Raw genomic sequence first — 126986 nt, 5'->3', positions numbered from 1 at the left:
AAATTTTTGAAATTTTTTTGTTGCTATGATGTTGTAGAAGTTCAAAAAGTTGAACAATGTCCCAAGGCCGAAGTTCTAAACTCCATAATTCAACTTATCTTAATCGGATTTTGAAGTGGCATACCTCTAAATGTTTCTGGAGCAATTCTCTAAAAATCTGCATTTAAATTTAGAAAATAAATTTTTAAAAAATTTTTTGGAATTTTTTTGTTATGATGTAGAAATCCAAAAAAATTAAGAAATGTCCAATGGATGAAGTTCTAAACTCCATACTTGTCTTAATCGGATTTCGAAGTGGCATACCTCTAAATGTTTCTGGAGCAATTCTCTAAAAATCTGCATTTAAATTTAGAAGTCCATTTTTAAAATTTTTGTTTGTAATTTGTTTGATGTAATGATATGCTACTACTATATGCATAATACGTATGTATTTTTATATTATTCCTCGCAATTTTATCTTGTACTCAATGCTTCGTTGCTTATCATTGCGTAAATAAACAATCGCAAAAGCATCATATAGACATGACCTTTGACTCTAAGCTGCAATCTTTTCACCTGATGTGCAGGCAGTACAATGTGGAAAATCAGCAAAAGGGAAAATCCTTGCCGTCATATGCGTGTGTGCCAACGCACAATATGCCATCATTAGTGCAACAGGAATCCAGGTCGTTTCACGATGACAAGAATCTGGGGAACGGGCCAATGCATATTGCAATGCATCGCAATTTGCAGAGAATGCCTCATTGATTCGGCTTTTGGGCCCAGTTATGGAGCGATATCGGATGGCTAAAAGTCCCACTGACAAGTTGGTGATAAATTTTAGCAGACTTTGACGACTTTATGCTGTCGTGCTTGGTGCATAATTTGTCGACATCGACATAGTTTTTATGGCTGGCAGTTGCAAGTTTATTTGCCACAAAATGCGGCCATATAAGCGTTGCCAAGTTTATTTCGAATGAACCAAATTGCGCCCGCCATCGCAGTTGCTGTTGTTGCAGTTGATGTTGCAGCAATTGCTGCTGAATATGCAACAAAAGTTGTTGCACTTGCAACGCCCCCAACGCACACACACACACACATGGCCAGCTGCAAAGCCAAGCCAAGCGAAGCGACGCCAAGCCGATCCAGCCCGGCCCACATCATTTTGCAGCAGTTTTTGGCTGACAGAGATGCAGAGGCGGCAAATGGGAACGAATGCGATGCCTCAGCTGGCATTTGGCCCCCTGCGGCTCCTTCTGCTCCTTTAGCTCCTACTTCCGCTGCTCCTGCTGCTGCTCCTCCTCCTGGTCCTCCTGCTGCTTTTGCTGTTTCCCCATTTTGCTTGACATTAATTTTATGCCATGTTGCTGGCGTGCCAGCGGTCCAAAACGCGCTTAAATTGTCGCATTTGTCTTGCCGTTTTAAGTTGGCTGTTGCTGCTGCTGCTCTTGCTGCATTGCATAAACTTTTGTGTAATCCTTTCAATTTGTTGCATACTTTTAGGCGGAAATTAAAATAACAAGCGCTACGTGGCGGCAGCTACACGGCCAAAAAATGTACGTGGCTTTCTCATTTCCATTTTGAATTGTAAGTTTTATTTCATCATTAGCATTTCTTTTAAGAATATGGGTTTTTTAAGAGAAACCGCTTTCACAAGTGATAAGTACAATGTGATTAGGCATTGTGTACATCTGTAATGAAATATTAATAATCTCTACTCTGCTGAGTAAGTGAAATCTGAAAGTGAAAGATACATTGAAATCCCGACCTAAATATTTTCTCCCTACTTGCTTTTCCCCACAACTGCGCTCAGTGTATTGACTTGGTTAGTTACTGCCTTGGCATTTGTTGGGAAACTAGTTCTACACGTGTTATACAGTGCACTCTAGTATATCAATTAGTAACCTAGACAATGTTGCCCCACTTCTGCTGCTGGGCTGCCCTGCCTCTTGGAGTCCCTCCGACTTGCAGCCCTTAGACATGCTCCTCAAAATGCATTCATACATCTGGAATTTATGCTGCGAATTTAGGAAATGAATTTTGCAAAATAGTTAAATTGAATTTTATGGTACGAGGCCCTTGTTATGCCAACTCCATGCTGCTGCTGCTGCTGCTGTTGTTGTCATTCGGCATCAAGTAAAAGTAAATAATTGCTGCTTAAAATGCTCGTCAGGAGTACTGCTCGCTGCTGCCTCATTCGTATTTTGTTTTCATGCTTGGCCAACAGCCCTTTGGCCCTTTTTTCGGCTGGCCAGAATTTTGAGTGGCAGTGGCAGCAGCAGCAGCAGGAGTAGTCGATTTGTTTTTATGCTCCTTGGGCGGCAGACTCGTTACCGCCTTAACTGCAATATCAGTTACAGGAGTCAGTGCTGCCGTTCTCTATTTCAAAGCATCCTTATGACCCCCACAAAAACTCCCCACCCATCCCCATCCGCTCAGCCGCCCATCCGCCCATCCGCCCATAGCCCGATTCCATCCTGTTCACTGGCTGCCGGTTATATTTCGACCAGATTGTCTGTATTTGCGGTTTGTGCGTACGTGACATGGATGTTCGCTCGACTGGGATGCCTGCTTGCTTAACAATTAGTTTTAAAATGCTGCAGGACATATCCAGTTCTTGTACTCCAACTCGTCCTGGTACTCATTAGAGCTGGGGGTTACATCCACTCCCTGCAGAGCTCGCGGCGTAATCCTTCGGCCAAATCTCTCCCCCCTCCCTGTAAAAGTGCACGAAAAAACAGCCAGCAAAATTGGCAAAAAAAGGGCAGAATAAAAATCAACAACAACAATCAATGTTGTCCCGTAATCAATTAACGATTTAACGTTCGTCTAGGGCTGGTCAACTGGTCACTCTGCGCCGTCAGCATTTGGCGCCCCGTCACCCAGCCGCCCTCTTATCCGCCGATGACCCCCCCGCCCCCCTGGATGGGTTTTGTTTGCGTATGTGTTTGGGGTCGAAGGTCGGGGGTCATGTGGACAGGGGCTGCATGGACACGTCATCGTGGCTGCGTTTTGGGGGAAACTCGCGCTTGTCTTTGTGTATGCAACTGCACTGGGATAAACTCCCTTTTATCTCCCTTTTTAAATACTCCCTTATCACCCTTATCAATATTTTAATTATATAAAAATACATAACGACTGCAAGGTCATAAAAGCTTTGTCTTGACCAAGCTAGTTTCTTTTTCTTTTGTTTTATGGCTCAACCTATGTTAAAAACAAATATATATGATAAAAAGTTAATGGCATTCCCAAAGTTATTGCTTTTATCTATATTTACTGTATCTTAAATCGCATTTTTCTCAGTGTGTAAGCTGAGCGCTGTGACAGGGCTGTCATCTCGCTGGAAGATCCTCTTAACTCGTCCACCCACGGAATTGGGCGCAGTGAAGCCAACCCCAAGCGAAATTCGATAATCTGCAAATGGCAATCTCATTCTTGATTGCCAGCGTACCGTACCACTTGCATTTGAAACAATTATTGAGTGGCGTTGGCAACCCTACGCCAGCCTGCAAAAGTATTTGTTGGGGGCTAATGTGATTACTCCTGTCATTATTTCGTCGCTACATCCGTCTCTTCAATGGATCCGCACCCCGTAAAACCCCAGCCCGCTGCCATTAAATTGACCACCGACTGGTTGTCTCCCCGGCCCCCATATCATTCTGTATATCAACGTTCACATTGGATGGCTGGTGCGTGTCTGTGTGCATTTAACTGCACGTATTCGAACTTTGAACCGCGGCGCTCCATTCCGAAAGTCCGTCCGTCGAGCTCGTACTTCCATCCTGGTGTATTCTGGTGACTGCGGGGTTTGGGGTTTGATTGGTTATTGACTTTTAACAGAAAAATTGATGTAATGCAATTAGTTTTACAGCTAAACCGTTTGATGATTGCACAACAAAAACAAAAGCAAAGGCAAAAACCCGAGCGTTGTGCTAAACGAGCACTTTACAGCCAACAAGAGCTGTTTAATGGTACTGGCACTGGCTGGTGGGGAGTTCAGTTGGTTGGGGATGTGTGTGGACACCGCACATATAAGAGTGTATCTTTGCATGCTGTGTTTGTCCGTGGTGAATCATGCAAGTCCAGGCAGGGGCAGGGATTCCATTTCATTGGATGAGCTCTAAGCATATTGAACTTATCTAACCAGGAACTAAACAAGTATTTGGTTTATATTTGTGAAATATATTCGTTCTCGGGCCAAAATACCTTAGGAAGGCAGCACATTTCGTCTAATCATCAAGATTTACACTCGCCGTTTTCCATTCAGTTCGCATTTCCATCTGCTGGTGGAGAACCCACCAGCTGCCAAGCAATCAAACCTTCGCAGCTGAATTCCGCTAAATGCCTCACTATTGCCTGAAAACTACAACTTCCATGCATGTTCGAATTTCACGATATTATTAATTAAGCCGAGGGCGGCTATCAATTACACGCGTGCTCCAAAAATTAAACCATAACGCGAAAATGGTGCAGCAACAATAAGAACAAGATGAAAAGCTGCAAAATAACAGCGGCTACAATGGCAACAAACCCGAATCGAAATGCCAGTACATATGCGGCCAAATGAAGTGAAACATGAGCAAAAGGGGAGGCAATAAGGGTAGTTGAAATTTATTACACTTGTACGAAACAAAGCGTAAAATTTTTGCTGCTTAATTGAAAAATATAAATTGTTGGCACACACACACACACACGCACACACAAATGAGCGTGTGTGTGTGCGTATGTGTGCGGACCGGAAGTAGAGTCAAAAGCAGAACAACAACATTAATAACGCTGCCAACGGAAATAATAAAAGCCATTTTAACGATGACGCCGAAAATGAAATAAAGTCGAATCGCACAAAAAATATACATAAAATGGCTCAATATTGTGGCAGTGCCAGTCATAACTGTAACTGTTAAATGGCCTTAGTGGGCTACCGAACTTCCAGCTTCAGCCAATTACTTTCTTTTCAGCCGGAAAAGTGAAAGTCTGGCCAGAAGTAATAACCAAGTTAATCCTTCACAGCTATTTTATATTGTTGGTTTTTCTTAAGCAGAAAATCAAGCAATTAATTATCAATCGGCAACAAAAGTAATTAGTTCCGAATAACCCAAGCCAAAACCACATCGACGAAGGCTTAAACAGTGAAAGTCTCTTATGAGTAAAATCCCACCTTGATCTTTAACTCAGAATCATCATTCATTCCCCTCAGTTCAGTAATTTACAAGCGGAAAAACGACAATCAATGCGGGTCAATATTTGCCAGTTGTAAACAGAAACACCAATACAAAAAAAGGTAAAAATCACACATGGCCACGACCAAAAGGCAAAAGAAACCGGCAAAAAGTCAAGTGCAAACAGCAGGATAAAAAAATGTCCGCAAAATGGGGCGACGGGGGGTCGAAGAAAATGCGACATGCAGGTAGCATAAATGGGTAAAAAAAATGGGTAAAATACACAAACACAAGCACAATTATCACGACGTCCGCTGGGGGATCCTTTGATGATGAGCTTCCTGCACATCAAAAGCCAAAAATAGAGCAACCAAAGCGTTCGGAAAAGGCCAACGGGTCGAACAGGTGAGTTCCTGCTTCGGCTGGGGTAAAAAGGATTCAAAATGGGTAAAAACGTAACGAACAAACAACGTGCCCCGATGTCAGCCACACAAATTCCGCTTCCCTATGCCAGTGGGTGCTTCTGTGGGCCGCCTGATTGAAGCTGCGCCTCTGATGGAAGCCACCAGACATTTGGGCACCCACAGAATCCAGCCCGAAGCCCCCCGAAAAAGCCCAGAAAAAAGCAAAATGAACACACACATCCCAATGGACATTGTAGGTAGAAAGGCAAATACGCCTTGACTCTCGGCCAGATATTCTGATTTGTTTGAGTTTCTACTTTTCCAGCTTAACAAATTAAGCGCTCAATCTGTAGGCCACCAAATCCAGACGGGGGAAACTACCGGTAAAAAGAAAATCAAAGGAAAAACTAAAGCCCCACCGGGGGGCGAAGTTATCAGCCAATGAAAAGGCACGCCCCAAAGTAGCTGTGCAAAGGACTAACAAGAGAAACAATACTAACAGCAGGAACTAATCACCCCATCTACAGTACACACTATGGCATAACAAACTGTTTGCAAATCCATAACGAAACACAGCGGCACGCAGAGAAAAAAAGCTATCTTTTGGGAATAATAATACTTACTACTCTATTAAGAGATATATGCCTGATTTTATGAGATATTTGTAACTAATAGTTAGAAATAACTATTTAACACATTTCATGTATTTCAAGCATACTTGCATTCTGGAACTCTGCTTCCATGTTGATTTGGGCTAGTTTTAGTTTGATTTCTATAATTATTTTACTTTTTTTTTTTTGCTGTGCAAGTAGCGTTTATTCGGAGTGCTGAAGTCGCTGCATTTTATGTGACAGCAGCGGCGGCGGCAGCGATTGAAGCCAACTCTTCGTTAGTTCTGTTTGTTGTGCAGCCGCCAGCCAGCGCCACCCAGCGCCTCCCAAGGACATCCAGTTCCACCCACCACAGACAAGCCACCTACCAACACCCACCACCACCCACCACCCACCACCACCCACTGGGAGTTGCGTGCGGCACCTGCGTGTGCCGTCGACGTTTTCCATTTGTTTGCATTCCGTTTGCGAGGGTGTGTGTTGTTGGCTCCTCGTTAGTCCTGTCGGTTGATTTCCCCCAGCCGGCGCTCCTTTCGGGCGCTAGTTTTGATGAATTTATTCGCTAAACATGTTTATTATTTGCCAGCAAATCACACAGCAATTTGACAGTTTTAAAAGTTTACTTCTGTCCGCTGATGTGTGAAAACGGAGCAGTGTTATCCGCCGAGCAGGAGATACTCCTACTCCTCGCAGTACTCGCATTTCCCGGGCTTTTCTTTTGCTCCGCTGATTAATGGTTACCCACAAAGCTCTGGCTGGAAAATTCGTTTGCTATTCAGTGCCCGCGTCGGTGTGCTGCCAAATCAATCTGCCACAGTTTTACTTACTCCGTGAACGGCACGTGAATTACGCTGGGGTTTCCCTGGCAGCGGTGTTAATATTTTAAGCTGCGTAATTAATTTAAAACCTTGTAATTAATAAGTAACACCAGCGTGTAGTGGGCGGCGGGCGTGCCATTTGCCGCCCAAAATCGTTTCGAGAAACAGATAAGCGGTAATCATTAACACTGCGGCCAGTTTGGAGGCTGTTAATGGATTTTACTGGCTTTGCCTGCGGGTTGCTGCTGCTGCTGATGTTGATGCTGATGCTGCTGCGACTGAGTGCCGTTTGTTGCCGCGGGGTGGCAGCAATTTGTGCGTGCGTGCCACGGGCGCTTTTAGCTGTAACTAATTCAATTCGATCGGAATTTACGGGCTTAGTTGCATGCTTAAAAGATTTTTAAATGTTTCGCTACGTTTCACAACTAGGTGAGTGGTGAGAGGCGAAAAGAGTGATTTATTTCTGTGGCTGGGTATTTCGGTGCTCCAAAAGTGGTTTTATTTCGCATGTAATTAAAACGAATCCCCTCTTATTTGGCTTTTCCTAATGAACCTCTTGAACTAACTATTTCACGCAAATGTGTCGAAATATTACAACTACGTTTTGAAAACTTGTTTCGATAAGGTTGAAATTAAGTTCATTTTAATTACTATTTTCAATCATAATTTTTAGGCAAAATTCTATATATTATATACAAATAGCTTAAATAGAATTTTTGCACATTCTGACTTACTGTGAAGCGTTCAACGATATGGATTATTCAAGTGATTCTAAACTCACTGAAACTAATTAATTTAAATGCATAATCTAAACACACATTTAAACGGTTTGTTTCCAATGACAAATTCCATTTCCATATTATTGGCTTCTCTGCTACGTTGATAACTTAAAGGCCTTCCAAATCCATGTTTCCTATTTTCGAACAAATTGGTTCTCTGTCCAATCCAATTATCTGTGAATTTAATTGAGGCCGATTTCATTGTTAAATAATTCACAACTATATTTCGTTAAGCTACCTCCCCCAAAATTAGTTTTGCATGGCAACATCATTGATATGGCAATTGCCACTTGTTCTATTAGGTGGCACACACACACACGCAGCTCTAGGATACAAACACTATGTCCTATATACACACATATCCTGATGATCATCAATCACTGTGGCACGCGAACCAGAAACCCCCAGCCGCCTGACAGTGCACTTTTTTCATCGAATCCCCCGGGGGGCGAAAGTCGGACAGGTGGGCGGGGAAACTTTTTTGGGCTGGACGGGGTCAACTATAATTGGCAATTCATGCAGGAAACAGGCCATTATGCCGCTGTTAACTTATTAGCCGGCCATGAAAACGGCTCCCCGGTTCGATCAGCTGGTGCTGCGTCACTGCATCCGGAGCTGTCACCTCCTCGAGTGGAGAGCCCGGAAGTTTCCGTTGCTCTTTTATCGAATATAATTAGCATACCACCACCTGGAGTGGGGTAGCTTACCCTTCCACCCACGGAGCTCCCCAAATACAAGCAATGTCTTTTAGTTAGCCTGCGGCTGCCATTGTCCATGTTTCACTGTACAATACACTCGTACTGTAATGTGCCACTCAATTAAGTGCATGATTTCTCAATTTGCCAGCTAAACGTCCTAATAAATTTTGGTGGTATGTAAAGTGTAACATACTTGCATGTTTGTATTAATTCCTTGTAATAGTTGTTTTTGAGGCGATATTAGCACATATGTAAGCATTACCCACAGGAAATAAAAGAATTAAATGAGATTAAGGATTTAAATGCATAATGCTTAAAAGACTCCCTTGCTGAGTTCCCCTCACGCGTGGCAATGGAGGACCTCATGGGCTTAACCTTTTTTTTTCTCTGTAGCAACAAGCGGCTTAATGCGAATGCAGCAGCAACTGCAGCAACACACACAGGATCAGGTGAACACCTCAGGCGCTGGCATAAATACATGCACTCGAATTCGCATTAGAACACGTCGTGTCGGAAGCCTGTTAATTACACTCGCAGAACGCTCAGGGCGACTGCCTGCGCACACACCTCCCACACCACGCTCTGCCACCCATTATCGCCCATCCATTATGATATGGTATAATCAAAGACTGCCTTCAGGCAGCTCTGTTTATGGCGCTATTAAGGAGCGGCGACAGGGCACTGAGCAAATGCAGAATTTGCAGTGTTTACTGGAGCACATAAAATTACAAAATCTTGGGCCCCGAATTAGCAGGGCCAAAAATGCCGGGACATGTGCCAATTTCTGATGTGTTCGGCGCTGGCAGTTCAAACACAATAAAAATTATGCGTGTCATAAATCCAACTGATGAGATTTGCATTTGTCCGCCCCACCCCCACACGACCAAACGCCCTTTTTGGCCAAAGTCGTTATGCCATCAAACTTGAGGAGTGACGATGGCTTGGCATCGCTTGGGATGTGGATGCGAATGTAGATGCCGCTTGATATCCAGCGGGTGCCATAATAATTTTCGCCTAATAATGATGCGCGTTATGGCCTGACGACAACAGAGGAACCTTCCTCACCGCCATAACTTGGCATGTCTCCTCGTTCCGCGACATTGCAGGGAAACAAATGACGCTATTCAGCGCGGATGTCCTTTGTACACTCAGCTAAAAGCGGCATATCTGGCATTGGAAATTCACAATAAATATATGCACTGTTTTGGCTCGTGGGGAATACCACTAGCAAGCGATACAATGCCATTTCTAAAACCTTGTGCTTGCATCTAGTTGATGCCTTTTTTGGCCAAGTGTATGTGTGTGCAACAAACTCAATCATAATCTGTGGGCAATGGCACCCCCCACTTGCGAGTACGACGTTGTCATGACAACTTTCCGCTGAGGCAACGAACGCATTGCAATAACTTTTCGTTTTCTTGGCTGCCGGCTGCTGGCTGCTCGCTGCTCTCTGCTCTTCTTATAGAGCCCTTCCCGGTCTGAATCTTCATCTGGCTTGTGCAGTTGATAATCAGTGGCATTGGCATCATAAACATATCAGCAGGAAGTAGATAAGACACTTGCCACAAACCCACACTCCTGCAAGCCACTCTCCAATACACTCAAAAGCACTGGCTTAGCCTGCCTCTTAATGGGCTGTTGGCAGTGGGCGGGTGTGTGTGATTAGGTTTCATGAGCATAAAAAGAGGGAATTTCCTACAATGTTTACTCACACACATTGCCAATCTGGGGAATATAAATACATGCATGTTGCGTAGCTCACTGAGAAAATAAATCGTTCTAAAATCAAGATCAACCTTGCCACATCATGAAAGAGCGATTCACAAGAATGAATTCACAGGGAATCTTAAAAAAACCTCGAGAGAAGTTATATGCTCAATGCTATTGACGTACATTTTATTTTGAGAAATAAACCTTTTCTTTATCATTAACGACGTGCCAGTTGCATAGGACACAAGAAGTATCTGTTGATTTAAGCCTTTATTATTCTAAACTTTGTAACTCATAGTTTTATAAACAGTGCTTTTAAATACATTGGTGTTCGATTGCCACAATGCGTTCATCTTAGATCAACAATCTTAGTTTTCCTGCAGTGTGTTAAACTGAGTGTAGGATTCATTGGAGCATTTCGTTTTGGGCTAAGCATGGCAAATTAGGCTTCTGATTGGGGACCCGAAAATGCAGCCATGAATAATTTATGTCCTTGCTTATGCCTCTTGTGTCCATTCGACAACACCGCAAAAAGTTGTGAGTTAGGGAGGCAGCACTCACTCTGCATAATTGCCTTTAAATGTCTGGCAATTTCAAGAAGCTAAAACATTCAAGTCTTTGTTTCGGACACACACAAATACACACACTCTGATGCACACACTTTCGGCCCCGTTGTGCATTTCCCGTTCGGAGCATGTTGACAAGAAATTGCATAATTATGGCTTGCCGGACAAGCGGTCAGATCAACTCAACCGCAAGTGCTGTCTTTACACGACAAGGGCAAAATAGGGTAAAAGCCGGAGGGAAAGACACCAGGAAAATCCTGGGGAAAGCTGGGCGAAGGACTGGGGAAAGCCGGTGGAGCTGCCAGGGGATGCCACTATCTGAAACTGTGGCTCAGCTCTCAGTTAGGACCCAGCAAACGGGGCTTTCGCCACAGGCAGCAGCTGGAGGCGACCACAGGTACGTTTAGCTAGCCGTAACAGGTGAGCTGGTGAAAAAAAAAAAAAGATAACGCCGGCCAGGTCCTGTGTGCATATGCATAAGCGGGCTAGGAAAGCCTTTGCGCTGCCCTGCGACCGGGGAACTTGGGCAATTCAATTGCATAACATGAATAGAAATGAATTGGCAGGCTCGGAGAGCTGGCTTTTGCGGCTGCCCAGCGGAACTAGTTCCACGAATGGATTTGCATATCCGGAAGTGGAGTGCTGGGCACTGCCCGAAACAATCTCAAAGAATACTCACCAATGCACTGCAACTGCAACTGCAACTGCCAGTCATATCACACTGCATAGTAGATAAAGTTAGAGTTGAGTAAATTAGATTAGACTCCAGAGCACTTAATACTTTTAATTAATTACTTATTGTTCATGTTATTCTAGCTTCCGCCGACTACTGCACAGCTCCACATTAAAGCACGGATTCGAGCAGAACTTTAAAAAGTAAATTCTTGGGGCAGCCCAGAACGATTTTCACACTCGATTAGCTGCATTTGTGCACGTGCCAAACCAAACTCGAATAATACTCAACAGCGACGGCAAGCCGGGAAAATAAAACAACACAAAAATGGGGGGAAAATGCCAGAGAAAAACAGGAGAAAAATTACAATAAACGTTAGATTTTCATTATAAGCAAAGGGAATCCGGGCTGCGTGCGTGTGTGTGTGTGTGTGTTGTGCTTCAAGAAAACGTTGCCTACTTTGCAGCGCACACTGCGAAATGGAAAGTTAAGCACTTGAGACGACGACAAAGGGGCTTTCCAAGGGGTGGATGTGAGTAACCGGCACCCCTTTGCCAAATCGCACAAAACACGACCCCCTTTCACTGAGCCCATTGTTTGGGTTCGGTATATTCGCTTTTTTTCTCTGCACTGAGCTGCACACAATAATGAAAATGTTGTTGTTTGTTAAATTCCAACAGCCGTTGCTAGAACACACTTCAGCGCTCACACACACACGCACACACACACGTAAAACGCAGCCACCCAGACACATACTCACACATACATATGCACGCGGCTACATTGCATTACTTCCGCCTCAATGGTAATAATTTTAAAATCAATACAATTCAATAAAGTTTTATTACTAACGCTGACAAGGGTGGCGAGCTGCCTCTTTCATTTTTCCGCAGAATCCAGCGAGTGTGGCATGCTTGGGGAATTGGTTGGGTTAAGTCCGCCGAGCGATTAACCCTCGACTGCCGGCGCACAGAGGAGGAGCTCCACCTGCTCCTGTCGCCGCGTCGAAATTGCTGGCAATTAGAATACGTTTTATAAGCAAATTGCCAGCGAACTTATGCGTCAAAGTCCAACGCCCATTTGTATGCAAATGGCGCGCAGGCACTTGGCAAAAAACTTATCTTATTACTTCAATAATTGATAGAGAAAATGTTCAGCTTTGAGAAGGAGGTTCTCTGAATATTTGGTTTTTCCAAAGATTAAATACTCATCCAATAATTTGACTTATTTAAATCTACAAAAATATTATAGTTAGTACCTTTTACGAAAGTTATTGTAAAACATTTTGAAGTTATCCTTTAGAGCAAAAATGGAAATAATGGCATGCAAAAATATGTTGTTAGAGTTCTAGTTATTAAGTTATTTGGTAAGTCACCAATTAAAATTCTTACATTTAGTTTTAAAATTGTTCGTAGGCTAACATATGTTCCAGTATATGTGTGAGTCCTGCCACGATTTTCCCGGATTTCTTTGGCAGTGCAGGTCAGCGGCTGTCGCAGGCTCCCAGCCACTTTCCCTCCTGATGAATCAAAGTCATAACGTGGCTCAAAAGGCCCGCCCCGCCCCCTCCTCCTTTCTCGACGGTTACGCATCGTTATGCACAGCGGCAGCGGATGACTGTTATTAAAATCAGTTGTTCGGGGGTACTGTCTTCTTTTGGCCAGACAGACATGGATGGAGATGGGCTGGATGGATAGCCCGAGCAGGGGAAGGATTTGGAGGGGGATTTGGCACAGCTGTGCCAGCTCCAACTTCATTATAAGCCGCGGGGCGGGGGACAGTGCGACGCATTCGTTTAATGTCTTAATTCTGCACTCAGCCAAGTGAAAAATTAAAATGGTGTGGCTCCTTTGTTGGGGCTGAATCCTCATCAGTAACAGCAGCCGGCCAGGTGAAACGAGCTCCTTTTTTTTTTGTTTTTTGAGGGGCACAGCGGTCATAAGTCTAATGTGTGCCTTGTTTAAATATTAATAAAGTCCGTGGAGTGGCCTTAGCCACAAATTGTTAAATTGAAGCTAATAAAATTTGGCTATTACGCGTGGCCAGTGTCCATTTTATGGGCCACAAATTTCATGGCGATTAACTGTGATGGCGGTGCATGCATCAAAACCCCCAGGCCCCCAGCCCCCAAAACCACCGGTTCGCCTTCATTGCGTAATTGTGGCCAAACACTTTGGGGCGAAGGCACAATGAAGCTTGAAAATGTTTCTAAAAAAGATGCGGCAAAAAACTGAAATGAAATAAAGTAAAAATTAAAGCGCGCAAAATGCAAATGTGCGGTGGGGGAGGCGCTGGGAATGGGGGCGTGGCTGTTTGGCTGATGTGCGGTGGGCGGTTGGCTCAGCGAAGCGTTTGTGCAAATTATGGTTTAACACCTCATTGAACTCGCTGGCTGCCAGGATGCCAGGATGCCAGAATACCAGGATGCCAAGGGGAGAAGCTAGAGCTGCGAAAATTTGAATTTGAATATGAATTTCATATTCAAATGAGTTTTCAAAGACTTTATGCGGCGCCAAGCTGGGAATACAGTTAATTATATAAAAATTATGGCTTATTGTTTCCATTTCTGCCTTGCCCAAAATATGCAAATTGGCCACACAAAATGCCATTTAATTTGAGACCAGATCAAAGTTAGTACAGCTAAGCCGGATGAAAAGTACTGCCTATATTAAATCGAAGGGCTTCAGCAACCGAGCCACTAATTGGGAAATTAAAAGGGGCTGTATTATATTCCTAGGTAATCAACGCAATCACAAAAAACATAAAAGGCAAAATTATAACAGCTCATGTATGCTTTCAGAAAGGCTTTTCTCTAACAGCATTTCGAATATGATATCTATTTAGCAGTAATTTAATTTCAATACTATTTCCCCGTAGATTAATCCATCGATTAATGAGAAAAGGGCTTAGGCCACGCCCACTCACTTTCTGAGCAATTGTTTTGCGGTTGGTGTGCATATGTAAAACCTAATTACAACTAATTAGTATTTGCACAAGTGACAACCTTTGACCCAATGTAAACAATGGCGGACAACAACACTGTGCGGCGGGCAGTCAACAAGCCAAACAAAACCGATTTGACCAGCAGGAGCCGAAGGAGCAGCAGCAGCAGGAGGGGAAGGGGCAGGAGCAGGAGCAGTAGCAGGAGCAGGAGCGGCATGACCAAATGCAAATAAACAAAACGCTTTGATTAGAAAATTTCATTACACCAAATCGAACGTTTGCCAATGGCACACACACACATGTGCACATACACACACACACGCACACACACACACAAATGCAAATACAATCAGTGCCAGAGCAAACAAATAAATGCACAAAGGGGCAAATTCGGGCCGAATGCAGCCGGCCAAATGCATCAGTTCATTAAAATGCCAATGCCCCTTGCCAAAGTCCTCCACTTGCAGCATCCGTTCAGTTTCATTTGAAAAACGCAATTTAATAACGACTGCAAATGAGCAACGCTTTGCCCAGCACTCACACACCCACTCCCACTACCCATCGGTGTCCTGGACAAGGTCCTGTTCCTCGTCCTTTCGAAATCCTGCACTTTGCCCAATGCCCAATGTGTGTCCTGCGTTTGTGTCAAATTTTACGGCCCACAGGCACATATCAAATGAGATCGACAGGCCCGTTCTCAGCTATTGTGCATATGTGTGCACGGGTGCACTGCGAGAAATGCATTGGGTTTGGCATGACAAAATAAAACTAATAGCAAGTATTGGTGGTAATGAATATATATTGTTATTTCGCCCATTGGCCGAATTTGTTTATACATTAGTGAATTATATTTTTCAACATTTTTCGCTGTGTGTGCCTGCACAAAACTGTTGCAGTTGCCAGCTGCACTGTGGACCCAACTCAATTTATTAATGCACCCGCACACCCGACCTACGGATGCAGCGCTGCTAAGTCGCTGGGATTGCATTCACTAGGATAATTAGGGAAGTGGCATCACCATGGGAGCAAATGGCGGCTTATCGCCGGGAAAAAGGGGTGTGATTCCAATTTGCAGCTCCTTGGAGGCTTCGGGCAAAATCACGGCTTAGATTTGGCTGGCCCAGAGGACGAAGGATAAGGCATATTTGATGGGTCGCCGCACCAGGTGGCCGCAAATATTTTAACACTCAATTAAAACAGCAATGCAAATAATTGCAGCGCATTTAAAGGCTATCTGCACACACACACGCATTTAATACATTTTTGTGGTAATGGCAGCAAATTAAGCGGAAATTACATGGCCAGCGAGATATCGATACTTGCCGCGTGGCAGTGGCAGGCAGTGGTACGTGCCGCGATGCACGTTGCTCAAATGATGCTGATTTATATATAATTTCTGTGTAATTTCATTAAGAAATGCAAATTGCACATTAAATGCAATAAATATTGATAAATGAATGTGCACCATTTGCGGGAATGCCGCGAAAAATAGCAACTAGTGCGCAGAAATGAACAGTTTCAGTTCTGCACTTGAAAAATAAGTTATTTTTAATCCAATTTGAGTTATTTATAATTTACGTGCATTAAATTCACATTTGAATTCTTTATTAAAACATTTTTGTCCTGCTGCAACTTTACCCCACCCATTTATAAGTGAACTTTGTTTTATTTATTCATTGGTATTACATTTAATTGCTACCCAGTTGAGTATTACATGATATTATAAAAGTAACCGATTGAACAATCTAGGGTGGTTAGATGTTATATTCTGTGACCTAATTGTTCCCCTTTGGAAATAATTGCTATGTACTAACTTTTAGAAAGACAGCCAAAGAAAGCGTAATACTAATGGTTTTCTCCATGATCAAACGAGTGCTTTATTAAACATTTTCAGTTTACCCAACTTGTTTTTTAGTAAACTGACCCTTAATTTCAAAACAAATCTCGTTCGGACGAATCTTTTCATCGCTATCATACGCCCTGAATCTTAAACGGATTGCATATCGGCCTTTCTGCAACGACACTCCACTGGCGAATTCACAATTGGCCTTATAGGTTTCGAATTGAATGACTCTCTGTAACCAAGGGTGTTAGCTGTATATATTGTATTCCGAATCATTCACTTCATCACTTACTCCTTTGACTCTAAAGCACGTGTCCTTTATGTCTGCCACATTTTTGATATGCTTACTATATGCCTCGTACCACACCTGTTTCTTGTCGAACATAACGCGGCAAAAGTCCTTGATCACCATGTTGAGCGTGGTCGGTTGCCAGGTGCCACGATCGAAGTACCGAACGCTTCCCAATAGCTGAAATAGAAAATTAAGTTGAATTGTATTTCTGGACACGTTTCCAAGGCAGTGAGCAAAGTGACGGATATTAATACCTCAACACGGTCTGATGGCTGAATATCCCACACGACGGTTTGGTTTCCCGAAATTGTCACTCCGTCTTCAGCCATTGAAAAGGTTAAATTTGAGGAGTCGAACAAATCTTCAATTTTGAGTGTTCCCGGCTCGTTTTGGCAGTCACTGTAAACACGCTCATCGTCAAATGCAAACTCGTAGTTAACTTCAATCGAATTTTGGATAAATGCCATCAGGACAAGTAGCTGCCATGTGCTAAGTAGCGGTTGGCTCATCTCGGGATTGGAAATCCGTGACTTGTAAATTGAAAGTGGGCCGCTGCTAACGCTATATATATAATTCAACGAATTTAATTTAATTATTATTTTTTAATCAGCGCTATTCAAAATTGTTTTCGGAAGTGGAGAACCTATAATTAAGCGCCTATTCTAGTTATATAAACCGACAACGTACAATTTCCCGATATCAATCTTCAAATTAATTGTACTTACAATATATATATACAATATATCTATACAATATTCTATACAATACATTATATAGAAAATAAAATAATAGATTAGAGATAACCTTGAAAGAAAACACTAAAAATACATTTGTGACTTGACATATATTTAATACAAATATGCACCTCTCAACGAGTTAAGCATGCCAAAAATGTTTTCTTTTAAGTTTAGTGCCAAAGAATAAAGAAGAAAAGAAAATGTGTTTGAAAATTTAAATATTTCTTCATTCTTCATTATTATTTTAAATATTTTGGTATTTCAATATTTAATTTTTTTGTATATATAATCAATGAATTGTATGCAACTTGCTTCTGAAAAAAATGTACAGCCAGATACAAGCAGGGAAAAAATATAGCCCACAATTCTTTAATATCATTAAATATTCTTCGCATGTTTTCTAATTTATAATTACAAATATTCTGTTTAAAAAAAGAAAAAAAAAATTGATTTTTTAAAGCGAAAATTGGCATTCCATATTTTTTCCATAATTGTAGTTGTGGGGAAATTAAGACTTATTGACTTTCCCAGGTTTTTCGGTTCTCTGCAAGTAATTAAAGGTAACAAAATCGATATGCGTTTCAATATGAAAATGAATCATTCACACCGTTTAAAAATTTCCTTTAACTTCGTAGCAGACATCAATTAAACGCTATTTGCCCTTCTGGTCAAAACAAAACATATTATACACTGAAACCTCGGTCGAAATAGAGTAGTCAGCTGAAATGAAAAACCAAAAATTTTAATTAGTAACCAGGTTTTGATCTTGCGTGCTGCAACAACCTCGATGCGATCCGATGACTGGGCATTAAGCACGGATGTCAGGTTTCCCGACACCAAAATCCCATCCTTGGCCATTGTTGTGCTAATTGGTGAGAGTTATATTCAGAGTTCCGGGTGAAACGTCCTGCAGTTGGTGTAGATTGATTCGTCCTCAAGGTGGACTACTTTTAATAATATTATTAACTCCAACTTCCAACATGTTATTCGCTTCATCTTTCAACTGAGCTCCAAATCAGCTTCAATTTTTGGTATGCATCCGCTTTTATGGCGCATTTCTATGGAGTTTTTAATAAATGAAAATAACACGTTGCTTCCCGCAAACGTATAATTTGCAGATTGATTAAATGACACTTATTACAATCATTTTGTGGGAAACCTGGTTCCAGGTATTTTTATTAGTTTATTCTTATTTCCATACCAGCGGATGTTTTGATGGGCAAATGTGATTAAATGTAATCTACTAAACCGTTACTAAGTTTCCAATTGATGGGTTTTGTTGGCAATGCTGCAGATTTATCTAGAAATCTTTTCACTTGGCCTCATCGTATTTTATATTGATTTTGTAGGCATAAATCAAATACTTCTCACACATATGAGTTGAGCAAGCAAACCAAGTTGTTATGTAATCCCTTTAATTGTAAGCAAAGCTCTCATGAAAGTTTTAAATATTAAATAACTGGCTTAGACCCAAACCTTTATTAACATAATCAACTATTAATAAATGATTACCATAGCAGAACACGAAGCCCCTGCCGACTCATGTGCAGTAATCCCCGACTGACCTCAACTACCAACCGCTGAGCTTTAAACGGGGTGCAGAGCTTGTTAGCCTGGTTTACACACTTCTGCGTGGCAAGGCACATTTGGTGTTTTATGGCTATTCGAGATTCGAGGCGGCAAGTCGCACCACCAGTAGATAACGCCCCTTGCTCAACACTTTGAAAAAGTTTAAATATAAATTAAAAAGTTTTCCCATTTTTTTGCCGTTTTTGCAGCAGCATGGCTAGTGTTGTTGTTCTATTTGGTATGTATTTTATGTTCATGCAAAGTGAAAAGTTTGCTGGACGACATCGAATCCAATGGCTTTCTGGTTTTCGGGAGGCACGGAAAGGGGAAAAGGGATACGTTAAAGGGTTAGGGTAAAGGGGGAAGGGTGACGGGGTCCAAACCCAACCGATCAGCCTAATGCCGCGGCAACTGTTTAGGCCATTTAATCCCCTACCAATTTCCGCACTTATTTCGCTGCCTTCAGCAGGCAATTTATGCATTTCTTCGGCCATTGTGCGCTGCTGGTATTTGCAATACATTATTGCTGTCAGATGAAGTTGTCCTTTTGCGAAATTAATTGCATCCTTTTTGTGGGCGGAGTAGTGGGCTGGTGGGCGAGGCTGTGGTCCTCTGGCCACAAGCAGACTTCAAGGCTGGCATTGTTGTAATATTTTTGTTAGCAAATGTGGTCAAACTTTGGCTGCCATAAAGGCGCAAACAAGTTTGTTTGGGTGTGCTTGTAAGTTTGCGGACTGGGGCTAGCCGCAAACATCTGACCGTAATGCAAACGCATTTGCTGCGTGCCACGCTCAAAGCCAAAGCGCCTGGAACCCGAAAATGCTGACCATCTCCATTGCTTCATCCTGCCAAAGGACCCCCGTTCGTCCTGCAGCCCCCTGCCAGCCCCGCTCTCGTCTATTTGCCGATCGTTAGCCAGCTTTGAAAGGCATCGCATTTGGCTGCTTGCGGCTTGCTTGAGGCACTCAACCTTGGGCTGCAGCTCCGAGTGCACTAAAAATCACTGAGTGTGTGTGCACTCGGAAAAAAGTTGTAGTGCCTAAGAATTAGATAAAATAATATTAAAAAAAAATCGCTCTTTTATATTTCAAAATTAGTTTATCAAGCTAGAAAAATTCTCCAATTTCCCAATATTTGTATGAAGTTTTAAAACATTTAAGTTTTTTACTTCTATTTTTAAAAGCAATTATTTACACACAATTAAAAATTTGCTTACGTACAAAACTATACTATACTATTAAAAATTTTCATATTTCCAGCTGAACCGAAGTTTTTCTTAGTGTCTGCTCTAAATGTAATCTTCGACTGCGGTCATATATCTCCTTTGCAGCGGCTTTTACTTTGCTTTGCTAGCTCTCACAAAAAAAGGGGAAATTAAGTTCAATAAAAGGAACATTCGTAATTTATTAGGGTGAACCAGTTGGTAACCAGCCTCCCCCATTTGGGCCATTCAATATTAAAGTTTTTGGCAGAAACCCACTTACTTTGCGAGTGCGAACTGCCATGTTGCTCGTTTCAGTTTTGATGGCACCGAGCAAAGTTATCATTTTGACAAGTTCTTAATATGCAATTCCATTAAGCTGCAACCAAAGTTGAACTGCTGGGCTGTCCCACTTTGCGATGCCATTCATTCGTTCATTTATTCGCACATTCAGTTTGCAGCGCATAAAAAAGCGGAAAAAGCGAGGGGAAGCATAATTGCATTTCGTGGACAATTAATTCCCTTTCTATTGCCCATTTCGTCGTAATTTAATTGCAAATTACTTCCCCTTTTATGTGTATTTGTAGACGTAATTGTAGCTTCATTTGCCTTCAGCTTGTGCCTGGACACGCAAGGCGCTCCCAATTGGCCAAGACAAGCGCCGCTTTTGGCCAACTTTGTTGGCCGTCCGCCGCTCGGCATTCAGACTTCAGCATAAAGCATTCGGTGCCGAATTGCCAAAGTTTCACGCAGCAGTAAATTCTGGAAAATTGCATGTGAGCTGCTGCAACTTTGCTCGGTGGTCACACGAAAATTTATTATTAAAATTCACTCCGCTCCGTGGAAAACCGGAGACGAGAGCCACTTGAGCAGAACATTGAATCTCATTTGACAATTCCGTTCTTCTATTTGTTTTGTGTTTCTCTCCCGTTTGCCCGCTTCTGTGTTTTGCATAATTCGAAGCAAAGTAACTCCAACAGAGTGGAACGATAGAGGGAACCTTGGGAGTGGGTGCCCTGCAGTGGGAGTGGGTGGGAAATGGAAAATGGGAAATCGGGCTGGGTGGCAAGGGCGCTGGTCAGCTGGGTGACACGAATCAAACAAAAGCGTCAACTTTGCGCAGAGCAAATGAAAGCGGAAAGCCGGATTGTTGAAGGGGCGAGGTTGCTTTGCTTACATTGCCAACAAAGTAGAAAATCCGTAAGAATAACACAAAATTCTCGGCTCCTCTCCGTTCCGCTGGCTCTGTGTTTTTGGACCCACTCCCTGTACTTCGATTATCCTGCGACGTCTTTCCTGGTGATTGTGGCACCTGAAAACGAGGGGAGGAACGGCAAACGGGGCGTCATGTGGCACAGACAAAGTAAGCGCCCCAAGCTGCAGTTTCCAGCTGCAACTGCACTCAGAAAAAGGTACCTCCATAACAATGCCAAACATCTTACTTTTCCAATTTGATATTAAGTCATTTTAATTTACATTTTAAAACATATATGTATTTTTAGAGGTGTAAATTATTTCTGATAATTTAACTTAAGCAAGCCATCCAAGTAATCGGCACATTTTCTTGCCGCGTCTTGTTAATATAGTTCTTCAAGGAGTTTTTATGTTTGGTCCACCTTTTGGCGCAGTGCATTTTTGGCTCTGCTGCTGCTTCATCAGTGGCAATTGTTTAGCTGCGCTTTCTTGGCCATTGGATTCATTTGAAATTTATGCAAATTAAGTGCGGCACACAGCAGCAAAGGCAGAAAAGGCAGCGGCGCAGCAGCGCAGCAGACTGCAGTTGCATAATCCTTGGAGCGCAAAGGATTTACACTTTTGCTTTTGCCAGATAATTATCTTAATTGCAATTTTCGCTGCTCTCTCGACTCGACTTCCTGCTGGCTAAACGGGAAATTTACAATTTAATTAAAGCTACGCAAAATGTTGCCAGCTAAACCAATTAGTCTTTCGGTGTGTGAGTGCAGTTAGCATAACAAATTAAATGGCAATTAATTTGCGAACGCTTTCCAAATACATTAATAAATGCAGGCCCCATTCATTATTTTGCAACCTGCACTTGCCGACCGAAACTTTCATTATTTGCCATCGGTTTCCGCTTCCTCCTGGTCCCTTCGGTTGCAGGACTTCAGGGCTGCATCATTTTTCAAGCGAAGGCAAATGAAAGCACTTAATCTTGCTCCCTGAACTTTGCCACAAACTCGACTCAACTCAACTCAACTCAGCTCAGCTCAGCACAGCATAGTAGACTCGACTCAACTGAACTCAAACCGAAGCCAAAGCAAACACTCTGCACTCTGGTAATTTTAATCAATTCATCTTAATTTCGTTTGAAGTGCACATTAACCTAATGGACAGACATCCTGGGAGGGGGCGTGGCAGAGGGCGGGGCCCCAAGGACCTCGCTCACCTACCCACTCGCCAATAGGTGGCGCTGCCCTATTAAAATGTTATCTTCTACTTGGGTAGTTGGGCAACAGGATGAAATATAAATACTGAATATATCTTGGCCCTGTCCTGTGGTCCTTGTGGCTAAGGGGGCCGGGCGGAACGGTGATGTTTCATTTTCACATTTCCCATTTATCTTGTTTAACCGAGAAGATGCCTCAAGGTGGCGTAGTTCTCCGCCTGGCAAGGTGTTCAAATGAATAACATCTGAGAAGGCATTCTCCAACTTAATCTGAACTCAAATGGAATGTTCCCAAAAGCTCTGGAGGCTAAAATCATGCATCTATTGCTCTTGAGTTTCCGAAACCATTTTCAATCATCCATATGTGTCCTAAAATCTATTTCCATACGTGTTTCCAGATCTCTCGGCTTTAATTCCCCAAGGGGCAGAGTTTCGAACATGCATAAATCATACCTCAAAAGTGGGTGTGTAATTGGTTAGGCACATGCTTAGGTGTAATGCAGAGATGTATCTGTTAGATCGCTAATTTAAATACCGAACAATAGTTGTGAAAGGCATAAAATGTATAATTAGGGCAGCTAGATTAAAATATATATATTGAATAACAAGAACTTTAGAGCTATACAAAACTAGGGAACTTTTCGCAATGAAAACTACTTGAAGTATACACTTAATGCAAGTTTCTTTTGGTTTTGGAAAATATGGAAATTACGGATGCATTTGTAAGCAATAACAAATCATTTTTTGATTAACTCATGCGTGTCAATTTGACGTAAATCAAATATTTTCCCAACACACACTCAGCAAGACACACACAGACAGTTGCACAAATAGCTAAGAGAAAGGAGTTCGAGGAGAAAGATGCAGGGAGGGAAAAAAGAAATGTGGAAATCATGCCAAGGAAATTGCAGTCAACAACTAAAAAAGCATTTCGCCTCCTTATTTGCCTTCCGTCTGAGATTCCCCGCTCGAGAATTGAACTCACAAAGATGTATGCAAATGCAGCATAAACAAAATTCAGCATATTTATTTCTGAGGAGCGGGAAGCAAAGGAGCGAGGTAAGACGCATTTTTACGCTTCATCGGAATAAAGAATATATAAATTCTGTTGAGTGGAGGAGCCAGCACACGGATATCCGGGTGCATTGACAACGATTTCCGCTGAGCAGGAAAGTAAGGTATTCCTCTGATCCCAAAAAGGGAAGCGATTAAGGTGCATCCACGTTAGCCAGGCCTCACTGCACTGGTTTCGGTTACCGAACCTGGCCAAATCAGATCAAATTAAATATGCCCGCTGATTAGATTGATGGGCTGATGTGAAAGTAGCACAATCTACTACCCGCAAGCCAACTTGGCCAAAAGGAAGCGAGAGCAGCGGCAATGGCAACGTCAAATCTAAATGAGGTTATAATTAAAAAAGTTTTCTTATTTGCTGTTGCTGTAGCTGCTGCTGCCGCTGCTGCTGTTCCTGTTGCTGCTGCTGCTGCTGCAAATGAAGAAACAAGTAATTCGCCTAATAACGAGCTTATGTAATTAGCTCATAAACAACACAGAAGCAGGTCCAGCAATTGCAGCCCAAAAAAACCAGGAAAAACAACAGCAGATAGAGAATGGTACAAGTCAAAATGTAATGAAAAAGTTCTGGCAGCGAAAAAAGTTTGAGGAAATTCGAAGGTAAGCTGAAAGCTGCGCAAAAACCTGTCGCCTGTCCTTCCGAAAAAGTTCCGCAACGCCCACACCTACATCCGATATATACTTGTATATATGTATGTTTTTATAGATATATCTGTTCATATATAGCGCTGCGAAAAATGGAGCCCAGTGTACATGTGCCATTTGATAATTCGTACATCGTTAGTCAAGTAAGCCAACTGCTTCGGAAATTATCAAATTGAAATTGGATGGAAAATGTTGCCAGTTCTAAATGCGGAAAGTGATTACTGGTGAAAGTAGGAAAGTAGAGGGAACGAACACAAAGTTTCTGAAAAGAAAACTTTGAACGCTTGCAATAAAATATTTCAACATTTTTTGATGAATTTAAACCATATATCTATCTTGCTTTGAATGAGCAGCAAATAAGATTATAATCCAAAAATTAAGGTAAATTGATAATAAATTAAAAACCTAGTACTTAAATTTTATTAATTCAATTCATTTTAGAGCCAAGAGCAAACACATTTCTATGGAACGTTTTGGGAAATATCATAGTAATTGTAATTGTAATGCTAAAAATTACAATTTTTCTTTGGCAGAAACACGATCAAATTCGGGATCAAAATTCGTGGAATATAATCGATTCTCGGCACCGACTGGGGCGGCTTGCAATTGCGCGACCACAAAAGGCCCCAATTCCGACATAATTAACCACTACAGGGCTCGTTAATGCTCGTTACGGTCTCCTATATCCGGTGGCCCCATGGAAACGCTTCGGTCAGGAATGTGGAATCACTTTTTCAGAGACCGTCTCCTGGCGGCGACTGGGCCCATCTCATCTGAATCCCCTGGAACCGCAGGCTGTGTGTGCGGCCAGCAACACTTCCGCTGACATTTCAATTACCTCCACCACTTAATAACCCTGGAAAGGAGAGCGGTGGACAAAGCCTGTCCAGCGGCAGTTGACCAATGCCATTTGGCATGTGTGACTGACTAGAGGCAGGGCCTCGTGGCGAGTAGCAGTTTTTTGATTAATGTGTCTGTTGCAAATTACAAAAAACGACCAGAAGGACAGACAATACGTGCTAGCAAATGCAAACCCATTCGCATCCGCACTTGCAGCCACCGGATGCCCCCCGTTGGGCGCCACAAAATGAAATGAAATAAACTTGGCTACTAATGTGGCAACACCCAAACCAAATCTGCAGACAACCCAATGTGATTTGTGCTTGGGAAAATTTACTTTATAAATTTCTGGCAAAGTGGCAAAGACAGCGGCAGTCAAAATGATTTTCTAATTAAATTGCCAGAGCCCCAACGAGCAGAAACTTTGGCGGAAAAACAAAAATATTTCGTCTTTGGCTTGGCGAAAAACTTTAAAATTCAATTAAAAATAATGCGGGTTTTCTGGCAGATTGGGGGATTTTCCGATGTGGCAGGAGAACGTGTAGTTGAGGCATATGGCATAAGCTGACTGGCCGCATGCAAAATGAAATACAAGCCAGAGTCGAGCATTAAAAAGACTAGCAAACTTGCAGCAGCTACTGTCTCGCCAGTAATTTTGTGCAAAATTGTACTAAAAATTACTGCCAAAGAAAATTTGCACATAATTTGATTAAAAAGTTACACGCATTTGCTGTGGCGTCAACGTCAGCGGCAACTTTGTAGCACTTTATGGGAAAACGAGGAAAAAAATTGGCGAAAATTAAAAGTGCTGCGGCTGCTGTGGCAAAGGCAGCGGCGTGCGAGGACTTGCCTCACAAACAGTAGGGCCTCAAAAAATAAGATAGGCAACGTTTTATATATGCTCAAAAATTTCAAAAATAGCGTAGGCCAAATGTCTTAACAAAGAATTTATATGTTGGTATCCTATGAGATACATTACTGCATAATCTTAATATAAAATAAAGATAACTGCTATAATTGATGTAATCCAGCTTAACTGTACACTTTTTATTTCGTAATATTTCCTCTACTTTCATAATATCTCAGTTGTGGATTGGTGGAAAAGGCTTTCTTTCTTAAATATACCAATGTATGTGTGGCGTCTGGAGACTTATTGCGGCTTTAACGCTTGAAAAGTTGGCTTAAGAAAACTTTCGAAATCATTTCGCAACTGAAACTCGAGATCTTTGCGAGCCACGGCCTACTACAAATTAGTTTCGCCCAACTGCCAACTCTCAAACTCAGCTTAGGAGTCCAACTTTGGGAAAATAATTTGCCAGCAACTCTCACCGAGAGTCTCAGATATCTGAGTAAACATTTTGGGATCCAATCCGTAGTCTCCTCATCAAATGTCTGCAAAAGAGTGGCAACTCTGACAGCCAGGATCTGTCAAAAAACGCACAACCAAAAAAAAAAAACAAAAAAATAAAAAGAGCTTTAAAGAGTGGCAAAAAGTTGGCAACTTTTGTCTAGCTAATCAAATATTTGCAGCCAGCGAGCGATGGAAAAGGGGAGCATTTTCCGAGAGGCGCACCGATGACAGAAGGCATTCGTGCGAGGTACGCTGAAGGACTCAAATCCTTTTAGGCACGTGTGTGTGTGCAGAGTACCGTTAATATGACAGGAACACCATGCTCAAGCGTGCGTATGTGTGTGACATGCAAATCTTGTTTGTCAAGTGCCACGTCACAGTACCCGAAAAATGAGTAACAAAACTCGCTGTTGTTTCGTTGCTCGGGGCTGAAGTGCGTTTTTTAATTGAAAATTATTACGGAAAAGTTGTAAATCCCTCTTATTAAGCGCGATGGGAGATTTGGGCGGTTTGAGGAGTGTGCACTGGAAAAAAGACGTGCAACGAACTCTAATAGAGCCAATTGACCTCTTATCACATAAATCACCCAAGGAGTCCAAGTGAGTGAGTCAAAAATTAAACTTTTAAAAGCCTAGCACTCACACCTGTTCCCCCTTGGGTCGGAATATTTCTCCAAGTGTGGCCTTTACTCGGTCACATTATTAGAGGGGCCAAAGGTGGTCGTCCGTATACAGCGGATTGATGTTGTTTAATTAAATTAAACCGCCACGGCGCCACTCGTCTGCCCCATCATCTCATCATCCCAACTTTGACCCAGCAGCTCCCGGCTCCCAGCTCCCAGCTCCCAGCCCCAACTTCCAACTCGCAGCTGCCTTTGTTGCGGCATAAAGGCGTTATTAATATGCTTATGTGCTGCGGATCGTTGCAGTATATGTTATGTATGTTTTTCGAGTGTGAGTCGCGTCGAAAAGGGTTGCATTCGGAGCCAGGTGCTTAACGTAATGCCACACACATTAAATTTTAAGTGTCAATGGCGCCGCTTTTTTGTTGCCTTTCATTATCATAATGCTGCTAGCCATAAAAAATGCTTAACTTTTCAGTCTTTTCGGACCTTCAAGTGTGGGTGGCTCTGTGCGGATGTCCCTATACAGCTTTATGTCTTTGCAAGGGGACCAACAAAATCCTACCTAATAAAAAATGTAATTGTCCACACTAATTCCCCTTGTAATCCGCAAACCCAAATGATTATTACATCTTTATAGATCTGATATTAAAGCGTTCATACTTAAATTGATATAGACTTAAAAAGACTGAATTAATTCAGTGAACCCTATATAGGTTTTATAGCGACTCATTTCCCAGTTTATATTTACAGAACCCTACATTTCGTGAATGACCATTTCTAAACCTAGAAGTGATCACTTAGACAAACCTTAAATGGAAAAAAATAGACTTAGAAATGTGGCTTTTTAGTATTGAGTGCAATGTTTGCTTAATATACCAATTTGAACAGCTTTGGTAGCTTATTCTTTTTATAAAATTCAATTAGTTTTACATCGGAAAATTGCTCCTAAACTTCTATTGATTGAATATTGCATTCAAATAGCTAATCGATGTAGTGCCTGTCTTGCAGATACATCTATTAACAGTGCACTCTAGTTAAGTGCGGCTTGTTTACTGTCTTCCAAGTGAGTGATGCCGCCTGTCCAGTCTCCACTGTACTCCCCTTGTTCGCTTGGCTGGCTTTGTTTGTTTGTTTATTTATTTGCTTGTTTGTCTATTTTGATTTATTTCATTTGGAAATGATGCAGTGTCGTCGTGGTCGTCGCCAACCCCTGAACTCAAACAGAGTTTAGCTAGTTGAGGGTTAGCAACTGCTTGCCAACTCAAGTAGTTTGCTGGCATATGGCTCAGAGCTATTTTTATTTAATTTTTGTTTCCGTCGAGATGCTCAAGGTTCGCCAGCCCAGTTTAGGGCTTCTTATTTGTTCATGAAAATTGCGATTGCTGTGATATTTACTCGGCGTCCATTCGACAATACTCTTGTTGGCACAAGGTACTCTTACTCTAGCATAATTTTCCATTTCTATTTCATTTTATTTGTTTATTCTGTTGTCACCCAGGGAATTTCATATCCTTGGTTTCGAGGGCTTTGGCAAGCTTCTTATAAGTTTTAAATACCTTGCTCTCAATCCCCTTTGGTTTGGTCAAAACTTTTTAATTAGCCTGATCTTGAATAAAAAGCGAAAATTTTTAATTACGCCCAACTTTACGCCAAAGAAAAACTTATTTGAAAGGAAAGTTTCCAGAGCAAGTAACGTAAAAAAAACAGCAAAAACAAGAGAGAATGCTATAGTTAAGTGTCGCGACTATTAGGTACCCGTTACTCCTATAGTGAAGTGCCAGATATAAATAGACCCGTCGCTCGGTGGAAATCGACTCGGCTAATCCCAATCGTACATACGGACAGAAAAACGGACGGACAAGCGGACGGACGGACAGACTCGTGATCCTGAAAGAGAACATACATATGTTATTGATAGTGTTGGAAACGTTTTCTTCTACCGGTTACATACTTTTCAACGAATATAGTATACCCTTTTCCGGTTCGAGTGACAGGTATAAAAGTGTCAAACAGATCACAGGGCTTCATATGGGATTTGTTTGTATGCGTAATGAGTGTAGTAGAAAGGACGAAAAGCTCATAACTGCTTAAACAAAACATGACGCCATCCAAAATTAATTTGGAGTCTTCGCACGTTCGCAAATTTTGCTCATTAAATTGCAAATTTAAATTTAATTAGTTATTTATGCAATTTGATATTTTCGCAGGCTGTTTTCTATTTGTTTGCATTTTGCGGCCATTTCAATGTAAATTTCATCACGATTTGTTATTCATATTGGGTGGAATTTTTTTTTTTGACCGCGCATTAGTTGTTTTTACTCCTTTAATTTTCGTTTTGCTATTATTGCATTTGTGCGTAATTTTTTCTATAAATATTCAGTGGCCATTAAATGCAGTTATACATATTAAAATTTTGTACAGCACTTGTGATTTTTTGCATTTTGTCTGTGGCAAATAAATATTTGATTGCCCATTTGTCACACATTGACCCGAATGGAATAATTTCTGCGCATAAATATTAATGAGTTTCGCTTGGTCTGTTTAAACTTAGTGCTCATTTAAATGTCATTACATGGATGTCATATCTGTTTTGGTGAATGCAGTAATGGCATAATGTCGACCATTATCATATTTCGTGGCACTGATTCGAGGCTATGTAAATTGGAAGTACTTATAAAGCAATAAACGTGGCTAAATGCCTAATAAAATCATGTTTGAATGGGGGTAATCATATCTAATATTAATCAAGCAGCTACACCAAACCCACATTCTTAAAATAACAAATTATTATGTGTATAAATAAATACAAGCAACTTGAGCACGAATTTTACTCAAGCACATATATCAACGAATTACTATTTTACACCTCCAGATACTTTTACTTTTACTGCTAATACAATTGTCACATTTTAATATAATACAGAATCACTAGCTATTATTGCAACCACAACAAAACTACCAATTTGATAATATAATAGAACACAGAAGCCTTCGAGTGTAAGTTAAATTCCACTTATCTGCTCTTAAGGCCCCTTTTAATTTAATATTTCAATTTGGGGCAGTCAATCGAAGATTTTCTCGGAATCAAGCCGCCTTTAAAGCTGCTTTCCCCGACCATAATCCATCCCCACTTATCGCAATCGCTTGTCATGTGCAAATTTGTTTGCGAATTTGTAAATAATTCCAAATTCATTCACTCTACTTTTTTCTAGCCTCGCTATGCTTCTTTTTCTATGGCCACGCATCAAGTTGATTTATTTGCATGGAAACTTTCTTCACTCCGGGTCCGTCGGCTTGTCTGTCCTGAAATGATTTACATAGGGATAATAGAAAAAAATAAATTGATTTTAAATCATTTCAACAGCGTGTAGGCAGCGCGCAAACGCCATTGCCAGGGTTGCCAACTCAGTCCGTCGCATTTGTATGCAAATACGCGTGAAAATCAAAAAAATAAATAAGCAAAATAATAACAAAAGGCAAGTTAACGAGTATTCAAAAACGAGATTAAAATAGGAGTGCTCCGTGAGTGCCGCCTGCTGTGATTTATACGCCTCGTTCCCATTTGGCATCCATCCTCCATCATCCATCCTGCATCCTCCATGCTCATGATGTCACATCAGAGTCGCTCCGAGCCAGAAGAGCAGCAAAGTATTCAATTTCTGCGGGGGATTCCCCCACAACTGGACAGGGTAGCTCAAGATATTATTAACATGTTGCTGCACACTCTCTGGCCAAAATTGATTCGCAACTTTGGGAGTTGTGTGTGTGGAGTGAGTGGATGAGTGGGTGGGTGGGTGTAGCGGAAGTCAGCTGTGCTCAACCCCGTTTACATTCTTGTAATCTTTGGCAAGAGGCATTTTGCCGTTTTGCATAGTTCGACGGTGTAGTAGTCTGCCTGGTGTTGCCTGTATCCTAGCCCATGATTTACTCGCTCAGTCACAAAATATGGAAATTGCTCATGTCTCAGCCTAGGACATGTCACCATGTCCCACCTCGCTTCACACCTGCAGTTGCTGTTGCGGTTTTTGTGACATGCCGCATCAATCCATCGCCATTTTGCTGTCTCTCGTGTTTGGGCCTCGATGTGGTGCTGCAGCCTGCCAGGATATGGTAGTCCTGTTCGATCTTTTGCCAGTCATGTGGACTGCGATGCTCCTGCTCCTGCTCCTGCTGGCAAATTGAATAGATTGCTAGGTGGACCAGCCGCAGTCGCAGTCGCTTGCTGGCAGCATTTTGGCCCGAATTTTGCATACATAAATATTTATGAATTTATTAAAAGTGAACCACACACACTCGCCCGCTCTTTTGCTCGCCGGGGCATCCTGGCGGCTGACTGGATGGATGAATGCATAAGTCAGCCGCTCACGAGTGCCGTGGGAAAGGGGTACGTACACTGGGCGAATATACATATACCAAAAGAATTCAACAGTCAAAAAATATTTCATAAAAATGCGTTTATTCTGTACAACTTTACAACAATCAATTATAACCTTTTTATTTGAGTATGCAGTGACCTTAAAAAGTGACCTTGCTATAGTTTGTACAATACTAATAAATACAGTTGAGTTTTTTTTGGATTTAATTTTTTTCATTAAAGTTATTTCCTAATATATATTTCCTGTATTTAGTAATATAGTTCTCTGCAAAGGGGAAAGCCTTCTGACGTGCATTTGGTCCATGGTTTGCACGGCTGAAATGGCGAAAGGGCGTGGAAATGGGGGCTGCTAGGCCATCCAGCCGTCAGCGGCAACGCCTGCACACATGCCACAAGGATCGGTTAGGGAAGGGGGTGGGGCGGAGCACCATGCTCGATGTACAGCGAAATGTTTGGTACATTTTTGTGAAAATTTGCACCACATAGCGCCATCAGCCGCCCACCTCGTCCAACCCAGGGGGATACCCCCTTAACGAAAAAATGGACGAACTGCACAAACTGGCGCGTTTCGTTGGCTCTGGGCCTGGGCATTCGGGGGCTCCGGACTTGAACCCGGACCCGCACCCGGACCCGGACCCGGAGATTCGGGGGGTCCATTCATTTGCAGCAGAACAAGGCAATCGCATATTTGTGGCAGGAGGACGGTGAACGAAATTGTCAAGTTTTTGAATGCTTCAGTGGCTCAGCGGCTGTCGCTGTCGTTCAAACTGTGGACGAGGTCCTTGGTCCTTGGAACTGGGTTCTGGGCTCTGGGTTCTGGGTCCTGGGCCCATGGTGCATGGCCCATATGTCCGTATTCCCCGGGCCCCGGGGGCAGGCATAATGCATGAAGTTGTCATTATCAGGGCCAATTCAATTGAGAATTTTTGTGCCTAATTCGGCACAGAGGCAGCAGCAGCAGCAGCAGCAGCAGCAGCAGCAGCAGCGGGTGCAACAAAAGAAACCAAATTTCGCATAATTGAAAATTTTTGGTGCCCCAAAAAAAGGGGGAAAGGCCACGTTGATTGCGAAAATTTTGTCTGACCATTGACGTGGCACTTGATTATACGCCTGCAACTTTCGAAAGCGGCTGTGTGTGTGTGTTTTGTGTATGTGTTGCCAAAGTAATTTAAACTTGATGTCAAATTCAGCAGAGTCATTCAATTTCAATGTCGGTGCATAATTTTGTGGACTACGGCGTGAGTGTGAAGGACACTTGAGGCTGCCAGTTACGTAATTACCTGAGGCCCCGTAATTGCCAAGGACGAGGGTTCTCCCGAATGACGCGACGTTTTTGCGGCTCCTTACTCATCACTTTCCAGTCCCCATGCCACTCGCTTCTGCCCCCAATTCTATCCCAAATTCGACTTGGGCGCAATTTATGCAAATTCGCTGGGAAAGACAACGCACATGGCAATCAGCAGAATGTGTGTGTTGACAGCCGGGTAGCAACTGAACCAAACCAACCCGAACCGAACTGAACTGAACTGATCTGAGCCCCTGCCATCGGAATTCCTATTCTACGGACACGTCCAGCCTTGGCACATTTAACAAGGCAAGCCGCATCGAAATCCGCTCGATTAGCATAAACGCATTAAAAATATGCCACCCCCCGGGAGAGACGCACATGGGCACATGGGTCGCCAATAGGTGGGTGGATTCGGGCGGAGTTTATGGATTATAATGTTTGTTTTGACATGCTCGATGACAGCGCCGGTGGTCGTTTGAGTTTTCAACTGCCGGAGCATGTTGAAAACATCAACAACATTTCCACGGAAGTAAACGGTTTTTATCTCGACCTTAAAGCTGTACAATTTGTCAGTGATATGCAGCAAGTGCTTTGAATTATATTCAAAATAGATATAAAGAGCTTTAAATAAAACACGTGGATATTAAAAAGTAAATTATTAGTATGCATTTAAATTGTGGCGGAATGTACTAAATACCAGGCAATCTATATGCAAATTTTGTACAATAATTTATATTTAATCGGTTCAAGAGCACCTTGATGGCTCTGGCTGCACATATATGTCATTTGCGAAGGGGCATAAATATATCTATAGCCCTAGAGGTTGAGAAATGCGTGGGTAGGGGCTTTAGGGCACAGGGCACTGAATGCAATCATAAATAAACAGCACGCATCTAGAATACTTGCATGCAAATTGGGGGCCAAGAACCAAACCGCGACACAATGGGATTTCCCCCTCCCGCTGCCCGCGTTGTCAACGTAATTTACCATTTTTCCTTCAACTTGCATCGTCTACGGTATGCATCACTCACTCACTTAGCACCCCGTGCTCCCTTCTCCAGGGCCCTTGTGTTCACTGGTTCACTGGGGAAAATATTGTACACTCTAAAACTAAGGAGCAATTTGAAATTTACCAAATGCGCTGATCCCATAAAAAATATTTCAAATGTGGAAATACCTTTAATTTTGTAATAATTATTCGATACAAGCTGCACAGACTTTGGAGGCCCTGAAATATGGCTGTGGCATTTTCCCGAGTGTGATGCAAATTGCGTTTGCGAGCGGGCTGCGCTGATGAGCTCTGTGCATTGCATACTTCGCGGCGCAGACTTTTCAACCTGCCACGGACGCCGCCCATCAGTTATTTGTCTCGCGTGGCACTGTTTGTCTTGTGAGTTTGGAGCGCTGCGAGCTCGACAGCTGCCTCGTTGCTGCCGCCTCTTTAATGTGTGGGTAAATGCGACAAAATTAAGTTAACTGCCAGCATTAATGCGCATGCAACAGACTCTGCCAACTAAGCGGGCTGGCAGCGAAAATTAAATTTGCCAAAATGTTGGCTGCTCCGTCCGACAGCGAATTAGGCTGCCATCGGGCGTATTTTAAATCAATTGGACAGCCGAGCTGCGTGACAAATAAACCTAAGCGAAGGACCACACTGCGTATGCGCAATCTGCAGCTGTGGCAGCTGGTCCATTTGCTGCTGGCGATGCGATTAGTTGGCCCAGACCGTCATATGACCACGACCTTTTGTGCCGGGCATTATCTGCGTGGCCACTTGAGCGACTCAAAGGCACTTTGATCTCAGCACCCCACACTTCTATCCACCTGAGATTCAACCAATCGCAGAGCCAGCACGACACCGAGCAAAATACCAAGCCATTTGAAGTACTCTTAAATAACTGATAAACATAATTAATAGTTAGAGTAGCCTTCCTAGTTGGCCTTTTGCGTTTTTGTCTATATCAATGTCTATTTCATAATTGTTTATACATATTATGTATGATTGTTCGACTATACATTTTCCAGTGCTTCATTCCAGTGCACTGGAGTGGCATCTTGATTGCCTTCGGCCATCGGGCTCTTGATGTTGTGGTCACTAAGCAATGGATATGGACACCTGATTAAGGACGAAGTACTTGAAGTTTGCATTTGGCCATAATGGCGGATGCAGCTAGTGCACTGATTAGCAGGGTGCACACACACACCCACACACACCCACACACACGCGACGGAGGTGGGGTATCCTTTGAGTTCGGTGCGAGTATTTCCAATAATTAAACAATCCCCCAATACGGAATTGGATACTCCCCCACTTGAATGCATTGAATCGCACCGAATCCCATTGAATTGAATCGAAATGGAGAACTTGGCAGTTCGTTGGGGGAACTTCCTGCACGTTGCACTTGCCCGGATTTCGCCGGCAGGGGTTTCTGGCTACCCCTTGACTATCGGTGGCCACACTTCACTTTTTTTTGTTTTTAGCCACGTCGGTACAAATCAATTTATGCCCGGCCAACGTTTGAACAATTTCTGTTTCTGTTTCTGTTTCGGTTTCCGTTTCTGGTTCTGGTTCTCTTTGTGCAATTGACGGGCCAATAATTAAGCCGGAGCCCAGGGAAAACGCTGGGAAAACGCATGGAAAACTCACGGAAAACGGAATGTACCGCTGCCGGTTGTGTGGCCTGTTCTTATGAGTCTGCTGTCGTTGCAAAGTCAATTTCCTTGCTTATTTAAATTTCAAAGCAAATGACAGAAGGTGTTGTTGCGCTGCCACAAACTGGATTAAATTTCGTTTAAAATGTAAATGGAAAAAAGCGTGATAGACAGGTTGGGCTTTTGCCGCCCGAATCGTATCCAAATTGCGTTTACAACGGCGTAACATCAAAAAAAGCAAAGAAACAAGGAAAGGAATCACCGAACTCTGGAAAAACTAAACAAACACCTCATCAAAGAACATCAAAGGACGCACACCCCACCCCCCCCAAAAAAAACAGTGAAAACCCCAAAAATAACCAGGAGGGGAGAAAAATCAAAAGCGAGGAGAAAGGAAAAGGTGGTTCGAAGAAAGGAAAACATTTCGCTGCGCACGACGCAGAAAATAAAATCAAGAATTTCACACCTTATCAATTTTGCTAGATTAACAAAACGAACAATGGGGTGGGCCGTTCACCACCCATTCCGGCCAGGGAAATTGCATCATCAACGTCCTTGCCGCATTGTGATCGACATCATCATCATCAGCTCCATCGTCTGGATGCAGGGAAGCCAACGTCACCACACTTTGTCATTAAGGAAGTCAAAAACTTCGACCCCAAGCGGCGAACTGGCGAAAATCGGGGGATGGCACTCTCTTTCGCTCCGGAAAAGCTCGGAAAAACGGAGAAATGTAGCAGTGGAGAAAGCGGTGGAGAAATCGGTTTGGCTTTGTGTGACAGCAGCGTTGACATTTATTTTGATTTCAGTTTCGAGTGCAGAACCTAAGTGGGTGAACTTTCTATTTTGCTTCATCTGTTATCCACTCCAACCTGTTTACCACCCCTGCCCTTCGATGCACTGCGCAAAAATGGAGAGTTCATTTGTAATAGCAATGAATATTTGTAAATAGCCGAGTCATAACATGTGCAATGTGCAAAATCATAATTAAAAAATATATATATAAATAAGCTTTCATAACACATAAGTGCAATATTTTCTTCCTGTGCGCTCATGCTAATGTGCATCATGGCTTAGCTCTCTACTCAGGGGATGGCCTTTTTATTTTGGTGTCGCTGCCACTAAATTGAATTTTATGTGGCGAGTGCCAACTTTGATGTGTGCCCTTATTAATGGTTGCTGCGAACTGTCGGCCGGGTCGGTGAAGTGGGCTTTGGGTGGGAGGTGGGGTCTAAATCAGCACTGATAGAGCGTCGGCGAAGAGTTTACGGTAATTGCAGCACAAACAGGGGCGAAAACTGCCTTCGAGCTGGGCATGTAAATTCAATGAAATATGGCTTGCAAAAATGCCTCGCACAAGCAACGCCTCAAAATGCCAGCAATGCGCCGGCCGTTCCTCCCGCTCCGCCGGCCATCTAACATCTGGACAGAGGAGCATGTGGCCATGTGGCCATCTGACCAGCGGCGGAAAAGTCCGGCCATCGAACGGCAGCTTGGAATTCCAGGCATAACTTCTAGCAGCAACGAGCAGACGAGCATATGTAAAAAGCGGAGCCAGCCAGCGACACATAAGTACACACGAACACACATTGCTGGCGGGTTTCCATGACGCAAAAAAGGAAAAGCGTGCTGAAAAAATGGAATGGAAAATCTAGCCCAGCCAAGTCTCTAAATTGTGTGGCCCTAAAAGTGTCCGGCGGCACATAATGCTCACAGAACGTGCACATAAAGCAAAAGCGCTGGCGAACTTGAATTTGGATAGTGGTGGGATACTAAGACAATGATCTATGGAAGGAACTTTGATAAAACATTTTATCAAGACAAATGTTTCATTGAATTTATAAGCCCATCTGCAAATGAACAACTTTGGTGCAGTTGTATAGCATTCGCCCTTTTAATGCACTTGGTACTCTGATATTTCTCCGAGTGCAAGCACACACACAAATCTGTCTGTGTCCTTGCCACATGCAACGTCTGCTGAAGCTGCTGCTGCTGCCCAATGGCCGCAAGGAATTTCACACAATTGCTAGAAAAATTGCAGAAAATTGAAAATGTGCGAGAGCGCATAAATTTTTACTGCGTCACTTGTGAATGCTAAATTGTTGTTATTTATGTGGGTACTGAAACACCAAGGTCCGCCAGTTTAGCCCACCCACTCCCACGAAATTACCCAAAGGAAGATGGAATCTCTGAGAAGAGTTAGGACACAAATCGATTTCATTTCGCACACCACAGATGCCTGTCACTGAGTTCTGTTGCCGACTGCAGTGAAAATCAAACTGAAGTCGGCAACACAGCTCGGTTGCAGTTCAAGGTCACAGGATATGGCTAATACAAGTTGAGGACTATCAATTTTTAAAGGAGGCCCCGCTTGAGGACATGGAAACCATTGCGAGCAAACAGGCGAAAGAAAGTGCTTCCGAAATGAGCCATCGAGGAAACGATCAGCAGGCCAACGCCCAAGGATATGGCTTCATCCTGGTATTTCTCCACCCAGTTGAGCAGTTCTCGAGCGGGCTCCGCCATCAGCTTGATCTGCCTCTCGATAGCGTACTCATTGCAGCTTTGGCCGTACAGCAGTAGATAGGATACCTGCATGGTGTTCGCATCCTTGATGATCACCTGCTTCTTATCGCGGCTCGTTTCGTTGTCCTGGAAAACGAACTCCACCACAGCCACGCAGCGCAGTATCGATCCGCACCGGGAGCCGCCCAAGCCAGCCTGGGGCTTACTCCTGGCCAGGGCCTCATTGATATCGCAGGTGAGCTCCAGGCACTTTCCGTTCGCCAGGCAGTTCTGGTTCAGCAGCGCATAGAGCTTCTCCAGCTTGCAGCCGTAGAAGCCCAGGCGAACGGATTCCTTGTTCCGCTGCCGCAAGAGGGCATAGGCCTCGCCCATCTCGTTCCCCTTGCCCGTTCGCACCTCAAAGATCTGGGTGGGTGCACGCTTGGGAGAGGGCATGCCCAGGTGGGCGTACAGCTGCTCGAACTCGCAGGGCCGCAGGGAGCTCAAGGACACGCGATCGGCCTGCTCCACCAAGATGTCGGTTAGCAAACGCACCACATTGGGGGAGCAGTCCTGGTAGTCGCAGTGCAGGAGCTGCTGCTGCAGCACCTCCAGCCTGGGCGCATCACCCAGCGTATTGAACACCATATCTATGGTGTGCCAGTGGCTGGGAAATGGTCTCAGCCGTGTTCTGTAGCGATAGCTCCAGGCGGCGGCCATAAAAATCGTCCACAGAGCCTCGCAGCCCAGAAAATCGTCCTGGAGACGGCGCTGTACGAGATGTAGGTCCCTCAAATGGGGCGTCACCGCTTTTATGGGCAGTCCTATGGAATGCGGCAGCAGTGATACCAAACGCCGCCAGCTGATCCTTTTCGCCGGCATTTGACTGGGATACCCCACTGATGTGGCGCCCGAAAGCAGGGTCATTTCCACTGGATTTTGATTTCCCTTCCGAGACTAAAATTTGGAAATTGTTGTTCTGCAGAGTTTTCGGCAAGCCGTCGGGCATCAATCTAAGCCTCCGAAAATCTCGACAATCGAATGAAGTGTGTCGCTCAGGTCGCAGGTCGGATGAATGCCCCGGACTGGTTGCAGGAGATTGAATTTCGTCCTCGAATGCACTCGAAAAAATAACAAACGGATTTCGCACTACAATTTCTTTTCTTGTAAGTAATGTTCGGAAATTAAACTCTTACAGCAAATTTGACAAGAAAGTCTCACTTTGAAGTGTTCGGGCGCTAGAACAAAGTAACTCTAAAGATTCCCTTGCTTGTCCATGGATGTGGCTATTAAATCTTACAAAATTCGTTGGGCTTATTTCGAAGTAGGTATTTTTTTCGAGTGCATGCACAGTAACAGTTGGCAAGTGTGACTTCTGGATGGGTTATGGTTGGGTGGCTGGCTGGTTGGTCTGTAATTGATTAATGGAGCCTGATGTCGAATGCCTGATGCCTGCTGTCTGCCGCTTGATGGCTGACGCTCACCTTATGTCGGGGGTGACTTAACCTGGTCGCCCCGAGATTTCCACCCACCACCCAGCACCCACCACCAACTACCAATGCCTCGCCAACGGGGCAGAGTTGGAATGGTCAAAGTTGCATCATAGCTACGCAGTTAATTGGATACTTTTTCAATACTTTTATCTCCGGCAGCAACCCCATTGGTTGGGCGTTGGGCGTTGGGCGTTTGGGTCCTTCGCTCCTCCACCTGCCGCTGCATGCGTAATTTATTGATATACTCGGGCTAAATTATGAGTCTCCTGGGGAGGCGCGAGAAGGAAATAATTTTTTGTTTTCCCCGCACCGCTTCTACCCGCTCGGAAAAGCGGAAAAGCAGAAAAGCGCGAGGCTGCAGGTGTGGGTCTGTGTGGAAATCAGTTAACCGAAAAAGTTTGCAACTTTTTGCCGTGCTCGCTGCCTGTGAAATCAAAGTTGGAGTTTATTCAAATAAACGCCGACATTAAGAGAGTTGCAACTGTTGCGTTGCGCCGTTGAAGGCGTCTCCTGGCATTCGGCGGCATAAATCAGGGCCAACAGCCGTGGCAACTTTTTTCGCAGATAAACTTTTGACGTCATTTAACCCTCTTGTTTTTGCCAGCCTTTTCGGGGATGCCTGCAATGTTATTAATATGCCCAAGTTTCTTCTGGCGTTGTCAATTCCCCGGAGGCGCTTGCTGCTAAATAATTCCACTTCCCATCGATTTCCCGCCACCAGGACAAACGAATCTCTTTAAAGGATACCCCTTCCGTTTATTACACACTAAATGGGGCCCATATCATATGCTCCTGCTGGGCAAAAAGTGGCAGATAAACGGACGCTCTGTGATAACTTATTTACCACATTGTTAACAAAATGGGGTGACATGATATTTTGAACTTGAAAGTATATTTAGCGGGTCAGAACCAACTGCATTCAGTTTACCAGCCACATTTAACCCACCAGCCAGCTAGAAACAAGCCCTAAGACTTAAGCAGACTAAAAACTGGAGATGGATAGGTACGATTTCACGGACTCCACAATCCGCTCCACGTAGATACTGTTGTTGTGCAGGATAAATAGCAGATTTCGCAGTGGCAATGAGTTCTGAAATGCAGAAGATGAGACGTGAATCAGTGCGGTGAAATCAATTATCAGAAACACTCTCTCTACATCGGAATGGCTGATAAATGTATATGGTTTCGGGGCTGGGAAAAATAAATATAAATTGCCTGCTGGCTGTCGATTTGATTTCATAAATATGTGCCTCACGTAGCCCAGCTCAATTGCCAATTAGAAGCGAGGCGAATGGAAAAGCAGTGGGAAAAGCGGCCGAAAAAAGCATAAAAAGAAAAGGCGGTGGCACTTGAAAATTCTGAGGCATCAACGGAAGTTGATTTGTATACGGAATCGCATATAAAGGTTGCCCACTTTTAACCTGTACCTTTCTGGCCAAAACTCAATAAAGCAATCGGGAATTTTTCTCACGTCCCTCTAGGAAATTATTATGGAGCTAGCAGTCGAATGGAATTCCTTTAAACAATTTTCCCCAAACACACGCACAGCCAGGAGTGGGGCATCGAGCAAACAAAGCGTGTCCCCTGGCTGAAATTCAATTACCACATGGTGGACCCGGGATTTCCCAGCTCACCTGCAAGCCGCTCAAAATCTTGGCAAACTTTGGACTGCTAATGCTGTCCACAAATGCTGCGAACTGTTTGTTGCTCTCAAACTCGTCGAAGAATAGGGCGTACAGTTGGTCCTGCGGCAGAATTTCCAGGACCCTCTCCACCATTCCATGGAGGCCCGTCTGTGCTTCTCCAGCCGAGGAGCTGCCATCTTCAGTGGCTGTGGCTTTGGTTGCCTCTGGAAAAAGCGAAAATGGCTATCATTTAGGCTTAGTGCGACTTGGAATGAAAAACAATTAATAGAATTTTGTATTGTATTGTTATGCATTCATAGTCTCTTTGCTGGATTTCATGGACAAGAATGCCCATAATTAAAAGCAGACTGGTTACACCGACAAAAATCAATACTCATACGCACCGTTGACCGCAGCGGAGTTCAGAATGGAGGGTTTGAACACCCCGGCCACCGAGTGCATCACCTTGACCACATCCAGACCGTGGGCACCCAGATAGTTGGTGAACTCCAGGACTTCCGGTAGCTGAAGTATCTTCCGCTTGATGTCCGCGAAGTCGCTGCTGGCGAGGAAGGCGTAGGCCCTTTGAAACTCCGCATCGTGGTGATAATAATGGGCGGCTATGGACTGGACTTCTTGCAGGGGAATCAGAGCCACAAAGGCGCTCAAATCGACGGAATTGTTGGCCGTATTTGGCTTTTGGCGACTCAAGAATATCAAATCATCGGACGCATTGCCTTGGTCGCTTTCGTCACTCTCTTCGCTGGCGTTTCCGTCGAGGGTCACGAAGCCAATGCCACTCACATCCGATTCGTCACTAGCCGGCCGTATTAGCTCGTCCTGTGGAAAACCCATCGAAAGGGAAATTCCAGTGGCAAATACCACCAAAACTAGCAGGTGACCGCGATTCATACTGCCGATGTGATCTTCTGTGCCGATTCTGAACTTCTGACAGTCTCTTCTCACGGTGCTTTTTTGTCCGCAGTTTTATGGAGACTTTGGAGACCATTCCAGACTCGGACAATCGTTTTGTCCGAGCGATTATTTAATTTAATCAGTAACGTTCAACGAAAACACTCACTTGTTTGGGGGAATTCATGACCGAGGTGCAGCTAAGTGAGGTAACGACACTCGGAAAATAATATTCAAAAAAGGTGAGTGCGTAAAGTTTAAAGTATTAAATAAAATGACATATTTATAGAAGTTTACAGTTAGCTACTGTGAAAAAATTCAAACACTCAAATGACATTTTTAGTGTTACAATGTGCACAGTTGCTTGATGTTTTTTGAGTGCATCCTAAAGCCTAAGTATATGAAATATTGATTTATATGGCTTATCGCTCGCTTCGAACAGCCCATAAAACACGACTTGGGGCCTAAGCAGCCCTTGAACTCGTAAATTATGTAAATGGGCGGGTATCCTGTGGGCGGTTCGGATCGCTGCATTTCCGCCGATGCAAATCAAAGAAAAGCGCACCCGAAACACACAAACCCCTAATGGGTGTTTGAGTGTGATACTCACACTTTGACAGCTGGCGGGAATGTCACCCGGTTAGTCACTGTGTGTGTCACTCAGTCAACCAGTCAACCAGTCATTCAGCCAACCAGTCATTCAGCCAACCAGTCAGTCAATCGCTCAGGCGTCCATTCAGGTCTCGTTTCCAGCTCGCTCGCTTGTCAAACTGTGCATAAAATATGTGAATACATGCATATGTGCCCGCACACTCACATTCCGGCTGATGTATTCATTTGCTCATTCAGCAAGTTAAGTAGGAATAAAATTGTCAATTTTCATGTCATTATTTCATGTCGTCGTCGCCGTTTGCCGCATGTGTCAACTGTGACACACTCTCCACACTCGTCGCGCCGCGTTTTCAGATATGATTTATTCACTTGGCTTGATTTATTACAACCATCCCACCAGCCGCAGCCTGTAAATTGTTCTGCCTACAAGCCAATAATAATTGTATTTGTATCCATCGTCGTCAACGTCAGGCGGCCGAACTTTAGTTGCACCGCAATTTTTTACATAAATTATTTGACTAAGCCCCCAACTTGATTAAAACTTGGCCCAGACTACGCCGCTCCCGACTCCACCGACTCCACCGTAACGTATGACACTTTATGAATTTGGAGCGCAAAGTTTCGAGGGCTCAAACTTTGCCGGTGTCGGTTTGCCGGTTTGTCGGCTTGTCGGTTGGAGCCGTAAACAATTGGCCATGCCAGTTATCCTGCACTCCGAGAAATTGCAACTAATTCGATTTAAGTCGCTTATAAGTGCTTAATTAGTTTCGAGCGTGTGATCTTCAACCACTGAAATATGTTTTACCTTAGCTAGTGAAAAGTTGCAGTGCGTCAGCTTGAACAAATCCTTAAATCAGCACAATTTATTAGACAATTAAATCATATTTATTAGTTTGAACAATTTAAAATTAAGTTAATTTATGTATTATTGCCCATTTTTGTATGCTCCCTTACATTCCCACATTCCTTAATGACAAACTGTTTAGGTGGCTTAAATAGTAATTGGCTTAAAGCGGCTTTGATAAATGGTAAATGCTGTTTTAATTTGCAAATTAAAGGCAATAGTATGCGATTCAAACAATGCCGTTTTAAAAGCTATAGTATAATGCTGTGGTGAATTACATATATTTATGGAGTTTTTCCCAAGTGTGTCAAGCGGACCGAACTTATAAATTAATTTCGCCCAACCAGAATACTTCAGCGAGCTCCTGGCATACCTCAGCTGCCATAAAGGTGGCTTCGGCCCAACTTGGCGGCGACTTAATTAACTGCAGTCCGGCAAAGTCAGCGGTACACACGCACCTGGGGTCGTCGCAGAAGAAGAGGAAGAGGTGGAGGTGGAGGATGGGGATGGGGATGGGGATGGGAGGCAGTGCATCCTGGCAGGACGAGGAGGCCAGTTAATTTCATGCTGCCTGGCTTTAGCCCCACAACGCCATGTGTTTTAAAGTGATTTTCTTGGCCAGGCGCCTTTTGTTTATGTTGCGGCATAAGAGCGCCGCTTTACCGCAAGTGTCAACATTTATTTCCAACTTAACACTTTTAGCGTAACATGGCGCTTAATCCGCAGCGCCAAGTCGAGCCGCGCCAAGAACTTGACTAATTTTGTGCAAAGTTCAGCATTAACATTACCGCAAATTAGCAAAAGTTTTCGCACAAACAGCCGCAGCGCAGGAAAACAAAAAAAAAAAAAACAAAAATTAAAATAAAATCGTAGAACAGGGGAGCGTGCCGGAGCCAAGTGGTAAATCCGATTGCAGGGATTGCATGGTGGAAAAGCCCAAGGAAAAGGCAGAAAAACGGGGCTGCAGGAGGCACTTTGAGTTGTGGCATCAGCAGACGTTGCCTGTAGTATCTGCGATGGTTCACTGACTGCCATAAATTAACTTGTCTAGGCCGATTCCTTGCCGGGCGGCCTGTCCCCAAAACTTCTTGCCAGATTCAGCAGCTGGAGCAGCCCCACTCCTCTTCCTTGGGGCTCTTGTAATCTGCTTCACACTTAATGTTTTCTTTTGCCAGCTTGGCTGCCACTTTTGTTGCACGTCGCAAAAAGTGTTGTTTAATTGGCTGCATGTCTCCGAAATCGAAGCGTCAGCAGATTAGCAAGCTACTTAAAGCCAGATGGATTCATTCAAAATCCAAATAAAATATTAAATGTGGTAGTTACTAAGTCACATCCTTCATGCAGTAAGTAGACTATTTATCAATAACTTCCATTCTTGCTGCAGATTAGTGCTTAATTATTCATATGCTCTGTGACATTTATGAAAATATATTGAGCAATTTTAGCATGCATGCCCACCCACTCCGTCATTAATGGATATATTTTTGGGAAGAAAGCAACCTTTAATAAATGGCCACATGTCTGTGACGCTTTTTACCAAGCGTGACGTTTTGATTACGATATTGGTTATTCATAGACGGACAGATCAATCGATATGCGCTTTATCCACGCCGACTTGTCCCACCGTCAGTTGTCAATCAATATTTCGGTTTTGGCTTTGATTTCCATCTCCTGTCCTGGCGAAGGATGTCAGTAAACCGTAACAAAAACCGAAATTATGTCCTTACACACAGGTCATCGCCGATGGCCAACTGCCAACTGCCAACTGCTGACTGCCGCCTGCCGCCTGCGCAACCTTCAATCAATTGGGGTTTTTGGCACTTTCGGGGTGGTGGGGTATGGCTGGATAACTGGATAGCTGGATAGCTGGGTAGCTGGATAGCTGGGGCTGCCCCCGTCCGGTTCAGTTCTTCAAACTGGAGAGCAGAGTGTTCCGGCGCTTTTGACACGTTTGGCAAATATTTGAGCACGTCTAAAAGCGCGTTTCGGTCTCCGGAGCAGGCAGGCGTTCAATATTTTCCATGACGAGCGCCGCAGCCTCAGATGACCGATTTCCACGCTCCGCTCCGCCCCGCCCACTTTTCCAGCAGCGCCACAGCCCCCTCCCCCCTCCCATCGCGTGGCAGTGCGTGCTTTGCCCTTGGCCTGTGGCTTAATTAATTTTCGCTTCCGTTAACAATTTTTATGCGGACTTGGCTCCTTGGAAGCGCTTGGCATGCGCTGATTTCGTGTTTATGGGTCCTTTAATTCGCCACTAATGCGGCTCCGTTTGCGGCGGAATTATTCGCCGGATACATGCGATTAGTTTTGCCCAGATTGCGAATAGTTTTCGCTCTCCATTTTGCAAGCGTGCAACAAGTTAATTACATAATTCAGCCTGCCCCCGCCTGCACTCGCTTCTTTTTTCTACCAATATTTATGTCCGGCTGCCGGGCAATGGACTGCCGATATAAGCCAAATAAACAGTAAATTCCGGTTAAGTAGGCAACGACACCAGCACTCTGGTGCACCAGAAACTTGGCCAAGAGATGTGTATGAAATAAAATTAAATAAAATAGCAAAAGCAAAAGAAAAGCAGCGGCAGCAGCATCGAACAGAAAAGGGGACTTAAAAAATAAGCTAAAAGTCTTTTGAAGTTGCCAAAGTAAAAGCAGGGGTAAAAATGGAGCGGAGGTTGGGAAAAGCGGGCAAATAGCGCGATATAAAGTTGGGGCTTTTTGGCTTTGACGCACGTAGCTCCCGATTTGAAAGTTTGTCGTGTGTGCTCAGTATACACATATATATGTTTATACATACATACATATGTATATAAATATATAAATGTATACATATGAACAACAAGGAATCGACAGAAATTCGCAGCACTGCTCGCTGAGCATCGGAGTCTGCTGCATCGCTTTTATTAAGCTTATAAATTTTTTATTTAAGACTTTTCACTTTGAGCTGTTTTCTGCGAGGCCTGGGGACCAAAGGCAAACAGCAGCAGCACCGACAGTCATGTGACATTTATTTGAGTGTTGCGCCAGGAGCATTTCAATTTCGCATTTTAGCTAAGTGATTTAAGAACCAGACTCGGGAGTTTAGGCCCACTTCATTGCGCCATCGCTAACCCGTGGAGGCCCATAAATTATCCAAATTGTTAATGCCAAAATTGTGAAATAGTGAGACACATTCATTAAATGCCCATGGCGCTGGATAAATGGGAATTTCAATAAAACTGCCAAAATGCACTGGCCACGACATGCGATGCGAAAACATTTGATAAACTGCAACAATTTCCCCAAGGGCTTACCACCACTTTTTCCGCCCCTATTTTTGCACTTTTTCACTTTTTTCACTTTTTTTGCCAGCTTTTTTGACTAGCTGACTGCCTGTATTAGGTTTGCGAATATTTAAGCTGCAAATGCGACTAAATCCATATGGGTTTATTCGATTTGATTTGTGGCCTGCTAAAGTTTTGAAAGTAAAAATTTTCCAATTTCGACCATTTCGATAATAAGATGCCGGCCAGCGTTTGTTTGTGTGCACGCACACGGGGAGAAAATTATAGCTGCTTCAACACCAAGGTTTTAAAATTATCAAAATTAAAAATAAATGCTTACATAATCAGTTTTAGAAAATTGTATGATAATATAATATGCCAAATTTTTAAGACAATTTTTAAAGACCTTATCCATAATGCATAGCATATCAACTAAACAACTTGGACAAAGACTTAGATTTTCAGTGAGTTCTTAATTTATTTTTGTTAAAACGCTTCGTTAATAGTTTGAAACAACTATTTTTTGGTGTGCATTTTGAGAGATTGAGGGGCTCTAAAAAAGTGCCACGTGGTGCATATAAATTGCCAGGTTTCGCAACTTTTTCGCAGAGGTGCAAATTACTTTTGTTCTTTGGCCTTTTTCTATTTGGCTGACAACTGTCAAGCATCGAATTGACCAGAGTTTTTGGCATTGCCTAAGCGTGCGTGTGAATGACCAAAAAGTGGACATGGACCTGGCCACGGACATGGACGCACAAGTATTTATAGCAGGACTATCGCATGCACGAGCACTGGTATGTGTGGTCAAAGGAAATCAATTTCCATATGCAAAACTTTTTTAGTGCACGTACTGGACGAGAGGGAGCCGAAATCGAATTTTGTCCATAAAATATTCAAATTGTTCTGTATAAACGACGCATAAACATTCTTTGTGCAGGACGAGCACCTGCAGACCCATTCCCCCAGTCACTACACCCATTCCCATTCCCATTTCGATGCCGCTCGAATCGCATAAATTTTTATGTTCAAATGCCAAAGGCCGTAGGCAGGCGATCGCTTAATGTGTCCCGCGGCAGAAATTCAATTTGTAGCACATCCGTGGCCGAAAACGGAGGGCTAAAAAAGCAAGCCACTGGAACTGCAAATGCGAAAAAAGTGCAAATGTCCGGCTGGCCAAAGGACCAAGGAGCAGGGACGCAGAAAGAAGGACGAAGGACCAAGGAGCAGGGAGCCAAGCAAAACGAAACAAACCAGAAGCAAGAGTATAACCCAGGAGAGCTGGGAAGAACACAACCTGGCTGCTGCTGCTGCTACTTTGCAATGCGAACGATTGATTGAAAATTGATTTCATTATGAACTTGTGATGCACATTCATCCACCCACCAAAGCCACCCAACCAACCAAGCCGCCCAAACCACCAAAGCCACCCCAACCTCCGGCCCAACCACATATCCTTCAACACCAGCCGACTTTCCTTGCCATTCCCACAGAGTTTTGTGCATCTCAGTAGATAATTGGATTTCGGAAGGACTCTAGCCCGTAGTGTGTATTGTGCTTTTCCACTTCCAATTAGTTATGGAATTTTGCTGTATTTAAATTTTTTCCCCCCACGAATTCCCCCCAGTTAGTCTCATCGGAATGTGGCAGTGGTGAGTGGGTGGCTCCTGGGTGGCTGGACAACCCCAGATCCAGACATTTTCCCAGGAAATTAAGCCGCTTATGGCCGGGCCATTCGGTTCCTTTTGTTTTTTAATGCTCAGCCATGCTCCCCAGCTCGGTTTCTTTGCGCCCCTCCGCCCTCCTTCGCCGCCCCTCGGTTTGGGGCCAAAAAATATTACTCGGTTGCCATTCCACTTAAGATTCCGCTGGCCAAGTGCACTTCTGATGGCCACAAATGGCAATGGCTGTGTTGTCTGTCGCGCGTATTTAGCATAAAAGGTGCGGCCAAGACTTTGGCACGGTCTGCGGGCTTTTGATGTTGCCGCCAGCCGAACAAAACCCTCCTCACCACCCAAAAGCCCTCGACATTGTTGATATTTTGCATCAAAATTCTGACAAACTTGTTCGTCGCGGGGGGCGTGGAAGGGGGTGGGCAATGGGGTAGGGGGGTCTAGATCCAAAGCGGAAGTGGCGACATTTTAGGATGTCACTCCGAGTTTGAGGTCGCCGCAAAGTGCGCAACACAATTTGCATAATGCCCGGTGGGACGGATGGATGTGGCTGCGGATGTGGATGTGGATGTGAATTTGGATGTGGATGCGGATGCGGCGAGGCGATGCGCGGGGAATGGAGATGCTGGATGCGGTCTCGAATTTGGTCTACGTTTCGGGTTGCTGCACTGGGGGAAATATAAATTAATTACATTTAAAGTGGCGATCCCATTACGAGCGTGCATTATTTGTTAAGTATGTGGATTGCACTTTATCTAGCTTCAAATAATTCAAATTGCTAAAACGACAACTATCAACATGCCTTACTCTGGAGCTTTATTAAACTCAACTGTAATATATTTTATGATTATTTTATCTATACTATTTTATTCGATTCTAAAAAAATTAACCTAACTACTAATATTATTTTGATAATCAAGTCCCTTTGCTTAAAGAGTTTATGTCATGCCTATCAAAGGCAATGCTGAGTTCCGAAGAGACTTACTTTGCACATTTATTGGCTCAGTGTATGCAAATGAGTGGGAGATGAACAAGCAGGCGACCCTATCTTCGTCAGTATTGGTTCAGGTCTTGTTCGGACTGTAATATCCCACACGCAGACACCTCCCCGTTTTGGTTAGAGCCTACATATCCAATAACACATCCCGACCTAAAACACCGTGCTGCCCAAGGACACCATGCACAAGTCGCCCAGGACGAGCCGCCTGTCGGCCGAAAGAAAGAAAAATGAAAAGAAGGACAAGGAGAAGGAGAAGGCGGAGCTTGAGAAAGAGAAGGAGAAGGAGCTCAAGTGCGTGAGCAACTACGACAAGATCGAGGTGCTGGACTACATGCCCCGATTCATGGACACCTTCTGGAAAATGGACACCCGCCTGAGCGGATCCATGGTCAATGGCCTCTGGATGCTCAACCATTCCAACTACAACAAGGGACTGGCCTTCACGCTGAACGAACGGCGAGTGCTGTCCATTCACGGACTACTTCCGGTGGCAGTGCGAACGATCGAAGAGCAGCTGGATGCCTGCAAAAACCTCATCCAATCATTTACCACCAGCGTGCAGCGGTATATATATCTGACCTATCTCTCCCGTCGGAATAGGCGACTATTCTACTACCTGCTGCTTTCAAATCCCGATCGCTATGTGCCCATGACAGATGTCTCCGGCTCGTTGGAGCTGCTCAGCATCCACAGAATGCTGTACTCGATGGGCCAGGGCCTGTACATTTGCATTAAGGATCTGGGGCACGTTTCACAAATCCTGGCCAACTGGCCGCACCGCTGTGTTCGCTGCCTGCTGGTGAGCAATGGCGCCTCCGTTCTGAGTGTGGGTGATTTGGGTGTGGATGAGATGCCCGTGCTGTTCTCCAGCCTGCATCAGAATGTGGTCTTCGGGGGCATCCATCCGGCTTATTGTTTGCCCGTGATGCTGGATGTGGGCACCAACAACGAGGAACTGTTGCAAGATCCAATGTATACGGGCCTGCGGGAGCCTCGTGCCTCGGAAGAACTGTACGACCAGTTGTTTGAGGAATTCTCGCTGTCCGTAATGCAGCAGTATGGATCACGTGCCCTGATCCTGTGCAAGGACTTTGAGGCCCAGAAGGCCAAGAAGCAGTTGGAGCTATACCGCGCCCGCCAGTGCATCGTGGACGTGGACTTCCAGTGCCTGGCTGCAGTTGCTCTAGCCGGAGTGATTGTCTGCAACCGACTGAAGCGAGCCTTCTTCTCCTCCAACGTATTCCTGTTCTACGGAGCCGAGGCCATAAACATTGGCATGGCTCGATTGTGTATGGTCCTGCTGAAACGTGAGGGCCTCATCGAAATGAAGGCCAGGGAGAAGATTTGGTTCTTCGATGCCAACGGACTGATAATAATGGGCAGGAAGGACATACCCGAAGAGCTGCTGGAATTTGCCAACCCCCGGGCTCCGATCCTCGACCTGGTGGAGGCCATTCACGAGCTGAGGCCCAACGTCCTGGTGGGCGGCTCGTCACAGCCGAATACCTTTACCCCCGATGTCCTGCGCGCCATGGAGCGGAGCTCTGATCAACCTGTGATATTTGCCTTATCGCGACCCCTGGAACAAGCCGAGTGCTCTGCGGAGGATGCCTTTTCCTACACCAAGGGTCGATGCATCTTCATCTCGGGAACGAAGCTTCCCCCGCTAAAATATGCCAACAAGTGGTATCAGCCGGGGCACTGCACCAGTAGTTATTTGGTGGCTGGAATAAGTTGCGGCGTGATACTGGCCGGATTCACCACCATTCCGGATGAGGCATTCTGCGTGGCCGCCGAGCGATTGGCCAGCTTGGTCTGGCCCTGTGACCTGGAGAAGCGAAACGTCTATCCGCCGATGAGGAAGATCCAGTGCATCAGCCTGCAGATGGCCGAGGCCATTTTCACGTACGCCTTCAGACGCGGATTGGCCACCTTGTGGCCGCAGCCGGAAAACCCAATGGAATACATCAAGCACTCGCTCTACAACCCGGAGTACCGAATGAACATCGTTGACGTTTACTGCATGCAAAACCGTAGTATCGCCACCACGGAATCCCGCAAGTACTACACCCTTAACATCTAGGACCTGTACTTACGTGGCGACCATTATTAAACGAACTAAACCAGAGGGCCGAAAGCTGGGATTATGGCCCAGTAACTGGGGGCCAAATTGCATGGCATATCATGTCTAATAACAGTTGTTTGCCCAGTCTGCATATTGATTTCGATTCGAACCAAAGTCGGAGTACAAGTACGCCAGCGGGCAATTAATTGCATGCAATTTTCATGTGTCAACTCATGCTGTGTGGCTATACTCGTATGTATGTATATACATGTACGTACGACATGGTCTATGGTTGCATGTGTGGGTGGGCGCATGTTTTGGGATGGGTTTTAGAATTCTCGGGGGACTGCATTCGAAACTATCGCAGTACGACAATAAAATAATTGAAACAACCACCATGAAATGGCAGGAAACATAGCCACAGCAAAAATGCAGACAAATTAAATTGCTCGTGTGTCTGAGTGTGCATGTGTGTGTCTGAGTGTGCCTGTGTGTGTGTGTGTACTCCTGGCTTTGACAGGTGTGCGTCTGAGCGAAAGCAGCGATATTCCATTCCATTTATCAATAGGGAAAATGAAATGCAGCCCGGCATTGTGTCGGTTTGCTCTTTGTCATATTGAATTATTTGCTTAGGTTTTTTACTGCACTTTCCGGCTAACGTTTATCAGTTGGCCTTTTGGCACGAGTGGAGTTCCCGGCTGCAGTTTTCAAAAGCCACATATTTTTGTACAAGCCAATACAACTGGACTGTCCCAAGTCGTTTTAGCTTCACCGCAAAGTTTTATTGGCCCTAACTCGAAGGAAATGGCTCACACTGCGTTGGGACCCCACGAGATGACTTCATAGCCAATGGTTTTCAGATCCTGGGCATCGATGGCGTGTCGCGAGAGTTCTTGCACCACGCTCCGAACATTGGTGGTGTTCTGAAATCAGGCAAATTGGGGAAGTTTAAAGGAAGGAAAACATTTGGTTAGGATGACCATAAACTAGCAGAAAGTAAAGATTCTTGCAGCTATACAAGCAATTTCTTAATGTTTTGCACATACTTTGAAATGGAATACACTACTTGTGGCAAGATATTATTATCTCCAGAATATTTGTAGCCAAAGAGCCACTTTCTTACCCATGCTGCCTCGGATTTCGCCTTGAATTCTGCACTTTTCAGAGCCCGATAGAACTTGGCGAATATAGCACTCTTCTGCCGCTTCTCATTGATCAGGGCCACAAATCGATCACGGGGCAAATGCGTCAGAATTTCCTGCACGAAACTGGTGAAGGAACTCAACTGCCTGACCTCTGAACGCGATTCAAATAGCACCAAAACAATCTGCTCCCTAAGGTCATAATGCGCCGACCTGCGAAGCCTGTTGTATGTGTTGTTTCGATGCCAGTACTTTTCCACAGTACTTTGGGTCGTGTCGTTGAGGTGCACAAAGTTAATCAGATCCACCACTTCTGGCAGAGACTCAATGTGCTGCTGCAGCCTCTTGAAATCGGAGCTGCGCAAAAACTTAATGGCTTTGCGGAATCCGGAGTCCGTAATCATATGCTCGGCAACTACTTCGTCGATGGTCACTGTGGGAATCAGCTTTTCAAAGTCTTTCAGCTCGGCCATCAGCTCCGGGGAGTACTTGTACCTTCTGTGATAGCGAAAGCTTCCCGAGACCAGCACCAAACTTAGGAGCAGGAACTGCAGCATCAGTCTAAAAGTCCTCATATTTGCTGCTTTTTTACTGGTTCATATATTGTGATGATGAATGCGACTCGCTCAGCGGTTTGTTTAATACTACTCAAAAAAATTGTAAATGAGATTAAAATTTGCGTATGGCATACATAGCCGTACTGCATATGTAATCATACTGCTCTCACTCTTTTAAATTGGGCTTAGCCCACTATGATGAAGCGTTTGTCGCAGGGCATACTAAGTTGAATTATTATTATGTTTGATTTGTCCTATACTTCTCCTACTTTGTTATATGTCTAGAAGTAATTAACTCTTTGAGCACTTTCTTCAGGTACTTACCGATTAAATCAAAAGGGTATCAGAGAGTCGACAAGTTGAACAAAATGTGTATTTCAAGACTCTCTTCTTATCGCTGATCTTATGCTCTTCAAACCACTTCTAGTTCGAAATGAATAAAGATTGTGTTTCATGAGCATTCGAAGTCGAATTCGACTAAGAACAGCTTCCTTTGTTGCCTCTTTACAGTCGCCTCCCGAAATAAAAGACCACACTAGCTTCAGTTTTGCTTATTAAAGAATCTTATCACATTTATTTACTGCATTTTACTTTTTATGTGTTTACACCTAATTTGTTTTCATAATTTCTTCTTTTATTCTGATCTTGTTGTTCTCCGGAATTATTTCGATAGCTCGTGAATCTGCGTTTGAAATGATTCAAATGGAACCTTGAACTTGGTATATTCGAATGATGGTTAAGCGCAAATCTTCTTTTATTGTAAGAATACTTTGTAAAAGTCGTTTATCTATTTATGTATATATATATTACCGCGAATATTTATTTACTTTGTATTAATATTTTTACAGTGAACTTTTCGTTAATTACTCAATTAATATTTATTTCAATTCTTAATTGCCGCAACAGCAATTGGTTTCATATATATTTTTTTTTTGAGAGTGTCCATTTAATTTCCTCCTTTGCTTTGTTTTTGTTATATTTTTTACTCAACATCATGTGATTGTCATACAAAACATTTCACATAATCTTTAAATTATTTACAATAATCGTCCAAACAAAAAAATACTACTAAACGCAACCAAAAACATTTCATCCATTAAAGTTAGAAGCTCAGAGCATTAGTAGCTTTTAAATATCTGTTGTTTAATAGTTATTTTTCTGTGGTTTCGGCTTATTTCATTTACAATGGCAATGACAATGACAGTGTGCATTGTTAAAATGTTTTTTTTTTTTATATTTTCTTTATGTTGTCCTAAGATGAAAACATTAAAAACTTTTGCAGAGAAAATCCTTAGAAAAATATTTAGAGTGTGTGTGGGTGAGAATAATGCTGAAGATTTTCGTTCCATTATCCCCATGTTTTTCTGTTTTTTTTTTTTTGTTGAACAAACCTATTTTAGATTCGGGCTGAGTGAAGCGTTTGGGTTTTCCTTGACTTTTTCTTTTTTATGGCAGTTTTCGCGGTTATAAATATGTTTACTAAATGCAACGAGTCGTGTTTGAGTTTTTCTTTTTTTTTTGTTTTGTTTTGGTGAGAATGAATTTCTGCAATATTACTAAAAAAAAAGTAATTGCCACACCAACTTACCTACGATAAGTACGGGTAAGTAACCATGAGCATGTTGGTCTCAATGCAGTAACTTCATGTGTCTATATTTATTTATAATTACGCATATGCATATATAACTATGTATTGCTTATCGTAAACATTAGGCCAACGCACAATCTATACAAGAGCGAGTTAATGCCGAATAGAGAACTTCAAATCATAATCGGAGCCGAGTAAAAATCAAACCTAAGCTGGTTCATACTTATCGTCTAAAGCTCTTCTATGTACAAGTCGCCCTAAGCTATATATGTACGTCCATATCCATATAGACGTTCATGCTGTGCGTCAATTGTTTTTCCGAAACTTTATTTCGGTTTCTGGGTTTGGCTATCGTATTAGGTTGGTTCGGTACTTGTCTATGACCTAAACAGGGACTGCTAATCGTGTATATATCTTACGCTAGTTTAGTCGAACAAATATGGCTAAGTAATATACAAATTCGTTTAAGATCTTCCCAACCCCAAACCCGAAATGGCCAAGCGACGAGTTGCCGGAAACTGAACCAAATGGAAAACATAATCGAATCGTTGCGCCTCACGAGCTTGGTAAATACATTGCCTTAGGTCAGATTCTCACTTAGGTGGTTGCAGTTCCATCTGTATCTGTATCTGTATCTCAATCATAATCTGTATCTGTCTCTGTTTCGGTTTCTGTAGCTTTTTCCATATCCATATCTGTATGCGTATCGTTAGATTACCTTAACCTTAGCTCGAAATAGAAATAGTTTCTTCTGTAGGTGTGTCTTTGTGTGAGTGTAAAACCGTAATTTCCCTTTGACTTATGGCAGGATCCTTTTGCTAGTAACTTTTCTCGTTTACTCCATCTTTGTATATCAGTTAGTTAATGTCGAAAATTATTCAGTTTGACGCTGACAACATCTCAAAACGAAACGAAAGCATGACCAAAAAACGCATCGAAATTATCAGAAATATTGTCGATTTTAAAAGCTTAAAAATTTCAGTCTTTGTAGTGGTTGTTTTTCCTTTCTATAATCATTTTCTTTACTCATCGCTTTTCCTTAGCTCGGCTCTTGTCCCATTTTCATACTTGTTCTTCGCATTTTCCTCGGGTGCTTACTGCTTTTCTGCGCCTGCAATCAGAATAGACCCAAATAAAGCAAATATGTTTAGATATATGAAAAGTGAGATCGGGTGGAGTGAGTGGCAGGAAAAGTAGGGAGAGGAGGTTCGTGTGGGTTGTCTTACATGGGCACTCAACTTACATTTACATTTTAACTAGAAACTTTAGAAGCGAGCAAATATGGTAAGCACGAACACGAAAATGTACAATTTGCGGTGGGCGGTGGCCACGCCCTCCGTCGCCGACGACAAGAACTCAAAGCTGTACAAGTACTCTGGGCAGCGGCAACAACAACAAGTTGTGAGGCGCATCATCAGCAGGAGCAGCGGCCGAAAAGGGGGGAGGCGGGGGATGGACAAAGGACATTTTTGGTTAGATTTCGTCAGGGTCTACTTCTGCTAGAACTACAACTACTGGTTATGCGGGGACAGTTGATGATGGGTGGGTGTACTGCGAAAAAGCACTTCTAAAATCATGAATTTTATATTCCAAGTACATTTAATAATGCATCGATTCGAAATGTTTCCAAAAAGTGTCTCAAAGTATGCAGTTTATAAAGTCTTCATTTTATCCCGACGACAATTAACAATTTCGTCATTGATTTTTTAACTTTACTTTTACTTTTCAGCCTTTAATAACTTATTCATGACTTGGGAATTTTTTTTGCAGTACTCTGATTATGCAGGGACCAAAGATAGCATGTGTTGTCCTATTTTGTGGGACTCAAGGATACTCACTTCTGGGTCAGACCAAAGCATCGTTGCTGAACACATCATTCACATGCTTTCCATTGCTGCTGATTGGTCCTGTTTTGTCCTTGAGGCCGCATTGCTAATAAGTGGAAAGGCGAGAGGAAGGGGGAGAAACACTTAGATCTCTGCCAGCGAATTACAAAATAATTAAAACTCAAAAGCCACCCCGCACCTGATGCCGAAAAATTAATTAAAACAATTAACGGCAGCTGGCGCCCAAGCCGAAATATAATTCGCAGGATACACACCTCCTGTTTGGCCTGCCACTGCTTCATGGCCGATTTGTATTTCTCGAACTCGTTGCACCAGTGCGAGTAGATTTTCTGGTAGTCCTGCTTCTGCGACGGCGGCGAGCATCTGAATGGGAAAAGCGAACAATAAGTTTCTGACATTTCGCGGAAATTAGGCTTGGAGAGAGAGGGGTGGGAAATCACGTGTCGGCAGCGCTGCCAAGTCAGATAATTTCCTTTTCCAACATAGCTTTATTCCAATATTATTATTGTAGCAACTTCTTGGAACCTGGCGTCAATGTTCTGACTCTATTAAGGCACTTCTTAATCGACAAAAAGAAGGTGAATGAACTTGAATATTCAAATATTCATGATACTCAGAAATGCCTAATTTATTATTGTCTGATTTTCCTGGAATAGTTTTAGTTCATTAAATGAATTGAAATTTAGATTGAATTTTGATTAAAATTTCTAATAATACTTTCCAAAACTCTGTTCACATATATTTAGCTACAATTCTCTAAAAATCTGCATTCAAATTTAGAAATGTATTTTTTTGTAATTTTTTTGATGTTAGATGTTGCAGAAATTCAAAAAAACTAAGAAATGTCCCAAGGCTGAACTTCTAAACTCCATAACTCAACTTATCTTAATCGGATTTTCAAGTGGCATACCTCTAAATGTTTGTGGCGCAACTCTCTAAAAATCTGCATTCAAATTAAAAAATTTTTTTTTTCAAAATTTTTTTGTAATTTTTTTGATGTTGCAGAAATTCAAAAAAACTAAGAAATGTCCCAAGGTTGAACTTGTAAACTCCATAACTCAACTTATCTTAATCGGATTTTAAAGTGGCATACCTCTAAATCTTTGTGGCGCAATTCTCTAAAAATCTGCATTCAAATTTAAAAATTTATTTTTTCAAAATTTTTTTGTAATTTTTTTGATGTTAGATGTTGCAGAAATTCACAAAACTAAGAAATGTCCCAAGGCTGAACTTCTAAACTCCATAACTCAACTTATCTTAATCGGATTTTGAAGTGGCATACCTCTAAATGTTTGTGGCGCAACTCTCTAAAAATCTGCATTCAAATTTAAAAATTTATTTTTTCAAAATTTTTTTGTAATTTTTTTGATGTTAGATGATGCAGAAATTCAAAAAAACTAAGAAATGTCCCAAGGCTGAACTTCTAAACTCCATAACTCAACTTTTCCTAATCGGATTTTGAAGTGGCATACCTCTAAATCTTTGTAGCGCAACTCTCTAAAAATCTGCATTCAAATTTAAAAATTTATTTTTTCAAAATTTTTTTTTAATTTTTTTGATGTGAGATGTTGCAGAATTTCAAAAAAACTAAGAAATGTCCCAAGGCTGAACTTCTAAACTCCATAACTCAACTTATCTTAATCGGATTTTAAAGTGGCATACCTCTAAATCTTTGTGGCGCAATTCTCTAAAAATCTGCATTCAAATTTAAAAATTTATTTTTTCAAAATTTTTTTGTAATTTTTTTGATGTTAGATGTTGCAGAAATTCACAAAACTAAGAAATGTCCCAAGGCTGAACTTCTAAACTCCATAACTCAACTTATCTTAATCGGATTTTGAAGTGGCATACCTCTAAATGTTTGTGGCGCAACTCTCTAAAAATCTGCATTCAAATTTAAAAATTTATTTTTTCAAAATTTTTTTGTAATTTTTTTGATGTTAGATGTTGCAGAAATTCACAAAACTAAGAAATGTCCCAAGGCTGAACTTCTAAACTCCATAACTCAACTTATCTTAATCGGATTTTGAAGTGGCATACCTCTAAATGTTTGTGGCGCAACTCTCTAAAAATCTGCATTCAAATTTAAAAATTTATTTTTTCAAAATTTTTTTTTAATTTTTTTGATGTGAGATGTTGCAGAATTTCAAAAAAACTAAGAAATGTCCCAAGGCTGAACTTCTAAACTCCATAACTCAACTTATCTTAATCGGATTTTCAAGTGGCATACCTCTAAATGTTTCTGGCGCAATTCTCTAAAAATCTGCATTTAAATTTAGAAATTTATTTTTTCAAAACTTTTTTTGGAATTTTTCTGAAATCTGTAATTTTTCCCAAAGCTGAAGAGTTACTTGAATGTATTTTATGAGTGACTTCTCCAAGCCCAGTCGGCACCACTGGCCACATCCCTTGTGACTCCCGAGCTGACTCACCTGTGGGCGTCCACGGTGACGCCGTAGCTGCAGAGCAGGGTGCCGTCCAAGTAGCTGTCGTAGCGGCCGCCGTCGCCCTCGTTCACCGCCAGGAGGACCAGGCCGCCCTCGTTGGTGTCGATGTATTTGGTGGGGGTGTAGCGGACCTCGTAGCTGCCAGAGAGAGATGGGTGATGGGAGAGATATAGACAGATGTAGAGAGATGGCTTTTCAGATGGCTGCTGCGATAGCGCAGGGGATTTTCCAATTTCTATTCGCATTGAGGACGCACAATAAAAATCAATATAGAGTGTGTGCGCGAGACACACAGACTTCGACTTCAGCTTCGACTGCGTCGACTATTCGGTTGGAAAGTTGAAAGTTTTTCCATTACTTGGCCAACGCCAAAAAGCAGACTAGGAGCGCATTTTAAAGTGTCAATTTACCGCAGCATTGGCACGGCTAAGTGAGATGAAGCGGCGTATCGCTTACACATTTTCCCCGCCATTATTCGCTTTCAATTTTCCCTGAGATCTGCGATTCGGATAAGCGGGAATGGTGTTGGGTATTCCCCAAAGAAGAACTCCAAATACAATGCTCTTCGCGCTTTAAACTTATTTGCTTGAAACTTTCCCAATTGTTGAAACTGATGTGTTTGGTGCAGCACCTCACGAATCAGTGTTATATTTGCAAATGAATTGCTTTTCATTGCCTCATATCATATTACGGAAGTAGTGAAGTAGTTTCGGAATCAACATAAAATAGCTAAGGAACCACATAATCTTTCAGCAATACTCACCGTCCTTTTTCGGTGGAGTGGTGGTACCAGCGCGTCTGCTTCTTCCTCAGCACTTCCGGCATTTTGACAAAGCAGGAGAGGTGCAGGGTTTGGCCGTAGGAGGAGGTGACCTTCTTGCGCAGCACACTGGTGTCGCAGATCCCGGACGTCTCGTTGGCCACATCCTGCAGCAGACCCAGCTGGTAGGGTCGGCAGGCATTGACGTCCTTGTCCCAGCCGCAGTAGGGATCCGAGACGCAGCGGAAGCAGCTGTCGTAGCGGCGGGCGCACATGGCAATGTCGATCTGCTTCACCTGGTGATCGGTGGCCACGTACAGGGATCCTGTCTTCTGGCTGAGGGTCATCTCCCGGATGGGCTCGTTGTGCGGCGAGGCCTCGAATATGTCCACCAGGTTCGAGTGCCGCTGGCCGTAGTGCATGAACTGCACTATCTTGTAGATGTGACCAGACGTCGTGGCCACAAAGTACACTAGGAACTCCTGGTTCAGCTTGTCGATCCGTATCCTGCGGCAAAAAGGATGGGGCAAGAAAAAAAAGACAAGAATAGCAGCGTCAGTGGAAAGCGCTTAGCTGAAAACACATCCTGCGGCACTTTGTTCACAAGTTCCGGCCAAGACAAAACATTTTTCGCTGCCAGAACAACTGACAGCACACAGCCAGCCCAGGATGCTGTGCACTGAGAGAAAAACAAATGGGATTTCAACATTGCGAGCTAAGTAAATCGTAATTGCACAACTAATACTAATCAGAGTGTTCAATAGAACGCTGCATAATTTTAAAGGTAAATTTGAGAGGTTAGCAAGCTTTGTAAGTCATTTTTAGACTCTTAACTTTTTAAAATTTTATTAAATTAAAATATGTTTAGTTATTTCCAGATGTGTAAGCTAGTTTTTGATAAATGCAATTACTTAATTTGATTTATTTAGGAAGTTAAACCTCACGAGCTGAAGTCCTGAAGTTCCTGCGGTTCATGCTCTAAGCAAATTATTTGTAATTAGTTCTTAAATTGGTTTATTTTTACTATCAGTGCACCCATACATTGGACCGACGAGTGTCAACAAGGATACGGATCACCCGTTCTCCCAGGCTCCCGGTTCCTGGCTCCTTGCCAGACCGACAGTCCACTGGCAAGTGGCATGTGGCAACTGGCTGGCGGCGCTAATGAATACAGTTCTCACTTACTTGTCCACCACCAGCTTGGTGAGTATGACGTCCCGCTTGAAGAAGACCGGATTGCCAAATTCATGATCGACCGCCTTGTCCATTAGCGGATGTTTGCGAATGAAATTCAGCACGGAGTCCGGCAGCGTGCCGGTGTCGTTGTGGCAAGTGCCAGGACGTGGCTCCGGCACTTTGGAGTTCAGCACGGGCAGCCAGGCGCTGTTCGAGGTGGCCTGCTCCTTGAATTTGCCTGGATGGATGGAGGGAGATGGGGAATCAGTACGGAGTTGAGTGCCGGAGAATGCTGCTCTTAATTTATGTGTGTCAGTACTGCGCGCCAGCTGATTTGTGGCACTCGCACTCGGTAAATAAAAAATACGATTTAAGAGACACGAACAGTGCTTTAATGTTCATGCAACAACGCGGCAATCGGATGGTAATATTAAAAAACTCTTTCTGCCGCACATGCGAAAAAAACTTTTTTTTAAACTTTCTTTAGCGTAAAAACATTATGATATAGACAGCCCATTTACATGTATAAAATCTAAAAGAAAACCTTTTTTCTACAGCCCTGCAAGTTGACATTTTTTCGCTTAATCTCCCAGTGTTCCCTGTGTATATTTGCATATTATAATTTTCAGATTCCCGCAAGAGCAGTATTACGCGGAAAACATGGAATACAATTTAAGAATCACATTCTGGCCTTCGAGAGCGGCTCCATAATCGTTTGTGGCCATAATTAATTGCTGTGGCTTTCCACATTTTTATTTTTTTTATCACACTCGCCACTGTCTGTGCAACATGCCCGCAAACTTTTCGTAATGAATTTTAAGTGTATGCCAGATTTTTTGCACCACTTTGCCCGGTGGCAGTGTCTGTGTGGCAGGATCTGTCTGCCCGATTGTCTGCCTGTCAGTCTTGGCACCGTTCCACACTTGCAGCCGCAGCCCGACTTTATGGTGTTAATGAACTTTCCGGGGCAAGTTGGGTTGAGCAGAGTGTTGACTGTACTCATTACTTGAACCGGAGGTCCTGCAGTTAAAGAAGTTCAACTTGAATGCGCGACAGCGCGTCTGTTTCCCTGAAAAAAGTGGGCGAGGGTGGGCGTTGTGTCTGCCACCATCAATTCAATGCGCACCATTTAACGCTCAAATTCCAGGGAAAAGGCCTCCACCTGTGCGCGTAATTCCATCCGCAACCGTCGCCGGAGAAAAGGAATCCCCCCGAAGAATTATGGACAGTGCAATAAATCACACGAGCATCTCCACCACCCACACACACACCGACCTATGTATATCTACAGTGAATACTCACCGTCGAAGGCCGCATTGATGTCCCGGATGTCGTAGCTGCACACAGCCGATCCAATCAGACCATTCGTATTCGTTGTAAACGTGGCATAGAACTTGGTATCGTCCTTTGGCATCTTGTAGACCGACTGTATCTCGTTGAAGTAGAAGGGAAACTCGCTGGAGATGCTGCAGTTCATCCGCGCCTTCAGATACGTGGCCCAATTCTGGTTGATCAAGTACTTTCCACCGCGGTCGCTCTTGCACACCCGAGCCACTCGGGAGTAGACAGCTTTTCCGCAATTTATGTACTCCACGGCATGTTCGCGGAAGAAGAAGTACACAAATTCACCAATCTCAAAGGAGCCCACGAAGTTGGGTTCTGAAAAGGAAGCGAAGTGTATGGATTTCAGGGATCGAAAGCTGATCATTACATTCAGGTGAGCATTCTACATGTCTCGTTACAATTTGAATGTTCTTCTTATTGCTGTAGAGCAAAAGGCGATTTATGGCCACTACTTACTGTCCAGCAGCTTGGAGTCGTATTTCACGGTTCTCTTGAAGTTGGCCAACTTGCCGCCATCCGTCAGGTTGTACAGGTCCGATCGGAATATGACGGAATCCGCCTTGGTGAACTCTGCATTCGTGCCGGCGTACTGCATTAGGGGGGGTTGGAGGGAAATGGAACAGACATTGTTAGCAAAGGGGCAACTGTTGATAAGGCTCGAACATCACGCATACGCCCAGTAAGCCATGGCACGCACGCACACAATTACGCACAAAGTGTACGCACGTGCCTCCCTCTCTGAGTGAACCCATGTATGTACATGTGCTCATGTGTGTGTGTGCGTGTGTGTGCGTGTGTGTGCGTGTGTGTGCGTGAGTATGCGTGTGTTTCTGTGCCTTGTTCTCTAATTTAATTTCAGCTGCTTTATTGCTGCCTTTCTCTGTTTTTGCCGTCTTTAAAATTTTCTTGCCCCGTCCCAAACACAACTTTGCCAACTTCCTCCTTCGTTGGGCCCCGCTTTACTTTTGTAATTTTATTACAATTGACATTTTTCTTTTTATTTGCGCCTTCCTTTATCCGTACTTTTATTCCACTTCCGCTTTTCGGGTCGAACTTACCAGGGCGGGCAGGCCGAAGGGATTTCCGTTCTCCACATAGACGGCGGTTGAGTTGTCAGCAGGATCGTAGGGACACTTGCCAATGCCCAGGCCAATGCCGGGCACGTACTGGGATCTGGGTAAATGTGTTAAGTTTGCCTGGGGGTCAAATGAGGCGGTTCGGAAGCGGGTGGGTTAAGGAGGGTGGAAGGGAGAAATCAAACGAACGAAAAGCGCATTAGTTGACTTTAATTTTGGTCGCCCGCTGGGCTGAAATGAACTTCAAAAACTTGACTGACATTCACAATTAGGCACATTGATGAAGTCGCTGGCAAACCCTTTTTTCCTACATTGCGAACGAAGGATTTTAATGTAAGCCCAAGAGTTTTGAAATTCATTTCTTCACTATTTAAGGTGCTTGTTCTTGAAGGCAGTCCTTAAAATCGAACAATTTTGCCATCTCCTTTGTGTACTTACGTTTATTACGTAATCCTTGGGATTGTGGGCGTTGGTCCCGCAAACATATAGCTTCTGGCCATTGAAGTTCATCGGCTGGATGACCCTTATGTGATTTCGGCATTCCACCTTCTTGTCAAGCGCCAGAAAATGCAATTGCATTCGATTTGAGTTTTTGTTTTGTTTTGTGTAATTGTAATAAATGTTAGGAAATAATAGCCGTAAGGAAATCATATGGTGGTTTTTTTGTGGGTTTGTGGGTTTGTGGTTTCGAAATGCAAATGGAAATAAAACGGACAGGACGGTGGCATGAGTTAAGTTCACATATTCGTTGATATCGATAGAAAATTTTGCACATGCATGGGAAGGATTTTAATGCCTATAGAAATTGACGGCCCACTCACCTCCCGTTTTCCCTTGGACACACAATTCAGGATATCCGATCCGGTGGGCTCCAATATGAGTACATCGCGCTGGAAGCATGAGAAATAGCATTGAGTTTAAATTTATGTTGGCCAAGTTTATTGAAAGCGTGCTGGAATGCGTGCCCGCGAATGGAGCATGTTCCACCGAGAGCACGCGCCAGAATTTTTTGGTACACTCGCATGTCGCGTTTTCATCCCGATTGTGTTCTGTATGTGGCGCACGTTGGACATTTGTTTATTTAATTCGATTCGTTCTTCTTTTTCCTTTTTGTTGCGGCACTAGAATCGACAAGGAATCTGCTTTCGGTGTTTGTATTGCTGCAAATACTTTTGCCTAAGTGAAAGCCACAAATCAATGGCGGGGGAGCAAAAGCCATCGACTGACAATTTTTATGCTTGACATATAGACACAATATCCGGTGGCTCTGTGGATGCACTTTCCACTTTTATTTCCACTTGCCCCAAGTGTCAGTCCCTTTGGCCGGCGTATAAGGTCTAAGTGCTGGGACTCGACTTGAAATGCCACTCCTTCTGCCCGCCGCTCGCCCAGAAGTCAGCACAAATAATTGCTGTTAAAAGCATTTGCTGCGTCTCAGGAGGTGGCGATAGTGCACAGGACCTGGACTTGGACTTGGATTCGGACTGCAGCTTCCAAGGACGAAAAAAGCGGCGGAAAACGGTTGAACGGACAGAGGCGGATATTGGTAGTTGAAGATGGAATCATTAAAGACCAATTGCGAGCTGTCAGTGACAAGTTGGTCACTCAGAAATGCAAAGGGTGGGTTTTAGGGCGTTTCTCTTATCTGCTATCCTGCTATCAATGGCCCGTGAATTTATCGATTTCAATATCCAAATGTAACCAGGCTGTGTGCTTATGGAAAGGCTTTACTACCAACAAATTGACTACCATTAAAGGGGTACTTGTATGTTTAAATCAATAACTTTCGGCCTAGAGCAGAATGGAATAGCTTACAAAGTGGTTGTAGTAACCTTTACTTTTATGTATTTGTAGTGGAGTCGAGCATTTCTTACCTCACAAATCGATTGGCTGATGTTGCGCAGATTGAGCCGAAATATGCGATCCCTGCAAGAGAAAGGGCAAATAAATGAATTAGCATGGTAAAGAGGAAAACTTTGTCATCCCCCGGCACTCGAGTTAATCCCCGGGTCGTGCCCCCCCATGCGATAAGTTAATGCCACACCAGTTGCCAGTTGGCAGTTGCCCCGTCTGTCTGGCCCCGGGAAACTTCAGCTCATTGACATTTTTTCTGTGCCCCTGCGTTCATCTGGTTTGAAAAATCGTTGTCAGCCGCACACACCTGCTGTGCACCGGGCTGTCGGGCTGTCGAGTTGTCGGGCCTGCCAGCGTACTTATTGCAGTCAGTGTGCCCTGATTGATTGATACGTCGAATGTGGCAATATTGCCTGCCAGACAGAACAGAACAGAACAGAACAGAACTTTAAGCGGCAGCGGCGGCCCATCTCTCGCCGTTTTCCGGCCACTCGAAACTTTTGTGGCGCCGTGGAAAACAAAAGGAAAACGCAAAGGGGCAGCGGCGGTCTAAAGTGTGTTTTATGTAGTTACTGGCAGAGTTTTTGGTAGCTTTCCCCCGACAACTGCGAGACCATTAATCTTCATTTCCCTGCCGGCTCTAGGAGCCCCGCATTCGCTGACGAGAGCCGCCAGCTGTGGTTGCGTGGGGCTGTTCGCTGGGATCGGTGCCTCTCAAGTCAAGTGGTAATTTTGGTTACTTTGTTTGCCCGCTCTTAGGCGCAACCCCTACCGCCATTTTCCTACGGTTTTTCCGGACTCCTCCCCCCGGCGACCACAAAACTGTGAAAATGCGGCCGTGTTCAACTTGCCGCAGACAAATGAGCAGACGGGTGCGCTCCCTGTCAAATTGCAGAGCCGAGAACCTTCAGACTTTGCCCCCTCGTCGGTGGCATTAATTCATAATTATGTATGCCGACAGTGTGGCCAAGAGCTTGCTGGAAATATGAAATATGCAGCCCCAAATGCGTTCGGTTTGCCAAGTAGGGAGCCACATGCTGTCTCAAGCGGAACTTTCTAATTGTCTGCAACCGGAAAAGAAAGTTTCCCCAAATTATGGCATATTTTTCCACATTAAAAAGGTCTCACTAAGCCCTAAATATTTATTACGGTCAGCTGAAAACTATTTGTATTAATAATGCATTGACCTGTTTCCCGGTAAATGGCTGGTACAACCGAAAATAATGTGTAACTTTCCAATTCATTTTCATATTATTCTCTCAGGCTGATGAATATTTAACATTTTTCAAATTTCCCAAATACCCATGGTATACTTACATGGCGCCCACATATAGCGCATTGTTGTGCTCATCCATGTAGAAAGTCTTGTAGTGCAGCGGCCCGCAACTGAAGTCCTGCACATGTTCTGTAAAATATGGAGGAAAGACGGTAATGAGTATACGCACCGTGTACATTGATTAACAAAAGTTGAGACAGTTAATTAAAGCCTAATGAAACTGTCAGCGGCAGTTGGGAGGGCCAAAAAAGCGAAACGAACTAATTAAACTATTATAATTTCGGCTCAACAAACACAAAGTTAATTTATGGGGGCCTGAGTAAATACAACAGAGCATAAGGACACGGCCCCATCCTCATCCGCATCCTCATCATCGTCCTCGTCCTCGTCCATGTCCTTGCACATTTGACACTGACAGTGTCACGTACTCCAGCCGGCGATGTCACGTGCTCCAAGCCGAAGCTCGGACCCAAAAAAAAAAATAACACAAGTCGAAAAAGTTGCACCGCTGTCAATGTCATTAACAAAAGATTGAGGCATTTAGCTGAAATTTTTACGACATTAAGTTGTCAACTAATTTGGCACAATTAGTGAAACAACAAGAACACAGTGCACACAAACAAACCCAGTGAGAAGCACAGAAACACAAACACAGAGAGACGCACACACACACTAACACATACACAGCAGGACAAAAGAAAGGACAGTGGGCAAGGACAACTTTTTATTTTTGGGCAAAGCCCAAGCAAATCCTTTGATGGCCACGCTAAGAGTCATTTGTGCTGACTTGGTCGGCTCCTTTGTCCTTCGTCCTTTGGCCTCTCGCTCTGGTCATTGACAACCCTAATGGCCGGCCAACAACAATAGCAGTTAGAAAAGTGATTTCCATAATAATGCATAATGAGTGATAGATACGGAACTGCCTGTGACCTCATGCAAATTAGCCCTCATTTCGACTGTGTCGCATTTTTTGCACAATTTTCCCCGAAATATCCAGGAGTTTTGTTTTGTTTCCTAAACACAAATTATTCCATTAGTTTTAATGGCTGTTTTATCAAGAGTATCTATGCTTTGAGAAGGTCACATCTGAATTATGAAAAATAATTATTTCCATAGCTAAAAATACCGAAAGCGGCTGTGAATCAAAAATCATTTAATATTCTGATATTGATATTGAACTAGCAGCAATTTCATTCAAATTTCAGTCGCTTTTAAGATGAGTTTCTTCAGGACATTGAACTTTGGCATTACACGACGAACTTCGACTGCGAAGTCAAATCAATCAAATTGCGAGTGTAGTCCCAATTTAATTAAAATTCGTCCATCTTCATCCCACGACATAATTCGGGTGCCCATACAGGTCGTGCTTTCCGACAAGTACAATAAGGTAACTTATGGTGAATCCGTGTTCACAGAGTCATGACAATAGATCTTGATAGGCTTTGGCCTTCACAGTGGAGGAACGCCAGCGCCTGTGTATCCATGGACTCATGCCGGCCTGCGTTCGAACCTACGATGAGCAGATGCTGGCCATCGAGTCCAACTTCCACTCCTTTGAATCCAATGTGGGCAGGTATCGCTATTTGAGGGCCCTGCGCCAGGGATACGAGCGACTGTACTTCCAGTTCGTGTCGAAGAACGTGAACGTGGTGCTACCCATTATCTACACGCCCACGGTGGGCTTGGCGTGCACTGTTTACGGAATGTTGTACCGAGGCATGACCGGCATTCATATCAACAAGCATGATCGAGGCCACATGAAGGAGATCCTGGCCAACTGGCCGATGAGTAGGGAGGTGAAAGCCATCTGTGTGACCGACGGCCAGCGTATCCTGGGACTGGGCGACCTGGGAGCCAATGGCATGGGCATAACCGTGGGAAAAATGGAACTTTACACAGCTCTGGCCGGAATTCCGCCGAGTATGTTGTTGCCAGTTTGCCTGGATGTGGGCACAAACAACAAATCGCTTCACGAGGATCCCCTGTACATCGGTCTACGGGATGAGCGTTTGCAGGGCGATGAGTACGTGTGCTTTGTGGATGAGTTCATGGAGGCAGTGGTATCCACCTTTGGCAGTCAGACGCTCATCCACTTCGAGGACTTTGCGACACCCAATGCCTTTATGTTTCTGAACAGGTATCAGCATTGCTACTGTCATTTCAATGACGACATTCAGGGCACTGCCGCCGTGGGTTTGGGAGGATTGCTGGGCATCCAGAGGATCACCAAGAAGCCGCTGGAGGAGCACGTCATTGTCTTTGCGGGAGCAGGCAGCGCAGCCATGGGCATCGCCAGTCTGCTTAAAACGGAGCTGATATCTAGGGGTCTCTCCGAGGCTGATGCCGCCAAAAACATATATTTTTACGACCAAGATGGTTTGCTGACCACATCGAGGAAGAGCATACCGGATCTTCTAAGCATTTTCGCCAAGAACATGAAGGAAACGAAGTCCCTAGAGACGTTGGTCGAGCAAGTAAAGCCCTCAATTATAATGGGTGCCACCTCAGCACCTGGACTTTTCACAGAGAAAATAATTCGCACCATGGCAGCGAATCACGAGCGTCCTGGCATCTTTGCCTTCTCCAATCCCACCATTAAATCGGAGTGCACTGCCGAACAGGCCTACAAGTTCTCAGATGTAAGTGTTCTAATCAGATGCAGAAAATTCCCATTTTATTTTTTACATCTTGTCCAGGGAAAGGCTATATATTCGGCTGGATCTCCTTTCCCGCCCGTGGAGTTCAATGGCAAAAGGCTGACTCCTGGTCAAGCCAACAACTGCTTTGCTTTTCCCGGCTTGGTTTTGGGCACCATGACGGTTTTGGCCACTCGAATGCCAGACGAGATATTCCTGTTATGCGCCCATGAGCTCGCTAAATTCCCAACAAACGAGGACTTACAGAGTGGACGTATCTATCCCCTGGTGAAGCAGGCCAATGAAGTGGCCTATAAAATCGGCGTGAAAGCAGCCAAGTATCTGATAGAAAATGGTGAGAGCCTACCAATATTCCTATATAATCTTTTTAAATTAATCCTTTGAAACCTATTAGGTTACGCCAAGCGCACTTTAGATCCGGATGATGTTGAGGAGTATATCAAAAATAATTGTTATAAGCTGAACTATGGAAGTTCGCTGGCTGAGACATGGGCGTATCCAAAGATGAAGCCGCATCCAAGTACAGCGGGCCATGGAAAGAAAGATCAACAGAAAAAGTAGGCGTTCAGGCAAACATTTACAATTATCTCAAAATTTCCAGATGAAAAGGTGTCCATAAAATTTCGGAGTTACACAACACATTTTAGCCATGGAATTTCGCCGATTGCAGCCATTGCTGCGCCTTTCATCACGGCCTCTTCTGAGCTTCTGCAGGCAGGTCAGCGTTTATGATGACGAAATGGATCAAGTAATGAGACCTAACTGGCACGTCATTATGAATGGAAAGTACAATAAGGTGTGTAAGGATAGGATCCCTATGCATTGAATGCCCAAAACTAATTGCTACATGCCTCGAATAGGGTCTTGCCTTCAGCATCAGGGAGCGGCAACGTCTGGGCATCATGGGATTGATGCCCTGCTCCGTGCGCTCCATGGATGATCAGATGAATGCAGCCCAGGCGAACTTTGATGCCAGACCCTCCAATATGGCCCGATTTGCATACTTGAGTGCACTCCACAATCGACACCGACGACTGTACTACCGGTTCATCAAGGAAAATATCGAGAGAGCGCTGCCCATTGTTTATACACCAACGGTGGGTGATGTGGTGAACGCCTACGGACTGAACTTCCAGCAGGCCATCAGCCTGTTCATCAGCATTCACGACAAGGGCCACATCCGGGATCTAATGCACAACTGGGTGGATGAGGGCGTGAAGGCCATCTGTGTGACCGATGGCGGAAGGGTCCTGGGTCTCGGAGACATGGGAGCCAATGCCATGGGCATTAGTTTGGGAAAATTGGTTCTATACACGGCATTGGGCAGCATTCCGCCGAGCACACTTATGCCCGTTTGCCTGGACGTGGGTACCGATAATCAGTCCCTGCTGCAGGATCCCCTCTATGTGGGGGCACGAATTCCGCGGGTAAAGGGACCGGAGTACGATGAACTGGTGGATGAATTTATGGAGTCGGTGGTTAAATGCTTCGGACACAGCACCTTTATTCACTTCGAGGACTTTGCCACTCCCAATGCCTTGAAGTTCTTGGATAAATACAGGAACGATTACTGTTGCTTCAACGATGACATCCAGGGGACGGGCGCCACTGGTCTGGCCGCGTTCATCAACGTGGAGCGCATCACTGGCCGTAAATTGGAGGACACCATATTCCTCTTCGTGGGAGCTGGGAGTGCGGCACTGGGAATCGCCAATATGTTGGCCATGGAACTGGAGGTACGCGGCATTCCTACCGAGGAGACAACCAAAAACATCTACCTGATGGATCTGAATGGTTTGTTAACCCACGAGTCGCCCAATCCACCCGAGCTAGGGAAAATATTTATTAAGTCCATGGAGCCCATGAAGGATCTTTTGGCCGTGCTGGAGAAGCTGAAGCCGTCCGTACTTGTCGGAGCCACTGGCGTGGGTGGAATTTTCAACGAAGAAGTGCTGAAAACTATGGCAAAAAATCACGAACGTCCTGCAATTTTTCCCCTCTCAAATCCAACTGCCAATTCGGAATGCACCGCCGAACAGGCCTTTACACACACTGAGGTTAGATTGAGTATCTGAGGGGTATGTCCTCTAGTTATGTGAGACCTATGTTTTGTATATTATACAGGGTCGTGTCCTCTTCGGTTCCGGATCGCCCTTTCCGCCAGTGGTCATCAATGGCAAAAGATATCAGCCCTCGCAGGCCAACAACTGTCTGACTTTTCCGGGCATCGCACTGGCTGCCATTGCGGCAAAGGCCCGATGTCTGCCAAATGCCGTATTTTCGGTAGTGTCGCATGAACTGGCCAGGAATACACCGCAGGAGCTGCTGGACGAGGGCATCCTGTTTCCGCCCATCAAGGATGCAAACAGTGTGGCCTTCAATGTGGGCGTAGCGATGACTCAGTATCTATTTGATAATGGTAAGAAATCGCGCGTCCCAAAAACTGCGCCCAAACGAACGCGGTCTTTGCTCATGTTTGATTGCATCCTGTGCTCTTCCAGATCTTTCGAATATCTACCCAAAGCCCGACGATGTCTGTGAGTTCGTCAAGAGCCGTCTGTATAAATTCGAGTACCGAAACTCACTGCCAACTACTTGGGATTATCCCGAGCAACCGCCGACACCCAAAGCCAGACCCAAGTCCACGCCCAAGAAAAAAAGCACGGAGTAAACTTGGCCGGGATTCCTTTATATCGAGCACTACTGACCTGATTTTCAGCTGAGCGGGAGCCGTGTGTGTAATTAGTTGCAGATGCAAGAATACAAGGACCTACATACACCGAGGCACATACAAAGTGGCACGATAAATGCCCGACATTTTAACGTTATTATTGTCCTGTCAACGGGAAGCCAGTTGACATGCTCGTGCGCCTGTGTGTGTGTGTGTGTATCCAGCTGATTTGCATATAAAATAGGACGAAATGTCTGCTCACCAAAAATGTCAATCAATTTCTTAGCCTCCTTTGCGCTCCTTTTAGACATTTTTTCTCTTTTTTTTGGGGGGGCAAGAGTGAGGCGAGTGAGACGAGAGGACGTGCATGCATTAAAAAGCAATTGGTGTTAAAAGAGCAGTCAGGCGGCAGTCGCACGTTGTCTGCTTGTCTATCAGTTTGGCATTGGCATGTGCCCCACCCAGTCCTCCGACTGCTCCTCGGTTTCCCTACGAGCGGAGAGCTTTCCTCGGGAAACTTGCCCCTAGCCGCCCCAAGCCAAGGAAGCCCCGGGAAAAAGTGGAAGCAACAGAAATGCGAAATCATTTCCCTCGACTGACAGCTGTCAAAATATTTGCTCTCTGTCGATGGCTGCGTGGCTTCTGCCGCTGCGTGTGTCCTTGTCCTCTGTAAATTTCATTTTAATATTCATTACTTCACACTTAACACTCGGCGAGGAACCCCATGTTGACCACATTCGGCTCTTAAATCGATGGCGCTGCGTCTGGGCGACGCGAAAAACTTAAGTTCAGACTTAAGGCTAAAAAGAGATCTTGAGGCGACGGTCGGTTTCGTTACGGTTAGCCTGGCTTATGGAATTTAATTGGCCATAAAAATGTATGCGGCTTGTTGAACGTGGCAAGCTGTAGCCGTAAATCGTAAATTTCCCTCATGCCAGGCTTCCGCATCGATTTACGCCCCACGATAGGGCTCTAAATTTAAATGCCAGCGGCAAAGGTTAAGGGTTTTCCTTCTTTTTTTCCCCCTGCTCAGGGATAAAGATTATATGATGCGTCAGCATATAAATTATAGGCCAGATAAACCAGATAAAAGGCAGCTAAACAAAGTCAGTTGAAGGGAAACTTAAGGTTTTTATGTTTTATGTTTATAAGCACGTTTAACTCGGTTATAAAATGACAAATAAATTGCAAAAGGCAATGAATAGTATTGGATATTGTGGGCTTTACAGCTGAGTAACAAGATAAATATTTATTCATTGACCTCAAAATATTTGCTTGGCTTTTCCTGATAAGTGCAAACCTATTTTAGTTAAATAAACGCTTTCAGTGCTTTTCCTGCGGTTAATTGAAGGTTTTTTTCTGTTCAGGCCCATATTTGAATTGGTTTTGCCTAAGCCTCAGTGTTATCTATCTGGCCAAGTCTAAGCCCCAAATGGGTCAAAGCCGAGGCCAGAAGTTGGGGGCCAAAGCTCACTTGACTGTGCTCAGTCGATAAGTAGCCCCAATAAACACAAAAGTCTACTCAGCTCGGCCTCTGTTGCTTTTCGCCGACCGCTACTTCATCTTTTTGAAGATTTTCATTTATCTGCTGGCCAAGATAAAACAGGCAGGCAGGCCAGAAATATAAGTAAGGAAGCAAAAAAATGCGGCAGAAAGCAAGAAAAAAAAGGAAGAGAAAGCGGCACTTAAATCCATTTAAGCGAATTTTTCAAGCATTAAATTTGCGTTTACGTTACGTATACTTAACTTCCAATGGCAACGGCAAATGTTGGGTGGCTGGGTGGCAAGGATGCGAGTGGTGGGGATGCTGGGGCGAAGGACGAAGGACGAAACTCTGAGCCTGGCAGCAGGTAAATGAAAAATTTGCCTCCACTTTCGTGGTGCGCGGCGTCCAAATGTATTTTGCATCATTTGTCTTAGCCAGGCCAAGGATCTCTTTTCCTATCTCTCCCACACCAAACACACACACACACACACGCACACACATACATACATACGCAGAAAACACCTGCCTTTGCATATGGTCACAGTTTTCGGTCCGACTTCTGTTTCACACTACCCATATGAAAATTGTGGTTGTACACACACACACACGCACGCACACATGGGAACGTTTTGTTTGGCTGCGACTTCCATTGTTGTGTTTTGCGGCCATGTAAATGCCCTGCCACGCCCACCTCCCGCCCACGCGCCGTGTCGCCCCGCATTGTTGTTGTTGCCCTTGTGGAGCATTTTTTCTTATCTCCACTTTGCATGCCGCACACTGTTTTCCCTCCGTTTCCTTTTCTTCTTTCCAGACGAACTGAGTCAGCACTTAATTTTTATTTGATTCTGTCTCAGTTGCGTTGCGGTTGCTTGACTTGGCTTCACTGTACTTCGCTACACTTCACTTCACTCCACCGTAGATTCACGCCAAGTGCCAGGCAGTGCGTAATTTTTTATGGCGTTAATTCAACAATGATTGGCTTTTCAACAGCCGAAAGGAAACCGAATCTGTGCTGCTATGCCAGTTCTTTTTGCTCTTAAGTCAAATGAAATATTCTGTGAATTTACGTTGAGTAATGTCTAGCAAATGGAAAATACAAAATTCTTTTGAGGGTTGTAACATTACTAAGCACTCGCTTCCTGCAAGAGCTGATGCAAAGGCAAAATAATCATCAGGAAGTACGTGTGCATTAAGTAGTTTTGCGGATCCGGAAATGTAAAGCTCGGGTCGTGGCCATGCATCAAGCTTATCTCGCTACCAGCAGCAGCAACTGTCGCACAAATCTGGAAGCCATTTGCCAATGTCCTGGACACCACCTGCATTCTGGCTACATATAAATATGTGTTCGATATTTAACAGCTTCCACTCGAATGCGCCAGCCAAGCGGACTGCGACTGCCGCTGGAGAAGGAGAAGGAGGTGAAGTAGATCCCGGAGTCGCCGATGCAGACGAGACATATGTATGCAAAGTGAACTGCCGCCGATGTTGGCCAGGCTTAAATTTGGCTCAGGCTTTAGGGCAAGTTTGCTCACAGAACTCGCCCGGAGGCCACGAACAAATAGCAGTCGCACTGTGCGAAAAAGTCGAGCAAATTAGCCGCACTGTCTATAAGATGTATTGCAATTATCTGATTTGCAATCATTGAAATTGTCACCATATTTGTTTGAGCTATTTTTATTTTTTGTTTTCGGTTAAGCAGCCATGCTTAATAAGCTTACCACGTTTGTGTGCGCCTTCGTGGCAGCCACAATAAACAATGCAATTGCCACGTAATGTTAATGTTAATGCACTACGGTTTTTCGTTCGGTGTGTGCTGTAAAAACCCAATAAGGTAAGCGGCAAACAGCCTGCCATGCCACTGTGTATGTGTGTGTGTGTGTGTGTGTGTTTGTGTAAGCACCTGGCATTTGTGTTGAGCACGTTCGTACCTTATGTGGGATTTAGCTTAGACTTCATTTTACTGGGCTGCGCTTTTGGTTTCATTCCGTGTGTCTCTTCAGGCCCTTCTTTATGCGAGTTTATGATGGCAGAGCCGTAAAAAAGCGAGAAAGAAATTGGGTACCGCGAGGAGGAAGGAGCGAGAGGGATAGAAACAGAGGGAGAGAGAGAGAGAGAGAGAGAGAGAGAGAGTGGTGTGGTATAGTAAAAATAAAGCCATAGACATGGCTGGCACCGGCACTTGAGTCCCCTGCAGGCTCACCAGGACTCTCCGATGTCCTGGATAGCCAGACAATGCTGTAATCTAGAAACACAAACGTGCAATTCTCTGCTCACTGCAAATGTGGTTGAGCACACAGTACGTATACGTAATATGTATGTGTGTGTTCACTTGCACACTCTCGACACGAAATGGCGTGGGAATATATTACAAGTTGGTTTACAAGGGAAGTGTGTCAGTGGCTTCGGGAGAAGCGAAGGAAAAAACAAGGATATGCCAACTTAAAGCACTCAACGAGCTACCATTTTTAAAGCCAAATCCCAGGGATATGCGCTGGGATGCCGAAACTGGTCAAAAATTGAGGCAACATAACTCAGCGGATGAGTTTTACGACTCCATCGGAAGCTGCATGTTGCAATTGCAGCAGCGAGAGGAAACATTAGCAAGTCTAGACACCTACGTCATGCGTCAGCAACACTGGCAAATGCGGCAGGGGAGTGCAGGGAGTGCGGCGGGGAGGGCCGAAAAAACGTGCAGCAGGACCAAAAGGATATGTACTCGAACGAAAGGAGCCGGAAAACTGAGAAAACTGAGGAAACTGGGAAAAAATGAGACGTCAAGCAGACGATGAAGTCGACGTGGTCTGACAGCCCGGCAGACAGCCAGCGAACTCCCAAAAGGATCTGAGCCAAAAAGGAGCAGAAACAGGACCACGACCACCAGGAGCATTTGAACCTCTTGGCTTGTTTAATATGCTGAAAAATACGCGTCTCGACTTACTTCTGCCCGAATTTTCACCGCCTTCCCTTTGCCCGCGCAGCTTCCTTTCCACTTGGAATGCATTTCCGAGTTTTACATTTCCATTTCAATGTAACGACACATGTATTTGTGGTAAAAGCTTATGGGGAAAACTGCGAGGGGAAGTGAGGCGGAGCGAAAAGGGGCGAGAAAAGCCGAAGAGTGGGCGGACTAAAATTTCCCTGGAATTCATCAAGCGATCTGCGCTCTGAAGCGTTTTTAATTACAGCGCATAATTGGAATTCGATATCTAACCACGTCGGGGTCACCACCTGAAATTACACCAAATACCAGTGCTACACCCCGGAGCATGTGGTTCGAGTGTGTGGCAAACTTTCCAGCACTATGATAAAAATTTTCCAATTACCAATTTTCCATATTTCAAAGCGCCCGCATAAATATTTATGGCGAAAATTTATGAAAACTAAACGTGAGAGCCACACAAAGTGTGGGTGCCTGGCATTCGCATAGCTGCAAGCCACACACGTCTAAGTACACTGGAAAAACAACTGACCGCTGATGTTTTAAGCCGAACAATGTCAAAAACGTATGCTTCTGGAAAGTGTCAGACTTAAACTTCAGCCAAGTTCCAAGTGCCCATTGAAATGGTATGTTAAGGACCTGAGCCTAAAATGCAGTTTCAATCTGGCGCAGAACTTGACTAGCTAGCCAAAATCTGAAATTGTGGCGAAAAATATATTTCGTGCAGTGCTCAAATATATTTACATTAAGCTGCGAGTGCAGTGGATAAGCTTTTACTATGTACATGGAATGGGGGATAAATCTCTTGCATATTTTTTAGGTGATTTGAATTTTTTAGAGGGGGTGGCACTAAATTTCCCCCAGCTTATCCCCGGGGCTGTGTGTCAGCGTGTTGAGCAAGCTTCCAGCTGAATATCTCTGGCCATGAATGTGGCCCAGAGAGCACTTTCCCTGCTGCCCACCGAATCCCTGCGGCCACGTGACATTGGAAAGGAAAGCCACGTTTGCATGCCGAGCCAAAGGACGCCGTGTGAGCTGAATGAGTGGGGCGGAGGGGAAAAAAAAAGGAAAGCGGAAAGCAACCACAGCAGCGGCACTTTACCTTGATTTCCCCAAAGCTCAGCCCAAGCCGCCCAGCAGCCCCGCCCATCACTCACCTACTCAACCGCCCAGTGCGCAATTGGCCGCAATTTGTTTTCAGCTGCTAAACAAGTCGGCAGATTTGAGGCTTGGGGGCTTTCCCTCGACGCCTTCGGTGCGTTGCAAGTGCTAATTAATCTTAGGCCAGGTACACTACTTCAGCGATATGAAGTGACTGGAAGTGACTGAAGTGAGTGCTCACACCCCCAGACTTCAGGATACAAGACTACTACCCCTTGCCCTGATGGCCATTAATTAAATTACGCAGAGGAAAAAGTTCAAAAACACATAAATCAGTCTGAATCATTGGGGCTGTCTCTTCGCCCCTTCGCTTTCCGTGTTCATGTCCATGTCCGTGTCCTTTGGGCCAGATGGCTTTTTAGTACCCTTGCGGGACGCAACATAAATATTTGTACTACTTTCCACTTTCCACACCCCACCTCCCGCCACCCATTTGCGATCGCACACGCACTGATAAACTCATTTAAATGTTAATGCAGCGTCAAAAGTTTCTCGAAACGTAGGAAATTGCATGCATTTTATTGGCCATTATGTGTAGCCCGTATTGAGACGTGGTGGTGGCTCCGTTTTGGGTGGCAGTGCACTCTGCCCCGGGTTGAAGTGCTTCCCATCTTGGTTTAATAACTGCAACATTGTTGCCTTAACCCCTGGTGTTCGTGCGACATGAGGACGAGGGTTTTGAGTTTGTGGAATGGGTGTGTGCCTGTCTGCATGTTAATTATGTGGCGAAAAGGAAAAACTAAACAAAAACACACGAGCTGAATTTTCCACAGGGTTGTGTGCCAATAGAGATGTGCATTGGGGGTCGGAAATGTGGGACAGGCAAGTAATTTCGTTATAGCTAACGAATTTGTAGTTTGGTAACATTTATATCATAAAATCGTTTTCTCCAACTAATCCTTCTGCTATTGGCACTAGTGAGACCACATAAATAGAAACTTTTCCTTATTATATATATTTATGCGGTTAAAACTGTTTTGCACGTAAATTTACAAACTATCCACTTACTAAGCGCACGTGAAAGTTCGCCTAATTAGTTGAACGAATGCAGATGCGGTTGAAACTTTGCCCGGCAAAAGACAGCGCACCCTGCTCAACCCCTTTCAGAATGTCCTTTGGCCCACTTCATGTTATTGTTTATAACACATTTGCTCATCATAATAGGCAACATTTTCGTAAAAACATGCCAAGACAGTGGCGGCGCCATTAACCCTGTTAATGCTGCAATTATGCGGCAAGAATAATGTTCGGGGAGCAGGTGAGTTGGCAGGTGAGGTGGCAGGTGAGGTGGCAGTTACCGGGGCCGCACTGTTACAGTGGGTAACTGCCATAAATCCACATCGCCTTGCCGAAACTTCGAGGGTCTCTTAGTGTGTGTGCGCCATAATGATAGGTGCCTGCGACGAGCATTTGCGAAAGGAGTGAGTTCCTGAGCTCTCCTGCTGGCAACACAAATACAAAGTGTGGATGGAGATGCAGATGGAGCTGAAGTCTGAGCTGAAACTGGAGCTGGAGCTGGGGCCTGAGATGGGCAGTATATACGTACAATGGCACCAAGTTGTAAGTTTAATTACCCACATAACAGAGACATGAAATCGCGGGGAGGGGGCAGCAGCTCTCGTCTAATTAGACAGACACGCTCTGACACAGTTGGTCCGCCGGCCTGATATATAGAAGTCCGATTCTGCTTTACGATCGTTTTATTGTGTTCGGTGTCCGTGCGTGCACTATAATTGCATTCGCCACAGCGAACTACCTCTACTGCTATGCTGCTACTGCCGTCATATAAATCGTAAAAATGTTGAAAAATAATCATCATAAAAGACAAACAAGAAGCCATTCGGCACGCAAGGTGAGCCAAGCTGGCTCCTCTACCTCTGCAACGCAGATATTATTTAAGTTTTTATGTCCTTTCTTCGGCTGGCGGGTCCTTTGGCGGGTCCTTCGTGTCCTTTGCCGGCAGTTGAGCACATAAATCATTTGACTTGTTTGCCCTGCCCAGCACGCCTTTCTCTTCATTTACTCATTAGATTTGGGCCATTCGCACAGTGTCTCTGTTTGCGCCCGGCTTTTTCTCGCTTTCACAACACAAAGGACATAATAATATGCTTATTTCCAGACTACACCTTTTGTGTCAACAGTGTCCCCTGATTCGGATACTCTCCTCCTGCGTCAGCACAATTTCTCCGGCAAAATGGAAGCAACAGCAACTGGCCTCGACGTTGATTGGCAGCTTGAATTTGGGGGCTTTTCGGCTGGTTGCCTGCTATTTTCTTAATTTTCAACACGTTTGCTTCTTTCCCTTTGAGGCATTTCTCTTTCCGGACACGCCTTGCCTTTGGGGGCCCGACAAAGGAGTATCTATTTCGTGACAAAAGGCAACTTTAACTTTCCCCACTATAATTTCACTGTGGACCAAGACCGCTACGACTACCACCTGGCAAAGAAAAACACAGAAAAAAGTATGCTAACACCATGCAGCACGCACATGTCGTGGAGTGTTAAGGACGCAGTGGAGTGTCCTTTCAGCCTTCTTGCGTTTTGTATGCGCATAACTTTGCACCTCGACCAGACGCCGCCAAAGTGCGTGCGACACATATTCTTACAGAGCGAGAAAATATCATATAAAAGGGTTGACAATTCGATTTTATGGCCGAATGACGCATATCGCAAGTGATTAAATAATAAAAGAGAATTTACAAATATATTGCTTTATACACATAGGGATATTAAATTACGATATTAAGATATTTGCTGTTTTACCAATCGATGTAACAAACTTTAAGCTACACATTTTGCGTCTTTTTCTCGCTGTTGAGCAGGGCTTTAAGAATTCCCTTAAAGCAATCGCACACAGCTTCCTTTGGGCCTCCTTCTTTTTCTCGGAATAAGGAGGATGAATTCGGACGCATTTCTTTGACGACGCGTGGCCTAAATTGTTTCAAATTACAGGACAGCACCTTGCTGCCCTAATCCGCAACTGTGCCGTGTGTATATGTGCGCTTGTGTCTGTGTCTCTGCCAGTGTGTGTGTGTGTGTGTAGGTTTGCCGTTTCCGGCAGCTCATTTCCGTTTCACCTCAATTGGGTAAACCAAAAAAATATAAGCTTCTTCTATAAAACTCGTGTAGCACTAAAAAATCGTATAAAGGCAACTCCGAGGGGAGCACATGCAACGCAGCAGGTTGCGCCGTTGCCTTCAGAAGGGTGCATAAATTAGAGAGTTAGACGCGGGGGTGGGATGGGTGAATGGGTGGTTTCCGTGTAATGGCAAGGTTGCAGTTGACCGTAGACAGCTGGCAGAAAGGCAGAACGGCAGAAGGAGACAACGGAGCGGTGGTATTCACCCCCTGGGAGGAATATCGGCCAACACCTCAGCACTTATTTATGGTGGGGCATTTTAAATTCTACCCACCTTCGCTGCACACAGCGCACCATGCCTCAGCGCCCACCACTGCTTCCCCCTGTATCTCCACTAATTCGAAAGTGTGGCAAATTGCACGGCACACAGGGGCCTCCTCCCATCCCTCTGTCCCACAGAAAACGCGCACCCCCTGAAGGAAATTTGGCCCAAAAATTGCACGGTAATTGTAGCCGCTAAATTTCACTTTTGCTCGGGCTTTGCGCCAAAAGGTAGCAGCCAGCAATTGAGCGGTTAGAACGGCGGGAAGTAGCAAAAGCAACACACACACACACAAATAGTGAATTATGCGGCAGACTGAAGTTTTTCCCCGCACTGGAAAACCCCCAGCCCGCCGCCTCATCTCATGACAGCCTGGCCGGCAGTTTTCATTTTTAAATTGGCGGTTTTATGTGCAATTCGAAATGGCAATGTATGCAGGATGGCTCGTGTGGGTGTGAGTGGGTGTGTGCGCTGTGCCATGACTAATATTTGCACACACCCGCAAACACACCACTACAGACGCGCATACGCATACGCACACTTACAGCCACAGACAGTCTGCTTGTTGTACGCATTAGCCAAATTTTATTGCATACTTTTGTGCGCTATTGCAATTTAATGTGCCCCCACCCATGTCCTTTTAGCCATCTGCGCTCCGTGTGCGGTTTTATGCTCCACGCATAATTTTTGCGTAACAATTGAAATACTCGCAATGCGAATGCAAAATATCCACGGTTCGAGTTGAGATTTATATTTAGCTATTAAGCCATATTTGCCGGGCCAAACAAGGCGCGTCGCCATCGTCCCTTTTCCCCCTGGCAAACACACCTCTGCCCCCCGCAAAGGGAAAGTTCATTTTTCATGGAAATGACTTTATATGATTATATGTGTCGGTCCTTATAAGCGAACGGTGCGCGACGCCACATTAAGACGCTTTTAATGCCAGTAGTCGATGGGTGGCTATGGAATGATTTCAATGGCTACGAAAGTCTTCAAAAATAGAGTAGAAATTCGAAAATATTTTAACTTGTGTGGGGTGAAGATCCAGTCAAGAGTTTAAGAAAATAAATTTTGCAGGTGTCAAATATTAAATATTCAAATATTAAAACATCTCTCTCAATAAATTGAATTAAGAAAATAATTTAATTTATAGAAAGATATCAATCCGCTTTCCATAAATGTATGTCCAGTTCTGTGCAGTGCATAAAAGAAATTATTAATGTCACATTTCATTGGAAGCCTGCCACAGAAATGTGAAAAGTATTTGTTTATCATAAATACTTTGTCTTTCTCTTTAGCGTTCGCTGTCTCGTTCTCTCCCTCCTGCAAGTCCTGTTCATACGGATGAAGTGTATATTTTCTCGCATTGATTTCAAATAGCGTGACTGCAGGACGACACAGTACCACACGGCGTATGCGTAATAAATATTGAATATCCATATGAAGAAGTTGTTGGCCACAACTTCCCTTTGTCTGCTGCTTTGTGCGTGCGAGTGTGTTGGGAGTCCTTTGTTTCAGGTTTATTATTTATTATAAATGACTGCACACACGGACAGAGCAGAGAATATCGCTTAAACACTGTTATTGAGTAGGGATACGACTCCGTTTCAGGACCTTCAGTTTGGAGTATCTGTAAAGGAAACAGGTCAATCGATTCCGTTCTTTTTTCTGTCTTTGCTCCATTTTCTGTCTTCTCTGCCACTTCGTAGGCGTTTCATTGTGAACACAATTTTCAAACACAAACACACGGACCAGCTGCGCCATCTGAGCATTAATTAGAAATGGGTTTTCCACCCATACCCTTGGAATGAAACTTCATCCGTCTGATTGCTTTGTTATCGCTTTCCATTGTGCGTCGATTAAATGATGTGTTAATTTTTCACCCCTCCCTCCCTGGCATTCGGTCCGTCCGGATACAAGTATATCATGCAAAAAAGCTCCGATACATTCATTTAAATCAGACAATTACCATGCAAGTCGAGTCCGAAGGGGAGAAAGGCTGCACTTAATGCAATTATTTGGCATAGCACAAAGTTATTTCTGTGTCATAAAAATGGACAATAAACCAATTTAACTTTTGCAATATGCTGGCCAGCAGCAACCCCCGGGAAAATGCCGACAGCCCAGCGCCCCCAAACTTTTCCCAGCCTTATGCTTTCGGTCAAAATAGTTCGGTGTCCACTCTAAAAATCCAGCAGAAACGAACTCGTGCGGAGGGAGGGTCTTCCCCCAATTTCACGCTATTCCATATATAAATTCCCCCGAAAGCAGAAGGGGGCAACTCGAACCACCACCACACCACCACATGTGCCTGGGGGTCAGGCCATAACTTTAATATATTTCACTACGAATTATTTCTGACGGACACACACCCTCATCCCCTTTCTCTCTTAATGAATGAACATATTTCGGCTGTTCATATTATTTCTCCACCGCAGGTTGCCGGTTGCCGGCTGTCGATGCCTTTGCCCTTATTGTTATCCTTGTGGTTGGTGTATCTAAATACGAGCAGATAATTGAAATCGAGTGTAAGTAAGTGCACGGAGAGGTGTCCATGTGTGTTCGAGTGTGTACAGTGCTTAGCGAAACGTTAATGCCATTCCTGAAGATCAAAGTTTGCAGTTGATGTCTAGTTTTAATGATTATTTATGTATATGACATCCTGGTGGCCATAACTAATGGGCGAAGGCCCTCTGGCGATGCTTGTTGAGGTCATGCGGGGTCAAGATGCATCATGATTATAGCCAGAAATGAGGACTAACTGATGCACATTCAATTTTCAAAGTGGCAATTTTGTTCTATGAAAGCATTTATAATTACATTGAGCATAATAATTACATTGGTAGGCCAGAATTGTCCTCCTTTCTGCTTAATAGTTCCATTTTAAGATAGGCTCTGCCGGTAATTCTTAATAATTAAAAGCTGTTTAAGCGTCGTTCTTGCGGTTTAAAGTGTTTAATTAAAAACACAAGGCTGACAACAATAGCGGCGCAATATTGTCAGGTTTGGCGTTATGGCCATCGGGCTTTCGGCCATCATGTGTCACCCGCAGCAGCGGCAGCATAAGTTGCATCTGCAGCCGTGGCAGCAAACAGCCACGGGAGCAACGTCGGTCGCAGCAGCATGGTGCAACATGGTGCATGCAACAAAAGCCGCAGCGGTCATGTAAAGTTAATTAAATCAAGCGACATGTGTTTTAAATAAATTGAATAAACTCGGCATTAACATAAAACGAAATTAATTTTAATAGGCTTGCCGTAAGTTGTTAAACCAAAACTATAAACAAGTTGCCATTGTCGTTTGAAGCGTCCCAAGGAAAAGTTGAAAGACCAAAGTTTTAATGCGTATTTTTTTGTTTGTTTTTTTATGTGTTAATGCGTACAAGTATAGCATCATTATGCTAACGAATTTATGGCAAAAGCCACACACTCAGAGTCGAAGGGAAATTGGAATGGAAAACGTAAACTTTTATAATCAAATTTAGTGGCGCAGACATTTCTGGTTTAATTAATTTGTCGTCATTAACTTGAGTCGAAATGCGAGTGGCTTTGAAACGTGAGGAGAGCTGGCCGGAAAAGTCCTTGAGTAGGCGCATCCTTGGCTCTTCTTGTTTGCGGTCGAGGGTCCTAACCTTCGAGGCGTCGATTCACACACAAACAGAAATACACAAACACAGAAGCACAGAAACACAGAAACGCACAAATACTCGTACACTTTCATCGTCTGGCTTTTGTTTGTAGGGAACAAGAAACCGCAACTCGTGTGGGTGCTGGTGTATTTATATCCGCACCATGGTATCTTTGTATCTGGGGCTGCCGCATCTGATCCTTGGGAAGGTCACAGGCGCTACTGCTCTGCTTTTTGCATTAAGATAAATTACACACTCTGTGTGTCAAACAAGCATTTGTACTTGCGGCCAAGCGAACTGAATTATGGCACTTGGAGTTGCAGTTACAGTTGGAGCTGGCTAATGAATCCGTAGGCCGGAAATCAGGTCAATGCGATTGTAAATTATGGCTTAGTCGGCTTTGGATTTGGCCCAAAAACCCAAACACACAGGTGAATCTGCTATTTACGGCGGAAACACACATGAAAGGGAGCGCAGACCTGTATTGATTTTCTTAAATTCCGCCCACAAACTCCATCATCCCTCGAATTGCGTATACGCCCTTTTGGTGGCACATTCATTGATTGTGCTTGCGTGTGTGCTTTTCGTTAGGTTTTGGCCAATTGTACCTATGACTTGACTTCAATTGTGTGAATTTGCTGATGGACTTATGAAATGCCTGGCTAGAAATCTTGCCAAAACTTTTGGCCCTCCTTCGGCGTTTACAGCTGAAAATTGCTGCTTAATTGCTGAGCAGGGTTGGCTAATTTAGCCGACGATGGCTGCCCACAGCTCTGAGTACTACATCCACCTGCTGGTCGAACGTAAAAGTTTGCTCGTTTTTGGCCCGAAAAAAAGGGAAGTGCTGGGTGAAACAACAAACTTTTGTTGGCTGCCAGCGCTAAATGCTCGAAATTCTTTAAGTTTACGAGAGGAATGAACATTTGTGAACAGTTTTCATTTCCCTGCTTTACGGCTCCCCCGGCCATTTTCCTGTTTTCCCGCTTTTCCTGTTTTTTGTGCTGTTTTTTTCGGCTTTGCGTGCGTGAGGGAAATAAGGAGCAAAGTTTCTGTGTATATGTGTGTGCCTTTGCACCCCTTTTGTGCTGTTTCTATTTACGCAATGTCCGCAACTTTGGTCCAAAAACCAGGTGGATATTGAGGTTGCGTCTGGGGGTTTTTTCTGGGGGTCATTTCAGCGGGGGAGCGCTAATATTCGCCATTAAACTTTTGCTTGTTTTTCTTTAATTAACAACGCAAACATCTGATATGCTATCCCAACGCTTTTCGCCTCGTACTTTCCTTCTTGTTTTCCCTTTTCGTATTTTTTTTTTTCTGTTGTTATTTGGTCTGGTTTTTGTTGCTTACTTTGGCGTCTCGAAAAACCTTTATGAAGTTGAAAATATCCTTCTTTCCCTTTTTATTTTTGTGGGTCGCCGGAAAAGTTTGAGCGCTTAAAACTCGTTTCTGTTTACATTTCTGCGGTTGGAAAATCCCTCCCCAGATTGCAGTAATTGTAAGGCTGAGAATCTTTGCCTAAGCCCAAATTGTTTATGTAAATAAAAATGCGAGACAAAGGCGAATTTTCACACATAATAGCCCCGGCTAGTCATAATTTCTGATAAGCATTAAAAAGTTTTCCATTGCTGCTGCGAATAGTATTTCCTGCACTTTGTTGGTTAAAGCGGATTACTTACTCACATTCATCCGATATGCGAAATGAGTTTTAATTATTCAGCGACAGCTCAGCAGAACGGGAATCTGTGTTGGGCTTAGCTCGGCTTTCAGTCCATAAAAAGTCCACTTGAAAACTAATTAAACACTAATAGTTGGGGTGCAAAAAAAAAAAAGCAATAGAGAGCTCGGGTAAAATAAAACACATCTTAAGTGGCGGAAGTGACGGTCAGGATGGGGGTAAGTCGGGTGGCTGAGAGGTCCTGCCGTTGAACAAACAACGAAACGAAGTCCGTGCAGCCGGGCAAAAGTTTTTAATTTTGCTCGAGTACTGGCGGAAAAGTAAAGTACAAGGAAGCACAGGCTGCTGCGCGCGAATGAGTCTATAAGTTCTGAAGAACACCCCATCGCCGATCCCCTGAAAGCCCCTATCGACTTCACACAATGCGGAAGAGAAATGTCTTGCCGATGGAATAAAACAATGGCAAAACAATAGCAATGCGAACGGGTTCTGGATGCCAAATGGCCAGGGAGCCGGGTGAAAAAGGATAACAGACGTCGCCGACGGAAGTGGAGCGAAATGGCAAATCAAGAAAAGAAGCATGGGGCGTGGGCGGCAAATCCGCTTAAAGTGAAAATTATTCCTTTCGGCCATCAAAAGGGAAACCCCGCACACACCCACACACAACCACACACACACAGACACAGCCAGCCACATCTATTTCGGCTTCTTGGCATTCGCGGCTATGTAAGCTGTTGACTTATTTCCCAAAACTTCGATTTCGGCCCTCAGCCCATTGTTGTGAATAGTTTTGTTTGCTGGGGCTTAGCTGCACGGGAATTCGAGGCCGAACAAAGTGAGGAAAACGTTTAAGCCATTCTATTTGTATTTCGAATATTTCTGGGCGAGGGCACTACAAAAAATACTCCATTTCAACGCTCTGACAAGGCTTTCTTAAAGAAAATTGTTTGTTTGATGTTGCATTCTCTCTATGATATCATAATAAAACAAATTCTGAGAACTGCAAATAGAACCCCCGCGCCAACGTATTTTGCTTTCTAAGAAACTGTAAGATTCTAAAAGAGAAAATTCTGTATGTGATTACTTGTAGTTGTGCTTTAGAAATTTGTTTCCAAAAACACCTTGAGTTTTTCGGGATAGCTTTGAAACAACTTTGCCCATAATATATATTTTATATTATATATGATTTTATATATAGTATAATATAATATATATTTTATAATATATATGATTAGCAGAACTGGAAAGGAATCCAGTTTACAAGCGCCGAAAGTGTCTTCTTTATCTCCCAGTGCAGCACGCAGTCAAACTGAATTTAGTTGCCATATAAACCCACCCTAATCCGGCAGCAAATTAGTCGGGACTCCTTAGCCTTGGCCACCACTTAGACTTACCTTGACTGCAGCAGCGGGATGAAGTGGGAGTACGAAGGCACTGAGTAACTGGAGGGACTTACCTTTGTGGTGGCGCAGATGATGGGCAGCAGATGAGCCCGTGCAGCAGGGCGGCTCGTAATATAGATTCCAGGTGTTCTCATAATCCGCCCGGGCGTATTCCACGTGTACGGTTTGGGCGACCAGGACGAGGAGCAGGGCACTGAGGCTGCAGAGCCTGTGGTTACCTTTCCCCGTGGCACACATGCTGCCTGCCTGCCTTTTGGCCTGGCTAAAGTCGGCAATAGAGTATTTTTGTATTTTAGCGCTGCAGTTTGAGTCACTGACTTTCGCGGTTGTCACTTTGCTAACTGATTGAGCAATCTTTAACTGGGCACTGAGCGACATTGGCTGCGATCTATTCTGGATTCGGTGAGCAGAGAGATCGTCCCGTCACACACACATGTTCATTCCTTCGCTTCCGTTTCCGCTATCGCTTGCGACGCACTCGTTTTCCTTTCCGTTTTCGTTTCCGTTTCCGCTTTCCCTCTTCACTGTGGCGCGCACTTCGCGAGCAGCAGACACGAACTGAAGGCTTTCGCAACGAGGAAGTGTGTTAAATAAACACACTCGCTTTGGGGTTCGCTCGTCTTGGCAGCGTTGGTTCGGCTCGGAGTTCGGGAAAAGCCTGAAAGAGCGAGAATTTCGAGAGCGTTATTAGTTGGGAAATGCGACGCCGGCGCAGTGGAAAATGTACTGCGCGATGAGTGGATTTCCCAGTAATGTTTGTGTTTATGCCAAGTGTATTGAACTCATTTGCAACGGGCAATGTGCAACGTGCAACGTGCAGCGGAGTCTGCAGCGGCTACATTTTCAAGGGTAAATGCAGCAGACACTTTCGAGCCAGCGACTGAAGTGCATACAAGCCACCCACTGCCCAACTCCTGGAAAAACCGGACAGCCCAAAGCGAGAGCAGACGGCTAGACGAGTGAAGGGTTCTCGGATGGAAGGGGAAATGGGGATATGGGTATGGGCATGGTAACTTCAACCGGAATATAACAGAATCGGGGCTTTGAGCCTAGCAGACGCCTGCACTTAAAGTACGCTCGTGCATTATTATTTATGCATATGCCTGTAGTTCCGTGTGTGTGTGTGTGTCTGGGAAATTCTCCTCTTTTTTTCCCAATGCTCCGCATCGCGTAGCGTCGCGTGTTTCAATTTGCAATGCAACATTGTATGCTGCAAAAAGTTCTCTAAAGCCAGACATAAGTCACTCAGACAGGCCCTGAGGGGGCGGGGCGCATCGGTGCTGTGCGGGAAAAGCGGAAAATAGGGGGCGGCGGTGGGCATGGGGCCGACGGCCAGACAGAGTCGAGCCCAAAGACAATTAGGCATTGTGTGAGTGTGCGGTAACCTTCAGACAGTCGGCTCTTTCGAATGTCTTGCAGCTTACTTTTGCTGTTCCAGCTCTTCGACTTGGTTCCACTGACAGCGCAGCATAAATCGGAGTTACAGGGGAAGGGAGTTGGAAACCAGAACTCTGGTCAGTTCTGGGGGTCGGGAAAGTTTTCAGGAATTTGCGGAGACCTTTGTTTGACAGGCTTGTCCAGCTGCACTGTGGCACAGAATTAGCTTAAATGGAAGTCAAATGAAATAATTGGTGTAGTCCATATAGATGGATTTCCAAAGCACTCTAACCTAAGATGTTTAATAAGCAAGGTATCTTTAACTTTCCCACAACTCCTTTCATGTATTTGTTGAAAAACTAGCTTATATTCATTATACCTTCCGGTTTTCTTATCGTGCTCCTGAATGTAAGGCCACAATGCCATATGGCTTCAATGTCCAATGCAGCCGCCGAGGAAACGGGCCAAGAAGCCGGCACCCACACACACCTGTCGTGGCCAACGAAACGAGCTCCACAATTGCCTTATAAATGCCCTCAAACTTCGACTAAGCCCGGCGAATAACTTTGATTAATGTGCGCTTAAAGAGGAACCAAATACGTGGAAAAACCTGAACACAGTGAGGAGAAGAAACACAGCGGCAAAAGAAAAGGCGGGCAGGAAAAACAACGACAAAAGTTTTCATAACTTAAAGCCAGAAAGCTGGAGGTGGAGTAGGAGCTGGTCTAAACGGCGTGCAGCCAGCGGCTTCTTAGCCAAAGCGCAGTACAAAAACTTCTGCAATCAAGACGGGTTAGCAGGGGGTGGCTGTGTGGTACGGGCTTGGCGGTTGGTGGGGAATGGGGGCTTAAGGACCAGGGACTGCAAAAGGTTCAAGGCGCCGCACAACAATGTCAGGGACCCGCTGGCAGGACGAAGGAATCACAGCGCGAAAGCGTTAAAAAAGCGAATTGTAAAACAAGCAGCAAACAAACGAGCAACATTCGCTCAGGGCTGGTACAACAGGACCCCCCGCCCTCATTTAGCCTCACGCCCTCCCCCTTTTCCACACACAAAGTAGCCACACGATCCCAAACAACCCCCCTCTTAAAGTTGGTTAATAGAAAATGTAATTCGATGCATTTAATGTTGGCAACGGTTGCTGAATGGAAATCATTCTATGGCAACTGGTCGGGGAAATCCCCAACTTACCCCCTGCTATCATTTTCCCACTGAAAATTGGCAGGCCATGTCTTTGTCTATTTTTATGAGTTCGCATTGCATTCTGGCTGGCTGGCTGGCTAGCTGGATGTCCTGGGCACTCGCTCTTGTTTGAGTTGCTTACCTAATCCTTGCAAACAAGTTAAAAACGTTGTAAAACAAACAGCAGTACAAAGTGGGTGGGCTCACTGTTCAGTGGTTCAGTGGTTGGGGTGGTGCATACTTTTTTGGGGTTACAAATGGAATGGGGTTACAGTCAAAGTTCCCTACGTCGAATTCTCTGCAGCTCAACCGAAAGTTGTGGGGCACTAGCGTTTTATAGCGTAACTTTACAGACTTCTTGTATAACACAAGGCGTAATTTAAATGATAAGCGCAAGATCAATTCCATTTCTTTCCATTAGAATTAGAAAGCTAATTCCCAAATCCAAAATATATTTATATACGTGTATAGACACCAGTGTGGTTCGATCTGTGCAAGTTTGACTGTTGCGAAAGTGGGGGAAAACGAAGCGATTTTGACTGACATCGAGTGCCATGAGAAATACAAACAATCAAGCCGGGCGGACAGTTGCATTCCCTCAGCATTCCCCGGTCACCTTGCCACCCTGCCACCCCTCACCCACTAATTCACCCCTGCAGCAACTTTTGCAACCCCGTCCAACCCTTGGGTAACCTCAGCAACCTGCGGAGCGTGCCGCAGCAATGAAAACGAAGCGACAGCAATGCTAATAGAAATTAAGCGAAAGTTTGTGGGGCCAGAGAGGGGAGAGGGCTTTCCCAGCCAACCAGCCACCCCACCCCATGTAACCACCTGCACCACCCTGCTGAAGGTCGCCTGTGCAACGCTTGCTTTCATTTCGCTTAGCTGCTGCTTTTTATTTGCGACTATTTACATTTGCTTTTATTAATCATAAAAAAAGCATGGCTGCACAGAGGAACGAGAGCAATATTTCGCCGAAATTGCCAAAAAACGTTGACGCGGCTCGTGACCTCCGTTGGTTCGCCACCCACCGCCCATTCTGTGCCCCTCCCCCCGAGTTTGGTTTAGTATCCTGGCCTGTGCAGCACGAAAGTGCAATTTGATTTTAATGGCGGCAAAATGTTGGATTCTAGTCGCATAGCCAGACAGACGTAGAACCACCCATTCCCCTTAGCTGTTGCTTCCTGCCTGCAATCAGGAGCCATTTGTGTTTGTCGTTGATCCTCCTGGTGCAAGGCTCACGCACGTGCACTGAGCAAATTGGTCTACGCAGTTAGCTGGACTGCGGCCAGAACTTCTTTGTTGAAATGAAAGTCGAAGGCTTGCACTCCTTCTAAATTCTAATCAAGTGCAAGCTAGCAAGCAAACTGAAAACTATTAGTCTTGCGGTTTTCAGCAAAGTGTTTCTTGCAGTGTGTACACTCACACACACGCACACGGAGAATTTCCCCATGGAGTGTCGTCTGCCTGGTTCCGTTTTGCATTTTGATTGTTTTTTATGAGTGAGTGTGAGTGTGTCGCACGGAGTACGTGCGTGCATTTGTTTGTTTGTTTGTTTGTTTGCGCCGAATGTTTGGTCGAGAACTGAGGCAAACAACCGCTCGTCACTGTCATTAACGTCATTGTGGCTCCGGTCAGGAGCAGGACTCCAGAGCCCAACCGCCCGGTTGGTCCCGGTGTCCTGGTGTCCTGGTGTCGTTATGTCCTTATGTCCTGTGTCTGGCAATCGAACGGCTAGCGCGTCTAACAGTTTAAATTATTCAAATGACATTCTTCCACTGGCTGCGCCGACTCTTCCCCTAATTACATTTGGCCAAGGTTTAGTTCACGGTGCTCTCCACCCCGAACGAGAGCCACGAAAACTATCAATAATTCATTTATTTTCATTTAATTGACTGAAATTTCCGACGACACACGCACAAATGCCATTTGCATTGTATCCTCCCATTTTTTCAAGGCACGCCTTCGAGGGAAATTTATTGCCAAAGCATTGACCTTTAGTTGAGGATATGAAAATGCGGTCTTAAAATCAAATTGAAGGAGAAGGAGTTGAAGGAGCGTGAACATTTATTATTCTATTATTAAAAAGTGTAAAGGTTTTCTATTCTTGCAAATTCTTCGAGCACACTAAAGGATTTGTGCCACTGTCCAAGGAAAAATCGTAAGAGTGAGGTGTTGGAGTGAGCCTTCCGCTTTTGTTTGCTGATGTTTGCAGCAAGTCAAGTCAGGGTTGGACCTGCCTGGCTGTTGGTGAGTCTATGATAAGGGTTTCCCAGCGGCACGCACATTTGCCCAAAGGCCAGCGACCACTGACAGCCACCCAACCACCCAACCACCATCCCATCACAATGCAATGCTTGTGCATGGACTGAGCTCTAGTTTATTTGTTAATGGTTTATTTATTAATTCCTGCGGATTATCACATCAGACAGACATTGCCAATGGCAATGAGATAAGGCACGAACGGACAACGGAAATCCATATGCCATTTAGTCGAAGTCGGAGGGTGAAATTGGCGGAGGGAAATGCTTATCGGGCTGGCCGGGCTAATTCACGCCCCCTGCGAATCTTGAGCAAATTGCAAATTTGTGTTGAACACGTTGGCTCGTGTATTAATAATGGATAAGGAGCAGACTTCGCTGGCGGAATAGTTTCCCACATATACACTATATCCGCTTAAAAGTGCCAGAAACATGCGTAGACAATTTCCTTCGGCGCGGAGGTGTGGGTGGGCCGGAAATTTGAAAATTTTCAGCCAGCTTCGAAAGGGAAAACTGCAAGGGGATTTTCCAGCAGTGCGTTTGACAGGCTCTGAGTGTTCAGGCGTGTGTGAACTTCCGCACATGCACACTTACACACACTCGTACAGGCAGCCATTTAAGGAGAAACAAATTTCCCCAAAATATGTACGCACTCACTCACATATACAATATACAGCAAATTCTCAGCAATTAGTAAATAAAATGTTTCAACTAAAATTTTACCAACCCCGAAATCCACAAAGGACCAAGGGAAACACGACTGAAAATTGAGAAAGATTCGAATTTTCGTGGCTGGGTGTGGGGTTGCCGAAAAACCTTTTAAAGTATTCAATAACATGAAAATGCCAACCCTGCTCCACAAAATAACTCCCGCCACTTTCATTTTAACCTGATGGACGTGACAACAAATTGAATTTCTCACGCCTTCTGATTCGGTTGCTACAATTTTTTCGGTATTTTTAAACTCGATATGAACCCAGCCCCGAACCCCCTTAAAAGCATATAAATGTCATCAAGTTCATGTTAGGCGAAAGGTTATCGCAGGAATTTCATAAAATGAAAAGACATCCTAGAACTCGATTTTTGCGAGCGCATCGAATTACTAGAACTTCGGGCTTAATCTTGAAATGGTCGGAATTTTGATTATTTAAACCCTGTCCCCGGCCATAATCATGAAAATAAAGCCACTTAGCCTACGACCCTTTCCCCCGCCCCGCCCCGACTCATAAAAAAACAAAATTGAATGTCAAATTCATACTCGAGTTCAAATTCAAATTCAGACTGAGTCTGACATTGAAATTTGCATATGCCATGGCGGCGCTTACGTGTTTTGTTTGCTCTTTGTTTCTGTGTTCCCCAGCCTCACCCCACCCCCAAACAATTTTCCGATGGGGGGCGGTGGAAAAGCGTGGCGGCCTTTGAAGTGTGCCAGCATGGCGCTTAGCTGCTGATAATCCTTTTTAAATAAATTTGTTGGCACAAATCGTTATGCCAGCCCACTCAGAGGGGGTTCGAAACGCACCTTTTTTGGTTTTCATTTTGCACAACCCCTTTTTCATATCAACGCTGCGTTTTGTAGCTTATTCGCTTCTCTCTGTTGTGCTAAGCATGTTAATACACAGGAAATTAAACACTTATGCGGAAGTCATTGAAGAGGTAACTCGCACACATCCCACATATGCACAGAGAGAAATGAGGTAGTCGGTATTGCATTAGGCACAAGATTCACAACTCTTACAGCAAATCCATTTTAAATTGTAAACTTTACCTCATTTGAGGTAAGAATATATATACTTGCAATGCTAAATGAAGATAGCAGATTTTTCCCAATGTAACCATACATATGCACCCCGGGAATTAAGTGGAATTTGAAAAGCGTCTGAGCATTCAATTATGCACAGGACAATGCCAATGGGGCCAAGGTAACGGCGGCCTTCTGACGGCAAGTACAACTACAACTACAGCCAGCACGCCGATGGTAATGATGATCACAAGGACGTAACGATGATGCGGATGATGTCTGCCCTGATGTACATGTAGCACCCTTAATAGACACCCCCAAACACATTAACACACAGCCGACAGAGCCATGAAGAGCGGGGAAAAACAAAAACCCACAAAGCTGGAGCATGAAGAAAATTTCATTTAGTTTCCACTAACACGCTGTCAACAAACAGGGGCGGCAGCTTGGGGGGCGGGGCAGCTGGGTGCTTCCCTTGCCGGCGAACTTAAGCGATTTTGCATTTCATTACGGCTTTCATTTTTTTTTTTTTGCGGTAAGCTCTCTCTTTCGCAGAAGTAGCAGCAGCAGCAAAACAGAGCAGACAAAAACTGAAGATAAACACAAATACATAATCCAGGAGGGCAAACAAAAAGGGTTAACCCCGCCCACTTCTGGTCCAATCCCGAGCCCCCAAATCCCATAGCCACTATCCGTTCTCCTTCAGCCAAATCTGTTTTGTTGGTAACGGCTTGAGTTACTTAAATACTTTGTGCGGCGCATTCGAGCGCAAAATGAGGCACGGATTGACCCCCACAGGATTGTGTTATAAGATAATTGCTTAAAAGGATCAAAATCCTTTGGGGAGTGAGTCACAATCTCCGCACTGAACGGCGCCACCAGCAGTCCCATCAAGATGGACAGGCAGCGTATGCACAGCGCATATATATGGAGCACTTCTGATTGCCGTCTGAGTAAAGTTTCATTAAATCGCAAATTGCCATAATTCAACGCTTTACATTAGCCGCTCTTTAAAATCAGGGATCAGGAAACGGGGTGAAGTGGAGCGCCCAGCAGCCAGGCAGCCCAACAGCCAGACATCGATTAAATTGCGCAACAGAATGAACAGAATGAAGCAATAAACATTTAGGGGGCTCAGGACTCGGAACTCGGAACTCGGGACTCAGGACCCAGGACGATGTGAACTCGAGCCAGGACCAAAGCCAGGGCACACGACAAAGCAGAAAAATTACCGCAGAGTGTGTGTGGTGCTGCTCAGTAAAGTACACTACGCGAAAGAAGGCTCAAGAACTTACAAACCTTGTCTTTTCTTATTTTTTGAAGCAAGTTAAGCACTCACTTGCTTCATCTCGAAATGAGTCAAATTAGCTGTATTTATTAGGATTAGCTTATATATAAAAGTTTTGGTTTTTTAATTATAGCTTTAAATTGATAAGTTCCATATATTATAGTTTTTGAGGTGTTTTACAGCAATGTCATATGTTTCAGCTTCAAACTGAAATTGACAGCATGGGCCACCGATTGAAAAATGCCTTCAAAATGATAACATTTATTTCCCATTTTTGATCCCTTATCTTTTGTACAATCTTTTTCCGAGTGCTCTGTTTGTGTGAATATTTGCCAGTGGGTTAAACGTGTGCACATCGACGTCCGCATCAAATGGCCAAGCGACGTTTAGCAGTCGATAAAGTCATTCGGTGCAGCACGTGAATGCCGGCTAAGTTATGCATGTGTGCGTGAGCGCATCTGTATGTTTGTGTGTGTGTGTGTTAGCCCTCTGCCGCTCGGCCCCTCATTTTAAGCTTTTGTGATAAAGTAATCAGCTGACGCCGTCGGCCAAAGTCCAGAGTCCAGAGTGCGATAGCCATCGATGGATGTCAACTGGGGCCACGACACTGACCGTCGGTAACCGCAAAATGTTTATTGATTATTTACGACACACACACACACACAGACGTGCACATACACAGAGATGTGAAATGCATTTTATGTGGTTAAATATTGACGAAAATTGTATGGAAACTTTTAGATTTTATTTACACAACAAAATGTAAGCATAAAAAATATGTAAAATAAATCAAACCGAAAGCAGTCATGCCGAATTGGCCAGAACAAAACCGAATGTAGCCAAATAGCAAATCAAAATAGTTCGGCCAAAACAAATAGGAACATCAAACGATTGGTTCGGGCTGTTGGCCAGGCCCCGAAAAGCCTCTCTCTGGACAAACGCGGCGTCTAGACGGTATTGCATTTCGGCCATGGCCAATAAAGCAAATGCGAACATTCGTCCTACACTAAAAATTAACAACGCCGACGACACGTTTTGGCCAAAAGGGAGGAAAAAATGTTGGAAAAATGGGAAAAGTGAGAAAAAGCAAAAGGCATAAACCAAAAGACAGACAACTGACAGACGGCCAAATGGAATAAGAAATGACAGTGAAAATAATAAAAGTCCCGAATGAAAGAACACGGTCGAAAAAGGATGAAACGGGAAACGGTGCGGCTATGAATGAAAATCGGAAAATGCTAAGCAAACAGACACACACACACACAGAAAAAGGGCATAACTCCAAGTGGATTTGCCTGGGTGTCTGTGTGTGAACAGGTTGTGCACTGAAATAAAAACGCAACAATGCGCAATCATCATTATCGTTAAAAGAGGCGCTTACAGAACTAGACAAATTGCCACTTTAGAGAGCTGGACCAGGCCAAAAGCCAAAAGGCTCAAAGTGGCAACAGAAATAGCAACAGCAACAGCAACAGCGAAAACAACAGCAACATCAGCAACACTTGCAGATGCCACAACAGCAACATCAAGAGCAACAAGAGCGGAAGTTGGCGGCCACAACGTGCCGAGCGGACCAAGGAAGCGTCTATAATGACCTCTGGGCAAATGGGCCAACACGCACACGCACACTCACACTCGCTCGCACACAAGCACACAAGCACACACTCAGCAACACACAGCGACCCCGCATAAAACCAAAATGGCGCACATTAGAGACCCTCGGCGCACAGAAGTATGCTACGCTTGGCCATTTCAGGCTATGCTGGCTAACCGAAAACGACCAAAGAGCAAAAGAGCAACAAGCCAGCTCGCAAAAACACACAGAAAATAGAAAATAGAAACACGAACAAAAAAAATAACACTCATAATCAACTGCCGCCGAGTGAACAATGAATGGAATCAAACAAACCCAAATAGCAGCCGAGTTCAGCAGCACCATCAACATCAACGGCAGCAAGTTCAAGGTTCAGCGTCTCATTGCTGGCTTTTGTTTAGTCGTCGGCAGAGCTAAGGCCAGCACTTTTTTCCATTTCGCCTTTTTGGCCTTAATTATAGACACGCACACGAGCACACTCAGTCGCAAACATGAAGCTAACAATTATGCTGGCTTCTGCAGAGCAGCAACAGTCAAGCGCAGCAGAAACATGAGCCTCGAATTCGTCGTAATCCACAGAAAGAAATCAAACGCTTTCATTCAATGGGTGCTATTGATGATTATGAAATAATACCCTCTGTAATAGGTGTAAATACCTAATGTTATTTATTCATTATTTCGGGGCAAAACAATAAAATCTAAAATCAATAAAATCTTTCCAATAAAATCTAACAAGTATCTTTTAGGCTTATAGGGCTTAAGCAATATAAGTAATTGTAGGGCATTCAAGACGGCAAATTGTTGCAAAATTTATAGACAAGTGCCTAATAAACTGTTTTCAATAATTAGCAGTCAAGAAATAATACTGATTAAGAGGAACATATATGCATCAGTCTACAAGAAATCCTGATAAAGGACTATTTTAAAAAGCAATCTATGCAGTCCTATTTCTGCGACTTTATATCACGAACATTTGTTTATAGGTATGGAAAATGCCCTATCTTCATATAAACACATTTTTTCGTACTGTAAGAGTGCCTGGCAATTCGCAGGCATCTAAATGCTTTCCAAGAGCCCTCATTAATAAGAGGGTCAGATCCCTACCCCTTCAACCCATTTTCACCCTTCTTGAGGGCTCTGATTGCTGCTGCTGCTGTTCATGCAATGGCGACGGCAATTATTGTTACAATTAAAAAACCATTAGGCGTAATTTGGTTACTTTGTGTGGCTCCTTTTTCTCGGCCATGTTTTCAGAGTACAAGTATTTGTTTGATTGGGCCACACGACACTTCCGCTGGAAGGGCGGCGGAGCACGGAAAACGCAATGAAAACATTAATTTGCCGCCTAAGAATCAATAAGAATAAAAGTGCGCAAGTAAAGCCAGGAATAACTAATCCCCTGGCTTAGGTATTTACCTCCCATTTCAAAAATTCATGGTAATAACGCAGAAATTGCTTAATTCCATTTAATAAGCTGAAAATGTCTCTTTCCATCCGGCAACTGAATGTGTACACACGGTGTGTGTAATTTACTGGCTTTCCTGGGAGAACGTAACCAACTTTGAAGTTAACTATTTATGAAATTGAACTTTGGCTGCCATTAGCGCATAATTTCCCCATTCCCTTGCTCAAAGGGAAGTTCGGAGCTATTTCTCAAAACGTTTTCCCTCTTTTATTTTCCTTTTTCGATTTTTCTTTTGGTTCTGGTTTATTTATCTTTTTTTTTTTATTGTAACACACATGCAACATGCCACACAGGGCAAAATGGCCGCAAAGTGATGGGCCTAGTCTGCCATTGATTGGCAGCTGTCTCACGTAACCCCCAACTCCCCGATCCCTCGATCCCCTAATCCAGAAGACCATGCCCCCTTTCATGCCACCAGCTGAGTGTCAAAGGCGCTTAAACGCTTTGAACCCGCCGCCTGCCCCGCCCTCACTTCCCTGTCCCTTCCTTACCCAACGAGCCATTTCTTTTTGGCCAGGTTCTTTGGCCACTTTTTTCGGCACTGGCCAATCTTCTCAGGCTCCATTGTGCGCCGCGAAAAGAGCCGAAACGCTTTTTGTGCCCCTGCATTTAATACCCTAACTGACTGCGGCGGGAATTCCATCGCGTTTTTCAACCCTTTGAAAAATAATTACGCCTTTGTCTTAAGCGAGGAATTTCAAGAATAGTTTTGATATAGTGACATTCTTTCAAAATGCGGCAGAGGCATTTGTTAATTATATGCAACTTCGATATGAATAAAAAAACAATGCGGCTTGTTTAATTGAGAGACTCATTCTTTCTGTAAGCCATTTTAACGGCCTCCTACCGAATACTTCGTATATTATCTGTAAATATAAGCCTAATAATATTTATATTCAATAAAAGCCACATTAAATTACTTATATCCCATAAGTTACTTAATCTGTTGTATTAATGTATTAAATATATGAATTCAAAAAGAATAAAAAGGAACTGCTGGTAGTAGATTACACTTTTCCTGACCAGACTAGATCTTGAAGTACTATGCTAAGGTGCCAAAAAGTTAGGGCATCCAGCTCGCGACTTCGCCGCATTTCTTCTTGACCCCGTGGTGCAGTGCTGCGCTCATAATCACCAAAAAACAGACGGAGGGTCGGAGTGCTTTTGAAGTTCTTTCTGCTCGCATTGTTGTTGGGCTCTTGGGCGGCCAAGGGGGGTATGCAGAGGTGGGGCGAAGGGGGGTTTTGGTGGGGGGTGGCGGGGCAAGGGCATGCGGAACAACCTCGACATGCGATGCAATCGCCAGCACTTTTTGAACCAGCTTTTGTGTCTTGGTGGCGTTTTTCTCTTCTTTTTTTTGCTGGTAGCCGCTACTCGCAAATGGCAAATCGCGAATCGCTTGCTGCAAGTTGCGACCAGGTGGCTACTGTTACGGCCAAGATATTGCACACTTTGCTCGAACGCAAACAGAAAAAACAGGCGAGAGAATGCCGCTTAGAGCTGTTCTAAGTGGCAATAACAATTTGGCCGTTTGCATTCGCAATTTATGTGCTGAATGGGCCAACTTGGCTGGCTGCACAAATGCAAATGGCAAACTGATGGCCAAAAATAACTCCTTTGTCTGCCACACGCTGCACTCCGCACTCTTTTCTGCGGTTCAGTTGTGCAGCTTGGAGCCACGAAAGAGAACGGGTTGCAAACAAGTTGGGATCAACTGGTCAGCGCGGGTAATGCAAAGTGAAACACGCTTGGCAGGTAGCGCTCAGGTGGGATTCTGATTGGATTCGGATTGGAGAGCGTTGCACAGTCGTTTGGGGATCGAGATTTGTATATTCACCTCACTGCTGTCGAGTTTCGTTGCACACTTGTCACTGAAACCTCTGTTTTTGAGCTAATTCGCTTTTATTCTTCTTGTTTGTTTCTTCGCACTGCTTGCAATTCGCACGAGTTTTCAACTGGGTTTTTAACGGCGCTTTTCCGCTTTTGCACTCTTCCACTTTCCCGCTCAACCTCCGCACACCATGACCGTTCGAGTCGCGATTTCAAGACAAACTGAACAATCCGTCGCTGTTGCTTCGCCGCCGCCGAAGTCGGCGGGTCTTCGGCGTTCTGTGCTCGGCTTCGCTCTCATTCGTTTGGCAGTCGCTGAAGTTCGGCGAAAACGAGTTTCAGGCTGGCAATGCCGAGTCAACTGTTACTGGGAACACTACTGAGCTCCTACCGGCATTTTTAACAGTTTGTTTTGCTGTTGAGCCTACAGACTTCACAGTGGGAACGGTCTAATTAATGTTAAAATTGTCTAAAAAATAGTAAGGTAAAGAATTGTAAAAAAAAGAGTTTAATTCTTTATCATATTATATTTTTCTTTATGTCAAATTGTATTTTAAATGTACTACTATTTCATACCTAAGCTTATTCGTCTAAGAATGATGCATTTCACCTTTTTAAAAATCGTGCCCCATTTTTTGCACAGAAAACATGGAGTTTAAAAATTTTAGTTTGTTTCTAGCTTCTTTTGAAGAAGTATTTATTTGATTTAGCTCCACTACGATCGGGGCTTAAAACGTAGTTCAGGTATAGGAACCATTTGGACTTGAAATCCTAATGCAAATCCACAAGGAAAAATGACAACTGCCGCACAATCTCAATTAGTTCATGATAGTAATTGATGTGGTGAGCTGCAAGAGTCATTTCTGCAACACCTTCTTTGGCGATTATAGAACTTTCACTTAATTGCCATAAATTGGAAGTGCCAATACGTGTTGCATTAAACTTTCAGATCCATTCGGTGAGCGGCCAATCAAGTGATTGGCCACAGATTGTGCGGCGGCGGGAGGGGGTGGTAAAATCAGTTGGAATTAGGGCATGTGGAATAATTTATGCTCGAATTAATAATGGCACGTAGCCAATCATTTGAATGCGATTTAATTAATTTCCCAGGCAGACATTCACCTGAAACAGGGCTCCATTCCGTAATGACAGGACTTAAGCCACTCGTTGGCCGAGATGGATATGCACTACTTACGCCCGCTTGTATATCAATAAAATCAAATAAATATATCGTTTGAGGCCAGGGCCATCCACCTGAGATCCGCACGCATATAAATAACCAATGATGCGGCATTTATCTGCCCGCTACTCCCACTCCTCGTATCCCACTGCTGGCCATCAGTCTCGGCTTACGTTCCATTTAAAATGGTTTTCGGTCCGTCCTGGGGCCATTGAAACTAAAGACGAAGAAATTGTTCTTTCAGTGCACAGGGAAAAATCGGGGTCGCTGCAAAATATTTATACATTTTGAATAGAATAACTTACTCTCACTTGGCTCAATAGTTTTCTTCAACTTCCCCTTTCGGCCTAATCGATAAGCTCCCTGAAGAATAGGGATTTCCACAGATTTCTCACAGTGCCTCTCCGCCATTGTTCCGAGGGAGCTGGCAGGACTCCGCCAGAGCCAAACTTGGGGCTAAAAGGGATAAACGTTTTTAGCATGGCCTGCACGATTTTTATGCAAGGAACGTGTTGTTGCTGCCCCAGCCCCTTTTGGCTCAGAGGCTCTTGGCCATGTCCGTGCGACTGTTTCGCGTCATTTGCTCTCTGCTGGATCGTAATTTTATGGCTGCCAGCAGCTTCTTGGGTCTCCAATTGCCGGGCCGGGCATAGCAGGCAGTCAAAGCAAACGGAAGTAAACTGAAGCCAAAAATTCTCGTTTTTATTTGACGAAGCGTTCAGTTCCCAGAGCATTCCTCCAGAAGTTGTCAAAACAAAGCGAGCGAAACTAACAATAAGTGAGTGGAGAGGCGGGCATCTGGCTGGGAAAGATGGAGGATGGAGTTGGCTCGGCACAAGGTGGGCCAACAATGGGCCAACTGCATCACCTGGCATCGGACCAAACGGCAGGCGGAGCCGAGAATATCGCTTACCAACTCGTTTGGCAATTGTTCTCAATTTTCACATTGAAAACTAAGCGCCAGCGCTGCGAAAGAGCCGCCCCTCAATAGTATCATCCATCCCTAGGCAACCCCTTTAAAAGCCACCACTTTTCGACTTCATATTTGGGCTTCCAATTTGAGTGGTGGCCGGGGGGAGGGGAAGTGGGCTGGCATTAGGGGGTGGGTGGACCCGAAGGGAGGTGTCAGCGGCACAAAGCCAACTGGATTTCCGCAGGCCAACTCGGGTTCGCTGCAAAAATGGCTTATAGATCTGCTGCAAAACACTAAGTACTAGTTTTGTGTGAATTAAACTAATAAATTTAAGTTTCACATTACTGAAGCATTTCATATTGAAATTTTGATTTTCCCAAGCACAAAGTAATTTTTCCACTTTTTGCCTTGAGTTCCTAATGGTTTCTTCGAGTGCATTCTAGCATCCACCTACGACTTGGCGCTGCTGGCCATGTGGCTGCTACACGATTGCTCTTTGGTGATTTGGATTCCCCGCTCACACACATGCACACACACGCCCAAACAAAGCACAAATTGTTGTATGTAATTGTGCGTTGGCACACACGCACACACACATACGCGCTCGCATTAACACAACAACAAGTGGAGCAGCCACACGAGCTCACCTGCCGCTGCGTGCGCCGAATTCCATTGCATACTTGGCGGCGCCTGCTCGAGCATTCCTTCCCCTGCCACGCCCACCGCTGCAGGGGTACCTTTCGCCCCCGGCCCCCCCACACCCCGAAGACTACGAGCCTGTGCAAATAAAAAGTGATATACGCGCGACACTGAATGAATATTAATCGCTTTCTTTTTGCAGCTCCCATTCAGTTGGCTCCCTGGCCCTTTGTTTGGACCATCTGGCCGGCTGATTTGGCAGCTTAAATGATTTCCGCTTCGACTCGACTGCGTGCGGAATTCACGGGAATTTATTAGTTAAGTCTAGCTGATTGTTCCTGGTCTGCCGCTTGGAATAACTCCGCTTCCCTTGATTTTCCGTCTGGGTTTCATTTCCTCTTCTTTTTTTTTGGAAATTCACACTGTTGTTTGCGTGCGGGCGTGGCTTTCACTTTTGCAAAGCAAAGCACTTAGTTGAAACAAGGAAAAATAAATATAAAATGCCTAGCCCCACTCATTAGGTACACTCAAGAAAATAAATGAATACCAAAGTATGGTTCATCAACGGAAATAAAATACTCTGTCACTTATAATAGTAATGCGTTACATGCTGCGCTAAGTTGTAGGGAATCCCCGTTTTTGGGAGTGCAAAAGCCCCTTGAGCCACAACTTGTCATAAGGGTTAACACCCTGCCTTTTTTTGGCCTCCCCTTGTACTTGGCACCTTTGAAGGGCTTCACTGTGCCCCTGAAAAAAAACCATCACAAATTTCGGGCATTCAATTTGGGCTCCCGGTGGATTCAAAGTTTGTTTGGCAATTCCTCCTGCCGAGCTGTTTTTTGTATTCTAATGAATTTTTCGCATTAAATTTCGCAACAATGAATCGCTTTGTGTCGAGGGGTTCGATGTCACCAAGGTGTTTGCATCGCTTGACACCTCGGCTGGTCGATTGTGGCACCCCCAGATAACCCCCCTCCCTGAGTTATCCCCCCTGAGTCTGTCAGGTGTTTCCGCAAACATGTTTGCATGTTTTGCCACACAGAATTTATAGTTAATTTTCAATTTTGTTCAACAAGCTGCACAGACACTAACGCTCACAGGCTCACATAGATTTGAATGAATGGATTCCATTTTGCCGGGACGCTAGGTGGCTGAAAGGGGGTTGGGATTGGGGCTGCGAAAGGGGCGGAGCCGGCACCCAGTGTCAAAGGCAAACTTTGCAGACAACAAAAGCCCAACGCAGCCTGGGAAGGAAGATGCAGGATCTGAGGACAAGAACACGACACAGGTGCGGAGGAGGGGAGAAATTCAAACTTTACGCTCTCCATTCTAATTGCCAGTGCTACACCCCTTTTTTTTAGGTGTCACGGACTACGCCCATGCGGCTTTTGATTCTCTGTGGTTGGTGCGTTTGCAAAAAAAAAGACAACTAGATAATACAAAAATAAAACTCAGACACACTCACAGCGAAACTAATCTGCTAGTGAGCCCCAGCATGGCACACTCACTGAGAAAAACAAATTTAATCAATAAACTCCAAAGTTTTAAATGTAGCGAAACTGGTTGGCAAGTCCACAAAAGCCCATTAAAATTCTTCGAAATCGTTTTATCAGTTTTTTTTGCGTTGTTCGTACATAACGTGTTATCAGCTGAATCAAATATATTCATTTTTTTATAAAATGTGTAAAGTACATTATTTATTAATTCCTCGAGAACGCGAGTATACAATTTTTGTATATATTTTTGAGCATGTTTGAGTATACAATATAATATGTTTGTATTTTCATTTCATTTAATGCTAACTAGCTTAAAAATTACCATTATTACTTATATATTCTCCAAAAAATTAAAGTTGGGATACCTAAATCACGCATTACTCTCATTAAATATACCAAAATAACAGTATCTATGGCTAGATTTTGCTTTATTAATAATGTGTATTAATAATAGACACATCTGCATGCTTCAAGCATTTAAAATATTCTTTTTAAAGTTCGTAAATTATGGTCTATAACTTATTTTCCCCTGTGCATTCGGCTCCCTGTGCTCCAGTGTATACATAGAAAAGCAATTTGTTTGCGGCTCTCACTATTGTTGCATGATTATTGTTTGTTTGGATGCGTCTGTTCCCCAACCGAATCGCGACTCGAGTCGCCTCCCCGAATTTCCGCCCATTTCCCGCCAGTTTTCCCCACCATCTTTGTCACACTTTTTTCCAGCAGCCGCACTGTGTGTGTGAGTCTGTCCTTGCGGTGTATTTAACCTGTCTGCTTGTTGGATTACGACAACCAGTCCACAGACAGGCGGAGATGGGGCTTGTGGGTTGGCAAACAGAACAAAACGGGCAACAAAACATGTATCTATTCATACGCCACTTTGTGCCAAAGGGGGTGCCACCAAAGGGGTGGGCAACGGGGTGTTGGCTGGCTGGGGGCAGGACGGGTAATGCAATACGCATGCAACGATACCACAAAAGCCCCAGAAGAGACCCAGAACCCATAACCCAGAACCGAACCCACACCCCCGGCCAGACTTCCACTGGGTTAGCAGACATTTTAACGCTTATTTTACTTTTGGCTAGGAAAGCACACCCCGCAGCAAACGGCATGTTCACACTTATTTGCCCCTACACTCGGCTCAACTGCGTTTTAACTGGGCTAGAAAAGAAAGACAAGCGCACTAGTATTGCATTTGCACGGAGGTGTGCATTTGAAGAAAGTCCTGGAAGACATCGTACATGAAGTAGGACCAGAAACCTAAGAAACAGATTCCTTAAATCAAGTATTTCTCTCGGAAGACCAGCGGATAACTACCTGCAATGTATTGAAGCAGGGGAACCACAATTAACATTTTGCCCTCCAGATGGATAAAGTATAGGATGGAGTTGTACAAGAGCGTGTAGATGAATATGCAAGCGGCGAACAGCCAGGGCACGAAAAGCCAGTGATTACTCTGCGAATGACAATTGGAGCTCATTGACGAAGTGATAATATGAAGTTTTTGCCTTACCTTGGAGGAACCCACGAATAGAAAGATGCCGCCGACGATCTGCAGCAGGCAAACGTGACTCCACACATCGAACCCCCTGCACTTATTGATCTCCACCCACGTGATGGTGAATCCCACTATAAGGAGCGGCACAATAACGGTGGAGCCAGCAATGGCCATCCGCACGTGGTGGGCATTCAGCGATCGCAACATTTTCTCCAGCCCAACAGAACCCGACGAGCAGACTATAACAACTGGTTATACCTTCCAATCCAGGGCGCCCAGAACTGGGAGGCCTTATCAGAAAGCTTACTCAGAGTAAACAACATATTATAAATTGAGTATACGGCGATCCGAAGCTTAGATGCTCTTGCAGTCATACGCAGCAATATTTTATTATTCTCTAATGTTTTTTTGCGGTTTCGCTGATGAAGTTCTTGATTATTTTATAGGGAAACCGCAGATCGTAGTAACTGAAAATTTTGTATTGGTATCGCATTTAACTGGAAATTAATTTATGGGCTTATCGCAAACATTTGTGAATTCTTTTACCTACATTTCATTTCATTTTTGTACAAAAGGAGCTATTATTGCAATGCTTTTATGTTGTTACATTACCGAGAGCTGCTGATGAAAAACTTTAACCAGAGTGGAGGTTATGGAGCTTGTGCCGCGATGGATGTTGCCCTTAAGTAGCTGAAGCTTTTCGCGTAAATTAGCCAAGTGTAGACTTCATTAAGTTGGGCCAGTAAATTAAGTGCTAATGTCGAAAGTTTTGACCGACAAAGTGCGCAATGAAACGCCGTAGTTGTTGCTGCTATCCAAAGCGATGTTGTTGTGCTTGATATTTTTGCGCCACTCTTGCTGCGGAAACAGCCAGCGGCGATAGGAAAGCAAAAGCAGGAGCGGCTTCATCCGAATCCTCATCCTCATCCGCATCCGCATCCTCATCCCCAGAAAACCGCAACAACAACAGCGGGCGTAACACCAGAAATTAGGGTCAACGTCTGGCATCGCATGGAGCTATACCCTTCCACGTGATTCATATAATTATAAATAGCATGACTGTACTGATTTAAAGCAAATGAAAATTAATCAATACCAGCTTTCCGTAGTTATAACAACTTATTATTCACTTACTGTGACTATAATAAAAATAACATTCTAATCTCTTATTTGCAGGGTACACGCGCAGCGGGATGAAATAGAAAAGTAGTAAGGAGGCTAAATTGATGATGTAGACCAGCGCAGGAAAATTGCACTCACTTTCCACGGTAACCCCGGCACCCCCTTACCTCCTTCGGGCCAAAAAATACAAGGGCAGCTGCCACGCCCCCACCACCCACTAATTTTGCCCGTAATGCCTGCGTGAGGCAAAAACAGTCTGCAAATTTTTAATGCTTTAATCTTGATGCTAATAAATCTTGAAGTTCCCCGGCACTTTTACATTACTTTGGGGTGCAAAAGGGTTTGCAAGGCGAGGTGGCAAATACAATTAGACAGCTGTACGCTTAACGTTCTTAGTTTAAGCCAATTTGAATGCACTTCGGACCCCTTCTAGCCCACGCCCCTGGGTAATTGCAAGTGACACTTGAGGCGAGCGGCTTGCTGACATCGCCTCTAATCGAATTTCGAGCTGTTCGGTGCGTGTGGCCTGGCCATTGATTAACCCTACCAGTTTTCCATCAGTCCATGTGGTGTTGTGGGGGGGGAAACTTTGGGCATAATTTTCCCTGGTAAAAGTTGGCCACAATGTCATCAGCGGCACTTGCCGCACTTCTTTGCGGCAGAGGGATGGATCAGGACATACTTCCTGTGACACAGAACTGTCAGGATGGCGTGTGACAAATTTTCGTTATTAGAAGAGGGCAAAACTCGTTTTATTAACTTGAAATTTATGGCCAGTCATTTGGCAAAGACAAATTAATCAAAAAAAAAAAAGAGCAGCCGAAGCGCTTGCTGCTTGGCTTTTATTTCCGTGTACATAAATTTGTATTTAAAAATGAGTTAGACGCGGAGCTTTGGCTCAATTTCACGCCAACTCGGCTACCCAGATTCTCCCACCTGCCAAATGCCAAATGGATCCCATTTCTCTTCGCCCTTCCAGACTTTTCTTATTATGTACGAATTTGTCATTTCCTTCAGCTGAAATGCAATTTAAATGCTGCCGCGTAGCGAACAGGAATTTTAATGTTCTCCTTTTTAATGGCAAGACTTTCGAGCGTCGGCAAGATAAACAATCCTGATGTCTTTGGCGAAACCATCACCCAGCACCCAGCACCCAGTCCCTCATGAACTCTCTTATTTGTCCAGCAGATGGAGCATATGCTGACCACTTTGGTTGCCCTTCTTTATGAGGTGGACGCTTAGTTCCCTCGCTTCGTGCAGCAAATGGCGGGGAAGAAAGTGCAAAAATATGTTGCACATAAATTCGTATTAAGTTTGGCCCGCTGTCACTTTTTCTTCGCCGCCTAAGCAATGCGGGCAGACAGAGTAACGACATAATCATAAATTTAAATATGCAACCCAGAGTTCCTGCCCCTTACATCTCTGCCAAAAAAGAAAAAAAAAGAACGGAAAAGAATGGCGGCTGAGTATGAAAAAACGCAGAGGAAACCTTGGCCTCGCAAACCTTGGCAGTGACAGTTTCACTTGGGCTGGCATAAGGAATTTCCCCGGCTTGCCAGGCACACATGCTCCCCAGCTTTATGCGTCCTAAATGGAGTTGTTTTCCAGCCGTCGAGTTGGGAAACCGGGGACTGGGGAAACTGGGAAAACTGGGGTCGGGGAAATCGGAAGCGCCACTCTCCGCTGAGAAAGGTCTTTATTACCCAACGATGGAACTAACCTGGAATCAGATTAAGATGGCCACTTGGGGTTCAAGTGTCACCCCTAATGTGCATAGGCAAAGCCATTATGGCATGATTCAAATTGTATGTAAAAAGTTATACGATTCATGTGTAGCCTCTAATTGAAAATGGGAATTACTTAATATTCAAGCAAATAGTTGCTGTGCAGGATCTTAGAATAAACGATCATAAATATACTGCTCCACTCCAACGATTTTGTTATACAATTCAACTACCTAGCGATGGATTAAATATTTAATCAGTCCCTAAGTTGACAATGCGCAATCGTATGTCTGAATTATGGCCAACTGTGGCACTATTAGTATATTCCCTGTTCAATCAAGTAATTTCAAGCGATTTACCGAAGGAAAGGGGCAGGAAAATTGCACGGAAAAGTTGGGGAAATCCAACACCTGGACACCCTTTTCAGTCCTTTTTTTCCCCCGACAACCCCAGGACCCCCATCATCCTCATTCCGAGTCCCCAAAATCTGACGCAAACATTTTCGAGTAATCCGAGTGAGAAGGAGCTGGGCAGAAACGACAAATAAAATGTTTCGCAAAGCAAACTGTGGGCCAACAATGGATCTGGAACTACCACTGGGGGGCACAGAAAGGAGTTGGCCCCAAAGGAGGGACATTAGTTTATTAGAGTGTGCGAGAAGCTTTAATGCCCCAAAACCTAAACACGAGATAAGGAGAGCGGGAATATCCTTGGCAGGACGAGACAGGTCAGAGAACAGAGCGAGTGACATGGCAAATGCATGTTATTGTGTGTGCTTAAAAATAAGAGAGAGAAATCTACTTAAATGGTGAAAAGTTGCGGACATGGAAGGTGCTTCCGGATCAAGGATGTACGCAAATAATGTTTGTAAACAATTTTTATTGCTTTCTGGTTGAGATGCGCCCCGTATTTGCTTACAAAAGTAAAAGTTGTTGATAGAAATCACAGAACATAAACAGAACAGAGAGATGCCAGCAAAAGATAGAGATATAGATACAGATACAGATACGGATCGGGGGTGTGCACACAATAACATAAATTGCAGAATGTGACAAAGGGTTGTCCTTTCGCTACCCGGCTACCCACTCCCACTCCCCACTCGGTTCCATAAGTTGAGTGGGTCAGCAGCCCGAGGAATATAAATAACAAAGGCCGGAGAATTCCCCCGGACTTCTGTCGATGACATCAGCAAACAGTCGAAGAAATTGAAAATCCAATCCGAGTTGGCCACATACACGAGTAGTTCGCCAGCCACCGCAGCCACTGACATGGCCCAAACCAAAGACAGCGCCGAAAACAGCCAACCAATTCGCCGGCAAAGTTGGGACTTTAAAGTTAAAGCCAAATAGGAAGGGGGAATTAGGTGGTATGGGTATAGTCCTCCAAAAACCCATGCACACACTCACTCACTCACCTAGACCAAGCCAGAAGGCAGACGAGGAGGAAATTGCTTGCCTTTCCTAACTAAAACTTGGGGAAATTATGAAATTCATACAGGAAGACAATTTTCTTCAACATCTAATTCGCTTGCTGCAGCCCCAAACATGGCCACAGTCAAAATGGTGAATAAAATACTTTATTCATGCTGCAGCAGTAAATGTACAAAATATTTAATCAGATCAGCAAGCCGATTACAATCCTGTTTTACAGCTTATCCAAAGCTTAAATAGTAATTCAACGAGAGGGTTAGCAAAATATAGTACATTTTGAAATATATTAATTGCTGCTAGTTCAGAAAAAACAAATATACATTGTATATAGTATTTTGCTTTCACATTTATTGTCTCCTTACAGAAGTCCAGCTTAGCGAAGTTGCACCGTACAACTTTAGCTACATTGCATCAGCCCAAAATTTGTTTGCGGTCTTAGCCATAAGTTTGTCCGTCGACAGGCAACTTGTGGCGGCTGGTGGCTGTTGGCTGGTGGCTGTTGGCTGCTGCTCCTTGCCAGCTTTTGACTTTTGACAGCGGTAGCTATCCAATCCGAAATCCTGAATCCAGATTCCCCTCGCTTTCCCCACCGCCCCAAGCATTCCCTGCGCGAAATCTTCGGAAAGCCTTGGCAGTGAACACACTTTAGGGACGCGGCTGATGTGCTCAAGGGCTAAGCCCGCTGCATTTATATACTTCACCTCTATTTAGCCTCGCCCGCGGCAGGATTTCCTTGAAAATAGATTTGAAACCCTGGCGAAAGGATAACCAGAGTTCGTTGCGTGGTCTTGGACTGGCTGTGTGGCAGTTTTGACGGAAATCCTTTACCGCTTGCCTTCCGCAATCCTGACCAATTCGTTTGGCTTTATTTAAGTTGCAATTTGCCAACAACTGATAGGTAGCCGACCGCCAGTTGGCCAAGCTCCGACGTCTTGACTTTCATTAAGATTCTGCATATTTGGCAGTGTCTCAGTTTCAGTTTCAGTTGAGATAGCTGGCTTGCCAGCCAGGCAACAGGTTTAATTCATTTTGGTTTTTCGTATTTTTTATGCCAACCATGGATTTCACTTCGGCCAATGAGCAGGAGAAGGAAATCTAAAAATTACATAAGGGATCAGGGGAATTTTCGATGGCTCGGCCTTGTCGCACGCCAAAAGGAACAGGAGCCACAAAGCTCCTCGGCTAGATTCATTTGTTATTGTGCTCCAGCAGCAGCATCAGCTCCAATTGCGACTCCATCTAGTGCTCCAGCTCCAGCTCCTGTGTTTAGCTGCCGGCCGATTCCCAATGCAATAACTTAAAAAACACGAAGACAGCCTGACAGCTACGCTCCTCCAGCTCCTCTGGATTCAGCTCAGGATTCAGCATCCAATCCCTCCTCCTCGGCTCCTGCAACAATGGACGACTGGCAGCGCCTTTGGGCCGGAAGTGCCGCCATGACGAGCATAATTTAACAAGGCCAACGCAACAGCCGTTGCCAGTTGCCATTTGGCCAACAAAAGGGCCAAAAGCAATACCAGCACCGCCCAAATGGCCAAATGGCCAATGGCAGTGGACACAACGGCCCAGGTCGCAGAGCTGCAAAAAAATCATATTTTCCCCCAGCTATTGACAGCGTAATCAGCAGACTTGTAATAAAAATCCAAATACAATTTATTGTTGTACAGAACCAGGTAATTCATTACTTTATCGCTGCGAGTAGTTCACAATGCAGCAGCTGCGACCACACCCACACTGAGCGAAAAGGGTGCTGCTTAAAGGGCAATAAATCAACTACTTAAGCATTTTTCAAATAAATAACTTGAACTTTGTAATTAATTTCAGGTAAATGTGATCCATTATTATTTGTAATCCATAAACGACAATCCCAAATCAATTTAATGTTGTCTTTCATAGAACAAAATGTGTGTAATTAACGCAACTGATTATTTCAGTTTGTGATTTGGGAAATCCGCTCAGTGTAGTCGACTTGCAGACTCCCACTAAAGCCGGAAATTTATGGTCTCTAGCCGGGCTTGTGTATAAGATGGTCTAGATTGTCGCCGGGTCGATGCAAATGGTAGTATTTCGAAATTTTCCTTAGGCTCCGTCCGCAGACAAAGCCAAGACAAACAATCAACAAGCCAACAAACGGTGGACAGTGTCAACAGTCGTGTTTGGAGAAGATCAATAAACACCTCAGCACAAATAATAATAATGGAATTTCTGGGTGCAGCTCTTTGTGAACAAATTATTGCTGATACCGAACATACACATATATTATATACGTGTATATCCGTGTCCCACCAAACAACGAGCACGTACCAGTTTCCTCATTTTCCTCGTTGTGCGCGTGGGTGTGCTGCCCACAAAAGTATGCTACGGAAATGCGAGTGGGCGAAAATAAATAAGCATAAATGGTCAACCAACCGAGGGAATAACAATAATGCCTGCCATAATAACAAAAGGCCAAGCAGCTTATGCGACAACCAAATCAAGTTAAAACACAAGCGGCAACAGCTGGTGAAAAAGGCCTGCGAGAAGTCTCAACTCGGTGAATATTTTAAAAATAATGTCGCCGGGCGGCAAATTGAAAATTAAACGAAAAACTTAAAAATAACTATGAAAAAAAATAATTTGGGCCAAGGAAAAGTTGCACAGCTCGCCGCTGACCCCAAATTGTAGGCACAGCCGGTATTTTCCATTTTCCATTTGCCAGTTGGCTGTTGGCTGTTGTGCAAGTGTTGCCAACTTAATAAAATGAAGCTCAAACATGAAAAGTTGACCAGGCCAAGAGCGCGCGGTCCAGCAACAAGAACAGCACGCGGCTAACAAACGCGGCAAGTGCATGTAAAACTTGTGCCAAAAAATACATTTTCCCTCTGTTGTTTTTCTTATTTTTGGGGACTTTTCCTGCTGTCACCAAGTTTTCCCTTTCCCCTGTAAGTAGTCTCTGCGGTGAACAGATGCGGTAAAAAAAGTATTGTTTCGCTTTGATTATATTGGTACAGTGCTAATTCAAGTCTAAATTTGATTCCTTGGCATTGCTTAGATATCCTTATTTTACTATTGATTCACGAAGTGTTAAGGAGTTAGCTTCAGGTTACCCTTCTTTGTAATTCAGATATTCCAAGGTACAAAGGAGCACCTTACTTGTGGAGCAGCTATTGTGCTGACCACAACTGTTGGAGTGAACACTGCCTACGTAGGTCAGCTCATATTTTTCAGTGGCTGCCCCCATTGTGAGTGCGCGAATGTGTGGAGCTGGAGGCTGGAGGCTTAGTGCCAGAAGTCTCAGCGGAGTGCCTAAATTGAATATCATCAAGGCTCAAATTAATGTCTTCAACAGCCAAAACTTTGGCACTTGGACCAGCGGCCCATGGATCCGAGGACCACAAGGATTCGGCGGCTACTCGCCCGAGAAGTTTTCCACTTTTTCCCTTTTGCGTTTTTTTCTTTTTCTGTTTTTTTGGTTTTGGCTTGGATTTTCTTCGTTCTTTTTCGCTTTTCCTGCTGTCCGCACATTTTGCGTTATTCCAAAGTTTTCGGGTGAGTTCTGACGCTCCGAAGCCGGAGCTTCTGGCTCCTGGTTGGTTGCCTCTTCCCGGAAAGTTTTATGCGCCTCAAATTGAAATATTTCCATAGAGCTTTGCACACACTAACGATATGGGGGTACTTTCCACAAGTGACGCATCCTGGAGATGGATAACAAATAGTTTTGGATGGAGTTATTTCATTGGAGCAAAAATTTTAGGTGTGATCAAGGGAGTGTTAGTCAAAGCTTAAGATTAGGAAATCAGAATAGTACTAAAACATAATATTTACTCTCTCAAACAGTCATCTAATTAAAATCGATTCCTTAGAAATTTCCTAAGTGTTCATTAACTCCGAGGGGTTCGTTGAGTGTTCACTAAAAGTGATTCTTTATGATAATTTATATAAAGCCGCCACCGGAAGCCAGGTACCCCAAGCCCCGTTTCATTCGTTAGAGTATCCGAAACTCATCCTCCATTAGCCAGATTCCCTTCCATCACTCTTGGCTAATTGCACGCATTGCCACCACCGCCAATTTGGTCAGAGATTTGCCCCCTACACCCCCTATATCATCCTCCCATTTCCGATTTCCAGGGGCACGCGTCGAGGCGTAAACCGCGCAATGTGTTATGCATCCCTTGGGCCGACCAAGGAAACCAAAACTAAAACCAATACCTGCGGTCACCCCCTGGCACCCTGGCACCCCAGGACCCCATTAGCCCCTTACGATCCTGGACGTCTATATGGGCGAATGCGTGTGTTATTAATCCCAGGCAATCTATTAAAAATGTAAAATGCATGAAGCCCGAGACAATTGCAGTGCAGGGCAACGGGCGAAAGTCTGCTCACCAGGGAAATGTCTGAATGTCTGGCGCACCGCACGTAGTCTTTAAGCAGGGTGGAATACTAGACTCCCAATACACTGGCGGAAAATCGGAACTAATCTAATCTAGAACCAATCTAATCACTGCTTACTTGCCTTGGCCCTAAAATGTTACCATCAACTTGACCTCTATAAGTGAAAGCCCAATGGACTTTGCCAATGAACAGCTTTCGTAAGACTTCAAATTTAAATTTCCAACTGCCTCGAGTTTCAATTGCGTCTATTGGAGTAGATCTGATTTAAAATACTGCTATTGTGTCTAGTGAGTCCCTAGTGCCAACTGCATGATATGGTAGGTATTTTTGCCAGTGCATAGATGCCGCCTGGGGTTCCGGAGAAGATCCGTGCGTGCTCGGTGACTGGTGACTTTCGGCGAGCAGGCAAGTCAGTCGAACTGAGCAGCGTCTCCGGGTGCTGCATTATTTACGCGACGGTTCTTGTTTATTGATGTTTGTCTGTCTCGGTCGGTCGGTCGGTTGGTTGGTCGGTTGGTGAGTTGGTGGCACCACTACTATGCGAGTATCTCCGCTGCAGGTTGGTCTTGCTTGGCTGGGCAAAGCCCACCCCGAGCTAACGGGCTTACCTACTCCAAGGCTGCCTTCCCACCTGGACGGATCTTCCTGGGTTCTTGGGTTCCTGGGTTCCTGGGGACGCCGTCACAGCGAGTGCTTACATATTCATGAGGGTTGCGGCAACAAAGTAGCCAAAAAACGTGGGCCAAAAGGTATGTTGGGGTAAGACGGAAATGTCTTAGCATGTATTGCCAAATAAAAATTGCGGTTCAAGTTCGTTGGCTGCGTTGTTGAGTCCTCTCGTTACCCTTGTTATCCCTCGGTGATGCAGCCACTCTGGGGAATTGAGCTCCTTCTTTGTCATTTTCCCTTTAGCTTTCCCCGTTTTCCATTTTTTCGCCTCTTTCTTTTTTCCCTTTTTTGTTGGCGTCGATCCGTGTACATATTTGCCAATTGCGATGCAGCAATTTCATGTTTAAATATGCCCACTTAATTGAGTTTAATTGTGTGTGCGCTAAGCAGGCGGAAATATTTTACAAAAATTACGAATGCCCGCTCGCAATAATTCTCTAGCAATCGATATCAAATAACAGGCTTACTTACGCCGTTGGACGGCAACAAAAGGGCCGAAAAGAGCTTATTAAAATTTATATATTTAAATAGCATTTACCGCCCACCCCCAACTCATAGCCCCGGTTATCCAATCCACGAATCCCCTGCAATTTGCTGTGGCCCAAGGCGGCATAGATGAAAGTTTTCCAACTGCCCCCTCTCACGCTCACCAGTGCTTTTTGCACATACTTCAGCACTGAAATTGACAAAGGGGTAGTTGACACACACACTTATGCGCTTTGCAAGGGGCGGGCTAGACAGAAAAAACAATTTCACGGTTATTCCTGGCAAATATGAAAAGTAAAATGTAATAGCCCCAACCTCTGACAAACATGACAACAACTTCAACTCCAACTTTTGTGGGTTGTGGGCTGTTTGGTGGGGAGGGGAGGAAGCCACCCCCAGCGGGATATGGCAGCATCGTAGCTTGTCAAGCGGAAACGGAAGTCAGACACTTACATATGCGCGCGTAACTTTACGCCCATCGTCGTCGATGAGTTGTTGCTGCTGATTTGCCATTTCTCGTTTCTCCTTTGTGCGGATACCCTGACCTAGAAGGGTAATCAGGAATTTTATGGAGGTATCACTGACCAGTGTTCGATCACATTTATCAGCTATATATGATGCAGAGTTTTAATAACTACTGTTCTAGTAGTACTCTAGTAACTCTCCATTTGAACATTCAGTTAAAACTTAGATATTTTAGCGCTGCTAAAAATGCATTTTAAAGCTCCACCACGCAGTCGAATTGTACTTGTGTTCTTAAGGAAATATGACTTCTGTCATAGGAAAGCATCATTTTCAACCTCCCTCACAGCTGAAACTTGGGAAGAGTATTTCCAACAAAGCGTTTCCAAAAACTTATTTCCCCATTGAAATTTTTTCGATTTCGTTTTCGGTTCTGGTGGCCCAGGGCATATTTCAACAGTTGCCAGTTATGTTGCTGCTGTCATAATATTGGCATGCATATATCATTCTGACGGTCTATAAAAGTTTCCACACCCCGCCGAAGGAAACCAAGGGTTGATTCCAGTTGTCGTCGCACTGTTGCACTTGTCATAGATATTCTATTGGAGGGGGCTGGGCAAATGGGGGTTCGGTCGTTTCATTCTCGCTCTTTGAAATCTAATAAGCCTCGATGGACTATCGCTTATTCCGATCCTAAGTGGTTGATAATAAATTGTTAGTGAAAAATGCGCACTTTTCCCATTTTCGGGTGCAGAATACTGGGGGAGAAGTCACCCCGTTCTCGCGTTTCGGAGTCAGGGAGTCAGGGATTCGAGGGATTAGATACTCGGGATTAGAAGGCCGACAAATCACGATGGAAATTGGCGGGGCAGGCGTTTTATTAGGCACGTCCTCCTCAAAGCAGAGACACCTCCAAATCCACCTCAGACGTGCAGCTACCTGCAAGTCCCCGAGGTAGCGTTTTTATTAATATTTAATGCGAGTCTTGCCAACTTTCCCCTAATCCCCGCACATCAACCCTCATAAAACGCAACTTTTCGCACAACTGACAACTCAATTCAGCATTACTTGAAGCGCAAAAGCCCCATCCCCCAGCACGTGCCAAGTATTTTGGCCAATCTCTCAGTGAAGCCCCATCCCATCCCATCCCATCCCATTTGCTCATGCAAAATTTGCGGACTCCATTAGATGTCACTCCTCTTTGGGTTTCCACTTCTACTGCCTTGCTTATTGCGCGACTGCATAGCTGTGTAATGAAAAATTTTCCAGCATTCGCCATGGCCACGCCTCCTCGTGCCCAACGCCCAACGCCCACCGAACACCACCCACCACCCACGGGCCACAGAATTTACGAGGGTGTCCTGGCTTTCCTGCGATCTCGTGTCCTTTTGTCACCCCCAGCAGTCTGAAGGAAACTAAACATAAATCATAAATATTTTAAAGTTTCAAATTACCAGTGGCAAAAACAATCAATGCAGCCAAACCACCACCCACAGCCCCACCCACCCACACATCCGTGTGCCCAAGGCCTTTTAAAGGGCGTTCCCCAAGCGCTGTCACACAGCTGTCAGCATTTGGCGAAACCCCCTTCGGTGGTTGGGTGGTTGGGTGGTTGGGTGGCTGGGTTGGGCGGTGCGATGAGGTCGAGTGGTTGCGCAATCAGCGCTAATCTAATGAGTGTCACTGTTGCAAGTGCGGCAAGTGTGACTAGAACATTGTTCGCCATTGTTCAGCAGGTGTTATGCGTTTGGTGGCTCCCAAATGAGGAAGCATTGCAGTTCCCCCAAGTTTGTAAACGTAAAAAACATAAGCTTATGTTAATTGACGTTAATTCTACATTGCTAAAAATGTGTACACTTTCAAAAATATCTTAAAGATATTTTCCAGAAATAATGTTGAAATAACTTTAGATGTTTCTTTTCGAAATACCTACAAAACGCAACTTATTGATTGGAAATGTTCACCCCATTTTTAGCAGTGTGCTCGTGGCAGTTATGAATATTGCAGGATGCCGAAATGACATCTTGTAACTTCTCAAGTATGTAACGGGGCTTTTATGTGCAGTTACCGTTACCGCTGGCAACCGGGCAAGAAGAAGCTGGCGAAAAAGAAGAGGAGAAGGAGTCGGAGCTGGAGAATTCTGCAGAAGAGCGCCAAAGAGACAGCCGCCTGTCGCAGACAGCAGTCATATAAAAATAATTGTTTGCCAGCGCATTCATTACCCATGACAGCCAGCGATCCTTGCCAAGGATATTAAAAATGCAATTTCTGGCCGAAAAAAAAAAAAAAAACCAGGGAATACAGAACAAAAGTAAAAGAGTATAAAAATGAAATAAGGAATATGAGCAAGGGAAAAGTGCGTCGCCCACCGCAATTCGTGTACATTTGCAAATTGGTTCGCCGTGCGGATAAGGACAGCTCGAGTTGCAATTCCATTTAACGTCTCATCATTTGGCAACTTGGACGCGGACATCAAATTAAACGCTCGAAATGCAATAAACATTAATAAAAGCGAGAATCAAGGTGCTGCATCCAGATGGGCATGCCATTCGAATGGCATGGAAATGGCTCATAAACAAGTCCATCAAATAAAGTGCACACAGACGGGCCAAATTTTTTCGCTTCGCGTCGTCCGTCCATTGGTGACTTTTGGCGTAAAAACCGCAGCACAATATTAACAATGACGCATGGAGCACTCACACACAGACAGGCACACACACAAGTATAAGTAAAAAAAAAATGAGAACAACAGACACACATGCACACGAAGCAGACTATCAAATTTTAATACGCCATCCTGGCTGTGCCTTTATTTCATAAATTTTTAATGAAATTAAGCGGCAAAGCTTTTTGGGTTTTCGGGTTTTCTGCCGCTGGTGTCTGAATGTGGCCAGCGTATTTCGAAATAAATCATAAAGAGTGAAATACATAAGTAAGCCCAAACATCCAGACGTGCCAACATCCAGAAATCCAGACGGACAAACATTGTTTGCATACCTTTTTAAATGGTTTTTCAACTTTCGGTTCTTGTTTTTCCGCCAGCCGCAACTAAAAGTGCGCCCAGTTAAATTATGAATTAAGCGGTTTTGTGCGTCTATATATATTATATGCGCACAGCACATATTCAGGATTTAATCTTTTGTTTTTAATGAGAGCGACTGCAGGCGCTTGCATTTTTAAAAAGGTCAACTAGAACACAATGGGCACTTCCGGCAAATCCCACTAGTGGTGCACAAAAACTACAAATTCCACGGGGCAAGTGCCTACTGTGGTCTGAAAATAACTTAAAATGAGTTCGTTAAGAATCTTATAGCTCGTAATGTAGCATATTGTTATGTGGTTAGCTAGGTTAGATTTGGGTTACAAAACTTGTGAGCTCTTATCACCTATGGCTATGATGCTGCGGCTGGAGAAAAACACATTTCAACTAACTGAAAAGAATAGGTTTTCTTAAAAAGAATATGCTTCTCACCCAAATCGCTGTTCATCGTGTCACGACCAGGCGATCACGACTCACGCAGCCATCTCTAAGCCGATCCCCAAATGCACCCCAAAAAGTATGCAACGCCGAGCACAAAAACGAAAATATAAAAAATAAGACACAACCCCCCAGAAACCGGAGGACATGACTGCCATATGCGAAATCAAAAGTTGTTTATGACTCAATTTGTAGTTTTGAACATGAATTATTGCAGCTGTGTGCGAGGGGCGGACCGAAAAAAAGACTTATAGAATGGAGAATGGTGGAGCGAGGAAGGGAGAACAAAAAGAACGGAACAAAAAGGAGAAAAAATCGGCAAACACGAATATGTGGTGCACACAAATTTCGGATGAGGAAAAACTAATTTCGCAAAGAGGAAATTAAATATGGCAAAGTTTGACATATGACAGATTTCTCGTTGTTGTTGCAGCTGCTCCTGCCGCTTGTTTCGATTTTATATTCATTTGTGCATGCGAATAATTGAAACATTTCTGGTGGCAAACATGCAAATTTCAATTTCAATTTGCTGCAAAACAAAGACTCAACTCGGCTATCTGGATATTCTCAGCACGACAACTCAGGTGGGGAGCACTTTTGGCAGTTCAAAGTGAAGGTATTTGAACTGTTGTCATCCGATATTATGCCAACTGAGCCAAAATCCCTCTCCATTTCATTTGGCTCAGTCTCATTTCATTTCATTTCATTCCATTTCATTTCAATTCATTTGGATTCGCATAGTTTGCTTTGTGTTGCGTCTGCTCGTCTGCTGGCCAATTTCGCATATTTTTACAACTTTAGCTTGCCACTTAATTTAGTCAATAACATGCAAATGATTCGCCCAGAGTCTAATTGGAAACGCAACTCAGCAGTCTGCGAAGTCTGCTAGACTGCAACTTTCCTCCAGTCTTCCAGTCCTCCACTTCCAGTCGCGGAATCCACATTAAAGGCTGCGGTGCGTCAAACTTATAATCAAGAGCGGATTTCCGCCGAGGGACTTCTGACGGATGGGGGCCAGATGGGCGGTGATCGGAGGCGTCGTACTCCCTAAGACTGATGAGCTACAGCACTTCTGCATTTCATCACTGCCATTTGACTAGGGACACGGTCTGCCCACTCTGGGAATACCCGTACATTAAACAAAAGATACTTACTTTTGTGAACTTTTTATTTATTTTACTATTTTATGTTCTGGACACCTGCCTATGATATTTTGATTTATATCGCGCCAGGCTGGTTAACGCAACTCTAATCAACTCGTCAGTTACCTATTGTCTAGCTAGGCAGGTGCACAGTGTTTTTCTCAGTGCCTCAAGTGGCATGTGCAGGCGCTGCCAAGGATGCTCACATTCTTCATCATCAAGTGCTGCTCAGTTGCACGTCTGTGATATGACTCGGTTATTCGGTTGCGGTTACGATTCCCTCACCCATTTCCTCCCTGGGTTTTCCCTGTTTGCTGGCAGTCTGCCTGTCAGCCTTGGGTTTTCCTTTCGGGCGTTTCGGTGTGGGTTTCGGCTCTTATTTCGCAACCCAGACGCACACACAGACACAAAGTGCCGCGGCACTGTTGACACATTCCACTGACAAATGGCCATAAGTGTATAATTGGATAAGAACTCGAAAGCGAGAGGCCATGCGAATCGGGAATGAGGAATGGTGAATCCCGGCTCCTATTTAAGCTGGCAGCAGAACTCTTTTATGCAAACCCTTCCAGTCGGAGGCCATTCAATCAAATTAGCAGCAGTGCAATCACCGGGCGAACAAACTAATATCTGTGGCCAAAATGCTTCATGGCTGACTACTTATCGCTTAATCACATCAATGGAACCATGGCCTGCTATCAAGCATCTGCATAAAACATTTAGCAACATCAAATCGTTACTCGCCCATCCATCCACACACATCAAAGCCAATCAAAATGGCATTTCAATAATATCAAAACCGTACAATCGCGTCGACAGGCTGTTTTCCGGGATGGGATGGGATGGTATGGTATGGTATGGTAAGGTATGTCATGGTGGGCGCTCTGTTGTAATGGAGCGCGCATATTTGGGCTCGAATCTGTGTGGGTGAGCTTATGAGTCAGTGAGCAGCTAAGTGTGTGTGTGCGTGTGTGTGTGTGAATACATCAATGAATCGTTCGCCAATATTACAAGCCTGAGCACACAAGCACACACAGCTAGAAAGAGAGCGAGATAGCGAAGTAGACAGAGACAGAGGCAGGAGCTGGCGGAAATTGTGTCAAAGGATACTTTCGCTTTCCCCCAAATGTGTCCTTGTCCAAATGTACATACACCCAAATGGTTGGGTGGGTGGGCGCGTCATAAAGATATTGACAGGCCCATAAAGATAACCGTAGTGGATTGTGAATGACATGTCATGGCAGAAATTAGGCGATGTTTCTCTGAATGCTTTTCCTAAGGAAAAAATCTTATCTAATAAGAAAGGTTTTATGCTGTTATCTGGTTACCAACACACTATTTAATACTTAACTTAAATATAAATGATATAAATCGGATATGGGAGAGCAGGCCACGCTTGCCCAGTTTCGATTTGTTGGCTATTACGCACACAGACCCAAACCCGGCGACATCGAAATTCCAAATTTGAGTCCGGTCCTTGAATCGGTGACAATGTTGGTGGCCACCCTGCAGCCAGGATATGTGCCTGTTGGCATCACGCCGATCGTGAACTGGAAAGAACAACCAATTCTAAAGCACTGCGATGAGGATTACCTTCTACTCGTCCTGGTTTTGTCCATTTGCACCCAGTTTCTACTGATGATCTATGTGGGCTTCGCAGTCTTGCAACCGTCTTCCCTGCAAAGGAGGCAGTTGATTCACGGCCAGCAAAGGACCTTCGCTAGCTTCATTTTCCGAAGGCTGCTCTTCCAGTTGGACAAGGCTTTCTTTCCTTCGGTGGGGCAGGAGCGGTTGGACTCCTGCTTGAGGTCAAGTGAAAATGTAATCCTGGCCATTCAACTGTTCCGGCGAGACGCTCTCAAGGTCCTTCAGCCAGGACAGAATCTCTCATCCGCGCTTTCCGGCGACCTGTACTATGTGCTGGACGAGGAGGAGCGTGAACTGGATTTCAACGGCTATGGATGCTCCCACTCAAAGGTCGAGGTCACCGAGGAGCTATTGGTGTACCTGCTATATCCGGAACGGAAAGTGTCCAGAAAAAAGTAATGGGATCAACTGAACAACTCGGGCTGGGGTAGCTAACTTTTCGGCTCCAATTAATTTGTATTTTTGTATAGTCAGTCCAGTAAAGTGCACTAAATTCATCAACTGAGTATCTGGGTGTTATTTGTTATTCGACTGCAGCTTTTCTTAGCTACATTTGTTTATTTTGATGAAAGGAAACGCAAATATTCATGCATGTTTTATTTGAAATGTACTGCAATTAAAAATACTTTTTATTTTAAGCCTTCAAGCTGCAGAGTCTTGAAAAAGCACCACAAATTTGACACACTAAAATTTAGTTTCAGTCCAAAAGGCCTTCGCGTGTTCTTCTACGGCATAGATCTCTAGATGATGTAGATCTATTCCCCAACCTCTTTTTCGTCGCAGTTGCAGCACTTCTTCTTCTTGCTGCTGGTCGCATCAGGTCCTCGATTCGCAGGACACGCGTCAAATTTACTCACAGGATCTGCCAGTGGGAACTGCTTGTTGAACAGGGGCTTTGGTCCGTGGCCCGGCGGAAAATCTGCCGTCACGTGAGCCTTGCAAGGAGCACACTCGGAGGCGCCACCGGCCACCACCTTGCTGTGACCACTCTGCATGCCCTTGCTGGCCAGCCCACGGAGTGGCTGACCCGCTGCGCCTCTGGATTCCTTGGAGCACTCACAGTCGTCCTGCGGCACCGAGGGTCGATTGGTGCCTATGGTGAAGGTGGACAGGTGCGCTTCGGAGGTGACGCCCCCACAATGTGGGCATATAAAGGTGGGCGGTGGTGCGACTGGTGCGGCTTTGCTCTGAATCTTGCCCACCGCGCAACTGCAATCATCGGCAGCTGCATGCTGCGATGCTTTCGGCTGAGCGCATTCCGCAGCAGCTCTGGAACCCTTGTCTTCCTGCGGAGGATCCGGGCAATCCTCCCTGCCACAGCCGTCGCATCCGGACTCCCTTTGTGGGGACTGGCTCGCCTGCACACTGACGGCATCTGGGTTCTTATCGGCCACTGGAAAGTAGTGTCCCGTTAGCGCGTCGTGCCGATCGTCCTCGTCGTCCATGCAACCACAGGTGCCATTAGACTGCTTCAGGTGCTTGGAGCAGTCCTGCGTCTCGGGCTTGGTGGAGCAGTCCCTCGCCGCTGGCTGTTCAGATTGGAGCTGTTGCTGCTGCTTCTGGCGCTCCTGCTGCTGCTGCCGCATGCAGTCCTGCTGCCTCTGCTGCTGCTCCATCTGCTGCCGTTGTCGGTCGTCCATGGAGCACTCGCAGTCGGGATCGTCTTCCGGCACTTGCCCTTGAACGGCAATGAGTGCCGCTCCTTTTTGCTGTTGTCCAGATTGCGGACAATCTGGATTGTGCTGCAGTCCCAAGGCTCCCTGCTGTTGCTGTGCTTCTTTTCCAGAGCAGGGACACTGGTCGTCATGTCCTTGTCGAGATCCCTGCATTTGAACTGGCGATGGCTGCTGTTTCTGGGAACCACATATGGCACAACTCGTCGCATCCTTGGCTTGCAATTGCTGCTGGGACTTCTCCTGGGCTCCTGAACCACACGAGCACTTGCCATCCTCTCCTGGCTGCGTCTGTGAGCGTTCCTTTTGGGCAATGCTGCAGGAGCACTTATTCTTCTGCTGCGGCAGTGTCTGCTGACTAAAGTCGCTGGTGGCAGTTGTGGCGGTTGATTTGTGCGATGTGGAGCCCACCGTGGATGGAGCCCCACATACGCACTGTTTCTTGGTAGACTGATCATCCATGTTGGCCTCACTGGTAATGATGTACTGGTACTTTCCGGCTGTCTTTGGTCCTCTTGATTTGCTCTTGCTGCCCTCGTCGCTGTCGTCGGCCAAGCTTATTTCCTTTCCGTACTTGCAGAGGAACTCGATGATCACGCCGTTTGTCCAGCCGTAACCCACTGGAGTGTGTTCTGGGGAGACTCCTCCAGAAGTGCCGAATTCCTCGCAGTAGTACTGCAATAAGGTGGGAAAAATCGGATTAGGAAGCTGCCATGTTAGTGCGAAATATTTTTGAAGGCGGATTGCTACTGTCAGGTTTTAAAACCTGTATGACAATCTGGTAAAAGTTAAACTTGATGCTCAAGGGTACAGGTCCTCAAATAAAAATTGGTATATTGGCAAGATATACTTTGAGAAATATAGCTTAGGCAGTTTATTATAACAGCGATACAAATAGATAGTAGTATAGTATATTTCAGCGACTTACCTTCTCGAACATGAAGCTCTCGTACTTATATGCCGCATAGTTGGACTTGAGCCATCGATGGGCCCATCGCTTGGACATGGCCTTGGCCGGCGGAGTGCCCAGATTCTCCAGACCCTCGATGATCAGGAACATCATGGGCGGAAAGACATTTGGATGGTCCCAGTCCTGGCCCGACTCCTTGTTCATCGTGTACGGCACACCACCGTACTGCGCATCCAACTCGTTGGCCTTGATGTACTGCATCACCCCCTTGGACACCTTATCGGTGTCCACCAAGGGAAAGGCCCTGGCCCACAGTGGGGCAAAGTTGGTGCAGCAGAAGTAGTTGCGGGGCTTGTTGTTCACCAGATCGTAGTCCAACCAAATGCCGGCCTGGGCGTTCCACAAATTGTTCCTAATGGCTCTCACGAGGCCACAGGCTCTATCCTGGTACTCGTCTGCCTTTTTGCTATTGCCCGCTTTGCGATTGAATTCGGCCAGGATCTTGCCGCTCCGGAAAACGATGCAGTTCAGCTCCACCGGCACAATGGCAGAGGTTTTGGTGTCTCGAAAGGATCCTTTGTTGGTACCATCGGCGGTAACAAACCAGCGGGAACTGAAGTTCGTGCCCGATTCAGCTGCCGACTTGAGTTCGGTGTACATAACCTCCCGGGACAGAGGACTTCTGATGTTCGCCACACACTCCAGATCCTCTCTATAGGCCTCGGGTCTGGGTCCTGCCGAGAAATCCCTATACTGGTACATGGTTCTGCCCTTCACCTGCACCGAGTGCTTGGTGATGAAGGTCTCGTACTCGGTTTCTAGTAGCGGCAGCGCTTCAATGGCGTACTGCTCGTCCTTGGTCACCTCTACATAGGCCTTCACCATCATGATCAAAAGTGGAGGATTCGATCGTCCCGCGCAGTAAATCCTGCCGCAGCCAGGCACAAAACCATACTGCCGAACCAGTTCCAAATAGTTATCGATCATGCCCCGGGCTGTTTGATGCATGCCACACTGCAGCAAGCCGCGAACGATCCAAAATGATTCCCAGTAGCGATACTCCCGGCAATCCGAGGAGGGAACAATAAATGGATTGGGCACATAGAGTATGGAATACTGATCGGGGTTCTCCTTGACTTCTTCCTTAATCCGCCGCCCCAACTCCCTCCAAAGTCCATTGACATCCGAACCGAACTGCTTTATTTCCGGGTCACCGATCTTGGCAAGAAACGAGGGCTCCTCTTTCCAATCCGGCGGAGTCCAATGTTCCAGCTCCGAGCCAGGATCATTGAAGTGTTTCTGCAATAAGAAAATATTTCTAAAATTATAAGTTTGGAAATAAATCATACCTATTAATAGTTAAATTGTATCTGCTTAGGATTTTTTCACATTTTACCTCCACAAACATTTGCAGGAACCTTAGGGAACCATCGTTCCTGCAGCAATTGGTGAACATATCGAAGTCGTTCAAAGTTTGGGCAGGTGTAAAAATGCAGCTCATATCCACAAAGTGCTTACAGTCGGGAAACATTTTCGATCTCTGGACAGCATCCAGCAAGGGACCCTCGCAGAAAACACTTCTATCTCATGAGGAATATGAAAAATCAGTCGGAACTCCAAGTACCAGAATTTTCCTTCCAGGACTCACCTGTTTTCCCCGCCAAGAACCTCCACACCGCAGCTGCACTTATTCGCCATTTTCAGCGATCTGTTGGGTTTTTTGGGGTTTTTAGCGAAGTTCAGGCTAAGTGACTGATAACCGGTCCAAATTCGGGTTTCAGCCTAGAAGAGAATCCCAGGCGACTGGGTTTTGGGGCATAAATCAAAAAACCGAGCAGCAGCCTCTGTTATATTGACCATTAAAGCAAATTTGTCGACATTTGCCATTAAGAGTCAACAATGCTCGGCCATAAATCAGCGTAAATAGACAGGAAGCGCCTGCGAATCCTCATCTCCTTCCAGGGCCACACATTTATTTTAAATTACCATAAATGCCCCTGACCGAAAACGAAACCAAAACAAGAGCAGCGTTGCGAACTTTGCCTAAAAGCTATTGGCCCCTGTGTCCATTTGTAATTTCCAGACAATTTATCA

General features: G+C 44.5%; 11 protein-coding genes across 13 annotated transcripts; 4 read left to right on the top strand and 7 right to left on the bottom strand.

The window, feature by feature from the left end:
• Nucleotides 1-16204: 16204 nt before the first annotated feature.
• On the bottom strand, nucleotides 16205-16994 carry LOC6548922. Its single transcript, XM_001975314.2, has 3 exons — nucleotides 16730-16994; nucleotides 16476-16652; nucleotides 16205-16415 (listed from the first exon to the last, which is right to left on the bottom strand). Exons 1-3 carry the CDS (start codon nucleotides 16982-16984, stop codon nucleotides 16236-16238), a joined length of 612 nt encoding a protein of 203 aa, XP_001975350.1. The 5' UTR covers nucleotides 16985-16994; the 3' UTR covers nucleotides 16205-16235.
• Nucleotides 16995-37440: 20446 nt separating this feature from the next.
• On the bottom strand, nucleotides 37441-38965 carry LOC6548837 (mono [ADP-ribose] polymerase PARP16 homolog). Its single transcript, XM_001975315.3, has one exon. The coding sequence runs from the start codon at nucleotides 38669-38671 to the stop codon at nucleotides 37595-37597; it is 1077 nt and encodes a 358-aa protein (XP_001975351.1). The 5' UTR covers nucleotides 38672-38965; the 3' UTR covers nucleotides 37441-37594.
• A 1007-nt stretch (nucleotides 38966-39972) lies between these two features.
• LOC6548838 lies at nucleotides 39973-41839 on the bottom strand. Its single transcript, XM_001975316.3, has 3 exons — nucleotides 41267-41839; nucleotides 40872-41086; nucleotides 39973-40327 (listed from the first exon to the last, which is right to left on the bottom strand). Exons 1-3 carry the CDS (start codon nucleotides 41772-41774, stop codon nucleotides 40220-40222), a joined length of 831 nt encoding a protein of 276 aa, XP_001975352.2. The 5' UTR covers nucleotides 41775-41839; the 3' UTR covers nucleotides 39973-40219.
• Nucleotides 41840-49189: 7350 nt separating this feature from the next.
• Nucleotides 49190-51340, top strand: LOC6548839 (NADP-dependent malic enzyme). The gene has a single exon (XM_001975317.3). The coding sequence runs from the start codon at nucleotides 49341-49343 to the stop codon at nucleotides 51243-51245; it is 1905 nt and encodes a 634-aa protein (XP_001975353.1). The 5' UTR covers nucleotides 49190-49340; the 3' UTR covers nucleotides 51246-51340.
• Nucleotides 51341-51987: 647 nt separating this feature from the next.
• Nucleotides 51988-53094, bottom strand: LOC6548840. Its single transcript, XM_001975318.3, has 2 exons — nucleotides 52351-53094; nucleotides 51988-52150 (listed from the first exon to the last, which is right to left on the bottom strand). Exons 1-2 carry the CDS (start codon nucleotides 52942-52944, stop codon nucleotides 52037-52039), a joined length of 708 nt encoding a protein of 235 aa, XP_001975354.1. The 5' UTR covers nucleotides 52945-53094; the 3' UTR covers nucleotides 51988-52036.
• Nucleotides 53095-54444: 1350 nt separating this feature from the next.
• Nucleotides 54445-100319, bottom strand: LOC6548841 (semaphorin-2A). Of its 3 annotated transcripts, XR_003407837.1 has the most exons (16): nucleotides 100060-100319; nucleotides 87368-87972; nucleotides 66336-66423; nucleotides 65039-65090; nucleotides 63986-64054; nucleotides 63603-63713; nucleotides 63147-63284; nucleotides 62545-62677; nucleotides 62047-62403; nucleotides 60754-60982; nucleotides 59572-60075; nucleotides 58794-58946; nucleotides 56616-56724; nucleotides 56353-56446; nucleotides 55758-55889; nucleotides 54445-55625 (listed from the first exon to the last, which is right to left on the bottom strand). XR_003407837.1 is itself a non-coding variant. In XM_015156232.2 (15 exons), exons 2-14 carry the CDS (start codon nucleotides 87690-87692, stop codon nucleotides 56360-56362), a joined length of 2355 nt encoding a protein of 784 aa, XP_015011718.1. In that variant the 5' UTR covers nucleotides 87693-87972; nucleotides 100060-100319; the 3' UTR covers nucleotides 54445-55625; nucleotides 56353-56359. The 3 variants fall into 3 exon arrangements, 2 of the variants coding, with proteins under 2 accessions (XP_015011718.1, XP_001975355.1); XM_015156232.2 differs by lacking the exon at nucleotides 55758-55889; XM_001975319.3 differs by lacking the exon at nucleotides 55758-55889 and having other exon boundaries at nucleotides 63603-63710.
• On the top strand, nucleotides 67486-69512 carry LOC6548842 (NADP-dependent malic enzyme). The gene is made up of 4 exons (XM_001975320.3): nucleotides 67486-67681; nucleotides 67734-68933; nucleotides 68991-69285; nucleotides 69346-69512. The coding sequence occupies exons 1-4, from the start codon at nucleotides 67511-67513 to the stop codon at nucleotides 69510-69512; spliced, it is 1833 nt and encodes a 610-aa protein (XP_001975356.1). The 5' UTR covers nucleotides 67486-67510.
• LOC6548843 (NADP-dependent malic enzyme) lies at nucleotides 69509-71843 on the top strand. Its single transcript, XM_001975321.3, has 4 exons — nucleotides 69509-69747; nucleotides 69812-71008; nucleotides 71076-71370; nucleotides 71453-71843. Exons 1-4 carry the CDS (start codon nucleotides 69601-69603, stop codon nucleotides 71620-71622), a joined length of 1809 nt encoding a protein of 602 aa, XP_001975357.1. The 5' UTR covers nucleotides 69509-69600; the 3' UTR covers nucleotides 71623-71843.
• A 4212-nt stretch (nucleotides 100320-104531) lies between the features above and the next one.
• LOC6548844 lies at nucleotides 104532-106000 on the bottom strand. The gene is made up of 3 exons (XM_001975322.3): nucleotides 105794-106000; nucleotides 105598-105736; nucleotides 104532-105540 (listed from the first exon to the last, which is right to left on the bottom strand). The coding sequence occupies exons 1-3, from the start codon at nucleotides 105983-105985 to the stop codon at nucleotides 105464-105466; spliced, it is 408 nt and encodes a 135-aa protein (XP_001975358.1). The 5' UTR covers nucleotides 105986-106000; the 3' UTR covers nucleotides 104532-105463.
• A 16039-nt stretch (nucleotides 106001-122039) lies between these two features.
• LOC6548676 lies at nucleotides 122040-122815 on the top strand. The gene has a single exon (XM_026980216.1). It carries the CDS (start codon nucleotides 122040-122042, stop codon nucleotides 122706-122708), a length of 669 nt encoding a protein of 222 aa, XP_026836017.1. The 3' UTR covers nucleotides 122709-122815.
• Nucleotides 122816-122901: 86 nt separating this feature from the next.
• LOC6548677 (trehalase) lies at nucleotides 122902-126716 on the bottom strand. Its single transcript, XM_001975324.3, has 4 exons — nucleotides 126541-126716; nucleotides 126289-126472; nucleotides 124911-126191; nucleotides 122902-124657 (listed from the first exon to the last, which is right to left on the bottom strand). The coding sequence occupies exons 1-4, from the start codon at nucleotides 126588-126590 to the stop codon at nucleotides 123065-123067; spliced, it is 3108 nt and encodes a 1035-aa protein (XP_001975360.1). The 5' UTR covers nucleotides 126591-126716; the 3' UTR covers nucleotides 122902-123064.
• Nucleotides 126717-126986: the final 270 nt, after the last annotated feature.

This window comes from Drosophila erecta, unplaced genomic scaffold (genome assembly GCF_003286155.1).
Source record: "Drosophila erecta strain 14021-0224.00,06,07 unplaced genomic scaffold, DereRS2 tig00000092-arrow-pilon, whole genome shotgun sequence".
NCBI classification, from domain to species: domain Eukaryota; kingdom Metazoa; phylum Arthropoda; class Insecta; order Diptera; family Drosophilidae; genus Drosophila; species Drosophila erecta.
The sequence above is the reverse complement of the archived record's forward strand: the minus strand, read 5'-3'. Positions and strand labels throughout refer to the sequence as shown.

Bases quoted from the DNA above. Each gene is read 5' to 3' on its own strand.
- LOC6548677 (XM_001975324.3), bottom strand. From the start codon at position 126,590: ATGGCGAATAAGTGCAGCTGCGGTGTGGAGGTTCTTGGCGGGGAAAAC. The intron at 126,473-126,540 runs GTGAGTCCTGGA...CTCATGAGATAG, and splicing joins GTTCTTGGCGGGGAAAACAG to AAGTGTTTTCTGCGAGGGTC. The intron at 126,192-126,288 runs GTAAAATGTGAA...TTCTTATTGCAG, and splicing joins TCCTGCAAATGTTTGTGGAG to AAACACTTCAATGATCCTGG.
- LOC6548840 (XM_001975318.3), bottom strand. From the start codon at position 52,944: ATGAGGACTTTTAGACTGATGCTGCAGTTCCTGCTCCTAAGTTTGGTG. The intron at 52,151-52,350 runs GTAAGAAAGTGG...GCCTGATTTCAG, and splicing joins CGAAATCCGAGGCAGCATGG to AACACCACCAATGTTCGGAG.
- LOC6548676 (XM_026980216.1), top strand. From the start codon at position 122,040: ATGGGAGAGCAGGCCACGCTTGCCCAGTTTCGATTTGTTGGCTATTAC.
- LOC6548837 (XM_001975315.3), bottom strand. From the start codon at position 38,671: ATGACCCTGCTTTCGGGCGCCACATCAGTGGGGTATCCCAGTCAAATG.
- LOC6548841 (XM_015156232.2), bottom strand. From the start codon at position 87,692: ATGTCGCTCAGTGCCCAGTTAAAGATTGCTCAATCAGTTAGCAAAGTG. The intron at 66,424-87,367 runs GTAAGTCCCTCC...CATATTTTACAG, and splicing joins TCATCTGCGCCACCACAAAG to AACATGTGCAGGACTTCAGT. The intron at 63,714-63,985 runs GTGAGTGGGCCG...GCGCTTGACAAG, and splicing joins TGTCCAAGGGAAAACGGGAG to AAGGTGGAATGCCGAAATCA.
- LOC6548842 (XM_001975320.3), top strand. From the start codon at position 67,511: ATGAGTTTCTTCAGGACATTGAACTTTGGCATTACACGACGAACTTCG. The intron at 68,934-68,990 runs GTAAGTGTTCTA...CATCTTGTCCAG, and splicing joins AGGCCTACAAGTTCTCAGAT to GGAAAGGCTATATATTCGGC. The intron at 69,286-69,345 runs GTGAGAGCCTAC...GAAACCTATTAG, and splicing joins CAAGTATCTGATAGAAAATG to GTTACGCCAAGCGCACTTTA.
- LOC6548838 (XM_001975316.3), bottom strand. From the start codon at position 41,774: ATGAATCGCGGTCACCTGCTAGTTTTGGTGGTATTTGCCACTGGAATT. The intron at 41,087-41,266 runs GTGCGTATGAGT...CGCTTTTTCCAG, and splicing joins GAACTCCGCTGCGGTCAACG to AGGCAACCAAAGCCACAGCC. The intron at 40,328-40,871 runs GTGAGCTGGGAA...TCTGCATTTCAG, and splicing joins AGATTTTGAGCGGCTTGCAG to AACTCATTGCCACTGCGAAA.
- LOC6548843 (XM_001975321.3), top strand. From the start codon at position 69,601: ATGGAATTTCGCCGATTGCAGCCATTGCTGCGCCTTTCATCACGGCCT. The intron at 69,748-69,811 runs GTGTGTAAGGAT...TGCCTCGAATAG, and splicing joins TGAATGGAAAGTACAATAAG to GGTCTTGCCTTCAGCATCAG. The intron at 71,009-71,075 runs GTTAGATTGAGT...TATATTATACAG, and splicing joins AGGCCTTTACACACACTGAG to GGTCGTGTCCTCTTCGGTTC.
- LOC6548844 (XM_001975322.3), bottom strand. From the start codon at position 105,985: ATGTTGCGATCGCTGAATGCCCACCACGTGCGGATGGCCATTGCTGGC. The intron at 105,737-105,793 runs GTAAGGCAAAAA...TGTCATTCGCAG, and splicing joins TATTCGTGGGTTCCTCCAAG to AGTAATCACTGGCTTTTCGT. The intron at 105,541-105,597 runs GTAGTTATCCGC...TCTGTTTCTTAG, and splicing joins CCTGCTTCAATACATTGCAG to GTTTCTGGTCCTACTTCATG.
- LOC6548922 (XM_001975314.2), bottom strand. From the start codon at position 16,984: ATGAGCCAACCGCTACTTAGCACATGGCAGCTACTTGTCCTGATGGCA. The intron at 16,653-16,729 runs GTATTAATATCC...TTTCTATTTCAG, and splicing joins AGCCATCAGACCGTGTTGAG to CTATTGGGAAGCGTTCGGTA. The intron at 16,416-16,475 runs GTAAGTGATGAA...CCTTGGTTACAG, and splicing joins CGTGCTTTAGAGTCAAAGGA to AGAGTCATTCAATTCGAAAC.
- LOC6548839 (XM_001975317.3), top strand. From the start codon at position 49,341: ATGCACAAGTCGCCCAGGACGAGCCGCCTGTCGGCCGAAAGAAAGAAA.